Source organism: Lissotriton vulgaris, chromosome 12 (genome assembly GCF_964263255.1).
Source record: "Lissotriton vulgaris chromosome 12, aLisVul1.2, whole genome shotgun sequence".
NCBI classification, from domain to species: domain Eukaryota; kingdom Metazoa; phylum Chordata; class Amphibia; order Caudata; family Salamandridae; genus Lissotriton; species Lissotriton vulgaris.
This window is the reverse complement of record NC_141700.1, coordinates 522,744,836-522,889,014: the sequence shown is the minus strand read 5'-3', so window position 1 is coordinate 522,889,014 and position 144,179 is coordinate 522,744,836.

Genomic DNA, 144,179 nt, shown 5'->3' with positions numbered 1-144,179 from the left:
ACGATCGACGTCGAAGCACAGATCTGTTCCGGGCTCACACTCAGTGGGTTGTTCTCCGTCGCCATCACCGACGTCAAGAGCAGAATCTCACTGCACGTTGTCAAGCCGGTCTTCTTTCTCTTCCTCAAGATCACCGGTGGTCATTTCAATGTCGCATAGCCAGGCTTCTGAACCTGTACAAACCCTGTCAACTGAGGATCCTGCAAGAACGGAGAAGCAAAAATCTCCATATGCACACCATTCACGCTCGCAGCAAGCTCCTGTGCTTGAAGAGAGACGAAAATCTCAATCAGTACATCTGTCTCCCAGATGGTTGTTACTTCTACACAACTGGCGCAAAGCTGACGCTCCACAAACGGGAGGTGCTCAGGACTATTCCAGTCCTTTACACAGGTCTGCTCTTGCCCGACTTGTGCAAGCAGCGGATCTCTTTCCTACTACTCCATCAAGGGGTAGGGATCACGCACATTCTCCTGCTCGCTCTTCAAGATGAAGATCCAGGTCTCGAGAGCAAAGGAGAAGACACAGGTCTCCAACAAGTTCACCCTCTTCCACACATTCTTCGAAGAGGGACTAGAGGCTCACAGAGAAGTTACCAAGGGAAGACTGCAGCAATTTTGAGGAAATTGTGGAAGAAGGCAGCTTGGTGGTAAACCAAGTGATCAGCGCCACAGCTGATGGAGTGACGCTGTCTGCGCATGCCTATGCTCATGGAATCAGCGCTAGAAGATCATCATGGCTCCGTCTTACTGCACTTAAACCGGAAGCGCAGCCCCGGATTCTCAATCTCCCTTTCACAGGCTCATCCTTGTTTGGCCCTCACACTGGTGAGGAAATATCGAGGATGAAGTCAGAACTTGATACTCTGAAGGCGGTTGGGCTTGAGAAGAAGAAAGAGTTCTGGCGCCGTTACAGGCCCTATGATCAGCGACCCTTCCGTCAGAGGGTTCAAACCCTCATTGGCAGAGGCAACAGCAGCAGCAGGGTCAATCAAAGTCCCAGTACCAGGGTCATCCTACCTCCAGAGGAAGAGGAACACCTCGTCAGTCGACTACCTCAGCAAAAACACCAACTAAACAATGAGTGTCCACTTCCTCCATCACTGTTTTCCATTCCAGTGAGGGAAGTATTGCCAATCATTTTGAGGAGTGGCAGAGTATTACGAAAGACCAATGGGTGTTGACCATGCTGCAAAATGGGTACTCTTTAGGTTTTCGACAACTGCCTCCCTCAATCCCGCCAGCGGAAGCAAAATGCCACCAGATAAAACTACTGCAGCAGGAGGGGTCTATCCTTCTAAGAAAGTCAGCCATCGAGAAAGTCTCTGCATCACAACGAGGTCAAGGAGTATACTCAAGATACTTCCTGGTAAAGATAAAGGGGCAAAAGTCACATTTCAGACCTATTCTAGACCTTTGAGCACTCAACAAGTCCATAAGAATGCATGTTGGCTCTTCATCAAATATATCCACATCTACAAGAGGGCGATTGGATGTGTTCACTGGATCTGCAAGATGCGTACTTTCATGTCCCAATCAATCCTCATCACAGGAAGTTCCTGCGTATCCTGGTGGGGTCCTCCCGTTATCATTTCAAGGTAATGCCCTACAGGTAAAAGTTAGCTCCCCGAGTGTTCACGGAGTGCATGGCAGTAGTAGCAGCCGCTCTATGATGCAGGGGCATCATTGTGTCCCCCTATCTCGACGACTGGCTTCCGAAAGATCCCTCTCCCCAGAGTGTGAGAAACAATTTTCAACAATGTCTAGAACTTTTCCAGCAACTGGGTCTCCCCATAAACTTCAAAAAAATCGACTCAGCATCCCACGCAGAGAATTCATTATGGGGCAACAATAGACTCTGCAATAGGAAAAGTGTTTCCTTCGGAGGAGAGACTGTTTTCAATCGCACTGAAGGGCAAGCAGATCCTACTCAACAACCTACCTTCGGTCCGCCAGGTTGCATCTCTTCTACGATCAATGGCATCCTGCGTCTTTCTGGTACCCAATGCCAGATTGAGAATGCGTCCCTTACAACAGGATCTGGAGGACAAGTGGGATCAAAGAACGACTCGGAGGGAAGACAGGATACAACTGTCGCACGCAGACAGAGCATCAATACCATGGTGGATGAGACAAGAAAATCTACTGGTAGGAGTTCCATTCCATCAGGCTCCTCCCTCCCAATCTTTGATCATAGATGCCTCCCTACAGGGTTGGGGAGCTCACATGGGGTTTCTCCAGACACAAGGTCAATGGTCAACAAAAGAACAGTTGTAGCCCATCAACATGATGGAGTTGAAAGAGGTGCATCTGGCTCTCAAGGCTTTCCTTTCTTCCATTCAGTCCAATTCCATTCTAGTACAGACGGACAGTACGACCACCATGTATTACCTGAACAAACAGGGAGGGACTCGATCGAGGACTCTGTCCCTGGAAGCTGAAGCCCTCCGGCATTGGCTCTTAGCATGAAATCTATAGATTACAGCAGTGCACCTACCGGGAGAGAAGAATTCATGGGCAGACGCTCTCATTCGACACTTCGAGGACCAGCAGGACTGGGTTCTAAACAACAAAGTTGTCGAGGTAATTTTCCAAGAATGGGTTCATCCAACCATCGTTAGCGGACGACACAAACAAAAAATGCAGAGACTTTGCCTCAAGGTACTATTGACCGGGATCGAAGGGGAATGCCCTTTTGATCAGCTGGTCAGGGGCCTTTCCACCTCTTCTACTCATCCCGAAGATGGTGACCAAACTCTCACACTCAGACACAAGGATGATTCTGATTGCTCCGGATTGGCCCAGGCAATGGTGGTACTGAACCTTCTGCACCTGTCAGAATGCCCACACAGGAGACTGACATGCAGACCGGACTTGCTGTCCAAGATGAACAGGAGGATTCATCACCCCAACCTTCCCTCACTGAACTTGGCAGCATGGCTCCTGAGGTCCTCCAGTATGGTCATTTAGGACTTTCTCAAGACTGCATGACCATCTTGAAAGAAGCTAGGAGACCCTCCACAAGGCACTCCTATGCTTGTAAATGGAAACGGGTTTTCTTATGGTGTATACAGAATAATTGTAATCCTACCAAAGAGCAGGAGGAAGTAACTTTACCATACCTGCTTCATTTAGCCAAGGTAGGCCTTAAATTTGCCTCCATTAAGGTGCACCTGGCTGCCATTATGGCATACAGGCGTTCTCCTTCTCAACCATCCTTTTTTCAACTGCAGGTAGTGAAGGATTTTTTACAAGGTCTAAAGAAGGTCTATCCTCCTGTTCTGCCTCCTTCTCCCCCATGGGAATTGAACTTAGTTTTGTCTAAATTGATGGACCCCCCATTTGAGCCTATCACAAAGCAACCCTTCAACACCTTACGTGGAAGGTAGCTTTCCTAGTGGCTATTACCTCAGTTCGCAGGGTGAGCGAGATTCAAGCTCTCTGCTCAAAAGAACCTTACACAGTGTTCCACTTAAATAGAGTGGTTTTAAGAACTCACCCCTCCTTCCTTCCGAAGGTGGTGTCAGATTTTTATGTCAATCAAACCATTTCATTACCGAACTTTTTTCCTAACCCCCTACTCTGGCTGAAAGGTCACTCCACTCTTTGGACCTGAAGAGAGTTTTAAAATGTTATTTGGACAGGTCCAAAATGATAAAAAAAATCTGATTAACTATTCATTAATTACGGTTCTATCAGAACAGCTTTTCCAGCCTCCAAACATTCCATCTCCAGGTGGATAATTTCATGTATCAAATTGGCTTACCAGTTAGCACAGAAGCCTCTTGGGTCTACCCCCAAAGCTCATTCCACTAGAGGAAAAGTGGCTACAACTGTTTCCTCCATAATGTTCCGATGTCTGAAAAATGGAAAGTAGCTACCTGGAGATCTGTGCACACTTTTACAAGAAATTATTGTCTTGATTCAGATACCAGAACAGACACCCAAGTAGGCCAGGCCTCCTTGAGGAATCTGTTCAATCACTAATGATTATGGTTGCCTTTTGGGTCATACCGTCTTATTTGCCCACAGGTGGAAGATGGGTTTGCTATTCTATTCAGTGCTTATGACTATTGATGAGGATCCCTTGGAAGAGAAGGATAAGTTACTTACCTGTAATCCTAGTTCTCTTCCAGGGGTATCCTCATTAAAGTCATAAGCAACCCACCCGCCTCCCCAGGCAAATGAGACTGTTCTTTTTCCCCTTGTTTGGTTAAACCTTATCTTTGTGTCCTAATCTCTGGGCTCCGCATAAAACAACCAACCTTACTGTCACCCCTGAGACATCATGGGAAGCTAGGGGTCATGGCTGCCATAAAAGGCACGGTGGCCGTTTTTTACAATTGCTTTCATTTTCTATGCTATTGGCTTACAATGCAGCCTGTAGGCTAACAATGCCTGCTTTTCTTTTGCATTTTTCATGAGTTGTATTCATTAAAAGGAGTTCAAATAATACTTGCCCTACTGTGGTTCATTTATCCATTATGTGTTTGCACAATATTTTATCATATTATTGCATTGTTTAGCCTCCTATATGGGGGCTGCAATGGTACGAAGAAAAATTAGATATGTATATATAGAGCTGTATATATATATGTTTTTCATATATTATTTTTATTATTTCTGTGGTCCCCGCACATGGGCGGGAATATTCAGTGCTTTTAACTTTGACGAGGATACCCCTGAAAGAGAACTAGGATTACAGGTAAGTATCATATCCTTTTAGCATTGGTTACTCAGAAGCTGAGTCGTGGGGCTGACCTGGCTGGGCGCTTTTGTTCTGTTTGGTTGACCTGCTCGTCGTTGGATTGGGACGCTTTTCCCCTTTGGACGCGGCTCTCCTCAGAGAGCTGCTGCTGCTGACTCCAGGACCCGCCCTCACCGCCCACACCGCTGCGGGACTGCGAGGCTGTCTCTACACCTGTAGCCTCTTCCCGCAGCGGCCCCGCCCCCCACCCGGTGCTCCATAAACTTTTGCAGCACCCGCTGCGCGGGTGCTACTCAGAAGCTGAGTCGTGGGGCTGACCTGGCTGGGCGCTTTCGTTCTGTTTGGTTGACCTGCTCGTCGTTGGATTGGGACGCTTTTGCCCTTTGGATGCGGCTCTCCTCAGAGAGTTGCTGCTGCTGACTCCAGGACCCGCCCTCACCGCCCACACCGCTGCAGGACTGCGAGGCTGTCCCTACACCTGTAGCCTCTTCCCGCAGCGGCCCCGCCCCCCACCCGGTGCTCCATAAACTTTCGCAGCACCCTCTGCGCGGGTGCTACTCAGAAGCTGAGTCGTGGGGCTGACCTGGCTGGGCGCTTTTGTTCTGTTTGGTTGACCTGCTCGTCGTTGGATTGGGACGCTTTTCCCCTTTGGACGCGGCTCTCCTCAGAGAGTTGCTGCTGCTGACTCCAGGACCCGCAGTCACCGCCCACACCGCTGCGGGACTGCGAGGCTGTCTCTACACCTGTAGCCTCTTCCCGCAGCGGCTCCGCCCCCCACCAGGGAGGATATAAACAGTCAACTCGTCTCGCGCAGCGGGACGCGCGCGGGACGAAGCTCGGGGCGCCCTCGTAGGCCAGAGTAGGCTGGGCTGGGCCCACCCATTAACGTCTGTAGATCTGTTGTCCGTGTTATAGGCGAGTGAATGGCTATGCTGTCTGAACAGGGAACTCCTGGGAAAAGAGGAAGACTACGCAACGGGTCTCTGGACAATTACTTCCCTAAGGTCTTGTGTGAGGGTGACAAGGATTCTATTCTGGCTGAGCGAAGGGCTGAGCGGCGACGTTCAGTCGAGAGTCTGAAAAATAGATCCCTTACTGACAGTGCTCCTCTTACTATGACCCGGGAGGGAGGCTCACTTGATATGAGTGGGGAAACTGCCAGTCAAGAAGGTGTCCCTTTTTTGTTGCGCGATTGTACCCCCACCCCCTGCTTGCCTTCAGACCATATTGTAATTGTTTCCCCTACTCCTAGCCCTTGCCGTACCACTGTTACGGCGAAGCCGAGGAAGTTGAAACCTAAGCAATTAGTTGTTGCCCAGATTCATGGCCCACCACCTAGTAAAAAAAGGAGGAAATTAAGGGCGGCCCTAGGTAAAGTTAAAATCCCGCACTCTGAGTTTGGTAAAGTGTTAAAAACTCCCACTACAAATGAGAGGGTACTAGTGGAGGTGCCGGAACTTCCATCATCTGAGGCACCCCCGCCAGAAAACAAATCACCTGAAATAGTCACACAGGTTGTAGGTTCTGATAGTAACGTGGGGGTTGTAGCATCAGATATTCCATCTCCCCCCACATTAATAGGGAACTTGGAATTCTTACTGAGATCTCTCCTCTTACCTATTAATGAGACCATTAAAAAAGTTGAAATCAGATTGACAATCCTGGAGACTGCTATAAACAGCATGGTTACTTTAACCAAAGCCCAGGGGAGCGGGGTGGTGCATCCCATACCTCCAGTTAGGCTACCTATTAACAATGCTGCTAATACCCCAATCGCCCCACCCCAGCCGTCTAAACAGAAGCCACAGCCCCAGGGTAGGGCTGAGCCCGGCCCTCATAATCCACCCCCTCCTAAACATACAAATACTCCAGTAATTTAAACGAGTGGTGAACCCAAAAGGTTAGTGACGAAGGCCCCCACTGTGGTAAATAAAATATTACCCTGTCGGAATTTCTATACTTAAACAATGGGTCATGCATATAATGAGAGGCAGAGTCCGTGGTGTCCGATTCAAAAGGGCTTTATTTCAGTAACTCGAGTTAAGGGAGAATCGGGTTCCGTCACCACTAAGGTTCAGGAAGGGTCTTCTGAACTTTATTCACAGAGTACAATATTTATACATGGAATATACATTGCATTGCATAGAGAAGGAGGAGTGCTCCAGGCAGAGCAAGAGAAAGAGAGAGATAAGAGCATGTGGGCGTGCAAGAGGGCGTGCATGTGGGCGTTCACTTGAGGAGTCATAGGTGAGTCATAAGTGGGTGGATACATGAAGGGGGTCTGCATGATCAGCTGGAACCTTTGCCCTACTTGTGTGCGCATCTTGGTCATGACGTGCAACTAACGTGTAACTGGGGGAAGCTGGGTGGAGCTGACTTTCGATCTAGTAGAGAGGCCTTCAGTGTCAGGACGACCTGCTCGTCTGGTATTATCTGATATCTTGGATCCGGGGATGTATTATCTGAAGTAAAGGTCGCTCAAGCAAAGGTTGCTCATCACCAAGAGCCGGTGTGTGCATATATTTCTTCGTGCATTGCGTGGGGGCCATGGGCTTTCTATGGATGCAAGCTCTGTAAATCACTTAAACGGAGACAGAAAGGCTAGGCCCTATCTCTGCAGACGGGTTCTGTTTACCTTCTTCACTAAGCAGGAATGTGTTTCTGTGGAGCAAGCAGATAACTGTGTGCAAAATACTGTCTTGGCAGGCCGAGCTGGGCCCTTCTCGGCTGAGCCAGAAGTATGCGAGAGGTCAGGGATGCGTAGCTGAGCTGCAGCTTTCAGAGTGTCTGGAGGCATGAAAAACCTTAATTCGGAGACTGGCTCAGGCTGAGCCACAAAACGGGTTCATCTCGACTTTTAAACGTGCACCATGCAAATACATTGGCAACATAGGCCTCAGTGCAGAATTAACGTTTCTTTCATGGAAGGCTGGGTAACTGGCATTCTAATGTGGGACGGAAATGCAGAGGCATCATTATTGCAGACATGAGAGGGAAAATACATAGGTGACATACATATACACTAAACGTGGGGTACACGCAGGGGACACATTGGCCACGTAAAATTTCTATTTCCTCATTCCCTCCTTGTCCCCTACTGTGCCCTTCAGGACACATCTATATTCATGATACCATATATCTGATCATACAGCATCATTTGTTCGTCTTTTTTCTTTTGTATACGTGGATGGGGAATACAGGCAGTGGCACACAGGCCGCAAATCGCCGGGCCACATTGCAGACAGAGACAGCAGCCGAATATCATAAGCAGTATTATTCCTAGGAACGACAACACTTTCCATCCCCATGCCAATATTACACCCCAGAGCCAACCGGACCAAGTCCATGTGCCTGGGTCTTGATGTATCTCGTGAGCTATCTTGTGGAGCCTTGTTATTGCTGCGTACACAGATGGCGCGTTATTCGGAATAAACACGCAACAACTAGAGCCGATCACTCTACAAGCCCCGCCCCTATCTGCCAGAATGACGTCAAGAACAAGGCGATTCTGAAGAACAACAAGTCTCATGGCAGACTGTTCCTGGGTCAAGTTAGCCAGGGCAGATGCAGTCTCGTTCACTACTGCTTCTAGAGTTCTTGTTAACCTGCGTATAAGTTTACTGTTTTGGACGGGACCTATGAAGAAAAAGAATCCTTTATTGAAATCTGTATATTGCTCCCAAGCTGTCTCAGTCTGATCAATCATGGAGGAATCGATCTCTCTCCGGTGTCTAACATGCTCTAGTCGTGAATCTCGATGATAATGGGATGGGGCTAGAAAGACGGGTGGCAGCAGAAATGCTATATAACATGTCCCATCCCAGTCTAAGGGCAGATGTACATAGGCTGTCAGACCGCAAATGAAATAGGAATGGCGGGAAGCTTTGAAAGAAGACTTTCCTTTATCATTAAACTCGACTACAGTATTACATTCACTGTGTCCCAAAGGTACTGATCCTTTCTTTCTAACGCACAGATCACCTTTAACTGGTAGGACTGTAATAGTCGGTGGACCTGTATTTTGCTTGGGCTGAACATTCAGAATCATAAAGCTAAGGGAAGCATTTCCTTGCTCGTACTCATGATTTTCTAGATCGGTCCCCTTCCTTTGGGGAAGACCGTCATTGTTTGGAAAACAAGCCTCATTCATTACTTTATTCAAATTTCCCCATATCCATTCACCCTGGGAAACGGTGGTCTTTCTGTCTAGTGATGACATTAAAGCAAACCATGCTCCGCATGAACCATTGTGCGAGAACGGAAAAGGGAAGAAGGGCAGTACTCCCTTCGTCTTTTGATAAGGTGGAAGTTGGCCACATACCCAGCAATCTGTTGCATTGCTGGTCTGATGAGAACGGTGCAACATTCGAATAAAAGTATTGTTGCGCAGGGCTAGTCGATATGACAGTTCATGGGGAGGCAGATCACTGAATGTATGCTCTACAGTGTTATTAATGGAAAAGTGTATATGTGAGGCAATAGGAGGAAAGAAAACATGTAGTGTCAAGCTGATACATATTATAGTGATGCACAGAAGAGACATAAAAATCAGAGTTACTATACATCTTCTGCGTAATATCTTGCAGTATTTCTCTCTCATCTTGCTCTTTTTGCTATTCTGGTCTACGATCTTATACATGTCAGGAACCTGTCTAACCGATTCACCACCTAGTGGACTTAAACAATTAAACGCTGTCTGACTTACTAGACCGTAACTTGGACCTGCATTCTTGTTGCGGAGTCTTTTCTAGCAAAGGGGGCTTAGATTCCGTACTATCGGCACTGTCCTTAGTCTTTATCAAAGTTCCAGAATCTCCAAAGAATTTCTTGCAATGTTGGGCATGAAGCCATCCTTTACATCCTTCGACCTTGACGGCAGTCCTCGTGGTGAGCAGTACTAATTTCGGTGTCTTCCATCGTGGCTCGAGGGGGCTTGATCGATCAAAGTTCCGTATATAAACAAAATTTCCAGGGACGATGGTATGCTCCTTGACTTGGGTGTTGTCTGGGAAGGCTGCGGCAACCTGTGAACGACAAGAGAGTAGTGCAGACATCAAGGAAGCCAGGTAATCTGTCAGCATGTTACTGTCAACATCAGTTATTTTCTTAGGCATAGGCGTACCCCACATATTCGGCGGTCTACCGAAAACCACTTCATAAGGAGATAGGCCTGTTCTGGAATGAGCTAACATACGCATGTAAAAGAGGGCAACCGGCAAGGCTACCATCCAATCCACGCCTTTTTCTGCACAAACTTTTGCTAATTTCGTCTTAAGTGTCTGATTATGGCGCTCGACAAGTCCTGCTGCTTCAGGGTGTCGTACACAATGAAACTTCCACTGATATCCTAACAGAAGGTGCTTCCAGAAAATGTAAAGTTCAAAATCTTTAGAAAATTTTCAAAGTTTTAATTCGTATTTCCATAAGTATATTTCATATATGCTTCATATGAATAGATTAACGATGGTTTATGTCATCATCAAACATGAAAAACGCACCAATGCATTTCGGACCAACCGTCCTTTTTCAAGGAGCACTGCAACAAAGAATATACGAAAGGCAAATAAATGTATGTCTTTCTATCACAATCAAACAATAAGGTGACTGCATGTTATTGTGCCAATTCGTGAAAATAACCTCATGCGCCCTTACGAGGGAAAACGAAGATCGAATACAAAAAGGATCGCCCATACGTGAAATTTAGGGTGGATATAGTGGAGGTGATGGCCGTGTTCAGGACGTTTAAGTTCGGAAGATAAACAGAGTGCTGACTGGCGTGGTTCCCGATGCGGAACGTATAACGCTAAATGCGATGAAGTTAGAACAAGTGAAAGGCGGGTCGCGGGAGCATGCAGAGTGAGAATAAAATAACACGGTGACTAGCAAACAAGCAGGACTTACTTGGGGAAATGTAGGTTAGATCGCATTATTCTCACTCTGCATGCTCCCGCGAGCCGCCTTTCACTTGTTCACTGATTGTGATAGAAAGACATACATTTATTTGCCTTTCGTATATTCTTTGTTGCAGTGCTCCTTGAAAAAGGACGGTTGGTCCGAAATGCATTGGAGCGTTTTTCATGTTTGATGATGACATAAACCATCGTTAATCTATTCATATGAAGCATATATGAAATATACTTATGGAAATACGAATTAAAACTTTGAAAACTTTCTAAAGATTTGGAACTTTACATTTTCTGGAAGCACCTGTGTTGTTGTTACACACAGGTCCACAAAAGTGTGCCCACCACAGGGATGCGCTTACACCCCAGTAGCGCACTCAACCCCATAATCCTACTGGACGCACCTGGACAGTTGCGTCACCTGTAAGGAGCACCTTAAATTGATTAATCTTCTTCAATTTTTCAACAAACCTTTGATCTCACCGACAGCTGTGCGCCGTGCTTACTTTCTTTGCTTATCCTAACAGAAGGGACACTTGTTTCATTAATTCAGAAGAAAATGGCTGACCATTATCTGAGTACACGACACGGGGCAATCCATACCTGGGGAAAAACTTACGCACCAATTGCCTGGCGGTGGTCACAGCAGTATAATCTGGGACTGGGTACGCTTCTGTCCATCTAGATAGTGCACACACAACTACCAGGACATACTTGTAACCTCTACATCTATCCATTTGGATATAATCCATCTGGAGGACTTCAAAAGGATGGTCAGGAGGATGAAATTCGCCTTGTTCCACCGGAATGCCTTTGCCTGGATTGAACTGGCAACAGATCATACAGGTACGTACTTTCTGTTTCGCTGCTGCACGTAGGTGCTTGTTAAACCAGATATTCTGTAAGCTGTCTAGCATAGCCTTTTCTCCTAAGTGTGCTGGACTATGTACTGTGTTTATGATGACTTGTACCATAGAGTCTGGGAGAAACCATGTAGCTTTGCCTTTAGTCATCCAACCCTGGTCAGTCTGGACCCCTCCTTGTTCAGTCCATTTCTTTATTTCACCTGGAGTGGCATGTGTCTGTATGTCGAGTACATCTTGTGAAGGATCCCTGACTGTCATGCTTTTTGTCAGTAATGGTACTTCTGTCTTTGTCGTGTCTGTTGGTGTCTGGGCTGTAAGTTTAGCTGTTCGGTCTGCCAGGTCATTACCCTGGGAAATGGTGTCTGTAACTTTGGTGTGTGCTATGCATTTCAGGATGGCTATGGCTGTAGGCAAATGTATTGCTTCTAACAGAGCCTGAATGAGCGGACCATGCTGAATTTTAGCCCCATGAGAGGTCAAGAAACCTCTCTCTCTCCATAACACTTCGAAATCATGAACAACACCAAATGCATACTGTGAATCTGTATAAATGTTTACTTTCAAGTTCTTGGCTCTTATGCAGGCTTGTGTCAGAGCGATGAGCTCTGCTGCTTGTGCTGACAGTGTGTCTATTCTTTGTGTCTCTATGACTTCAGTAGCAGTGGTCATGGCATATGCGGCCACTAACTCTCCTGTGCTTGTTCTCATGCATGAACCATCTACATAAAGTGTCAGGTCAAGGTCTGGTAGTGCAATATCTGTCAGGTCTTGGTTTCGTTACGGTATTCATTATTTCCACACAGTCATGTGGTGCAGTGTCTACTGTACTTGAGGGCAAAAGTGTAGCAGGGTTGAGAATATTGCATCGTCTAATCTCTATGTGTGGCTGAAATAACGTCAGTTCATATTCTGTCAGTCTCGCTACAGTCAAGTGTTGTGTCTGTGTCCTGTTCAAGAGAACTTCCACTGCATGTGGTACCTGGACTGTCAGGGGATGTCCCAGCACAATGGAGTCACTTTGTCTTATGGCTAGGGCTGTTGCTGCAACTGATTTCAGGCATGCAGGCAGAGCCTGGGCCACTGGATCCAATGTACTAGAAAAATAAGCGCAAGGCTTGTGTTTTCCTGCTTGATCTTGTGTGAGGACAGATAATGCTGTTCCTTCTCGTTCAGTGACGAAAAGCATAAAATGTTTACTGTAACAAGGAGTTGCTAAAACTGGCGCTTGACATAAGCTCTTTTTAATTCTTCAAATGCCAAGGTATGTTCTTGTGTCCAAGGGAGGACCGTCAAAGACGCTGCCTCCTGTGTTGTCAACTGTATGAGTGGTTTGGCTAGATAGACAGGCAGCAGGGATGAGACAAAAATTCTTAGACCGTGGCTACCCTCATAGGCTAGTGCGAGATTCATATAAAAGAGCACGGTACTATGACAGAGACTGCTTGCTGAGAAGCAAATCTAAGACAGAAGCCAACAAACTAGTCTGCATCACACGTCATTCAACAGTCAATGCGAAAGTCAAACAGGTCATTAACTCCTCTTGGCACATCCTGAACAGCAATGGAGCCATTAAACTTGAAAAACCTCTTTTTGCCCATAGGCGCAATAAAAACATCAAAGATCATATTGTCCACTCCAGAATTAAAAAGCCTGCTGATTCCAAGCATATGGCGCAGAAATCCCTAATTGGAGACAACCCAGTGAAAGGTACCTTTCCTTGCTCTAGTTGCAAATCCTGTGTAAACATAGACACAGGAGTTACCTTCACACATAACGGATATACAGCCAATGCTAAAGAGATGTACAATTGCAAAACCTCTAACGTCATATATCTCTTGAAATGCCCATGTTCTCAAGGGTATGTAGGTGAAACATCACGTGCAATACAGACAAGACTGACAGAACATCGTTCAGCAGTCAAAACTAAAAAACTGACTGCACCCATAGTGAAACATTTTTTAGATCATGGCCATAGTCCCAATGATTTCACTTGGCGTATATTAGAAAAAATCAACATTGCTGATGATAAAGGAGGTGAAGCAATACGCAAAAAACGCGAAGTCTTCTGGATTTTTTCTCTCAATACATTCCGTGAGGGATTGAATAGTGAAATCCCGTGGGAGAATGCTATCTTTTAAAAATAAAATTATAGGAAAACAGAAGACTCATCCCTTCAGCACTCCGTTTAAATAACGTAGGAAAATAGTTCTTGTCTATAGTATTTGATATCCCTTTCATTGATAACTCAGTCCAATTATTCACTGTTTAGATGCATACTATCGATAGAAATTTAATCCATTAATCTAGACTGAAAGTATGTTAAAACAACTACCGTCCGTTTTTTTTGGACCTCAGTCTGTCATCGAGTTCTAGCTAATATAAGTAAAGTGAGGCGCGCGTTTAGTTTTCATAGTAACAGCGTGTTTTCATGTGACCCCTGCGAGTAGATCGTAGTCTTTCCTCGCGTTCTAAACACTAATTGAGTCATGATTAGCCTAATTAGCGGCATCGACGTGCACTTAAATACGCGCGCGCTGCACTTCTCTTTCATTTCATCCCGGGACTACGCCCGAAGCAGACGTTCGCCTCCACGCTACCTCATCTCCAGTATCTAAAGGTAAGCCATCGGCACAGAGAGATTAGCACGTGTCGAGAATAGAAATATCTGGCCTGACCATAACTTAGGAATTAATGTTCCCCTGCAGGTATCTGGAAAGCTGTATTTATTGCAATCACACGCCCCATCTTCATCTTGCCATTGTGCAGAGAAGTTACCAGCTACCCACAACGGTATGGTACTAGTAATTACCTGCGAAATTATCTGTTAGACCAGACTCTGCCTAAGATAAAGCTTTGTCCCAAATTATAATAAGCATTGCTCTTGTCATTTAAGGAATCAGACGTTAGTATATGGAAGGCCATCACATATACAGAAATTTCTAATCAGCTTGTGACCCCCTATCAGTGACGGTCACCCCTTGATAATAAACCTGGTAAGCATGCAATAGGGCTCCGTAAAGAACACCTGTCGTTTGGAGTTAATAAAACAGATTTACAGTACTGATATGTCCATATTTTATTTGTTTTCATCATCAGATACCGTGAGCATCTCAGACCCTGAGACCCTACTAGCATATAAATACAGTGTGGAGGTGACACTTTTCTAAAGCTCATATTTGGGTAAGAAGAGGAATTAAGTACATTTATCAGTGGCATAGCGCTGTAAATTATCAGACATAGTTCTTCTCCAATTATATCCTAACAGATTATTCTTTTATTGTGTATTCAGGTAGTTTTGAATCCTAGAACTACAGATTGAAATATTTATCAACCAACTAGCAAGATCATAGGATATGACAAGTCTTTAAAATAGGTCAGTTGTCCACTTTATAAATCTATTATCCATCTTTAGATAGGATTGCATTTATGTATACCTATAACACCATCTGTGTTTTTCAATTTTGTAGTCGTCAACATTACTCAATCAGTCTTGTATCAATTTCGCTCCTGGTTCAGAATAATAGATGCAACCGCTCTAACGTCAATATCATCAATCATTTTTGACGTTATTACCCATTTGTGGTAAGTATAATATTAGATATATGAACATATTGACATCCGTCAGCGATACTCTGTCATAATGACCAGGAGATCTACTAGATACATACATAGATATTCATAAATAGGAAAATCAATCAGTTGTTTATATACTCTCATAAGAACTGAAATATCCATGTGATATATCCAATTGAGACCTTAATAATAATTAATAGAACATATAAATATCATTTCATGTGGAATAAAGAACTATGAGATTAAGTTTTCCTTTTTGTCATCTCCACTCTATCTTTCTTTCTGCTTTTCTCTTATTTATATCCTCATATCCATCCTATTAATCAAGATCTAATGTTAGCTTTGATCATCGCCATTCACTGCTACAAAATGATGACTGTATAATTGATCACAAAATTTCATAATGGAATTAGACCTGTTCCTATTTTTTCTATTAGATATTTAACTACGTCTGCCATACTATTCAGAATGTTCCAAATCAGCAATTGTCATAAATGATGTTTTGTACAATAATGATGCAAAAAATCGTAACAATAAAACATTGAGATTAATAAGCCACCAGTCATTATATCAACAGACTGTGGCTCATATATATACATATCAGTAGCAGGCCATAATTAGAGGTTATGACATTTTAATTTATGTTTTACAACTTTTGTAAATTATCAACTGTGTTAAGGACAGATTTAGGACCTGAGAATTCTGAACAATGCTTCTGTTATTTTTTAATAAAATGTATAGAATAAACATATTAATGTAATAACTGAAAATGATTTAATTAATACTATACATTATTTCATTTGCAGATAGTTGTAACAATTGTCTTGAGAAAGGCGCTGGTCGCCGAAACGCGTCGACATACAACTCACCCCTCTATGTTCAAAAAACTTTTTATGTTATGATTTGTGTGATTTCAACTTTTTATGAAATGTACTTTTTAACTATTGTTTATGTGACTGTAATAAACTTATGTTTTTAATTGGAAGCTGTTCACTCTCAGTGTTGGTCCTTTTTCGCAGTGTGTGGTTAACTTATAATTGACTGCCTAGGTAGTTTTTTCCATTGATTTATTCCCTGACCTAGGGGTTGTATTGTTAATTTGTATACAGGGAACCCTTGTTGTCTTCAATGAGTGGTTTGGCTAGATAGGCATACTGGGGAATCCATTGTCTGCAGTATGAAGTGAGGCCAATGAAGGCCCGTACTTCCTTTTGTGTCTTGGGCTGTGAAAGGTTAGCAATTAACTGAATACGTTCTTGTGTCAGCTGTCTACCCCTCTTGGACAGCAAGTGTCCAAGGTACACCACTTGCTGTGCACAGAATTGTAACTCCGAAGGGGACACTTTGTGCCCTTTGTCTGCCAGAAAGTGTAAAACTGTCAGTGATGCATTTTCGCAGTCTGGTTCTGATCGTGCTGTAATTAGGATGTCGTCTACATACTGGAGCAGTGCAGTGTTGGTAGGCATATGAATACTGTCCAGCTGTCTTTTTAATGCTTGGCTGTAAATGCTAGGACTCTCTGTAAAACCTTGGGGAGCTCTCGTAAATTTAAAGCTGCGTCCATTTAAACTGAATCCGAAGAGAAACTGACTATCTGGATGAATCGGAACACTAAGAAAGCATTTTTCAAGTCAATAACAGTAAAGAACGTTGCCTCAGAATCAATAGCAGTCAGTAATGAAGAAATGTCTGGGACCACTGGGTATTGAGGGACTATACATTTGTTCAATTCTCGAAGGTCAACAACTAGTCTGTAAACTGGTGGTGCATTAGGGTCTGTTCGTTTAAGAATAGGGATGACAGGTGAATTACATACATTCGAGTCAGTCTCCACTACCACCCCTTGTGCAATGAGTTTGTCAACAATTTTCAGTAAGGCTACTACGGCATCAGGTGGTAACTTGTATTGTCGGATACATGGTAGTACTACTCCTGTTTTGAGAGTGACATGGTGTGGTGTAATGTGCATGTAACCTACGTCAGTTGGACCTTGTGCCCATAGGTGCTGTGGTACATTCTGGAGTCTGTTGTCAAAATCCTTCAACACATAGTGTCCCTTAAAATCACGTAAGAACAGTCATACTACTTCCGGAGAACAACATATAACTGCTCCTAGTTCTTTCAATGTCTTTATACCAAGCAAGTTTTCTGGACATGATCTAGTAAGTAACAAGTCTGTGGTACGTGACAATGGACCAACTCCTAGGGAAACTGGTTTCTATACTTCGTTAACAATAGGCTTTCCTGAAAATCCCAGGGAAACATTCTGTGAGCCTGAAAGGGGTGCCCCTGGAACCTCGTCATGGCTGATGGTAGTTCTGCTCGCCCCTGTGTCAATCAGAAATGTTCTGTCCTTTCCCAATACACGACTATGTACATAGGGACCCTCTTGATCTACAGGAACCTCAATAAGGGGCAAGCCAACTTCCCTCTCTAGGCTGTTTCATGAGAACTGTTGGTATTCTGGATAGTCTGACTGCGTGTACTGATACATTTGTGTCAGGGCATTAACAGGTGGTGGTGGAGGTGGAAAATTTGCTACGGTCTGTTGCGTGTTCTGTGGGGTGCTATTCTGCCTAGGAGGATGCGGTCGTTCTTTTGTCTTGCCTGTAGCTATATTGTGTTTCAGGACAGCACATTCATTTACATAGTGACCTGGTTGCTTGCAATAATTACAGTTCCCTTTGACAGGTGTCGTGGTATTTTTGCCATTTTTGTTCGCGTTTGCTGGTACCGATTGGGCAACCAGCACTTTCATTTTCGTTTCTTTCATGCGTCTCTTTTCGTGATCCTGCTCTTCTCTAATTCTGTTCTGGTGATATTGTAGCATTTTCAACATTTGGGAAGAGCTATTTGCTTGCCAAGTACTCTCAACCTTCAGTACTCTATTCTTGATCTGGGGTAAGGAATTCTCTACTAATTTGCTCACGAAAAGATGAGGATATGACTCGCTACTGGGCTTAAGGCCACTATTAATAGAAAAACATTTCTCGAATCTAGAATAGAAATCACTTGTGTCCTCGTCTTGTTTCTGTTTACAGGCTGAAATAGCATCCCAGTCTTCCTTTTTAGTAATCAATAATCTCGGCAAAACCTGTATCAGGAGTTCAGGTAGTGCTTTAGCTTTGTCCCCAAGACCAACACCAGGGTGCCGGCCTTTATCCTCTGTTTCCAATTCTGCCCAACTTATCTTTTTCTCTCCCACCTCCCAGTCTTTTTCCTTGAGCTTTTCATAAATACCAGCAGGCAACAGTACTTTCAAGAGTTTCAGAATGTCAGTGTACGTGTAATCTCCGATGCGGAGAATGTCTTTTAATTCACGGTGAAATCCCCCCGGGTCTTTATCATGGCAGGGCAGCATCTTTTTCATTTCCAGTATTTCTAATTTCGTCAAGGGTGTGTAAACATACACTCGTTGAAGTTCACCCGCTGCATTTTTGACGGGATGTACCTCTCGTAGGGGATTCTGTCTGTCTATGTATAGGTGCTTTCTGTCGTGGTGTGGGGCAGGAAGCATGCATGTGGCCAGAGAAGTTAAGTACTTATGTCGTTGGTCCAGAATGACATTAATTAAGTCAGTACCTAGGCCTGTCCATCTTTCTAGAAGTATATCGTCCAGTAATTTATACAAGTGACCAGGATCAGAATATTCACTCTCGTACAACGTTATTAAATGTTGAACCATGTAAATACCAGCCAAACGCTGTTCGTTCGGCGGAAGGCTCAAGAAAGTCTGAGCCACTATATCATTGCTATAAATGTTAGAATTGGACACCCACTGGACGGCTGACCGGACCAATTCCTTTTCGTGTGGGGTGTGGGATCGCTCGCACTCTATCCGTCGTTTCAGGGCTTTCTCAGTAGCTTGGAATAGATTTTCAAGGGAATATCTTTCTTTTATAGCCTGACCCTGTTTACAGTAGTCGAGGCACTTGGGCCTGTCAAACTGTCGTGCTTTGCCTACATAATTCATTTTGTCCTTCGCCTCATTGTCTGACTCAAGATCTTCCGTTGATGACTCAAACTGCCCGTCAGACACTTCACTGTGTATTTCTATGATCTCCTTTCGTATTTTCTTGTACATACTTTCTGTCTGTCCCAGTCTATCATGCCGACCGGCAGCTATGTTGTCACTCCAATCCATCAGACCTTTCTTTACATCTTTGTCTGGTTGGTCTTATTCCCTGATCAGACAGTTAATCATAAAACGTAGAATGAAGTTCTTAACCTCCACCTTCCTGTGTTCCATGGCCTTTTCTATACACTCGGGTCCCTCCCCCGTTCTAATGAAATGGTATATTTTATCTAGGTGTTCCTTCATGTCTGGTAATGTGACCAAATAGTCGACGGCATGTCTTAATCTTAGTGAAAACACGAGCATTGAACCCTCTCCTGGTACTGGATCGTATATACAACGTGGAACTGTTACACCTACAGAATACTTAAATGGTGTTGACGTCATTTGTGGCGTTCGTGGTGGCCCTAGCGGTGCTCGTGGTGTTGGCGGTGGCCCTCCTCCTACTGCCCCTGGCCCTATGTCGTCTTTCACGACCTGCTGGAGCTGTTGGAGCTGAGCCTCTGATGGGGGCGGAGGGAATTCTGCATTTACATAGTCCGGTGCGGGCTCTTTTAGATAGGAGGAAATAAAAGCTTCTGAGGCTGTCGGCTTTGTTCTACGTACTCTAAAGGGTACTGGTGGTGGCGTATGCGACCTGTGGGGTATTTCTGAGGGGGTCACTCTAGCTAGTTCTTCTGAGAGGACGGGATAAATACCAGCAACGAGGGCATTTCTTTCTCTATCTGCCTGTTCTGCCTTGACCCGTTCCCCCTCCTCCCGCAGTTCTTTTTCTCTGGCTTTTTCCGCTGCTTGTTTACTTCTCTCTGCTTGATGGAATTCTTTCTCTGCTCTCCTATGTGCTTCTTTACGCCATAACTCAATGGCATCTTTCTGGGACGGTCTTACTTTCCTTTTCCATAGCGCTTCCTCTACTTTCATAATGCATTCAGAATCCCATGTTCCCGAGGCAGGCCATCTGTACTTCTCCTCTAAATCCTTCGTGTAATCTACCCATAAGTCTAAAAACAATATGGCATCTAGCCCGTGTTTATTATACATGTAATGACCAGGTGTGTCTCTAGGCGGGACGGGAACTGACTCTTCGAGTATTCCTTTCCTGGTCCCTATCTGACGTAATTTCGAAAACAGTGGCATGTTGAAACCAACTTAATGAACAACACAATAAACACGAAAATACTCCGACTGAAACAATCATTCACACTACAACACTAAAACATTAAAACAGATACAGTTTGACTAGATACATGTACTTGAAAACAGTTAACTTTATGCACTGGAATACAGTACAACCATACCGGTCTCGTAAAGAGACACGTCTTTACCGTGCCCACGTTTACCGTGGACCCGTCTTTACCGTGCCCACCGAAGTGTGGATGCCTGGTCGCAGTCCGTCTCCTCCGTGGGCCTGAGGGAGTAAGCAGGAAAACCCGCTGGCGTGTACACTGTGAAGTCCGTCACGGCTGTAGAAGGGGGCAAGGGCTGGACCTACATCACCGGCGCGTGGGGAGGGGGACTTGTCCCTATTCGGGTGCCATAATTATGTGGTAAATAAAATATTACCCTGTCGGAATTTCTATACTTAAACAATGGGTCATGCATATAATGAGAGGCAGAGTCCGTGGTGTCCGATTCAAAAGGGCTTTATTTCAGTAACTCGAGTTAAGGGAGAATCAGGTTCCGTCACCACTAAGGTTCAGGAAGGGTCTTCTGAACTTTATTCACAGAGTACAATATTTATACATGGAATATACATTGCATTGCATAGAGAAGGAGGAGTGCTCCAGGCAGAGCAAGAGAAAGAGAGAGATAAGAGCATGTGGGCGTGCAAGAGGGCGTACATGTGGGCGTTCACTTGAGGAGTCATAGGTGAGTCATAAGTGGGTGGATACATGAAGGGGGTCTGCATGATCAGCTGGAACCTTTGCCCTACTTGTGTGCGCATCTTGGTCATGACGTGCAACTAACGTGTAACTGGGGGAAGCTGGGGGGAGCTGACTTTCGATCTAGTAGAGAGGCCTTCAGTGTCAGGACGACCTGCTTGTCTGGTATTATCTGATATCTTGGATCCGGGAATGTATTATCTGAAGTAAAGGTCGCTCAAGCAAAGGTTGCTCATCACCAAGAGCCGGTGTGTGCATATATTTCTTCGTGCATTGCGTGGGGGCCATGGGCTTTCTATGGATGCAAGCTCTGTAAATCACTTAAATGGAGACAGAAAGGCTAGGCCCTATCTCTGCAGACGGGTTCTGTTTACCTTCTTCACTAAGCAGGAATGTGTTTCTGTGGAGCAAGCAGATAACTGTGTGCAAAATACTGTCTTGGCAGGCCGAGCTGGGCCCCTCTCGGCTGAGCCAGAAGTATGCGAGAGGTCAGGGATGCGTAGCTGAGCTGCAGCTTTCAGAGTGCTGGAGGCATGAAAAACCTTAATTCGGAGACTGGCTCAGGCTGAGCCACAAAACGGGTTCATCTCGACTTTTAAATGTGCACCATGCAAATACATTGGCAACATAGGCCTCAGTGCAGAATTAACGTTTCTTTCATGGAAGGCTGGGTAACTGACATTCTAATGTGGGACGGAAATGCAGAGGCATCATTATTGCAGACATGAGAGGGAAAATACATAGGTGACATACATATACACTAAACGTGGGTTACACGCAGGGGACACATTGGCCACGTAAAATTTCTATTTCCTCACCACAACTAACAAACGGGAGGAACATGGGGAAGGTAGATATATTAGAGGCCCAGTAAACAAGGGGCCGCAAGTGGAAATTCCCCCAGAAGCAGTGCCCTTTGTGGTAGTTTTGACCGGGGTTCCACCGTTAGCAGGAAATAAGAAGAAGGGATATGCTGAATTAAAAAATAAAATCATACACTGGTTGAGGACATATAGGCCCATAGCACATAATATAGATGGGGATATAGTGCATGTCAGGCGGATCAATTGGCTGGGTAATAGACGTAAAGATATTGAAGGGGATATAGTGGTGGTTAACTTTAGAGACCCTCGGGCAGTAGATTACATTCTAAACTGGCCCACTGGAAGTGGGGACACTCGTATTATCCCTCGGGCCCTAACATATTTCTATCCTAGGACAGAGGCTTTTCCCCCCAATCACCAAAACAAGTTCCACCGTTATAGACCAAACCCTCCCTTACCATATAGCAGCATCTATCCTCAGTACGGGCAGTACCCTGCCCAGGCTGCTGATCACTTTGCCTGGATTATAGTACCTCAGAGACACACTATGATTCTTGACACAAGGATGGAACATCTAAGACCCTTTACTCCTCTGGATAATTGCAATAGGTTTTCGCAGCTTTCAGGGTTGGAAGACTGCGATTGATGTTCACAGTCTAAGGGGGAGAGAGGTGGTCAGTTAGGTGTGGAGGCTCCACGGTCAGGTGGCCGTAAAGGTACAAGGCAGGAGGGATCCCCTGTAGTTCAAAATGCGACTATCAACAGCACCATTGGGGCTTCATTGGTAGCCGCAAGTACGGTCAGTACGGTTGGCTGCACTGTACACCCCAAATCTTCTATCCGGGAGGTGGGTAGCTGCACGACCAAGGCGGGTATTGATGGGGGGAGCAAGGGGGCCCATACCAAAGTATCTAAGAGCCGGCGGGTAATAAACCTGTTATCCTGGAATGTAGCGGGGTTAAAAAGGAAGATGGACATACCGGAATGGCATACATTCATCAAGAAATTCGATGTTTGTCTGTTTCAGGAAACCTGGAGCCTGCTACCCATAAACAAACCGGGTTATACTACCTTTTTTTCTCCAGCAGTAAGTAGAGGGAAGGGCAGACCGGCGGGAGGCCTCACGGTCTGGATAAAAAATTGATTTGGACTGGGATGTGATCCACCACGATTCGGAGTGTAGTGATATACTACATCTCTCCTCTAGGGGTCATATTGAGGGATGTAGGCTCGAACTATTCAATGTGTATGCCCGAGGGGCCCCAGGGGATACCATTTCAGCAACTATATTAAGTCTAGATTCAGCATTAGCCAATTGTCCTCCGGCAGCTAAAATTATTGTGGGGGGGGATTTCAATTCTACGTTTGAACCTCTCCTCGGAGATGACCCCCTAGGTATCGAAGAGGAAGATTCTAAATGGTCCATCCCAACCTTGTTTTTACCCCCCATTAGAAAATGGTCTGCTAGGGCAATTCAAATTAATGCACTTACCAGGGAGCTCAAACTAAGAGCTCTTAATGGTAGGACTATGTCCGACCGGGCAGGTGCGTTGACCTTTAATAGGCTCATAGGGCCGTCCAGAATCGATTACATCCTAATGGACGTTAGCTTGTGGACTGACCTAATTGATATGGAGGTGATACCTACGCAGGATAGTGACCATAACCCCCTGTGCAGCAAGTTTAAGTGGGGTAACTTTAAAGATAGGAGGGTGAGTGCCCCTACGAAGCTAACTGAACAGATTATCCCATATAACAATAATCGTAGACTGAAATGGAATAAGGCAAACTTGAAGGAGGACCAACTAGGGACCATTAAATCCCTTGTGGTGGGCCTGTATTTGGATCTGGAGGTTTGGGATCTGGAAATCGGGAGTAGCCAGAACCCTCCCACTACCCTTGATACTGTCTATAAAGCCACAATTGAGCAAGTAAGTCACTTTTTTATCTCCAAAGGGAAAAGCCGTAGAAAGAACATCACACCCCCCATTTCAAGCAACCCTTGGTATTCGGACCAGTGCAAGGGTAAAAGGAAAAACCTGACAGAAGCCCTACTTTCAAGAGGTCCTTTACTAGTTAGAGCGGCTAGAAAGGATTATTTGAAAGTATTAGCCCTGGCTAAACGCGAATGGGAGGAACAGCATTGGCAGGACCTAATAGATGCTGTGAGCATGAGGAACCCGAATCTTTTTTGGGACTTAATCAATAGAGCTAGACAAGGGAGATCGCAACCACTAGCTGCTCATATAACTAGCCAGCAATGGTTTAATCACTTCTCAGCTTTATATGGAGGAACTGAGGACATAAATAGTCTTGTGGTAGCCAGCTGTGGGGGTGGGGAACCTATAGGGGAGGACGAGCTTCCATTTACGGCCTCTGAAGTAGCAGTGGCTATTAGACACCTAACCCCCAAGAAGGCGGCCGGTCCGGACGGGATCCCAGGGGACCTCTTGATTGCGGAACCTTTGGCCTGGGCCAACCTAATTGCCACAATAATGAATTTGATTGTAAGGGGCCATCCTGTGCCTGATTCTTGGAAAGGGGCGGAGGTGGTAACTGTGTTTAAGAAGGGGACAAGAGATGACCCTGCCAATTACAGACCTATCAGTCTGATAGATGTAATCCAGAAAGTGGTTGGCAGGGTCATTATCTCAAGGGTTGGCGACTGGATGGAGGAGGCTAGCATCCTCTCCCACCTCCAAGCTGGATTCCGCCGAAAGGTAGGCACGATGGACCAGGTCTTTCGTTTTTTTGTTATCTATTGGAAGACAGTTACCATCAAAAAGGCCAGTCTATATATGGCCTTCATAGATCTTAAAACAGCTTTTGACCTGGTCCCTCGGGCTAAATTGTGGGAGATTCTAGGAGGGATGGGCTTCCCCGGTAGACTCTTGAGTTTTATTGTAAAGCTCCACGAGGGGAACTACGCGAGGATCAGATGGGGTACCCAGGGACAGTTGACTGTAGGGTCCCTGTGAGAAGTGGAGTACGCCAGGGCTGTGTTATGGCTCCGACTCTTTTCTCCCTGTTTGTGAATGGAGTGGTGGATCATCTGAGAGGGGAAGAGTCGATGCCCCATCCCTGGCGGGGGAAAGAATCGCCACTCTACTCTTCGCCGACAACACTATACTGATCTCCAAATCCCCAGTGGGTCTGTAAAAACTTTTGAATCGATTCAGCTCCTTCTGCATAAATAGAGGCTTAACCATCAACACCTCGAAAACCAAGCTGATGGCCTTCTCACCCTCCAAAAGATTTAAAAACAATTTTTCGCTCAATGGGGCCCCCCTGGAGATGGTCGATTCATTCGACTATTTAGGGGTGCGGATAAATAGTCGAATGAATTGGAAGGACCATCTGGCTAAAATGTTACTTGGTCACAAAAGAGTATCTGGGGTGACACTGAGGGAGTTTCGAGAGTCAACAAGTAAACCTGTGTCCCCGGCCATGGCCATTTATGAGGGCCAGATACTCCCGGCTGCATTATACGGCTCTGAGCTTTGGGGGTTCAAAAACGTTTCGGAACTTTCCTTAGCGGAAAATAAGTTTTTGAGGGAGGTGGTGGCTCTCCCCGCCTCTACCCCGCTGATCCCCTTGCAACTAGACTTGGGTAGACGAGCCCTTAAGGACCTAGTGAGGCTGCGCCCATTGCTTTTCTGGGTCCGCTTAAGAAGGACTTAGGAGCTTGTTAAATATGCTGAAGGGTTGGATGACCTATTATTGCTTGATACTGGCAACAAGATTGGATGGCTGAACAATGTGAGACACCTGGTTTTCCAACTGGGACTGAGAGATGCATGGGAGACACAAACGCTGCCGCCCAAACTAGTGATCAAGAAGCTATACTGGGATTGGGTACAGGGCGAGGCAATACGCGGTATGGTTGGGGGTTCACTACCGATCGGTTTTTAGAGTCCAAATGGGCTAGAAAACTGGAACCCTTTTTTGACCTAATAACCAAACCTCTAGACAGAGCGTTATATTTAAAACTAAGGTACGGGACCCTCCCGGTGCATGAATTCACCGCGAGCTGGTCCAACTCTGGTGTCCCTTCGCGTTCGTGCCCTGGTTGCGCAGCCCCTAAGGAGTCTGTGGCCCACCTATTTTTTGCCTGCCCCGCCTACAAAGTGGCTCGGAAGATCTGGCTGAAACCTGTATGCAGGGAATTGGGGTTGAGGTGTCACAGACTGGCCTTACCTGTACTCTCTACTGATTCAACATCCACTGCCATGATATGCGGGGTGGCAAAATTTTTGAGTAGTGCATGGCTGACGCGCTCAAGGATATTGAAGCTGCATTCTAGGCTACCAATTGATTGACTGTATGTAATTGATGGCCCTCCTACTTAACTTAGTGAACGGTTGAGGATGCTTCGTCCTAGGTCTATATTAATTATACTGTTTATTTTATTACTGTTTTTAGCGGGGGAAATGTACTTTTATTGTGTATATAAACTCTTTTATGGTGAACAATTTTTACTGAATAAAGATATTCAACAGCATTGGTTTAGATGAGTTAATTTCTTTAGGGAGTTTTTCCTTTGATTATAACTTAGTCTATAATGCAGTGGTCTTCAAACTTTTTATTAACGCTCCCCCCTGCCCTCCCAGTGCGGGGGAAACATTTTTCCCAATTTGTTTTTTAAATTGGTAATGTTTAAATATGTTTATACACACTTAAACATTGCAGTTACGTTCTGTTACCGTTTTAAAAATGCAATCAAATACATGATTGCCAAACATACTATTCTGGCCAGGCAGACCGTACAAACATGTACAAGTATCCGCAGTGTGACTATTAGAAGAGGGGGTGAGGGGTTTGACGAATAATTGGAGTCCCTTCCCTTTTGACACCTTCTCCCAGCTAGAATATAAATGACAAAACATGTTAGTGGTGTGCCATTACAGAGGGCCTACTTGCTGCTTGTCAGCGTAATACAAAGCACTGTTATCATTACAATGCTTCTCTAGGGCAGAGCCTGTTGCCCCCTGCCCCCAAGGATCACTTGGTTCCCTCCTGTTGGGGCCGCCTCCCAGTTTGAAGACTATTGCTATAATATCTCCGATTTGTTTAATATATTCTTTACTTTTCCACACTTATCATGCCAATAATCACAATGCTCACTGTGCTTTCCAAGATGTTTTATGAGTACAACATCCACAATATTCAACAAGAAGAAAGCACTTGCTATGTAAATCATTTTTTGTAGCTTAATTTCTTTGAAACACTTATGTGCATTTAATATTTCACAAACATGTAACTTCCAATTGTTAGCACTGTCAATCTGGCTTTCAACCACTATAGATAACAATCATATTCTGGGTGGACTGCGTTTTTTAGGTCTTGTGGCGTTAACCGCGCGAAGCACGGTCTCACCAGAGACCTATTGTTAGCGACTCTGCTTTCCAGGAGACAAGTCTGGCCACGCGCATGTGAAAGAGTCGGAATTGAGCAGGCCACGCGCACGCGAACGCGCGTTCCATTGAGCAGCTTATGGTTCCCTTCCAATGCTTGCTTAGAGAGACAGTGCTTTCACTTTGTTTAAGTTTCGTTTTTACTGCTGTCCAGATGGCTCTGGGAGTGCGCGGTTAGAGCGACAGTGTTGCCAGCTTTCATTTTCTTTGCACACACGCAGAGACATACACATACGCACACACACTAGCGCACATACACGCACGCATACACACGAGCGCATAGAGACACACACCCCCGCCGCATACACACAAGAGCGCACGCACACACACACACCTGCGCACACACACACACCAGCGCACAGAGACACCCTCCCTCCCCCGCCGCCACCCCCCACTTCAACTAAGCCCCACTCACCTCACTCCGGACTTCAGCCACCACCGCGGGACTCTCCCTCAGGCATCGGAGCCCCGCGTCACCACTGCTCCTCTGGCCGGGCACTCCATGGGTGTGGGCTTCCAGCAGAAATGGAAGTCCCGCCCCACGGCCGGTTTCGGCATTGCACGCGCACGGCTATTCCTGCTTCCGCTCATTCCGCTCTCTCGCCCTGGGGTCGCATATCTGGTATGGGTTTTTCCTTTTTTTTTACAATAGCGATCGTTTTTTTATTGTTATTGTTATTTATGTAATGCAAATTTGTATAGTGCAAACTTTACCCGAAGGTGTTGCTCGTTATTACTGGTTTGGCCCCAGAACAGCCTGATAGGGGGACATCTTTTTCTGACTGCTGAACACTTTGTACGTTGTGGGCTGAACTCTCCTCACGACCCGTGTGATGCTTCCCGAGGGCTCCTGCTGCAGGGCAACAGGTGGAAGAGAGCCCGTGAGAGTGGAGCGGGGGCCGGCCTGTACTGCATGGATCCTCTCCCGAGCTTAGTCCCGAGCTTAGACTTAAACATGCAGCTGAGGCAGCAAAGTCTTTACATTGAGAAACTTCACTGCATTTATCCAGCCAGGTTGCCCCCAGTAAAAAGAAGGAAGCACCGTAACAGCTGTGAGCCTGTGCCTAAGGTGCATCATCAGAGTGTGAATAATAACAGCTGTGAGCCCATGCCTAAGGTGCATCAGAGCTGTGTAAATTATAACTGTGTCAGCCCCGTGTGTGAGGTGCATCATCAGAGCTGTGTTAATAATAACAGCTGTGACCCCGTGCCTGAGGTGCATCAGAGCTGTGTAAATAATAACTGCGTCAGCCCCGTGCGTGAGGTACATCATCAGAGCTGTGTGAATAATAACAGCTGTGAGCCCGTGCCTAAGGTGCATCATCAGAGCTGTGTGAATGATAACTGCGTCAGCCCCGTGCGTGAGGTGCATCATCAAAGCTGTGTGAATAATAACAGCTGTGAGCCCGTGCCTAAGGTGCATCATAGCTGTATAAATAATAACTGCTTAATAACTAAAGGAGAAAAAAGGGTCTAAGGGAAAATATTTAAAGACCTACCCAGGGTGAAGTCCCCTGCTCAATGAATCAAAAACCAGAAACACACTGGGGGTCTATATCAGAGCCTGTTGGGCTCCAAAAAGAAACGCACACTCCTACAAAAGTCAGTAAGCGTTACTGAAGCTAGGTACCATTAATTCACTCATAAAATACCAAATAAACAACCTAAATATTGGGATTCACTGTAATTGTTGAGAAGACCCATACAGAGAAATACTGGATTTCCATCAACATCAGATGTAGATCATATATTCTCATTTGGTCATCCTAACAGGAATGGTATGTCTCATGATCATCAAGACTAGTCCATAACCCATACTCGTCTGGGTCACATCTCCAATTGCCGTGAAGACCATGAGTGTAATGATCGTGATGGAATCAGATGCAGTGCAAAAATAATAAAGTGTGGTGGGATTAAAAAAGGATAGAAGATCAATACAACCAACTTTAATATAACTTGATCTCTCCCTTACTAAAAACAAGAACAGTGCAAAGAATGCAGTCTAACCATATAACTGCATATATCAGGCCAACATGTTTCAGCCTATAGGGAACCAAATCCCGCGGCTTTCTTCAGGGCCACAGTCCTTAACGTTTGCTACTGCATATCAAAAAGGTGAAACATAACTAAACCACTCAAAGGAGCCTTGCTCAGGATAAAAAGAGGCCCCGCTCTGTCCCCTGAGCTCATTTTCCAGCTACGAAGCAACGACGTACAGAGCGGGCCTCTTTTTATCCTGAGCAAGGTTCCAGGAGAGGTGAGGTATACTCCCTGTACAACACAGTTACAAACGACACTGGTTGTTACAGAGGATTGTGAAATACAGGTGACACACATGTATCCTTTGAGTGGTTTAGTTATGTTTCACCTTTTTGGTATGCAGTAGCAAACGTTAAGGACTGTGGCCCTGAAGAAAGCCGCGGGTCACGATCATTACACTCATGGTCTTCGTGCCTAAGGTGCATCATCAGAGCTGTGTGAATAATAACTGCGTCAGCCTCGTGCGTGAGGTGCATCGTCAGAGCTGTGTGAATAATAACAGCTGTGAGCCCGTGCCTAAGGTGCATCATCAGAGCTGTGTGAATAATAACTGCGTCAGCTCCCTGCGTGAGGTGCATCATCAGAGCTGTGGGAATAATAGCTGTGAGCCCGTGCCGGAGGTGCATCATCAGAACTGTGTGAATAATAACTGCTGTGAGCCCGTGCCTAAGGTGCATCAGAACTTTGTGATAACTGCGTCCGCCCCGTGCGTGAGGTGCATCATCAGAGCTGTGTGAATAATAACAGCTGTGAGCACGTGCCTAAGGTGCATCATCAGAGCTGAGTGAATAATAACAGCTGTGAGCCCGTGCCTGTCATGCTTGTGCCTACGCGAATAAACTATCCAATGCCCAGTTGGCCGACACGTCCACTCACCACATTGAAAAACAGTATTACACATAGCGCCGCAGATTGTTGTTCCCGATCTCGGCCATTACTCTTCCACTCGGGGTTGGCAATGGTTGGCAAAAGGAGGCTGAGAAACGGTGAACGCATGTGCAAGAGTAGCGCATGCGCATTGGCCTGCTAGTGTTATTTAACCCCGCCCAAGACGCACAGGAAACGCTTCGCGTTTAGCCAGCTTGTTGGTTCTCGTTCCGGGTCACGGTGACAGGGGTCCGAGGAGTTAGCGGTTATTCCTGTGTTTCCGAGTATCCTGCGTCTTCCTACTTGTTTGTCGTGTGAGTTTAGAAGCGGCTTAGCTTCATTTGGTACCGCTTTTTGTTTCTTCTTTATGGTTCCTTAGTTCGTTCCTATCTATACGCAAGCCTCACTTCGCTTGCAGGGTAGGTTTATAGTATTATCGTTTTCTTATCTTTGTGGAGTTTCCACATAGTGCGAGGTGCCTTGTGCACTTAACAAGGCTTATGCTCCTGCTGCCCATGGCTATTGCTTCCGATTCAGTTACAGCAGGTTACAGAACCGTTTGGGGTGAGTTCTAAAAAACATAGCAAAGTATATCCCCTGAAGTTGTTCTAGTATTTACTGGGTGTTTCTTTCTACAGAATTTGGCAACCTGGTTTTATACTCCGTTCTTTTGCACTATTGTTTCCTGGCATTTCCTGCATCTCCTCAGTATTCTGAAGGTATATAAGTTCCCTCAGATCAGTATTCTGAGAGTAGTGTGGGGAGGTTTTGTTTTCTATAACTCTTTGTTTCTTTTGCTACAGCACCAGACTAGAGAAGATTGAAGCGACTCTGTCTTTGGTGAAGATTGAGGAGAGCTGTGTTTATCCCCCTCTATCCTTGTTTTGTTCCCCTGTTTCCCCCTTGTCACTACTTGGGGGTTAGTGCTCTTTCCTGACTCCCGATGGTGATAGGGGTGAGGCAGAGAGCTTAGCATCGAACCTCCAGGACATTCCCGAGACAACAGGTGCGTGCATGACAGTGCCTGAGGTGCATCATCAAAGCTGTGTACATAATAACTGCGTCAGCCCCGTGCGTGAGGTGCATCTTCAGAGCTGTGTGAATAATAACAGCTGTGAGCCCATGCGTAAGGTGCATCATCAGAGCTGTGTGAATAATAACAGCTGTGAGCCCGTGCGTGAAGTGCACCATCAGAGCTGTGTGAATAATAACTGCGGCAGCTTCGTGCGTGAGATGCATCATCCACATTGCTCAGGTCACCCAAATTCCTGCACTCTCTACCACACTGCTTTCAAAAACAGCATAATCTTGTTCTTTATAGCTGTGTCATGTCTTTCTCAAATTTTTTAACTCTTGTTGCTGTCCACAAATACAAAAACTTTTTTCAGTCTCTGAGATTTAGCTTTTGTGCAGTGTATGCTCTGATACGAGCGCTGCAGATAGAAGATGGCTTACTGTGATTCAGACAGCTTCAATAAGACAACGCTGTCCGAACGCTGCCAGGATCGAGGTTAGGCGCTAATCACGAGTACAAAATGTGACCCGTACCTTTAAAAATCCCAGTGTGACCCCATCCCACAATGCCCTGCAGTGGCAGTTTGCCTGTGAGAGTCAGTTCTTTTTTATGGGAAGAACAGGATAATATTACAACCCGACAGCCGTGGGGGAGGGAGGGTGTTTATGACTTCAATGAAGAACTATACCTACAGGTATGTAACTTTTCCTTCAGCATCATCTTCATTGATAGTCTAAACCTTGTATGGAATAGCAAGCTAAGTAGCATAGAAGGAGAAGAACACCTATTTGAAAAGGTTTCTTAAAGTCTCTTGCCCAAACTTCGAGTCGGCTTGAGTATCCATTTCCAAACAGTAATGCTTTGTGAAAGAGTGCAGAGAGCTCCAAGTTGCTGGCCTGCAAATGTCCTAAATGGGTACTTGACTCACCCAAGCTGTGCTCGCAGCTTTTCCTCTTGTTGAGTGAGCCCTATGTTTGCCTGTTAAATGTTTATTGGCAATATGTAACATAGGGTAATGCATGAAACAATCCACCTAGCTATGGATTGATTTGAGGTTGGTGAACGTTGTCTCATGGCCCCATAATTTATAAACAGATGAGAAGATTTTCTAATAGATTGCGATCTGTCTCAGTAAAAACGAAGGGCTCTTTTAAGAGGGAGGGAAGAAATGTCACCTCCGCTGCAGAAGTGGGACGTGGAAAAAAAGAAGAAAGAGCGACAGATTGCTTGAGATGGAAATGTGAGACTACCTTGGGCACGGAAGAAGGGTGTGTAAGTAAAAAACCCTATTGTGGTGGTTCTACAGAAAAAAGAGCTTGCAATTCACTAACTCTACAAGCTGGGATAGTTGCCACAAAAAAGGCTGCCTTCCATGATAAGTGTTGTAGCGATGCTTTATGAATCTGTTCAAAGGATGGACACATTAATTGGGATAATACTAAGCTTAGCTCCCTAGGACGAAAGAGATTTCTGTGAGAAGGAAAAACATTTTTGAGGCCTTCAAGAAAGTCTTTAACAACTGGAATCTTGAAAAAAGATTCTTGTGTTGGAGATTTGCAATCCCGAGTGATAGCTACTAAGTGAACTATTATAGAGGACAGTTGTAGCCCAGACTTGGATAGGTGTTGTAAATAAGGTAGAATGATGTCATCCTGCACTGTGATGGGATTATAGTTCTTTGAATGACACCATATGCAGAAGCATTTCCACTTAAAAGTGCTGCAAGTCCTTGTGGAACGGCGGTTTGCTTCTTTAAGAATGTTCATGCAATCTTTTGGAAGATTCAGAAGTCCATACTGGACGACCTCAGAATTCTTGCTGCCAAATTCAGTGATTGGTTTGAAGAATAGAGTATTATGTGCTGATATTTGGAGAGCAAGTCTGATCTGAGCAGGAGACACTTTTGGTGGGTTAGTATAAGTGGAGTTGGTTTGTGTACCACCATTGTCTCAGCCAATCCGGAGCTATGATGATCATTGTGATGTGTGATCTCAGTAGCTTTTGGATCACCTGCAGAATTAGTGGAATTGGCAGAAAGACGTACAAATGCGGTTGACCAGTCTATCAAAAGGGCATTGCCCAGAGTCTTCGGTTTGGGAGCTCTGGATGCGAAGTCTTGGCATTTTGAGTTTAGGGCGGTAGCGAACAGATCCAGAGTTAGAGTGCCCCATTCTTGGAATACGGCATCTACGAATTCATCGCTAAGGACCCACTCGTGCTTTTCACCGTTGATAGGGCTAAGGACATCTGCTTCAATGTTTAAAACTCCTTGGATGTGAAAGACTGTAATGGAGAATCCTCTTGCTAGAGCCCACTGCCATAGTGTTTAAGCCTGGTAAGACAACTGTGTGGACTTTGTTCCACCCTGTTTGTTGATGTAAAACATTGTGGTGATGTTGCCTGTTTCAATCATGAGGTCCTTCAATTGCAGGGATGGAAGAAACACTTTAAGGGCCAGTAACACTGCTTTCAGTGCTAGAAGACTTATGTGGTATTTCTTTTCTTTTTGGGACCATGGACCTTGGATGGTCAGATCGTTCATGTGGGCACTCCATCCTGTTAGAGATTCATCTGCGATGGTGTTGATTTTCTAAAAGGAACTCCCTTAAGCAAATTGCTCGAGCTGGTCTACCATGCAAGGTATTGGTGTGCATTGTATGTCAGGAAGATCCGATCTTCCCAGGGGCCTGTTGTTTGAGAACTTTGATCTTTCAGACATGCCTGTAGAGGTCTCATGTACAGGTGTGAGTTTTGTACAATATTGATGCAGGATGCCGTCGATCATAGTGGAGACTTTACCTTGCGAACCGTGGGCCTGGTCTGTTGCAGAATTTGGAAGCATTTAATTTGAAATTCTAACACTCTCTCCTCCGAAGGATACACGCTTTCTTTTGGAGTGTCTAGAGTAGCTCGTAGAAATGTGAGGCACTGTACCGGAGATGCGATGGACTTCTGTGAATTGACCTGGAGACTAAATTTTGCCAGGAGAGATGCTGTGGTGGCATAGTCCTACTTTGCTCTGTGAAAAGACTGCTCTGATGAACCAGTCATCCAGGTATGGATATATACAAAAATACCTTGTTTTGTTAGTTGAGCCGCCACCTCTGCCCTACATTTAGAAAATGTTTGTGGTTGAATCCGAAGGGTAGCACCTCATATTAATACTGGTGGGAGCACACTAGAAATCTGAAAAATTGTCTATGATGTAGAAGAATGAGGATATGAATATACGCGTTCTGTAGATCTACTGTGCAGAGCCAATCCTTCTTCCTTAAGTACAGAAAGATTTGGTGCAGTCAAAGCATTCAGCACTTCTCTCTCTTTATAAGTTTGTTAAGGAACCTGAGGTCCAGGATTGGCCGAAACTGTTGTAGGTGATTTTTCTTCTTGATCAAGAAGCATCTCGAATAGACTCTTTTGTCCGACTAATGTAGTGGGACAATCTCTATGGACTTCTTGTGCAGTAGTGCAGATGCTTCTTGCTTGAGATTGTGGAAATGGGCCATTATGGTTTGTTGTGGAGTGGCTAGTGGTAAGGTTCTGGTGAGATGTAGAGCGTAGCCTTTCTGAATAATATTTAGGATCTATTTGTCTGTTGTTATTTTTGTCCACTCTTCCCAATGAGACTGAACTGCTCCCCCCGCCGGAGTGGGTAACTGTGGCGGGGATATGTAATCCTCATTGTTTTTATTGAGAACTTTTCCCCTTGGTTTGCGACTGTTTGTGTGGAGAGGATCTTCGTCGTTGGTCTCTACTTTGAAAAGATGTTGAGGTTGTCTCTGTTGTTGTTGGTATTGGTATGGCCATCTAGGGGGTTGAACCCTATGGTAGAAATACGTTTTGTCCTTAGGTTTGAATTGTTTGAAGAATTATTTTTGTTCTTCTAAACCTACTGCCTTAAGCGTTTCCTCATAATTTGTAATTGCTAACATTTCCTTTTCCTTGTGCTGTCCGAATAGTGAGGATCCAGAGAAAGGCAGATTAGCAATCTGCAATTGTGCATTTGGCTTTAAAGATGAAAGTCTAAACCGGGACATACGTCCCAGGGAATACCATTGCAGACAGACCAATAAAGTCAACTACAGTGCTGATGGACTGGTTGGAAATGAGAGAGCCCTCTCTGATCATTGCTATGTAATCCTGTTGTCTGTAAACTGGTAGATCATATATGAACAACTTCATTCATTCTCAAATCTCCCTATGATTTCTGCCCAATAGTGCTCCTGAATTGGCATTACGTATATGTGTAGATGCTGTGCCACACATCTTTTTTCCAATTGCATCCATTCGTTTGCTTTCTCGTCAGGTGGAGTTGTGGTCTCCAGAGCAGAGGCATGTTTCTTGTGAACTGCTGTGACAATCACAGAGCCGGTTAGGATCAGCTCTGAGGAAGTCTGGATCCTGAGGAGGATATTTGTATTTCTTTAACAGCCTCAGAGTTGCCGATTTCACTGCAGCTGGAGTCAGAAACCGTTCCTGAACGATGTCTATGAAGTTGGAAGAAGCAGTAAAAGATGGTGTAGCTCTAGGTTGCAGAGTTTCCAGTATAACCGATACTGATGGTTGGGGTGGGGGTGAGCTTAGAAACTCTTCTGGCTAGAGCTTTCTGAAAAGTCTCAATATCATAAACAGGAGAAGATCCAGACAGAGAGTGAGGTGGAGACGGTGTATATGAAGGAGAGGTATCCTGGAGATCCTGTTTGTGATGTTGTTGACGGTGATAGTGGACGACTGAGACCTCTAAGTCTTGTGGGAGAATGAAAAATTTCCTAGCTAAGGTAACGGAAAGTTTCAAATCTATTAAGGATTCGGAGGCGAGGATTATGCTTTTCTTTCTTCACATTTATAGACAGCAGCCATTTTAAAGTCAGATAAAAAAACAACATTCCCACAAACCATAGTCAATAAATAGACAAAACAATAGAGTGTCTCTAGATAGAGTGTCCCTTTACATGCACCAATCAGGGATCCCCATGGTGTTGATAGTCCTCTGTCTCTGTCCATGCTTCCTCTTTCGTCGCTCGGTCAGCCAGTAAATCCATTTTAGGACTCATTTTATTTGAATCCTCTGCAAGGAGCAAAGTGAAATGTAAGCAACAGAATTGGCCAAGGCTTACCCTGAGAAGAGAAACATGTTAACCCCTTCCAGGCTCATGACGAGCTGGGCTCGTCATGGTGTAGCCTCCTCGCACACTGATGACGAGCCCAGCTCGTCATGAAACATGGAATTTTGTAAATCTGAGCACAGGAGGAGAATTCAACTAGCGCGGATGTGGTTAAAGCATCCACATTATGTCCGGTACCGTATATGGAAATAAGGTAGAAGTTACTTACACCAATACGAGGGAGGGAAAGAAGTGAAGAATTTGTACCATGGGTGGGATAATCCTCGCCTCCGAGTCCTTAATAGAATAGAAGCTTTCTGTTATGTTAGCTAGGAAATTTTTCATTATATGTCAGGACCAGAGGCGACGATTATGCTTGTTTAAAGCTTGCTCACAACCAAATGAGCCATATCAGTAACCGGTTTGAAGTAAAACCGTTTAAAGGTGGAGTCTGAAGACCCGTCTGTAGCATTCAGAATGTCTTCTAGACGAGCTCCCAGGGTAAAGGCTTTGGAGGCCATTGCACATCTGGTAGAGTGTGAGCCAAAAGCCGGCATGTCAATGCCTGCTTCTTGCGTTATCCATCGAACCCAACGTGCAATTGTGGGTGAGGACCCCACCTTGTGGGGTTTCTTGAGTGCAATGAGCAATTGGCTTTCCCCAGGAAGCGTGAACTCCTCTGTCATCTCGTAAGCCTTGAGGCAGGAGACTACACATAGTTTTGAAGAATCCGGGAAAGCAGGGTAGGAGATGGATGTTGTTCCACATTTGGTGCGTCTACGGATGGTAAACGTCACTCCAGTGAGGGAAAAAATCCTACCGGATACATCTAGAGCTCTGACATCTGAAACACGTCTGCAAGATATTAGACAAAGCAGCTTGGCTAGCTTTGCAGACAGCTCCTTCCTAGAGAGGAATCTATTTGGTTGCCATGATATGAGTAAATTCAGAACCTGATTGACTTCCCATAGCTGGCAGTAGCGCGGCTCTGGGGGAAGCCAAAGACGGATACCCCGAAGGAGACGACAAACTAGTGTGTGCTCTCCGACCGGGGAACCGTCAACCATAGCATGCCCCGCCGATATGGCTGACCGGAAAGTATTGATGGTTCTATAATCCAAATCGTCTTTTGCCAGGGAGGCCAAAAATTGTAAGATGGAGGTCACATCCTCTGCCACAGGATTGATATTCCGTTGCAGACACCAACGACACCACCGCCTCCAGTTGGATCGGAAACGTTTGATAGTGCTGTCTGCCCAGGCCTTCGACCTGAACTTCTCAGCTGCTTCCGAAAGGCCTGGAACCGCCCATCGCCCCTGTAATCCGCCACGCCATGAGCATCAGAGAACACTGCTCAATCAATGGGTGGGGAGACCCGTCCTGACTGAGGAGAGTCGGAAAAAGGGGGAGTGGGATTGGAGCAGAGGCGACGATTATGCTTGTTTAAAGCTTGCTCACAACCAAATGAGCCATATCAGTAACCGGTTTGAAGTAAAACCGTTTAAAGGTGGAGTCTGAAGACCCGTCTGTAGCATTCAGAATGTCTTCTAGACGAGCTCCCAGGGTAAAGGCTTTGGAGGCCATTGCACATCTGGTAGAGTGTGAGCCAAAAGCCGGCATGTCAATGCCTGCTTCTTGCGTTATCCATCGAACCCAACGTGCAATTGTGGGTGAGGACCCCACCTTGTGGGGTTTCTTGAGTGCAATGAGCAATTGGCTTTCCCCAGGAAGCGTGAACTCCTCTGTCATCTCGTAAGCCTTGAGGCAGGAGACCACACATAGTTTTGAAGAATGCGGGAAAGCAGGGTAGGAGATGGATGTTGTTCCACATTTGGTGCGTCTACGGATGGTAAACGTCACTCCAGTGAGGGAAAAAATCCTACCGGATACATCTAGAGCTCTGACATCTGAAACACGTCTGCAAGATATTAGACAAAGCAGCTTGGCTAGCTTTGCAGACAGCTCCTTCCTAGAGACGAATCTATTTGGTTGCCATGATATGAGTAAATTCAGAACCTGATTGACTTCCCATAGCTGGCAGTAGTGCGGCTCTGGGGGAAGCCAAAGACGGATACCCCGAAGGAGACGACAAACTAGTGTGTGCTCTCCGACCGGGGAACCGTCAACCATAGCATGCCCCGCCGATATGGCTGACCGGAAAGTATTGATGGTTCTATAAGCCAAATCGTCTTTTGCCAAGGAGGCCAAAAATTGTAAGATGGAGGTCACATCCTCTGCCACAGGATTGATATTCCGTTGCAGACACCAACGACACCACCGCCTCCAGTTGGATCGGAAACGTTTGATAGTGCTGTCTGCCCAGGCCTTCGACATGAACTTCTCAGCTGCTCCCGAAAGGCCTGGAACCGCCCATTGCCCCTGTAATCCGCCACGCCATGAGCATCAGAGAACACTGCTCAATCAATGGGTGGGGAGACCCGTCCTGACTGAGGAGAGTCGGAAAAAGGGGGAGTGGGATTGGAGAATCCCAAGAAAGTTCCAGAAGAATCAGAAGCCATACTTGAGACATCCAGATCGGCAAAATGAGCACCACCTCTGCTCTCTGGCGCCGAACTTGGGCCGAGACCCGAGTTATCATTGTGAACGGGGGAAAGGCATAGCCTGTTTCCCCTTTCCAGTTCTGCAAGGAAGCGTCCGTCAGTTCCGCCAAAGGATCCGTTCTCCAGCTGAAAAATCTGGGAAGCTGGTGATCTAGGCGAGAGGTGAAGAGGTCCACGGAAAAAGGACACCAGAGGCTCTGGAGGTCCGCAAACACTCCCGGATGCAATTGCTAGAGACTCTGGTCGTGAAAGTGACGCAAGTGGAAGTCCGCTACCTGGTTGTCCTGTCCGGACAGGTACTCCGCCGTGACGGAGATCTGGGGTCCAGGCAGTACTGCCAAAAGTTTGCTGCAAGGTCCGATAGGGCCCTCGAGCCTGTGCCTCCCAGATGGTTGATATAGCGGACCGCTGACATATTGTCCATCTTGATAAGGACGCAAGATTGGATGGAGTCTTTGGTCTAGCACTTGATCGAGAACAAGCCTGCTAAAGCTCCAGACAGTTGATGTGTAATTATTGCTCCAAAGGAGACCCCACACCCCCGTGGTGAAGTCGCCACACTTTGCTCCCCAACCTGATCTGCTCGTGTCGGACTCGACAACGATATCTGGCGCTGATCCGAAGATGGCTTGACCATTCCAAGCCTCCATGTTGGCGATCCACCACTGTAGCTCTTCCCTGGCTTCTGGAGACAGGCACACTTTGTAAAAATTAGGCTGCCTCTGCCCAGGTGCGCCGCCTTGAGGCGTTGCAGTGCTCTGAAATGGAGCGGGCCGGGAAAAATAGCCTGAATGGAAGCCAAAAGAAGACCTACAATACGAGCTACCTGCCGGAAGGAAAGCTGAGTCTGAGCTAGAACTCTCCAAATCTTGTGTCGAAATTTTGTCATCTTGCGAGAGGGAAGGCTGAGGGTGGAGTCCACCGAGTCTACCAAAAACCAGAGAAAAACTACTCTTCGAGATGGAGTCAGGGTGGACTTGGTTTCGTTTATGACGAACCCGAGATTCTGAAGGAAATTTACTGTGGTCTGCAGCTGACGAGAAAGGGTCCCTGGATCTTGCGCCATTAGCAGGATGTTGTCTAGATAGACTATAAGTCTCATGCCTGATGCCCGTAAGCGTTCTATCGCTGGCCAAAAAACCTTGGTGAAACACCAAGGGACGGAGGACAGTCCGAACGGAATTTGTATGTCTTGTTATGCCAAGAAAACTGAAGAAACCGACGGTGGGGGCGGATATTAGGAATCGCCAGATAGGCATCCTTGAGGTCGATGCGTGCTATCCAGTCGCCAGGCCAGAGAATGCTGCGAAGTAGATGGATACCCTCCATCTTGAAGTGGCGGTAGACCAGCCACTCGTTGAATTGGTGTAAGTTGATGACTGGGCTCTGAAACCCGCCTGCCTTGTCTACAATAAAGAGGTTGCTGAGGAAGCCTCTGGGATGTGGCAGGGATTCTGCAATTGCTCCCTTGCCCAGGAGGGATTGGACCTCCTGATCGATCAAAACAGCTTCTGCCTCGGACAAACCGAGGGGTTGAGGAGGTGTGATCTGATGAGGTGACTGGTGAAACTCTATGTGGAAGCCCCTTACAGTTTGTAGGACCCAAGCATCCCCTGTGATGGAAGTCCACATTTGGAAAAAGGTGCCAGATGGCCCCCCACTCTTAGAAGGGAAGAAGGGAGAACACTCACTGGAAGGATTGGAGCCGCCTCCTCCTCCTCTGCCTCCTCTGTTCTTGCCTCGCCGTCCACGGGTGGGGTAAAAGTTTCCAAAGCGGGAGTGGTCTTGGTACTGTCCATGATTGGAGCCTTAACCTCTGTTTTGATTGAGACGGCCGGAAAACCCGAGGGCGAAACACCTTCCTGATAGAAGATTGCGCCTGGTCTAGGGAGGTGGAGGTGTTGACGAACCTCCCTAGGTCCTTGATAAAGGGTTTGCCAAAGAGACCACTCGCAACTGAGCCCGCTTCGGAATCCGCCAGGTCCCCGAGTTTGGGGTCAACCTTAATGAGGAGAGACCTGCAGCATTCAGTGGAGATCGAGCCGTTGGTGTTTCCGAGGAACAGTACTACACGTTGGGCCCAGGAAGAGAGATGTTCGGGTGATATTGGGGTCCCCGAGGCCTTGGTTTCTTCCGCCATATCCAGGATTTTAGTAACGGGGCCCAATATGTCCAGCAACTTATCTGGACAGGCCCGCCAGGACCTGTCAATGCCCATTCTGGTATCAATATCAGGAGTGGCGGCTACCTTCCCCTCCAAGGAAGGGCGAGGGCATTCTGCCCTAAGGCAGTTACGGGTGGCAGGTTCCAGTGGGCGGCGGATCCGACTGTCCACATATTAGGCGACCTTGTCCGAAGGGGCCCAGTCAGAGGACCTCGGGTGGAGGATATCATCCAGGTCCAACATGTCCGCACAAAGGTTTTGATCCTCAGTGGTCTGAACCAGTCGCCAAGAGCGGCACGTTTCGGTAGAGTTGTCCGCGTCTCCTTGATCCGTGTCCCCCGGGTCCCTGTCGCTGGAGGTAGAGGGAATCACTGGAGGAGTGGCACTAGCAAGGAAAGCCTGTTTAAGGCGATTGAAAGCATCAGGATCCACCCCAGCGTCCCTTGCGCACTTAGCGGGTGGATGCTGGTGGTCCGCAGCAGAACCGTTGGGGGAAGAGTCATTCACCGAAGCTTGGGAGGCCTGGCCCCTGACCAATTTATTGCAGGCTTGGTCAATTTTACAGGTCAGCCTCTCCTCAAGAGGAGTCATGGCCTGCTCCACTGCTTTGTGGATGGACACGTCCACCCCGTCATAAAAAGAAGATGGGGGGTGTTTAAACAAAAAATATGCTGCCTAATGGCAAATGTACCGACCCGGGTCAGGGGCGTATGGGCAGGCGCACAGACCAAGCTCTTGCAGAGACGCTGCTCCAGGTTCCGATGCGCTTTGAAATGCGCGGAATCACAGGCGCGCTCCCCGCGTCAGGCACGCAGTCGGACGCCCTCTGGCAGTGGTTCGAGGTCAACGCAAGCGGCACCAACAAACGGGGGCTCAGACGCTCCCATGGCCGGAGGCGAGCTGTCGAGTAGCTGCGGGTCGCAAGCAGAAAACAAACCTGTAGGGAAGAAGATATTTAACAAATATAACGTTGCAACAACTGAGGGTCGCGCGCTCCCTCAAACGAAAGAGGCGCGCGCCCCTATGCCAACGCGCTGTGAGGGAAACTGCCAAAACACAGATTAGCAAAAATCAAATTACATTAACACAGATTAGCAAGAATCAAATTACATTAACCATAGATATAAGCCTTTAGCCAAAACGTAATCTAGAACAAATACCACAATAAGCAGGTCATATTACGAGAAATAACCAAAGCGTGACATCTCGGCTGTAAGCAGCGAAGGAAGAGGAAGCATGGACCGAGACAGAGAACTCTCAGCACCATAGAGATCCCTGATTGGTGCAGATGAAGGGACACTCTATCTAGAGTCACTCTATTGTTTTGTCTGTTTATTCACTATGGTTCATGGGAATGTTGTTTTTTTTATCTGACTTTAAATGGCTGCTGTCAATAAATGTAAAGAAAGAAAAGCATAATCCTCGCCTCCGGTCCTGATATAGAATTAATAGGTAAAGGAGCATTCTGCTTGTGGATAGGAGACTTTGATGTAGCTCTTGAGTGCCATTGCACAGGATAAATACTAAGCGGTTACAAAGGAACCTGAATAGGATCAGAAGGAGGGATAACAGGGCGTATTAGTGGAAAACCTGTATCCTGCTCCAGTGAAGAAGTGTCCACATGCTGGGATGAACCAGACCAGCAAGAAGAGGACGAAGAGATCTCCAGATAAACGATGTTTGACTTCGAGAGAGGGGTGTTCGACCTTGTACGCTGTCTCTTAGAAGGCACCGGAGATCTTGTAGGAGAGGCATGACTTTCTGGCGTAGAGTGTTTTGACGTTGAATAGTGGCGTGATCTCAACGAAGAATGGCGTTACAGAAAATGATGAGAAAGCGACATTGATCAGTGGGATCGTGGCGTCAATCAAGGTCTTACCATAGATAGCGATGCTGAAAAGGAGCAATGTGGCGGTGCCGTACGGCATTTAGGTTGGTCTCGCAGTTGAAAGGACGTCGAATGGTGGCGATGTGCTGTCGACGTTGAGCCGTCCTTCGAAGGCGAGCACAAAGGTAGCAGACTTCTCAGTGTTGACGTAGAATGCTTTGACGCCGATGTATGGCAGTGGCGGTGTTGAGAATGATATTTTTTGGATTTAGATCTCCTCTTAAGTAAGTCCTTATCTGTTTTGTGCCTTTTCTCAGAAGGATGAAGAGAGGGAAACCTCTCCAATCTTCTCTTTTATTTGTCTGCTTTCAAATCCTCCATCCATCCACGAAGTATGATGCCTTCTCTCTCTTTAAGTGTCCTTTTTGACATTTACTGCAAATGTCACAACCTTTTGTGAGGTGCTGAGGAGATAGACACACCACACTGAAGGAAGTGGGCATTGAAGGAAGCTTTCTTTCTGACACTGGAAGGGCACTTTGTGAAGAGAGATGGTATTTTTTTACAGCATTTGTGAGAAGTTGGTCTGGCATATGCTGACCCTGACCACTATTCTAGTGGGCACCTTGCACCAGTCTAAACGACCCTTATTGATAGAAGGTTTAAAGCTAACCTATATAGAAAGCTATCCTAGTGGTAGCTGTGGAGAGCAGCCTTCAGGCTAAGTCTTGAAGGAATGTAAAGCTGCTTGTTTTACCAGTCTATAATCTCATGAATGACCAAATGAAAGGTATATATATAAAATATATGTATTTAATCTAAACACATCCCTCTAGTCTCTTTATAAGGCTAGAGGCAAAAGTACATACAGTAAACTTATTTAGCACAAAGTAAATTAGCACAGTATAAGTTTAGCCCTAGGGGCGTCACAAACCATATACTAGGTAAGTGGTATAAGAACCACAACAGACATAGAGACAAGGTCTAGGGCCTGTAGAGCCGCTGGGGCAACCAAGAACCACCCAAGATAGTGACGCAGGAGACCCATGGGGGACGCGTGCAGTGTCTAAACACAGCCGCGAATCGCAATTGACTTCTATAGAGAAAGTTGCGATTAGAAATGTAAAGATTAGGGACACTGAGGAGTGGACTTGGAGCAAACCCTTTTAGAACTAGACAGTTCGAGAGTCAAGACCCACCGGAGCACCGAAGTACTTGTGTTACCACAACCAGGGAAGCTGGGTGCATAGGTGTCTTTTTGTGTCGCGTTTCGTCGTCGTTTTCCATTCCGAGCTGCGGAAAAGTGCTGCAGGCGACCAACTGGAAAGTGTCCTTACGGATCCAAGGGTGGAGCAGAGATCTGAAGAACCTGAAAGAAGAGGGGACAGAGTCTAGGTCACTTGCCAGTGACCAGGAAGGCAATGAGAAGATGCCCACCGATGTGGGGTGATTTCAGGTGCAGAAGGTGAAGCTTGACTCTTCATCCACGAGGACTAGGAGGCGTCGACAACAACCAGAAGCTGGATTCAAGCTGTCGGATGTCGGATGTCGAGTGCTGCGGTGTCGGTATCCGGATTGGACCCAACAAGCCTTGGCAACAGCAACCCAAGCAGAATACAAAGATTGTCTTTTGAGCAGACCAGCAAGGTCTGAGGGACTCACCCTTTGGAGAGGAGTTAGGACACTTCTGGCACAACCAGGAAAGCCCAAGAAACAAAAGAGTTACCTTCGTGGGGACTCACCAGTTGATTGACCAGGGATTGCGAAGGGGCCTCGAGCAGAAATGCTAGAAGCGGGCCCACAGAACACCTGTGGAGTGTAGGCCCACAATCTTCGGTGCAGATGGTGCTCAGGGCTTGGACTATGAGTAGCCCAATGCACAACTTCAGGAAAGCTCGGGAAGTAGGTGCACTAGCAAATGTGCACACGGTCTAGGAATTCCGGTCCCACGTCTCTCGTTATGGCTGCGGGTCTCAGCTTTGCTGTGATCTAGGGTCAGCCTTGGAGATGTCTGGAAGTCTATGTCCTGTGTCGCAAATCCTTCGGGATTCGACGGGAGCCTTAGAATTGCAGACTAGCAAGATGCTTCTTTGGTGCCTGTTTGAACAGGGGAGTCACTCCTTGACCCCAAGGGAGATTCTTCTGTCTTCTAGTGGAAATAGAATGTCAAAGTTCCAAGATATATGTTGCAGAGTTTTGTCCAGGGTAATCTAAAGTCCTAAGGAATGGGTTCCTATACATATACTAAGTTTAGTGGTTGGACTTACTCTAGGGTCCCACCTATGGGAGGTCCCAGTGTGGGGGTGGTTACACCTCTTCTCCTTTGTCCCGTTTTGCGCCAGAGCAGGAGCTGAGTGCCCCTGCAACCAGTTTGAACTGGGGTATGCACAGGGACACCAAGTGTGCTCCCATCACTGTCTGAAAAGCATTCACTGAATGCACCCACCCAGCCCCAATACACTAAAGCCTGTCTGGGGAGGTGGTTCAACCTCCCTGTGACAGGAAACCTATTGTCCAGGCCTCCCCTGCCAGAGTTTCGTCCAGCAGCAGGAGGTAAGACTTGTGTCTGTGACTGCAGCATCCATTTTGTGGTGTGTAAGTGTGTACATGTCGTCTCCCTCTAGAGGGGTTGAATTCTCCACCCTGGGGGGGAGGTAGGATTCCAAAGTGTTTGATACCAAACACAACATGTTTTGATGCAGCCATTCCAAAATCAGCATTTACCGTGAGGTTATAATGCACTTAATAGTATATGGTTTGGCTGTATCACAGAACAGCATCAGAGAATAGATTCCGAAAGCTGCAGAGGGGTCCTGCTCGTGCATGGGCACCCTCTCACACAAAACCAAGCACTCTGCCTTCAGGATAGTTAAGGCCTGCCATAGGAGTGACTTATAGGTTTATATGTGTCTGTCATTAAAGGTAGATATAGGTAGCCTATATCTTAGTAAGGGGTGCAAGCACCACCTTACCCAGGCTGCAGTAGCAGACCTGTGGTGCTATTTTGGAAGGCTTCCCAGGGGTGGCATAATACACTGCTCAGCCCCTGGTAGGCCTCTGGGGTACCTATTCTCTTAGTACCTAAGGTACCATATACTAGGGACTCACAAGGGTAACCCAGTAACCAATCTGGAGTGTACCTAAAGTACATGCAATCAATTTAGAAAAGAAGCAGCTAGGCTGGGGTCCTGAATAGCAGGGCCCCAGCCAGAATAAAGTTGAAAAACAGTGAAACACCAGCAAAAAGGGGGGGTAACCATAGTTAGCAGATACTACTCTCCTACACACCCCCACCCCCAAACGCAGGGACATTAAACTAACCTTGACCAGTTGAGTCTATATGTTCTAAGGGGAAATATCTGGAGAGTTCATCTGCATTGGCATGGTTACTCCCAGGTCTATGTTCCACTGTATAGTTCATCCCCTGTAGGGAAATGGACCAACTCAAAAGTTTGGGGTTTTCACCCTTCATCTGTTTTAGCCATAAGAGGGGCTTATGGTCAGTCTGAAAAGTGATGTGAGTGCCAAACAAGTATGGTCTTAGCTTCTTCAGAGCCCAAACCAGTGCAAAGACCTCCCTCTCAATAGCTGACCAACGTTTCTCTCGAGGGGTCAGCCTTCTGCTAATGAAAGCTACTGGCTGCTCCTGACCTTCATTATTTAATTGTGACAGCACAGCCCCTACCCCCAACTCAAATGCATCTGTTTGGACAATTAATTCTTTGGAGTAGTTAGGACTTTGCAGAATCGGTGCAGTGTACATGGCCTGCTTCAGGTCATCAAATGCCTTTTAATTGCGGACTGGCCACTGACCATTGAACTTTCTTAGGCATTATTTTAGAAGTTAAGTCATTCAGGGGTTTCACCATGGATCCATACCCCTTGAAAAATCTTCTTTAGTACCCAGTCAGGCCCAAGAAAGCTCTGACCTGAGTCTTGGTATTTGGGGCAGTCCAGTCCATTATGGTCTGGATTTTGCTCTGCAATGGTTGAACCTGGCCTCCACCTACAAGGTGGCCCAAGTACACAACCTGACTCTGCCCTATCTGGCACTTAGTAGCCTTGATAGTTAGGCTTGCCTTTAGCAGGGCCTCCAAAACATTTCTCAGGTGGACCAGGTGATCCTCCCAGGTGGAGCTAAAGACACGAATATCATCTAGATATGCTGCACTATAGTCTTCCAGGCCTGTTAGGACTTTGTTCACCAACCTTTGAAAAGTGGCAGGTGCATTCTTCAGACCAAAGGGCATTACCACAAATTGATAATGTCCACTACGGGTTGAGAATGTTGTCTTTGGCTTTGCTTCATCAGCTCATCTGATCTGCCAGTAGCCAGCTGTAAGATTAAATGTGCTCAGAAATTTGGCTGAAGCCAACATATCTATGAGCTCATCTGCTCTTGGGGTTGAATGGGTATCAGTCCCAGTGACTGCATTGAGATCCCTGTAGTCAACACAAATCTCATCTCTCTCTTACCTTCAGTCCTGTAACAGTCCCCGACATGATCAGGTTTGCCTGTAATTCTTATTGTTAACAGGCAAACTGTCCCCAGTGTCCACTTCACGAGTGTAAAAGCATTTCACTTGACAGAAAAGGTAATAAGATGTAAAAAAAAAAGCTTTGAAAAGCACTAAGAGTATTTTAAATAAGTAACAAGACTGAAACATCACCAGAGATGTTCTGAGATCCTGTCAGAAGAAGCCAAAAAAAAGAACTGACTATCACAGGCAAACTGCCACTGCAGGGAATTCTTAGAGGTACAGGTCACATTTTGTACTTTCTAGTGTTAGCCGATCAGGTTGTTTTTTCCTTTGCACTCTAGGGTTTCTGACACTTTCCCTATGAAAAATGTAAACATCTGATAGAGACATCTGGCCGCAGATTCCTTAACTTAGACTATCCCCAGGCATCTGAGCTGGATCCGGCATTTTTTTTGCAGCAGCACTTAGCACCAGGGGACGGCACCACATGACCCCGCCCTGACGTGGTCCACGGACGTGACGTCAGCAAGGTCAGTTTCCTTCTTTTCCACATGCAACGTGGATCCGGAGTAAGCGGTTCCTCTGGCCTGTTTTCAGGTACCTTTTAATGCTTAGCGTCTGGAACAGTGTGCGATGCCTTTGGGTTTTAAAACTTCCGCGATTGGACCAACACCTTATCTGTATGTGGTGTCTGGGCGAACACCACGACTCAACAGATTGCGACGCCTGCCAACACCTCAAGCCGAAGTCCCCGCGGAGCGCAGGATGAAGCTGCTTTCGGTTTTCGTGTCCCAGTCGGAGTCGTCTCGGCCCCCGGCCTCCTCATCAGCGGCAGGTCCCACTGGCAGTGGGTTATTTTCGCGGTGTTTTTCGGCCTCTGGTTCCCAGGTGCGTCATACGCCTCTCTCGAGTAAGTCACGGCGCATGTCACCGAGGTCCTCGACCTCACTTCCTTCTGTTGTCCGGGGCACTAGTTCCCAGAATCCTTCGGACATGCGCCCCCGGGAGTCGCCCCTCCCCTATCCAGCTTATCCTTTCTCGGAGGCGACTTGGACCCAAAGGGAGGCTTATGCCGTGGATCTGCAGGCCTCCCTTGGGTCCTCTCCTCTCCCTGGGGCGTCCTCGGTGCCTCCGCTACATACAGGGGTCTCCGACGGACTCGCCGGTGCATTTGCCCTCAGTGCCGACTGGCCCTCTGCCCTCTAGGGATGACGGAGATATGGCATTGTCAGGGCCACATAGTCCTGTGAGGCTCCCTGTGAGCCCCCCTGTGACATTGTAGGTGGTTGCTAGTGCTCAAAGCCTTGCTTTGAGCCCACCTCGCCGTCCGGACAGGCGGCTGCCTGTCTGGAGGCGGGGTCGGCGCCTGTCTGACGCCTTAGACTTGGCTCAGACTCCATTCCTTACTTCGGAGTCGGAGCCTTTTGTGGTTGAGGCTGAGTCGGTGCCAGTTCGGAAGCGGAGCTTGTCATGGTTGACATGGAGTTGGTGCCGGACGAGGCCAAATCGGCGCCCGATGGGGCCGAGTTGGCGCCGGACGGGGCAGGTTCGGCGCCAACTGAAGTCACCCTGGCCCTGCCCGATGCTGGATTATTAACTCCTCTCTGGAGGCTTTGGGGGGGAGTTCGGCGTCGCCTCAACGTCCAGCAATGCCGGATCTGTCTTTGCCCCCCCGGCAGAATCCCCGCCTCCTCAGGAGCCCCATCAGGACCCTCATTCGTCAATGAAGCTTCCTTCTTTAGGGCATTGGTCGCATCCTCAGTTTATTGGCCAACCCCCCTTCGGTGGGAGACTTAGTTTGCAGCCCTCACCCACGGATGAGTTGCTGTCCCCTCCTCGGAGTGCTACCGAGGTCAGTGCGGCGTTCATTAGGGTTGTCTCTTTGGCCGCTGGTGTTCTGAGTATGCACCCCCTTCGGTCCCCCTGCCTGTTGACTGTGAGAAGTTGGCCTGATATGTGATGTCCACTATTCTAGTGGGCGCCCTGTATCAGTCCAAACAACCCTTATGGTGATGGTTGTAAAGTCAACCTTATAGACCAGCTATCCTAGTGGTAGCATGGACAAAGCAGTCTTAGGCTAATACTTCAGAGAGCATGTGAAGCAAATTGTTTTACCAATAATAACCCCTTGAATATCAAATGAAAGGACCCCACACAAGGTATATATCAAATATATATGTATTTATTACTTACACAACCCCTCTGCACTCTTTATGAGGTCAGAGTTCGAGATACAGCACAAGTGACTCAATAAGCATACTATAAGTTGCACAAATACAATTCTGCCCTAGGAGCCTCACGAACCATATACTAAGTAAGTAGTATAAGAACCACTTCAGGACAGGTGAATAGGCCTAGGGCCTAGGGAATCGCTGGGACTACACTGAACAACCACAGGTTAGGAAGTAGGAGTCTCACAGGATGCGTGTGCAGTGTCTAAACACACACGCAGGTTCTCATAGACAAATAATTGGAACATAAAGTTAACAAAGTCGTTGATTTCGGACACTTCCGGGTGGACTACAGGAAAACCCAGTTAAAGTAGGACACTTGGATAGTTATTACCCACGGGAGCACCGGAGTACTCAAGTTACCTCACCCAGGGAAGCCGGGTGCATAGGTGTTCTTTCATGTCGGGTTTCGTCGTCGAATCCTATGGAGAACTGCACAAAGATGCTGCAGGCGACCAGGAGGACGATGTCCGGTTGGATCCAAGGGTGGATCGAAGCAGTGAAGAACCTGAAAGCAGAGGGGACAGAGTCTGGGTCACTAGCCAGTGACCAGGAAGGAACCAGGCGATGTTGAGCTGCACACAGGTGAAGAAGTGAAGCTTATCTCTGCAGCCACGTGGACCAGGAGGCGTCAACAACAACCAGGAGCTGGATACGGACTGTCCCATGAAGGATCTCGCTCTTGGCGGTGTCGGCTTCCGGATTGGAGTCAACAAGCCTTGGCAAAGGCAACCCACGCAGGAAGGGAAGATTGGCTTCTGTTCAGACCAGCAAGGTCTGGGGAGCTTCCCCTTTACAGGAAAGCAGGAGCAAGCCAGGAGCAACCAGGCAAGCGGTGTTGTTTTGTAAAGATGTCTTCAGGAGGGCTACTAGCCAGCGGGCTAGCAACTGCGAAGACGTACCGAGCAGAAATGCAAGAGCAGGCCCCACGCGGCACTCGTGGAGTGTGGAGGGGTGAGCTTCGGTGCACTTACGGCTCGGGGTTGGGGCTTCTCAAGTCCCAATGCACAACTTCGAGGACACCTCAGAAGCTGCACAGTTAGCAAAAAGCAGGTACTGCAGGTAGTCCTGCCCCACATATCTCATGTCCGCCACGGGTCTCAGCTTTGCTGTGGATGTGGGTCGGGGTCAGAGAAGGCTGGAAGTCCAGAGGCTGCATCTCTAAGTCTTTGGGCTCTGGCGGGAGCGTCGACAAAGCAAACCGGCAAGTCACAATGGCGCCTGTTTGCACAGGGTGGTCACTCCTTGACCACAAGGGAGATTCTTCAGTCTTCTAGTTGCAGTAGAATGTCGAAGGTCCAGAGTTTCGTTTCAGAGTTTCAGTTCAGGATAATCTTAAGTCTCTAGACTCAGCTCCTAGCTTTATACTAATCTAAGGGGCTGGATTACCTGCTAGGTCCCTCCTATGGGTGGAACCTGAGAAGGGGGTGGTTACACCCCTTTCCCTTTGTCCAGTTTCGCGCCATAGCTGGGGCTGGAGTGCCCCAGCAACTGGTTTGAACCGGGCTATGCATGGAGCACCTTGTGTGCCCCAAGCAGTGTCTCAGTTCATTCAACCCACCCTGTCCCAATACACTATAGCCTGTTTGGGGAGGTGCTAGCACCTCCCAAGGCAGAAAATCTACTGTCCAGGCCTCCCCCGCTGGAAGGGCTCCTAGCTGCAGGAGGTCAGACTTGTGTCTGTGGCAGCAGCATCCATTTTGTGATGCTGAGGCTCTGTTTAACTTTAACCGGGTAAAGCTACAAGTACATGTCTCTCCCTCTAGAAGGGTGGAATGCTACCCCCGTCGCCAGAACTGGCGAGGGGCTAGTATTCCAAAGCATATGACACCTTACACAACATGTTTTGATAAAGCCAAATCAAAGTTAGCATTAACCGTGAGGATTATAATGCACTTAAGAGTATATGGTATGGCTATCCCATATATCATAGAACAGCTATAAGCACATGGTTCCAAAAGCTGCAGACAGGCTCAGCTTATGCTAGAGCACCATCTCACATAAAACCAAGCACTCTGCCTTCAGGATTGTAACGGCCTGCCATAGGAGTGACTTATAGGTATATATGTGTCTATATGTAATTGTAAGTATAGGGATACTATACCTAAGCAAGGGGTGATTACACAACCTTGCCCCAACTGAGTGATCAGCCAGTTGTGTCAATATGGATGGCCAGCCAGGGGTGGCATAATTCATGCTGCAGCCCCTGGTAGGCCTTGGATGCACCTATGCCCTGGGTACCTATGGTACACCATACAGGGGCTCATAAGGTGACCCAATATCCAATTGGAGATGTACCTAAATTACATGGAGTCCATTTTACAGTGAGAGCAGATAGCCTGGTGCCCTGATTAGCAGGATCACAGGCCAACTAAGTCGAAAACCAGCTAAACACTAGGCAAAAAGTTGGGGTAACCATATAGTCAGATATCCACCTTCCTTCATTGACACTCTGCTGGATGTCCTCCACCACGGTTCGGGGAATGTAGAGCCACTTCTGCCCTTCAATGTTTCTCTTTATGATGCCCTTTTGGGCTCCTGGGCTCGGCCAGCTTCCGGTGATCCGGTGACTCGTTCAATCTTGCACCTCCACCGTCCTGCTCTGCATAATCCAGTTTGCCTATTTGTTCACCCAGACGTTCAGGGGTTTGTTCTGCAAATTGCTTTCCCTTCCTTGCCTCAGCTGATGCTTCCTCCCTTCTGGGAGTCCAGAAGGCTGGAGTCGTGGGGTCGTAACATTTTCGCCTCCACTAGCGCAGCTCTTCGCTCACTAAATACAGAGTGTGTCTTGGCCTGGGCTACCTCTGCCCTTTGGGACTCTGCTGAGTCTCTTCTATTGGCCGCCTCTGAGGGCACCCGTATTGACCTCCTTCATCTTCTCCGTGATGGCCGTGATTTGGCGGAATTCACAATCCGCTCGTCTTTGGATGCTGAGGATTCCTTAGGCCGAGCTATGGCTGGTTCTGTTGCCCTACGGCGCCATGTTTGGCTGCGGGATGGTGTCTTCCCGGAGAATATCCGGGAGCGCTTTGCTGACCTACCTTTTGATGGGGTTCTTTTGTTTGATGCCCACGCCGATTCGGCTGTTCACTGCCTCCTTGCGGGCTTTCACCCTCCCCATAGGTCTGTATTTCGCAAGTCTCCATTTGACATGTTCTGGGGTAGTTACCCTTTATTTAGCTTCTACCAGTTGCACTATGCGTTTATAGGCTGGCAATAAGCCTACTGTGGCGGTGTTCCACAGGTTGTTTGTGTTCTGTCCTCTGACTGTGGTTTGCCCTAAGAGGTATTTCTCCGGTGTTTTTGGGGGTATGCCTTACTCCAAGTGGGGTACTCGTATGCTATTGTATAGCTCTGCTATGCGTCAGGTGGGCATGGAGGTCCCTTGGGCTCTCTACGTCCACTGACGCCTTATCTTACCGTTGCACAGTGTTCAATGTTGTGCCTTTGGTGCCATCTCCTATACACCATGGGTTGCCTTGCTTGAGCCTTCCATATGTGCCTCATTCTCCTCCTTAGGAGGTTTTCACTGTATTTTAACACGCTTGAAAATGTGGCAACTTCCTGGCACGGGTGCACTAGGTGGGTTCCTACTATGGCACCTGTAAATGCGTGGTCGTGGCTCGCCCCCCCATTTGCTATATACCTACAGATTGCCCATGGTGGTATCCCTTTTTCTACATCTCCACCTCTCTTCGCTACTGCGAGGTCTGGTCCTATGTCTCCGTGTTTCAAGGAGAATTTCAGTGCTGTACTCGAGCTTTCTCTTGTTCTGCATGGCGGTGTCTCTTCTTAGTATGTTTAAGTGCACTTCGGTGCTTTTTCCTGCATCTGTGGCTGGCAATAAGGGTTCCTTGCGTTCCACTCCCTGGGGTGGTACCTCCGCTTCAGGATTCTCCTTTCTTGGTGTTCATATAATGAACAGTCCCTCTCTTCTGTGGGGGGTACATTTCCCCTCACAGTCGGAGGACGTGGTCTAGAGATCTGAGGTTAGTCTCAACATTTATGCGTGTTCCTCTTCACAGTTCCTATTGGCACTTTTGGTGCCTCTGCTGGCTGCCACTCCCTTCGGATGTGTCATATTTCATTGGGTTTCACCCTACACTATGTCTGCTGTGGCTGCGAGACAGCTCCTCTGATGCCGGTCATCCCAGGTGCTGCACCCTGCATCTCTGTATTTCGTGAGTAAGTTCTCACCTTGGCCTTCAAGCTGCCTGGTTGGGCAGTCCCATGCTCATTTTAGCTAAGCCACCTTGTTGTCTCAGTGGCTGTCTGCTCTGTGCATGTTTTAGTTGTGGCCCGCATCAACTTACTTCAGAGTGATACTATTCGCCCCTTTGGTAACTAGGTGTGCACTTGGCGTGTCCTTTGTTTCCGCCTGTACTTCTGAGACGTTGCTCAGTTCCTGCCTCTTGCCCTTCGATTCATGGATGTGGCCTCTCCGGCCTCCCTTACGTGGGCTAGCCAGGTAGGCTCTGGTTACCTCTCTTCATATTATCCTCTAGCTTGGTTGGTGTCAACTTGGTGCACCATTGGGCTGGCAGTAGTCCTTCTTCCTCATTCGTTCTGGACACTCTCTTCTGTCCTGGGGTATAGCTAGTGCTGTTTATACATCTCATACACACACGGGTATGGTGTTGTGCCATTCTGGCAGTTTTTTGATACCTTGTCTCCCGTTGTCTTTTGCTCTTCCGAGCTACTTGGGTTGCTGTCTGGCTGCTCTGCCGCAGCCTTCCCCATAGTCCATCACTCTGTTGCCAGCTCAGTGCTTCGGTCACTTTCTGTTGTTCTATCGCAGACCCTCCTCCCCCTTGGGATTTGGCTGTGGTATCTATTCTAAGTTAAGGAAAAGGAATCTGCAGCTAGATGCCTCTATCAGATGTACAAATTACTTACCTTTGGTAAAGATGTATCTGGTAAAGACATTGTCTAGCCGCAGATTCCTTAACGCCCACCCATCCTCCCAGGTGTGCGAGGACCTTGCCAGGTGGGCTTCTCCACTTTGCCTCCTTTCAGTTGCCATTGGTTTTCTTACAGGGTGCTCACATGGTTACGCCCCTTTAAAAATTGCCATATTCGGCGGCCTCCCTCCAGGTGGCTTCTTTCCTGTAAAACGGTGCCTTTTAATTCACCGTCACGAGGAGATTCTTCTTCTTATCCTGTTGCTTTCCCTCCCTCCTGCCTTCTCCATTGACTCAGGGCTATTGTCTCCTCTATAGTCGTCTTCTTGGGGAATCTTCTGGGCTGTGTTTCGTCCTCCTTTTTCTGTAGGGGAAGTGCCATTCTTTTCATACCTTCTCGCAATAGACTGGTATTCCTCTGCCCCGTCCTTGTTGGCCGGCACAGTTCTACGTGGTAATAACAATCTACCTTTGTCTGTTGAGATATTCCTCCCTTGTTACTCAGCCTGTGGGGAGGGTCCATGCTTCGCTTTGCTGGGTTCTTTATCAGAGCTTGCTCTGCCTTTACTTCTTCAGTTATATAGAGACAGTGGCTGATACTATCTTTTATGATGGTGTTTTGCACCATCCGCCTTCTTTCTTTTACAGATTTTTCATCCTTTGCACACTGTTCCCATACTTCCACAGTTTTGTTGGTGGCTCTGCCTTGTGCCACGGAAACGTTTCTCAGAAGAAAACTGATGTCAGCGGGCCGGGAGGGAATTATATGACCTTGCTGACGTCACGTCTGTGGACGACGTCAGGGCGAGTTCGTGTGGCGCCGTTCCCCGGCGCGCATAGGTGCTGCTGCTGCAAAAAGAATTCTGGATCCTTCCTGACGCCTCTGGATATTCTAAGTTAAGGAATCTGCAGCTAGACAACGTCTCTACCAGATACATTGTTACCGAAGTTAAGTAATTCCTAATTTTCAGTCCTTCCTCCTGCAATCTCTACCAGCATGCCCCAGGAAAAAACAACAGTGACAGTCTACTCTACAAACAAATGGAAAATGTCTTTCGGTGATGAACACTATACAGATCTTTTTCCTGGATATTCTACATATATAGAATAAGGTGTTCCTGGGTACGTGCGGGCAGCACAGAATTATTCAAGGTTTATGACTATCAATGAGGATCCTAGGATGCAAAACTTAAATTTTATAATACCGAACCAGTGACTCAAATCTCGTGAGCTGTAAATTCATGACAAGGCACTAACCGCGTTACAGGCTGTTCACATACCTTTCATGCATCACACACATAAAAACATTTACACCGCCAGCTGCGGGCCCAACACATCATAACAGTCACATCAACAAATAGTGCCAATCAAGAGCCCATCACTTTCATGCGCCCACAGAACTGACACAGCAATCACACCACCTGGTGGCTCATATAGTGTTTGGAATGGTGTTTGTCAGGCAATGTATGTGGGCTGGTATTAGGCTGCTAGTGTGGGTGTAGTGACCAGCAGCAACACACACACACCGCCAGCGAAATGCCACTTCACACAGACTCTGTTAGCCAGAAGCCAGCCACTCACACCACCAGCCACACACACTGTCAGCCAGTTGCTAGTTCTGACACAGCAGGCACACCACCTGGTGGCTGGTGGAGTGTGTGGACTAGCGTGTGGCTGCCAGTGTGTTTAGTGACCAGCAGCAAGTCACTTCACAGACACACACACACACACACACACACACACCGCCAGGCGGAAACAGGCATGCTACGCTGCTGATGCTGTGATTTAGCGCCGGTAGCACGTTCTGCGCTAAAATATCAGCATGAACAGCACCACGTGGTACACCAGAAGGCGCAGCTACTCAAGTTGATTTTGCTGCCGCTCAAGTTGATTTTCTACTCAAGCGGCAGCCTTCGGACCGTGACTGCCCCTGTTAGAAAAATCTTACCGGATGCCACTCAAGCAACTGGAAATCGCGCTAGGGATGTCAAATCGCGCTTGCCAACTTACAGTTCTGTAGAAAAAATTCCACCACGCAGCGATTGGCGGAATTTGGCTGGAACTCTGTGTTACAAGAGTATGGCTGAGTCGTCAACATTCTGCTAATTCCCCACGCGGAATGGAACATTCCGCCCACCTCAAACCATATGCATGAACTCCAACCATTCGAAGTAAGTCTCTTTACTAACAACCCAGGCCTATCATATCTAAACTCAACAGCAAGAGAGCTACTTTAAATAAACCACAATCAACAAAACCATTTAACCTCCTTAAAACACAAACCCACAAACGTTATTGTTTTTTATTTCTAAATATTATTAGAGCAAATGCTTTAATAGGGTTAACGAATTAATTTCTTTGACAACAAGCCATGTCTTTGTCCTGTGTGTTCTCATCCACTCAAATACTGAGTCGATTTGTGCCTGCCTTATATGCCAAGAAATATCCAGAAGCCCAATATCGCAGTCTTTAGTGCTTCCCAAATTATGCTTAGCAGGCAGTTCTGGATGTCTTAATATTTGTGTTGGAAATTTGAGCAAGAGAGTTTGCGTGACCAATAAGAGGTATGGGAGAAAATTTATTTTTACGATGTTGATACGACAAAACCATCATAGGTCAAACCAACTCCATCTAAATAGATTTGTAAATAGCATTTCCAGCAAGGCCATTGCAGGCGGGGTTTTGGGTATATCAGAAACAAAATTCAAGACTTGTAAATTCTTTGACTGTTCTATATTTTTCCTTAATCTTATTTATGCCATTATGATGACCCAGTCCTCGGTTGGCTGATGTCCGTTTGATACACTACTTGAGCTTCTCCTATCAATAAAAGAGCCAGTTAGTGTGGCCATCTCTCAATGGGCAATGAGCTAGCCCGTTCAGCTCTTTCGAAATTAAGGAGAAAAGCTTCAGGATCTTCACCCGGACTGACACACCCTTACTCTGCCCTTCCGTCAATTGATGAATAACGTTCTTCATCCTTTATCAGAGACAGTGATCCCACTATTGACCCCACATGCAGGTGGGGTTTCGGGTATATCGGAAAGATACTTTGACTGAACTTTATTTCTTCTTAGTCTTATTTATGCCACTAGGATAACCCAGTCCTCTTTGGACTGATGTCCGTTTGTAATAATTAGGGTTATTTCCTTAGGTGAGGTTGGGGTTCCTCTTCTTAATTTTCAAAAAGGGGCTTCTCCCCCATTTTAAGTGTGGCACAAGTGAGAATACTGTTTTAGAACAGTTGTCTTCTTCCTTGCTTCCTGTGCTTTCCCAAACTATACTTTTTATCCTCTTTTCCACGTTTTTCCTATCTGAGTATCTAATTCTTTTTCTGGCAGGCTATCTTTATTGGCTCTTCCTGGGTCACACAAGATTTTTAATGCGGAGTCTGCTCAGTCTCTCTGCTCCCTTTCTTAGCTATGCATTCTAGTTTAAGTATCTGGTTCTGACCTCAAATCAATATTTTCTCTCCTGGATTAAAGCCAAACCTGAGGTCCCAGATCCAGGGCTTCCCTTCCAACTACCTGTTTTAGATTTCCTATCGCTTTCCTCACTCAGGGGCCGATTCCGATTTCGGCCAGAAGGGATCCGAACCATGTTTGGAGCCCTTCTGAACGAATCGGTCATTGCCGGACGAATTCGTTCCCGACCGAGCCTCCAGTTTCAAGCGTTCTTCTGGGGTATTTCTGGCTGGATCTAGTTTGAAAAATAAACATGTGTTTGCATATAATGTCTGTCTCTGGTTGAAGGTGGTGGAGAATTCAAAAAAATAATTGAGCATTTCTTGTGTCATTAACTCATTTCCCCTGTTATGCCTGAATTTTTGTATATGGGTGAGTGATTCAATTGCCTACATTGTCAATTTGTACACTAAGATATGACCTTTCCCCCCTTCTTCCTAGTACTTCTGTCATATGTAGATATTTTTTCTATCGGTTTCACCTATTAGTGAATGTTCTAATTTTCCTTGCACATAAAGCATTACACAGTATTGGTTACCAGTTTATTTTCCTATTGCCCTTCCAATGTGGGAATTTTGGATTCTAGGTCCTGCTTTTTGTCCCCAGCTAATTTCTGGAAAGTGTAGGAGTGAGATGTTACTTTCCCTCTAAAGACTTTAGCAGCATACTACACCATTCTGTGTGATGTTTCGGTTGTAGCATTTTCTTTGTAGCAGTGCTGTATGGAGTTTGCTACGAAGCTCCTTAGTGTTATGTCTCTAAAGGTCACTTGATTGTGGCTCCATATTCTGGAATGTGTCAAGAATCCACAGTATAATTTTACTAGTGAATATTTGGCTATAACGCCTAGGATTATCGAACAGCCTAGTGTTAGGTCGAAGGCCTATTTAGTAAGAAAAAAACATCAATTCTAGAATGCATTTAGTGGATCTAAGAATAAAATATGTAATTCCCTTATTGTTAAGCTGTAGTCGACATGGGACGAGTAAGCCCAAGTCGTCTACTTTCAACAATGCTTATAGTGTGTGGTGGGTTTTCTGCCTGCAGGCTGATCTGTCTGTGGTTTCGTCAAGCACTGCATTGCTATGCCTTCTTCTATGGCCCAATGTAAATGATGTTGTCTTGTGGAACATGGGTAAGAAGAACTGATTCTTGTCTTCATTGGGCCTATAGACAAAGGTTTTGGGAGCTCTAAATTTTGTAGTGTCCCTCTTGTTCCCACCAATAACTGGACTATCGTGGTTGTCGCTAATCTGAAAGGTAAACCTCTTCTCGGTATCATTGCTAATCCTCTTGTTTTATTAATGCCTGGGAATGAAACTGATATAGATACCAGTAGGACTTGAGCCTTTGTGCACAATTCGAAAAGTTGGGCAACATCTGGTATGCCACACTAGATGGAGCCCTGGATAGGTGTCGCATTGGGCAGACAAGCGGATCACCATGGCTCTTAGTTCTCTAGGATTTGAGAATCCCAAGGCTGAATATCTTCACAGTTATTTCATTCCGGGCCAGGTTCAATCATAGTCTAGAGTCTAAATGGGAACCCTCAGCGTCAGATGGCTATGTGTTCGGGAAGGCCAGTCGAGCAACATCATGGCATTCAGGTGCCATAGAGTTTCGGTTAGGGGAATCAGGTCGAAGGTTCAGTCTTCGTCTGTAGAGGCTGAACAGGTCTCTTTTTTGGTCCTCTGCCTCAATTTGCATGCTTCTGTTTGTTCTCTGGCAGTCTTTGGTTTACTCCATTCTCTCAGATTGGCTGACATTCATTCAGGTATTGTCACTTTCCGTCATTGAGTCAGGTGGATTGTTTATTGCTTATTGCAAGGAGCTTACGAGCAACACCATGGTTGCGAATCCTGTGTACCTTCTAATATGAACAAAGGGCGAACTGGATATCCCCATCTGTGTGGTACTGATTTTTGCCAGAGCCTTATATTATAGTGCTGAATTCCTTGCGTCTCGGGAGAGTTGCAAATTAAATGTCTTGGAGAAAGGTAATCTGGTCACCTTAAAATTGGATCTCTTCCTACTGCTGCCTCTGGCTCTGGTGTTGTTTCAGGATCAGTGTTTCTTGAATTTAAAGTTGACATTTCGACCCTTTATGATAGGGGCACGTCTGTGAACATTACATTGATTTGCCTTGAAAGTGCCTATTTAGAGAAAAAAATAGCTACAATTGAATTTTGAATGGCATAACCGTGGAGGTAAAGGTCACAGTAATTGTTTAATATGTTTTGCTGGAGGGAGAAAGAATATTTGAATCTGAGCTGTGGCAGATAAACTACTGTCCGCATACGTGTCTGAATATAGCCAGTATGGTTGCCTGACATTGTCTAGCATATCACAGCATCCATGCATATAATGGCTCCAATTCTGCAGGAGTTTTATTTTCTGCATATAATTCAAAAATATATATTTTATTGAGTTTTATATATTAATATGTGTCATTACAAACCCATCCCAATTGTTGTCGAGTTTCCGCACTTGATTGTCCAATCCCCATTTAAAAAGTTCAGAACGGTGCCTGGTACATACTAACCCTTCCTCTTTCCCTCCCCGCCATGGCCCGTCTTTTTTCCCATGGCCTGCAACTTCCGTCCTCCAACCTGTCCCCATTAAGTTACATCTTTTACGGTTGTCCATGGGTCCCATAACTTTCTGCACATTCTTTTTTAATGGGTTATTAAATGACACTAGCAGTGATGATCATTATTCCCCACCACAATATATAAAAATTGGTGTTATTTCCCTTGTCAAATACTATTTGATTGTTATGCTTTCCTGTGGGGCAGGGAGGATTAGATGGGTGCGGCTTTTTCTGTGGCATAAGCATATTTGATTACCATGCACCCGCTGTTTTGCATCAAGCTCACATCTCTCTCATAAACGTATTTGAACTTCAGAACTACTTGTAGAACCTATGGTTGTTCAGATAATACATTTGAAAGCTGTGCTTAATCCCCGTTTAGCCTCAGTATCTCCAAGATCATCTTGGGAGCTCTAAAACCACACTGGCAAGGGCGGGCCATGTGACTTGATACAATGGGGGCCTCCATCAACACTTCCATGGTGGAGGATCGCCTTGCAGATTGAGAGATCTGTCAGGCAGATAGGATCTCTGAATCTTCAGAGGATCTGCCACTGTGACGGCTTCTTTGAAGGCACTGATAATTTGCTGAGTATACACCATGTTTATGTGTCACCTGCTGCTTTGCAAAGTGTTATTTTGCTTAAAAAAATCAAAGTCTGAGTTTGATTTCAGCAAACAAGCAAACAATGGCCCGGACATGCAGGGTGCTTTCTCCAGGCACACAGGGACCATTGTGTGTTTTATCTATCTGGTCCACCAGTCTTGCAGGGCGGCCTCAGTTATGAAAATCAAGTGACGGGACCCCCCACTCTAAATAGGGCTGGCGAGTGCCACTCTGACCTGGTGGCTAAGTGGAGGACAGGCACCAAGATCAGGGGTTTACCACAGCGGTACCACCTGGGGCCCCGCTGGTGTAAACCCATCACTTACTCTGACTCTGGAGCAGGGGGACAGATCTGTCTGCTTCAGCATTTCCACCCTTAGTTGTTCTGCCTTCACAGAAAGCACACATCTGGAGTTGGCCCTTGTGTGTAATTACATTTGGAATATATACATTCACTGTTTCACTTTTATCACATCTTACGTGTTTTTAATTAAAATCAAAACACCAATTATTTTCCTATTTATTAGTTGTTCATATTACTACTTAATTTCATAAATATAGAGGTTTTCGTCATTAACAAGGGATCAATGTGTTTAAGAATTGAATTTCCCTCGTCGGTATCGAGGTTAATTGTCCTGCTTCTGTTAGCTCAGATAAAATAACAAAACTAGTGGTATTAGTAATGTACCGAGCTATTCGTTTCGCAATACAGATCGTGTTCCTTTTACAGTTTCATGCCTGATCCTTGGCAGCAATCTTAAATAAGCGTTGGCAAATCCAATTATTCTGGCTTCCGTGTGCGCGTCACAGGCAAAAATGTTGGTACCACATCCGTCGACTAAAACACAATTTTACATAATGCATACATACAATTATATATGTATCGGAGGTTTTAAAAGGTTAATTAAATATCTCTCCACTCTACATTAATCCACTGCTGGTGCTGCATTCTAATGGAGAAATACTGAAATGGTAATTTTCTTATTGGAAAGATGCTCTCACGTGACCTACTGTGTTTAAGCTGTCTTGTTCCAATTAACCCCTGAAATGAAATAACTATTCTTGAAGGTTTCCTGAATGAAACCCACTTCTTTCCACGAGGTTTCTGTTCGTGTCTAACCCTCTATCTCCTTCTGCAATTCTGCTTTTTCTTGCAGATGCTCACCCGTTTTACTGTCTCAGGCTCTGCAGTTGGGGGTAATAAACTGAATGAACTTACACCAAAGACAGGGCAAGTCGGAGAGTTTGGCCTTGACCAGCGGCAATTCCAACACTGAGCACTAAGCCACACATTCAAACTCTGTGCTCCAGTTCTGTACTGAATTCCAACAGTAGAGCAGCCAATGTATTGATGTACTTAGAAGTGTGTGCCTATGACATGTACATGGGCCATACACATCAGGCCTAAATGCATTGAAAACGAGAATGCACTACCTATTTAGACTGTGTATGTGCAAGGCTTAGGACCTAGAAACCTAATGCATTGAATGGTGACAGTTGCTTACAGTATACAAGATCACCATATTCATTTAGAAGCAGGTTGACATTACTAGCAAAAACAAAAATAACAAAAATGCAGCAGAGGAGAATCTTTCATTGTTCTGCCAGGCGAACCAGGTGTCGCGAGCAACATTACACGGTTATCTGACCTGGATCAAGACAAATGTGGACAGAGGCATAGGTCGATATGCTTGCTACGCTTAACAGGGCAAGTGCTTCCCGGGGCGGTGCCCGGGAAGCACTTGCAGTCGTCTGTTAAGGCTCGTGAGGAATCAGCCCATTGTTGGCGCCTCAACCACTCCACGGGGGGATTGATCTCCGTGGCATACCTGCCTGAAACCCAACCCTGCCAGAAACGTAATCACCGTTTAAGCTGCCCGTTTAAATTGGGACTATCCGGTTCCTCCGTGGATAACGACTGCCCCCTACTCCCTGCCACCGGCCGGCACCCACTGTGTGCGCCTCGCCCAATGCGGCTATCATGGCTAGGAATGATTAGGCTTTACTCAGTCCTGATGATGATCCCTGTAACTATGTAATGGGATCGAAACGCCGTCGACAACTTCTACACCATATACTCTGTTGTGTATCTGTTACTATATTTCAAGTAATGGTGTAGATGTGAATTCTGTTATTGCTATATGCACAGAAAACAATAGCTTTTGCCTAAAAACCTTTCTCTACCTTCTATCCACTCCGCTAACCATGACAATTTGTAAACGTCTGGGCACAGGCTTGTGCCCATCTCCAAGAAATTGTTGAAGGTATCTCCTAATATTGTGGTTCTAAATTAAATATTAGACCTCTGCCCGGCTGGGCAAGTCAATTTACAATATAGTTTCCATTGTGTCTATATTTATCTTTTGACTATATCCCTCCTTGCATAGGACCGCTGTTGTCTTTACTCATATGTTCCCCGAGGTCCTGTGCTGACTCGATTGGGTGCCCTTGTTGTTTTTTATAATTCCATCATTCTGATGCACAAAGTTTGTGTAGTGATTGTACATAACAAATAGCCCTTTACTTTAAAACAGCAACAACTGTGTGTGTCTACTCTTTTCAGGGCTAGAGTTGGGGTCCACACATCTACCAATAAACCCTGTAGATAGGAGCACCTCTGGCAGTGTTTGCTGACTGACTCGTAACACTCTGGAGCTCAATGAGCCTAACTCATCATAGAGAAGAATGAGAGACATATGTTCACTTTTCTTTTCTCTGAAGGAGGTGTGTTAGTTCCAAGTGGAACTTGCCTATGGAAAAGTTTCAATGCGGGCCCTCTATTTAGATGTTCACAACATGGCATCCTACACATGGCATGAATCGGGGCCCATTGAGGGCCTTAAAAACTGAAAAAGGGCACAAAGAATTTAACAGCGAGATCTCATCTGGAGGTATTTTATGATCGCCTTCTGAGATAGGAGAGGTGTCCCCTACTTCGACTGGGGTATGTTATGCACTTACCAGATAGAAAGGAATGGTTCTATTATAAGTGCCATGATTGAATCTTTGTGAGCAATGGCCGGAGAACCAAAGGAGGCTGGATGAAAGGATGTAGAAATTCCACAGACTGCTTGACCCAGCTCCTAAAGACTAATTGCCAGCTTAGGGATTCTAAATAAATGAGGGTGAAGTAGTACTAATGATCGGAGCAAACCAAAAGTATAACAAGGAGGTATTTTACTCCTGGATTGAGCTAGAAGCTTCAGATGGAGCAGGGCTATTCATAAAGTATTTGACCTACCATCCCAATATGATTCATTTGTGTATATTGAAGTGTCTTTGACTTACAATGAACACTTATCCCTGTTTCAGGTAAAGCTCCCACATGTAGCATAAGGGGTACGCTTAGGACAATACCAGGACAACTTGGCCAGTGCTAGCTAGATACACACCACATCCAGAATGAGATCACTCCCTTATACCTAGGGCTGGACTGGGAACACAAAGCAGCCCTGGCAATTTTCTAAAACCAGCCCCTGGGGAGGATTGCCTGGCCCCGGGAGGCTGGAAAAGCTTGCTTGCTGCTTTTGTTGCTGGGTGGCGATATTGCAGCACTGCTGCAAAACTGGCCCGCAGTAGCAAAAACGGCCCCCACCATTACAAAACCGGCCCCCAACCTTCCAGCCTCCTGGGGAAACGCCCGATGCCGGGTACGAACTGTCCCACTCTGCTTATAGCAGAAACTAGAGCGATGCTCACTGAGATTATAAATATATATAGACAATTGGGGAAGTATGTACTACAACATTGACATACTGAGATGGTAAGGGCTCTGAAAACACCTACGAAAATACAAGCAACAGCTATTAATCCATAGATGATTAATGCTATAATGGCGCAGTGCCCAATCAAACAAAATGAAATAACGTTTTGGTTAGCAAGAAAGACTTACCAGTAAGAAGCGGTGTTTTCTTATTTCAGTCCACAGGATAAACATCAAATACTAAATATGTATTTACCAGTGGGTATGGTACTGAATGTGCAACAATGTCAAGGGTAAAGGTGTTTACTTTACTACATATGACTAAACATGACATTCCTTCAATTGCAGTAATGCCAGGAGTAATGAAACAAATACAAGAAGAACATGGAGTTTCACCTGCAGTGGATTTAGGGATGAAGCATATAGGTCACTATGAAGTAAGGCAGGGAGGCCCGATGAGACACCCTCCGTCTTACCTCCTTTATCGCCGCCTCTCTTGACACCTTCCAGATAATTCTGAAGTAACTGGAGAAAAAGAAAGGGAGAAACAAAACTCATAAACCTAAAGACGGATTATCCTTGTCCTACGCAGGCGGGAGGAGAAGCAGAGGAGTCACGAAGCCAATCCAGAAGTCGCCAAGGAGGAGAAAAGGAGACGACCAATCACGGAGAAGAGAAGACAGAAGAAGATGATCTTGGGAGTGGTAAGAGGAGCCCAGAAGTCTCAGAGAGCGAGGAATCCATGTGCGAGTGGCCGGAGAGTTCAAGGAGCAACTGCCCAGGCGAACCAAGGACCGAAGCCAATGAGAACCCGGAGGAATGGAGTGAGGGGTGGTGGACACCGGGGGAGGATGCTCTAAAGCCGCCACGAGTCAGGAGAGTTGCGGCACACGTGGTACATGGGTCAGGGAAAATACTGAGCAGGGATGGGTCGACTTCATTACGGTGACACGGGGAGGGTGGGGAAAGGGATGAGAACTTTCTTAGCTGGTTGTTTTTTTGGTTGTTTCAATTACTTCCTCCTGCAAGTGAGGGCTTGCATTACCTGGTGCATGTACATGTGCCAACCTTAAGGAAGCCAAAGCTTAAATCTTTTTTTTGTACGCCCGAAGGAAAGACATTGTATAAAGGGTAGGACCCCAAATCCGTTGTTAGTTTTACAGACAAGCCTAGAAAACTAAATACCAAAGATGGTTACAACCCACCTGGCCTGATAGTGTTTTTCTCCCAAACGAATAGAACCCCAAGAAGAAGCGGGGAATAACATGAGTAATTACCTTTAAAAAGCTGTTCCTCCCCCCCTTCTTAGTTACTCTCCTCCCACCTTAAAAACGTGGTTTCACTAGATTACAGATAGTCATGGCTCACATGGTATCATGGGTGTGGTGAAGGTATCCCCTCATCTAAGAAGAGATAATGGAGAACATTTATATAGAACACTACATTACATCATTACATCCTCCCATTCACAGGTGGGTTGCCAACATACTCATCTCACCTGAGACAAAGCGATAGAAATAGCAAGCGCCTTTAGCCGAGTTCAAGAATTACAAAAAGATCGAGAGGAAAGTACTTGGAAACTTTCTGGGGAAAATGTGTTGAAAATTCAGAAAATCTAACCCTGAAACAGTAGCTTTAATGCCAGTACACCTTCCTGCACCTCTTCATCCTTCTCCTACTCCGGGCTCCCAGTGTTTTCAATGCGGCAGGTTTGGACACATCGCTCGTTTTTGCTCCCAAAAGGAAGAAGCCATAGAGGTGGGACTTGCCAGATCTCTGTGCTGTGCGCTGTCAGGGGATAGGCAACCTCATCATTGCCAAGTATCAGTAAATGGGGAACACAGGACAGAATTGATCGACAAGGGCTGTATACAAAGTGTTATGAGACCCCAAGCTTTTCCAAGAGGTGTAACCCACACGTCAGGGTATGTCAACATACAGAGAGTTCATAGGGACCGTAAGCAGTATCCCACCACCACAGTGGTGCGTGTTCAGCATCAACCCTCAACTCCGCCAGTTCACTTGTGTGTCGGATTGATTCCACAGCTGCCTGAACCTTTAGTCGTAGGCATCAGTTATCCCTACCTGGACAGCCTAGTCCAGGAAAAGAATGGTGGAAAATTGCTCCATTTTCACAACTCCAAGATCATGAATGGCCACCAGCAAAATCCCCGAAAAGCCAGAAACGGAGAAGAAGAAAAACCTATTGCGAGTAGCTTCATCTAATTCAAATAATGATGTGGTATGGGAACATGATAGGAATTTTCATACAGTTCAGAGAGTGGACCCAACCCTACTTGAGGCATGGACCAAAGCTAATGAAGCAGAAGATCCTAATCAAGTAGATTCACAATTCTATACAAAGAAGGGGTTACTATATAGCAAAGGAGGGAAAACGCATCCTTCACAACTATTAGTACCACAGCTGATCAGGAAAAAGGTATTTTTGCCACATAACCATCTGTTAGCAGGTCACTTTGGTATCTAATAAACGGAAAAGGCTATACTAGACACATTTTATTGGCCTGGGGTTTGCCAACAATTCCAGAGGTACTGTTAAGAATGCCCTATTTATCAGAAAAACAGTCGGTCCTTACCAGGGCGAGTCTCCTTGAGACCTCTACCAGTGATAGAAGAACCCTTCTCCTTGGTGGGCATTGAAATAATTGGACCCCTTCTCCCTTCCCGTAACGGGTGCCTCAATGCATTGGTCTTGATGGGCTATGCAACCCGGTTCCCCAAGGCAGCAGCGTTGAGACAACCTAATACCACTCAAGTAGCTAAAGCAATGATTAATATGTTATCAAGAGTTGGGGTTCCTCGTGAAATCATAACTGATCAGGAGACTCCTTTAATTTCCAAGTTTATGAAACAGGTCTGCCAATAGTTTAGGATTAAACACATTTGAGCACCTGCTTATCATCCACAGACGGATGGTTTGGTGGAACGGTATAACACTACTTTAAAGACCATCCTGAAGAAATGATTAGACTCAGAGACCTGCAAATGAGAGGGCATGTTGCCCTTAGCAGTATTTGCCATCCGATGCAGACAACAAAAAAGTTTGGGGTATTCTCCATTTGAGCTACTGGATGGTAGACGACCCCGTACTTTATTAGATATGGCAAAAGAGGAGTGTGCGGGTATGCAGTCAGAATATCGATTTTGAAATGTCAACTTACACAAATATTGAGTTGGAAATATTGTGATACAGAAATATCGATAGCAAGAATATTGTGGTCAAGAATATCGACTTTAAGGTAAGAAATATCGTTTTTAAAAATATCTGAGTCAATATTGTTTTCAAAAATATAGCTGTTTAAAATATCGATTTTTTAATTAGTTTTATGTATTATAGTATGTATTTTAAATGTATGTGATCTATTTTTTTTGTATAAATATTATTTTTGCTTTTTAATATATGCACATTTTTTAGTAGTTATCAATTTTATTTTAATTAAATATTGCGTTTTTTAGTTCGGTATTAGGTTGTGCGTTTATGGGGGATTAGGGTGGGAAGTAATTTAATTATAATAAATGAATGATTATTTTTTTATTTAGTCATATTTATTTTATTTAGATTTTATAGTGTTGATTGTGGGAAGTTATTTATTATTCATTCATTAATTGGTTGTTAATTAATATTAATGAATTGGTAATTAATTATGGTAATTGTGTTATTTTTTTAAGAGCAGGTTGTGGGGTTTATGAGGTAAAGGGTGGGAAGTAATTTAATCATCATAAATGAATGATTTTTTTAAATGTATTAATTATTTTAGATTTTGTAGTGCTAATTGTAGGAAGTCATTTATTAAGTAATAATTGGTTGTTAATTATTATTAACTAGCAGCCCGTCCCGACGTTGTCCGGGAGCAATCATGGCTCAGGGCCCCCGCCCGCCCTGACGTTGTGTAACCTGCCCACGTCACTGCTCACGTCACTTTTTCCTGCTGTAATGCCCCGTTAGGTACCTGCCCACGTCACTGGCCACGTCACTTTTTCATCCTGTAATGCCCTGTTTGCTACCCGCTCCACTTTGTACACTTTTGTTACCTGCACACGTTTCTTTTTCCTCCTGTTAACCTGCCCACGTCACTGCCCACATCACTTTTCCTCCCTGTAATGCCCCGTTTCACTTTTTCGTCCTGTAATGGCCCGTTTGCTCCCCGCTCCACTTTGTACGCTTTTGTCACATGCACGCGTTTCTTTTTCCTCCTGTTAACCTGCCCACGTCACTTTTTCCTCCCTGTAAAGCCCCGTTTCACTTTTTCGTCCTGTAATGGCCCATTTGCTCCCTGCTCCACTTTGTACGCTTTTGTCACCTGCACACGTTTCTTTTTCCTCCTGTTAACCTGCCCACTGTACTTTTTCCTGCACACGTTTGTTTTTCCTCCGGTACCTGTGGCTCGCTCACCGCTCCTCCCCGCCGCTGCTCCTCCCTCAAGTTTGCTTTGCTGACTGGTAACTTGGCGCCCTACCTCATCCGCTGCTGACCGCTCTTCCCTGCCGCCGCTCCTCACTGTCTGCCCGCCGATCCTCACCGCCTGTCCGCCGGTCATGTCCGCTGCTCCCCTGATTTTCGCCGCTCCTCGTCACTGCTCCTTCCCGCGCTGATCTCTGCCGCTCCTCCCCGCGCTGTTCCCTGCCGCTCCTGTGCGCCGCTCCTCGCGTGTACGCCGCTCCTGATGTCAGCACGCACGTCGCGGCCAGCGCTACTTTGAAGGGACTACTTTTTTTTAACTTATATTTTTTAATAACGTATTTATTTTTAATTTATATAGCCTATGTCCATCTGCACACCCTGAGGATTACAACGATGTATCGGGTGTGTGGATTGGCAATGTGGTTCCCGAGTTTACCCGCCTCAAAGCCTCAAAGTTCTTCCTTTATAATAGTAGTATAGATTAACTAATTGGTAATTAATGATGTTAATTGTGTAATTTTTTTATGAGTGGGTTGTGGGGTTTATAGGGGCAAAGGGTGGAAAGTCATTTATTTTTAATTAATTAATAAGTGTTTGTTAATTAATGCTAATTAATTAAAATTTAAATATGGCAATTGTGTAAATAATTTGAGATTTGAGCTGTGGGGTTTATAGTGGGAAAGAGTGGGAAGTTATTTATTTTAAATGAATTATTAAGTAGTTAATTGATATTAATTTATTATTTTAAAATTAATTATAGAAATTGTGTAATGATTTCTACGTGTGGGTTGTGGGGTTTATAGGGGTAGAGGGTGGAAAGTAATTTATGTTTAATTAATCAATAATTAGTTGATTATTAATATGAATTCATCAGTTGATAATTAGGGGGATTTTTTTTTTGTGTGTGAGTTTTGGTTTCATAGGGTTAATGTTTGGGGAGTAAAATCATTTTTATCTGTTTTAATTTGTTTTCTAATTAATAATATTTCTTTAATGGATAGTTAATTATGAAGGTACATTTTTTAAAATGTAGATGTTTGTTGTGAATTGTGCAGTGTTATAGGGTAGGAAATAAAAAAGATTAAATTTATGTAATAATTAATGTTTTGGGTTATAAATAATTTTAATTAAAAAATAGTTATTTGTTTTTAAATTATTTTTAAATGTATTTAATATAATATTTCTAAGTATTTGTCATATCTTTTACCATTATAATATGTTTCTATTTTCTGAATTTGTAAAATATTTTGATATATTTTTCATTTCATTTTTTTAATATTTTGTGTTGGTGATATTTTGTTTGTTTTTAATTTTGAACTGACTGGAGTGGGGATAGTCTTTGTACCCCTCTGCTATCCAACACTTTAACTAGTGTTGCACTAACTGGAGTGGGAATTGTATTTTTTACCCCTCCACTATCCAACACTTTCCCTATTGTTGCACTCACTGGAGTGGGAATAGTCATATTTATTCCTCCGCTATCCAACACTTTACCTACTGTTGCACTAACTGGAGTGGGAATAGAAGTGTTTACCCCTCTGCTATCCAACACGTTCCCTACTGTTGCACTCACTGGAGTGGGAATAGTAATTTTTGCCCCTCCGCTATCCAACACTTAACCTACTGTTGCTCTCACTGGAGTAAGAATAGTAATTTTTACCCCTCCGCTATCCGACTTTTTACCTACCGTTGCACTCACTGAAGTGGAAAATGTAAGTTTCAAGACTTTTAAACAATTTCATGTTTTAATGTATAATATAATATTTTTGTTATTCGATTTTATGTTATTGGTGTATGTATATATATATATATATATATATATATATTTGTATATGTACATATATACAATTATAAAACAAATTAAAATGAATAGTTTATTAATTGTTTTAAAGTAAATATATATAAATATATTACATTTTATATACATATGTTTAGATTCTCTAGATTACTTTTTTTGTTAGATTTGTTAAAATGTATATTAAATCTAAAAAAATGTAAGTTGATTTTTTTTATTTAATATACTTAATATTATTTTGTGTACATATAGTAAAATCAATATTTTGTACAACTATATTTTCTTACATCAATATATTTCCCCCGATATTTTTGTACTTGTCATTATAAATATAGGATGTCGATATTTCTGACATCGATATTTATAACTCAATATTTGTGTATCGAGATATTTTGGGGGTTGATATTCTATCAGTGAACCAAGTGGAAGGAGGAGAAAGATGAGTCCACATCTGTATTGGAGTATGTAACTAGTGTGACATTCAGGTTCGAAATATTGTGAAAAATAATCTAGAACAGGCACAAGCCTCACCAAAAAGGCAATATGACAAGAAAGGCAAGGAACGATCCTTGGAAGTAGGGTGTTTAGTACTCCTCATGATGACTTCCTCCGATCACAAGTTGTTAGGACAACGGTGAGATCCCTATAAAGTCACAGATAAGGTAACCCCAGTGACCTATCGTTTAGAAATGGATCCAGAAAGAATAAATACCCAAATATTCCACATTAATATATTTTACAAATGGGAGGGAACAAGGCTGGTAATGTTCGGAAAAGTAAAGGCATCCCCACCCAAGTATGAAGCAAGTATAGATCCTGAATTGCCTTCTTCCCTAAAGAAAGAACTAGATATTCACCCACAACCTCTCCAGAATTTTTTCTCATTAACACCGGGAAGAACCTATATGATCGAACATGCGATACACACTTCTCTGGGGAAAAAGATTAAGTTACGTCCCTATCGAATATCAGAATCCTGAAGACAGTCAACTGCAAAAGAAGTACAACAAATGTTAAAAATTAGAATAATAGTAACATTCACTAGAAATTGGAATTCTCCCATAGTGATCGCTCCTAAACCTGATGGGTTCATCAGGTTTTGTATTGATTTTAGGGAGGTTAATAACATTTCCCAATTTGATTCTTACCCCCTTCTGCATATAGATGAGCTAATCCAAAAGCTGGGAAAGGGACAATATATCTGCACTCTGGACTAAAACAAAGGGTACTGGCAAGTACCCTTAAGACAACAAGATATAGAAAAGAAAGCTTTTTCAATAACAGGGGGTTTGTATCATTTTAAGGTGCTCCCTTTCGGATTACATGTATCTCCAGCAACATTTCAGAGACTCATGAATTCTGTACTTAAACCATGTGAATCATTTGTTCCGCTTATATCGATGATATTGTTTATTCACAGTTCATCCTGGGGCAAACATTTAGATCATCTAACCAGGGTAATTCAAGCACTAGGAGAAAGTAGCTTAACAATCAATCCCACGAAAAGCCATTAGTCTGCGAAGTCCGTAAAATATCTAGGTTACCTTCTAGGAGAAGGGTGTATTAAAATGCAAGATGAAAAAGTGTCAGCCATCTCACAGTTACCTCTTCCCAAAACCAGAAAAGATCTCCAGGCCTTTCTAGGCATCCTAGGATACTATAGACGTTTTATCCCAAACTTTTCATAAGTGGCAGCCCCCTTGACAGATCTCTTAAAAAAGAATGTACAGGCAGAAATAGAACTCCGCCAACCCACTCCAGCAGTCCTCCAGGTTTTGCAACAATTGAAGCAGATACTTACTTCTAAACCCGTTCTGCTTTGCACTGATTATACCGAACCTTTTCTTTTACAAACAGACGCCTCTGAAAATTGGTTAGGGGGCGTTTTATCACAATTGGACAACCAAGGGCAAGAACGTTACATCATTTATATCAGACGTAAATTATTTCCACGTAAGAAAAATTATGCAGTAGTTGAAAAAGACGCACTAGCTATTAAGTGGGCCATTGAATCTTTAATATACTACCTTGAGGGGAGAGAATTTACACTATACACCGATAATGCACCTTTAGAATGGTAGTCTAGTAATAAGGGAAATAATGAACAAATGTTATGGTGGTTCCTGGCTTGGCAGCCCTTCCGGTTTACCATGTATCACAGAAAAGGAAGCAAACAAGCCAACACCGACTATTTGTATAGATACCCCCCAGATTCTTTTCTTGCAGGCAAGAAAGTTAGGGAAAGGGAATGTGAACTAAGGCAAGAAGACACAGATGAGACACCCTCCTTCTTACCTCCTTCATCACGGTCTCTCTTGACGTCTTCCAGTTGATTCCGAAGTACCTGGGGAAAAAGAAAGGGAGAAATAAAACTAAAGGTGAACTAGCCTTGTTCTACGCAGGTGGGAGGAGGAGCAAAGGAGTCAGGAAGCCAATCCAGAAGTCCCCAAGGAGGAGAAAAGGAGATGACCAATCATGGATTGGAGATGACAGAAGACGAAGATCTTGGGAGTGGCAAGAGGAACCCGTAAGACGCGGAGAGCGAGAAACCCGTGTGCGATTGGCCGTAGAATTCAAGGAGCAACTGCCCAGGGGAACCAAGGACCGAAGCTGACAAGAACCCTGAGGAATGTAGTGAGGAGTGGTGGACACCTGCTGAGGATGCTCAAAAGCCGCCACAAGTCAGGAGAGTTGCGGCAGATGCAGTACATGGGTCAGGGAAAATACTGGGCAGGGGTTGTTCCGGTTGATTACGGTAATACGGGGAGGGTGGGGAAAGGGATGAAAACTTTCTCTGCTTTTTTTTGTTGTTGGTTGGATTAATTACTTTCTCCTGCAGTTCAGGGCTTACGTTACCCGGCACATGTACATGCACCAACACTTATGTGATGCTGGTACTGCAACTTATTACCTTCCTTCCCTCCTATTGTAAAGCGCTCTGATATCCTTTGGGATCATGTTCGTGCTATATAAAACTTTTTAAAGAAATAAATTAAGGAAGCCAAAGCTTAAATTTTTTTTTGTACCGCTGAAGGAAAGACATCCTTCTATAAAGGGCGGAACCCGACATCTGTTGTTATTTTTACAGACAAGCCTAGCAAACTAAATACCAAAGATGGTTAAAACCCACTTGGCATGATTTTATTTTTCTCCCAAACGAATAGAATCCGAAGAAGAAGCGGGGAGAACAAGAGGAGTAATTACTTTTGAAAAGCCCCCCCCCCTTTCCTAGTTACTCTACTCCCACCTTAAAAACTTGGTTTCATTAGATTACGAATAGTCATGGCCCACAGGTGTGGTGAAGGTATCCATCATGTCAAAGTCTAAAGGAAGTACATTTACTTACTGCTGTCTTCCTGTTCTTTTCTTTTGAGCCTCCGGACGACACCCTCCTGGGCGACGGGGATGACCTAAAAGGAGAGAGAAGAAAGAACAATAGATATAGATTGATTTCATTGGCGATTAAAACATCCAGACAACCCATTAAACTGTCATAACAAAATACTCCATCATTAAAAAACACCTTAAGCCTCCTCGCTTCTTTTTCCGCTCATCCCTCCCACAGTCACATAGACACGGTAGCTGAGATAGTTTTTGGTAATAATAAATGCTATGCAGCATTATTGGCTATTTAACAAAAACATGCTGTTTCTCCAGAAGATCAGAGAAGTGGTCTCAAGACTGTGGACCTGATTACAATAGTGGTGAATCCGCCACCGGCAGCCTGCCGGTGGTGGATTCACAGCCAACTTGCGGTCATTCTCCGCCCACCAGATTACGATGGCGGGCGGTTTGCTGGCAGACGGGAAGACCATCCGCCATAGGTCCAACACAGGCAATCATTCCGATTGCCTGGCGGACCCGGAAATCATACCTAGAATGTTGGCGGTGCCTAACAGGCACCGTCTACCATATTAGAATGCTTCATCCCGGCCAGCGGTTGATGGTGGTTCCTCCATTCACAGGCTGGCGGGGGATTGCATTTGGGGGGCGCTGCAGGCCACCCTTGTGTTGGGGGTTGGGAGGTGGGTTTGCACCCCCCCAGTTACCCCCCTACATTTCCCTGCACCAGATGGCAGGCGCACTGCGTGGTGCCTGCCACGTACTGCAGAGAAATGCCAACAGTGCATTTTGAACATTGCGGCGGATGCTGCTGGCTGCAGCACCTGCCGCAATGTTAGAGATATATGATGCGACCGCCACCGTGGTGGTCGCATCGTAATCTCATGTGCGGGACCGCAACGATGGTGGTGGGACGAAAGTTCGACCGTCATCGTGATGACCCCCATACAGTCCTGAATGATCAATTGGTTTAGGTTGGGTGGCTGCTGAGCCCAAATTCTTAACCAACATAGTAGTAGGGCCACAGCAATCTGATCTGAAATAAAACCAGCACCAGGATCCTCTTGAATTAAAAATTGCAGCAGAGGCTGGGAGCGACAACAACTTACGAAAGAAAACGTTTTCTGCTGTTTGAATGTCATTAACGTCTGTGTAGTCCCATATCTCACTCACATATAACACCATTGGGACACACTTGACGTTATAAATTTTCATGAGGGCCGGGACTGGCTTAGAACCTAACCGTCTTGCGAACACTAACAAAGCCCCCGGTCGCCCTGGCAAGGGTATTCTTTTTATGCGCACGCTGCGTGACCCATGATCTTCTTTCGTCGAAAAGAACCCCTAGGTATGGGAAGGACAGAACTTTCGAGAGCTCAAGACCTTTACAATAAAACTTTGCCTTTTTGGCCCGTCCCCCACCTATTGACATGGAGTGTGACTTTTTCAAATTAGTTATTAAATCAAGAGAGTCCATAAAAACAATAAAACAATGTAAAAGAGATTGTAGCCCTTGTGCTGTCCTTGCCACCAAAACTGCATCGTCTGCATACAATAATGCAGGGATCATTTTTGAGCCAGCTCTTGGGACGTCCTTACAAGATGAAATTAAAGCGTCTCCCAGGTTGTTAATATAGAGCGTAAACAGCAGGGGGGCAAGAATGCACCCCTGTCGCACCCCTCGCTTGACTGGCCATGCTTAAATTAGGGTACCATTCTCATTATAACTGACCGCTGCCGAAGTATTTTCATGGATAGCTGCCAGGAAAGATATCAGAGCAGGTTCCAGCCCAAAGCATTTGCCTATTTACAAGGTTGAAGGCAGTGGACAAATCCATAAAAGCTAGATGGCTGTCCCCCTGCTTAGCGACCGTGTACTTCCCTATAACAAGATGTAGGTTGAGACATTGGCCCGTCGTGCCCTTTCCCTGTCTGAATCCATACTGTAGGTCCGAGACAATGCAGTTCTTGTCCAGCCAGTCTGTAAGGCGGGCTACGACGGGCTTCCCCATAATCTTGGCAGTAGAGTCCAAGATTGAAATTGGCCTATAACAGGCCTGGTCCTCTCTTGAGCCCTTTTTAAATATTGGAATTATAACTGCTTTAGCCCAAGACGTTGGAAAACCAGCTATAACTGCAGCATTAAAAACAAAGGTTAAAATCCTTGCCCATACAGCGGGGTCTGCCCTATAAAAATCAGCCGGCACCCCATCAGGACCTGGTGCTTTCCCCTTTGATGTAGACACAATCGCCTCCATTACTTCCTCCTCTGTAAATATAATTTTAGGGGCCTGAATGTTTTCCCCATGAGGAGTAGGGGACGACTGGCTAACCTCGGTGTATAGACCACTAAAATGTTCCACCCACCTTTCTGGGGGGATAAGAGAGTCTTTGAAAGTATTGTCCGACTCATCAAATAATGGGCAATTGATCACTCTCCAGAATTGGGTGTTACTTGTCAAGACACTCGCTTGGCTGAGTTCGTCCCAGGCCATCTCTTTTAACTGGTTCTTCCTTGTTTTGATTACATTTTTATAGGCCCTTCTGGCCTCTGCAATCATATTAGTGTCCCTTATAGGCTCTTTCAACACCCCCAAGAGTGCAGTGTGGGCGGCAATACAAGCTTGGTCAAACCAGTTTTTATATTTCTTAGACCTTGGTTTAATACGACAAGTGAAATTGGCCGCTACATGTTTTGTCATGCGGTCAAAAGCACCTAGGATTACCATAGGCTCAGAGTCTGTGCTTAAACATAACCTCAAATCCTCTGATTGGCTGCTGTATAATTTATCAAGGAAGTCTACTGGAGTAATTACCTCCCATCTTAGCCTTCGGCCCTGATCTTTAGTGGCTATGTTGGAGTTAGAAATAAATGCCAATGGTGTCACGTTTACAAGGGCCGGGATTTTAATGTCCATGAGAAGGGGATTATGATCACTCAGACCACTCGGTGTAACACAAAAGGAGCCTATTAAATCCATCAAGGGGCATGAAACTAAAATATAATCAATTGTGCTGCAGTGTCCTTGCCCTATGTAGGTTGGGACAGGGCACAACGTTTCTGTTTGTGAAGGGCAAAACAAATAGTGAGCAGATAAAAGACTCCAGATACGCCCCGCTTTTAGTATGTTCAAAATGGGTTACCCCGTATTCATTCTCAATAGCTTGCATACAGTTTAGATGACAAACATGAATATTAAAATCGCCAAGAATTAAAAGATGGTAGGGCATATCATCATTTGCGTCATAGTCGTCCAAAAAAGTGGACAATGCTCTAAAATGTTCAAAATCGTCTGTTCTTGTAAAAGAATTGTAAAAATTTACCATCAACACACTTGGAAGATTATCACCTACAAGTTTAACAGCAAAAATATTTGGGGAGCTTGTCACTACCAAATCCGTCCTATACAATAATTTAAGGCTAAACATTAACAAGAGACACCCCCCCTAGATCTCCCCATTACAGATGGTTCAGCATTTTTTCTAAACGAATGATACCCGTCCAGATGGTAGGGATCCTTTGCATCCCAGGTTTCTTGGAGAGCAATAATATGATACATTGACAGAAAAGCCTCTCAGTTCTTGTCCCCTCTTTTTGACCGTAACCCGGCAATATTCCATGAGAGAATTCCTACTTTATTCTCGGATACGGTCTGCCCCCTTTGTTCTACTTCCAACTCAGGTATATTCACAGGAGTTGACAATACAGTCTGGTGTGGGACCACTGCTTCAATGTCAGGCATTGAGGAGGGTGGGGGTTCCCCTTCTGCCACTGCCCCAATTATTAGTTGCTTCTCAGCGGGTATGTCCATGACTTGCAGTCAACCTTGGTCGTCTAAGTTGGACAAAGCCTCAAATCTATTTGAGACCGCAAAGAGCGGTGTAAACACCCCTTGTGGCCTCACTGAAGGCCTATAAAAATATCCCAATGGGAGAGCCACGATAGAAGTGACAATTGAGGGGTTGGCTTGCGCTTCGAGGATTGTTTGGGCAACTACAGGACTTCTAGAATTGACAATGACGCAATCCCCCCAACCTTTTTTTGCAGTTTGCCAAGCCATGCCACTCTACGGACCATCAAAATGTTACTCGCTAAAAAAGGCCTTTAGCCTTTGTGTCTGGACAACCAATCCACAGTTTTATTTTTTAACTGGGACCAGGATTCTGTTTGATCTGATCTCAGTGGGGGGACACCAGCCAGAATTACAACTAGAGGGGCTGCCGCTGGTGGTAAATCAATAATGTCTCGAGCTGGTTTTGTTGGGATATTATTAGTTAATCTAGTCTGACCACTGACTTGACCGGCTGGGGGGGCGTTCAAAGTCCCAGCTGGTTCATTTAGAGTTTGCGGGTGTAAAACCCAAGCAGGGTGAGGGGAGATTCACTGGGCTGGCCCCTGCTGGATAATGCCAGGTAACAGTGGCTGCCCACTTAAGTGCAGGCTCCCACCCATCATTGGTAGAGTTGAGATAGATTTTCTACCATTTGCATTGTAGGCAACCTTGGTGGTCATTTGTTTACCCTGAGTCCCCCCTGGCCCTCCGCTCTCCGAAAGAGTAATAAATTCACTACCTTCCCCTTGAACATTCAATGGGTTAGTGCTATCCTTTACTTCAAAGGCCTTCGCTAGACAGGCAATTTTTTCTTCAATGTTCCCAAGCTTAGTCCAAAATGGAGCAAAGATGGTTGATATTAGAGATTCCATACGCTCCCAAAAAGCCTGGCTACCCCCTATTTCACAATGCTCGGTCACATCACGGTTTACAGCTTGGACTACCCCAGGGTCAGAGGCTTGTGGGACCTTTCCCTTCTGTTGTTTGCTTTTCCCTTTAGCCTTACTTTCAACCTGTGTCGCTAGACCACCCCTTGTACGTTTTGCCAATGGTTCCTCCAAGCCACCTGCTGCGTCGATACAATTCCTGGCCAACCTTTTAGGCCTGGTTGAGCGAGTATCGGAGGCTTCCCCTTTCTCAATGGGAGAATGGAGTTTAGCATTAGATGGAATCCGGTCAAAAGGGCAGTCCAGAATATGCAAACTATGGGGGTCAGTCCTGTCAGGTATCACATCATACACAGGATCGTCCTGCGAGATAATGCTCTCCTCAGGCCTGTGGGTTATTCTCACTTCTCAAGTCCAGGGTCATGCTTTGTGCTGAACCCGCTATGTCCCCCTGCGGCTGTTCCAGGGGGTCTATATTTAAAAGTATTGCGGATTGTACTGCTGCCACAGGTGACTTGGCTAATCGAATTATAGCCCTAACGAGAGCCTTTTCTCGGTTAATGATATCTCATGCTGGAGTATAGATCCGGCCCTAACCAAAAAAGGCATCCAAAGTGCCTACCACACTTCCCCCTGCCTTATGCCCCACTCCAGTATATTTAGCAGCCATAGTCCTCACTTAATATAGCACTGTTAGTAAATTTATGGGAAACAATCTTGCTAAATTTAGTGGATACCTAATAAAAAGAATTCTAAACAATTAATAGTTAAAACCAAGTATAACAAATGAATGTCGTTTACGTTCACCAGAACAGACAGTTATACTTTTTCCAGAAAAGTCTCCAATAATAAGCCCCTCGTGAAAAGAAAGGAACGCAAAGCCTCTTTAGGCCAAAGTCATAGAGGGCAATTCTGCTTACTTAGGTCCAGGAGTGGAAGTTGGAGGAGTGGCCCAGCCCAGCCTCTTCCGGGCTATGAAGGGTGCGGATGGACCCGCCCTTGGCCCGCGCGCGTCCCGCGCCTACGGGAGTTCGCCCTGATCTTTTAAGCGCCTCCGGGCGCTTAGCTGTGATGGCAGTCAGGTGCGCGGCCCCAAAGCACCCTGGGTAATGTAGTCTGTCGCTCCCAGTGCTGGGTGGGCGGCGGTTTCCTCACGGTCCCTCCGGGAGAAAATTACAAAAAACAATTTGATGGACAGAATGTAGATCAATGTCTTACATTCACCCCAGTACAAGGATCTGGGCCTAAATCCATCGTTTTTTGCACTCCACACCACCCTGGGTCAGATAATGGCTTTATGCAAATCAGCTCTGACCCTGTGCCCCATGGGAACAGTCCAGTCCGAACTACAACAGCCATATCTTTCCCAGACCGGAATCAAGCATCCGAGGACCGGACCGGTTTCGAGGTAACACCTCTCATCAGCCCGGCTAGCTTGACTCCAGTGGTGTGGAGGCTCTGGGACCCACGTCTGAGCTACCCCAGTACACTCAGGGAGAAAATTACAAAAGACAATTTGATGGACAGAATGTAGATCAATGTCTTACATTCACCCCAGTACAAGGATCTGGGCCTAAATCCATCGTTTTTTGCACTCCACACCACCCTGGGTCAGATAATGGCTTTATGCAAATCAGCTCTGACCCTGTGCCCCATGGGAACAGTCCAGTCCGAACTACAACAGCCATATCTTTCCCAGACCGGAATCAAGCATCCGAGCACCGGACCGGTTTCGAGGTAACACCTCTCATCAGCCCGGCTAGCTTGACTCCAGTGGTGTGGAGGCTCTGGGACCCACGTCTGAGCTACCCCAGTACACTCAGGGAGAAAATTACAAAAAACAATTTGATGGACAGAATGTAGATCAATGTCTTACATTCACCCCAGTACAAGGATCTGGGCCTAAATCCATCGTTTTTTGCACTCCACACCACCCTGGGTCAGATAATGGCTTTATGCAAATCAGCTCTGACCCTGTGCCCCATGGGAACAGTCCAGTCCGAACTACAACAGCCATATCTTTCCCAGACCGGAATCAAGCATCCAAAGACCGGACCGGTTTCGAGGTAACACCTCTCATCAGCCCGGCTAGCTTGACTCCAGTGGTGTGGAGGCTCTGGGACCCACGTCTGAGCTACCCCAGTACACTCAGGGAGAAAATTACAAAAAACAATTTGATGGACAGAATGTAGATCAATGTCTTACATTCACCCCAGTACAAGGATCTGGGCCTAAATCCATCGTTTTTTGCACTCCACACCACCCTGGGTCAGATAATGGCTTTATGCAAATCAGCTCTGACCCTGTGCCCCATGGGAACAGTCCAGTCCGAACTACAACAGCCATATCTTTCCTAGACCGGAATCAAGCATCCGAGGACCGGACCGGTTTCGAGGTAACACCTCTTATCAGCCCGGCTAGCTTGACTCCAGTGGTGTGGAGGCTCTGGGACCCACGTCTGAGCTACCCCAGTACACTCAGGGAGAAAATTACAAAAAACAATTTGATGGACAGAATGTAGATCAATGTCTTACATTCACCCCAGTACAAGGTACTGGGCCTAAATCCATCATTTTTTGCACTCCACACTACCCTGGGTCAGATAATGGCTTTATGCAAATCAGCTCTGACCCTGTGCCCCATGGGAACAGTCCAGTCCGAACTACAACAGCCATATCTTTCCCAGACCGGAATCAAGCATCCGAGGACCGGACCGGTTTCGAGGTAACACCTCTCATCAGCCTGGCTAGCTTGACTCCAGTGGTGTGGAGGCTCTGGGACCCACGTCTGAGCTACCCCAGTACACTCAGGGAGAAAATTACAAAAAACAATTTGATGGACAGAATGTAGATCAATGTCTTACATTCACCCCAGTACAAGGATCTGGGCCTAAATCCATCGTTTTTTGCACTCCACACCACCCTGGGTCAGATAATGGCTTTATGCAAATCAGCTCTGACCCTGTGCCCCATGGGAACAGTCCAGTCCGAACTACAACAGCCATATCTTTCCCAGACCGGAATCAAGCATCCGAGGACCGGACCGGTTTCGAGGTAACACCTCTCATCAGCCCGGCTAGCTTGATTCCAGTGGTGTGGAGGCTCTGGGACCCACGTCTGAGCTACCCCAGTACACTCAGGGAGAAAATTAAAAAAAACAATTTGATGGACAGAATGTAGATCAATGTCTTACATTCACCCCAGTACAAGGATCTGGGCCTAAATCCATCGTTTTTTGCACTCCACACCACCCTGGGTCAGATAATGGCTTTATGCAAATCAGCTGTGACCCTGTGCCCCATGGGAACAGTCCAGTCCGAACTACAACAGCCATATCTTTCCCAGACCGGAATCAAGCATCCGAGGACCGGACCGGTTTCGAGGTAACACCTCTCATCAGCCCGGCTAGCTTGACTCCAGTGGTGTGGAGGCTCTGGGACCCACGTCTGAGCTACCCCAGTACACTCAGGGAGAAAATTACAAAAAACAATTTGATGGACAGAATGTAGATCAATATCTTACATTCACCCCAGTACAAGGTACTGGGCCTAAATCCATCGTTTTTTGCACTCCACACCACCCTGGGTCAGATAATGGCTTTATGCAAATCAGTTCTGACCCTGTGCCCCATGGGAACAGTCCAGTCCGAACTACAACAGCCATATCTTTCCCAGACCGGAATCAAGCATCCGAGGACCGGACCGGTTTCGAGGTAAAACCTCTCATCAGCCCGGCTAGCTTGACTCCAGTGGTATGGAGGCTCTGGGACCCACGTCTGAGCTACCCCAGTACACTCAGGGAGAAAATTACAAAAAACAATTTGATGGACAGAATGTAGATCAATGTCTTACATTCACCCCAGTACAAGGATCTGGGCCTAAATCCATCGTTTTTTGCACTCCACACCACCCTGGGTCAGATAATGGCTTTATGCAAATCAGCTTTGACCCTGTGCCCCATGGGAACAGTCCAGTCCGAACTACAACAGCCATATCTTTCCCAGACCGGAATCAAGCATCCGAGGACCGGACCGGTTTCAATGGGGTGAATGTAAGACATTGATCTACATTCTGTCCATCAAATTGTTTTTTGTAATTTTCTCCCTGAGTGTACTGGGGTAGCTCAGACGTGGGTCCCAGAGCCTTCACACCACTGGAGTCAAGCTAGCCGGGCTGATGAGAGGTGTTACCTCGAAACCGGTCCGGTCCTCGGATGCTTGATTCCGGTCTGGGAAAGATATGGCTGTTGTAGTTCGGACTGGACTGTTCCCATGGGGCACAGGGTCAGAGCTGATTTGCATAAAGCCATTATCTGACCCAGGGTGGTGTGGAGTGCAAAAAACGATGGATTTAGGCCCAGATCCTTGTACTGGGGTGAATGTAAGACATTGATCTACATTCTGTCCATCAAATTGTTTTTTGTAATTTTCTCCCTGAGTGTACAGGGGTAGCTCAGACGTGGGTCCCAGAGACTCCACACCACTGGAGTCAAGCTAGCCGGGCTGATGAGAGGTGTTACCTCGAAACCGGTCCGGTCCTCGGATGCTTGATTCCGGTCTGGGAAAGATATGGCTGTTGTAGTTCGGACTGGACTGTTCCCATGGGGCACAGGGTCAGAGCTGATTTGCATAAAGCCATTATCTGGCCCAGGGTGGTGTGGAGTGCAAAAAACGATGGATTTAGGCCCAGATCCTTGTACTGGGGTGAATGTAAGACATTGATCTACATTCTGTCCATCAAATTGTTTTTTGTAATTTTCTCCCTGAGTGTACTGGGGTAGCTCAGACGTGGGTCCCAGAGCCTCCACACCACTGGAGTCAAGCTAGCCGGGCTGATGAGAGGTGTTACCTCGAAACAGGTCCGGTCCTCGGATGCTTGATTCCGGTCTGGGAAAGATATGGCTGTTGTAGTTCGGACTGGACTGTTCCCATGGGGCACAGGGTCAGAGCTGATTTGCATAAAGCCATTATCTGACCCAGGGTGGTGTGGAGTGCAAAAAACGATAGATTCAGGCCCAGATCCTTGTACTGGGGTGAATGTAAGACATTGATCTACATTCTGTCCATCAAATTGTTTTTTGTAATTTTCTCCCTTAGTGTACTGGGGTAGCTCAGACGTGGGTCCCAGAGCCTCCACACCACTGGAGTCAAGCTAGCCGGGCTGATGAGAGGTGTTACCTCGAAACCGGTCCGGTCCTCGGATGCTTGATTCCGGTCTGGGAAAGATATGGCTGTTGTAGTTCGGACTGGACTGTTCCCATGGGGCACAGGGTCAGAGCTGATTTGCATAAAGCCATTATCTGACCCAGGGTGGTGTGGAGTGCAAAAAACGATGGATTTAGGCCCAGATCCTTGTACTGGGGTGAATGTAAGACATTGATCTACATTCTGTCCATCAAATTGTTTTTTGTAATTCTCTCCCTGAGTGTACTGGGGTAGCTCAGACGTGGGTCCCAGAGCCTCCACGCCACTAGAGTCAAGCTAGCCGGGCTGATGAGAGGTGTTACCTCGAAACCGGTCCGGTCCTCGGATGCTTGATTCCGGTCTGGGAAAGATATGGCTGTTGTAGTTCGGACTGGACTGTTCCCATGGGGCACAGGGTCAGAGCTGATTTGCATAAAGCCATTATCTGACCCAGGGTTGTGTGGAGTGCAAAAAACGATGGATTTAGGCCCAGATCCTTGTACTGGGGTGAATGTAAGACATTGATCTACATTCTGTCCATCAAATTGTTTTTTGTAATTTTCTCCCTGAGTGTACTGGGGTAGCTCAGACGTGGGTCCCAGAGCCTCCACACCACTGGAGTCAAGCTAGCCGGGCTGATGAGAGGTGTTACCTCGAAACCGGTCCGGTCCTCGGATGCTTGATTCCGGTCTGGGAAAGATATGGCTGTTGTAGTTCGGACTGGACTGTTCCCATGGGGCACAGGGTCAGAGCTGATTTGCATAAAGCCATTATCTGACCCAGGGTGGTGTGGAGTGCAAAAAACGATGGATTTAGGCCCAGATCCTTGTACTGGGGTGAATGTAAGACATTGATCTACATTCTGTCCATCAAATTGTTTTTTGTAATTTTCTCCCTGAGTGTACTGGGGTAGCTCAGACGTGGGTCCCAGAGCCTCCACACCACTGGAGTCAAGCTAGCCGGGCTGATGAGAGGTGTTACCTCGAAACCGGTCCGGTCCTCGGATGCTTGATTCCGGTCTGGGAAAGATATGGCTGTTGTAGTTCGGACTGGACTGTTCCCATGGGGCACAGGGTCAGAGCTGATTTGCATAAAGCCATTATCTGACCCAGGGTGGTGTGGAGTGCAAAAAACGATGGATTTAGGCCCAGATCCTTGTACTGGGGTGAATGTAAGACATTGATCTACATTCTGTCCATCAAATTGTTTTTTGTAATTTTCTCACGGTCCCTCCGGCAAGAAAGCCGGACCTGCGGCGATGCTCCTATTGCCCCCGGAAAAGGTAGGGTCCAACAAAATGAACAGACAAGGTTTCCCGCGCCGCGGGAGGCCGCCCTGATCTTTTAAGCGCCTCCGGGTGCTTAGCTGTGATGGCAGTCAGGTGCGCGGCCGCAAAGCACCCTGGGTAATGTAGTCTGCGGCTCCCGTTGCTGGGTGGGCGGCGGTTTCCTCACGGTCCCTCCGGCAAGAAAGCCAGACCTGCGGCGATGCTCCTATTGCCCCCTGAAAGGTAGGGTCAAACAAAATGAACAGACAAGGTATTGTTAAGGGGTATAAGAAAAAGCTTTGGTTAATATGCCAATCACAAATGGATTTATTAAAATAACATGTGTAGAGAGTGCGAGAGTGCACTTAAAGTGCGATTGTTACTCTGCTGTGCTACATGAATGTCCCGAGAAGCCCCCCAAATGTGGCTTAATGAACGCAGTTACAGGCTGCTGTAAGGGAACCATAGGGTTATGGGGTTCCTACAGGAGTAAAAGGAGTAATCATATGAATAAGTTAATTACCTGTAATCCTAGTTCTCTTCCAGGGGTTTACTCATCAAAGTCATAAGCACTGAATAGTCCCGCCCACGTGCGGGATCCCCGAGCAATAGCCAATAATATGCATATATCCACAGATATATATATATATATATATATATATATATATATATATATATATATATATATATATATATATATATATACATAGATACCCATATATATATAGATAATATGCATATACATATACATATGTAGCCTGAAAAACACCATATTAGGCTCCAAAACTGCCATTATTATATGTAAAACTTTTACATTTGACCAAATAAAGACATATAAGTCACCATATATGATATATGTAGAGAAGAAAACTGCCCTGAGTTTCTTTGAAACACACAACCTTTATTTTCAAAGGTAAAAACAGGCAGGATCATAGAGGCAGGTTTAGCCTAGACAGGCTGCATAGAAAACAATAGGAAAATCGGCGCTGTGCCTTTAAGACATCCAGGAACCCCCAGGCTCCCATCATGCACCACAGGTGACAGTTAGGTCAGTTCTTTTTTCTGGCTCCTTCTGTGAGGATCCTGGAGCATTGAGCTCGCCAGTTGGTGATATTTTATCACTTTTTTCTGGTAGAAAGATCTATTTTTTTTACTTCACTCGACATCTTTAGTCTCAATCTGACTAATTCAAATTTTTTTCTGACTTTTGCCTATTTTTCCAGTCAAAATGCCAGCCTTATTCAATAAGTGCCCGGCGTGTGGTAAAAAGATGGCCAAGTCAGACCCTCATTCGGTCTGTATTGCTTGTTTGCCTTCATCCAACAAGCCAGACCAATGTTACCACTGCAACATGTTTTCCAAGAGAACCCTTAGAGAGAGGGGGAAGATCAAGCTGCATTCCTTACAAGAGAGAGAAAAGGAAACAGTGAGTGGGCGAGAAGAGCATCATTCAAGAAAGCCCTCTTCTCATCCTAGAGAGTGCAAAGAAAGAGGTGAAAAAAGAAGGCATCGGTCTCCTTCTCCATCGAGGGACAGATCGTCATCCAAGGTACCTCTGTGCTCAGAGTTGGCATCGAAATCGCCGTCGAGACGTCCGTCAATGTTGAAACATCCTTCGCCATTAAAGCATCCTTCGTCGTCGAGACATCCCTCGCCATCGAGACAAGGTGAGAAGAGACAGAGGATGAGGTCGTCATCCACGCGTAGGCGGTCCAAGTCTGGCTCGCCTACGACATCAAGAGGTCAGGACTCAACATCGACCCATCCACGTCGAAGTTCGCCGCCGACAGGCTCTGGACTGACGTCGAGATCGCCGTCAACGGCGAGAGGTCCAATGGCATCGACGTCGAGCCAAACACCAAGGGCTTAAACGCCGAAGGGACCCAGCCATTCTACGTCGAGACACATGCCATCGACGTCGTCGCTGAAAAGATCGATGTCAAAGAGATCGCCGTCAAGGAGATCGACGTCGAGATCGAAGAAAAGGCCTTCTTGGTCTAGGAGGTCGAGATCCAGGTCGACGTCGAGGAGGTCGATGTCGAAGAGGTCGACGTCGAGGAGATCTCAATCGGCTTCTCCTCCAGCGAAGATAAAGGACCGTTCGATGTGTGACGCCCAGGTGGGGACTTCAGAGAGTGCTTCTTCCTCCCCAGGGCTTCAGATTGTGCAAGTATCTCCAGAGCCCTCACCAGTACCGTCTCCAGCCAGGCCAACCAATATCTCGCCAAGATGGCTAGGAGATATTAGAGAATGGAAGCTCCTCAGAATTAATCTACCACAGCCTTCTTCAAGATCAAGGTCACCGTTGATCCAGTCAGTGCATTCTTCGGGGAGACACGGGCGTACCACGCCTAGAAGGTCTCCATCGGTGAGGAGACGATCATCACGCTCTCCTAGGAGTAGAGCATCACGCCATTGATCTCCTAGAAGACGAAGCTGTAGGTCTTCCACAGGGTCGTCGGATTCCAAGGCAGACTATTCTCTGACTCTTTCCTCCTCTCCTCTAAGCAGAATATCACCTATCGATGATATTCTAACCTTTAATGAGGTTCTCTGCCGTGGGGCTGCTAAACTCCACATTGAAATGACGGTCTCTACCACCAAGACATTGTGATATTTGAAACCCTGCACCAAAAGTCTCCCTTCAGACCTTTGATTCCTCTAGTGCCTGGATTGCTGGAGCCTGCTTTAAAGAAGTTTCTCACTCCAGCATCGGTGGGGGCTGCACCATCTAGGATAACAAAGAAATATAAGGCTCCTGATAATGATCCCTTCTTTCTGAGGGCTGACCCTCCACCGGACTCTTTTACTGTGTCGGCGGCACAAAAGAATCAGACAGGGGCAGCATCATCATCTGTGCCCCCAGATAAAGACAGTAAGGCCATGGAATCTGTAGGAAAGAGAATGTGCACTACATCGGCTTCCTACATGTAAGTAGCCAGCGCCTCGGCCCTGCTGGGTCAATATGATCGCTCATTATGGGACTCCCTTTCAAGCTTCACGGAGAAGCTTCCAAAAGAGGACAAACAAGACTTCCTTGAAATCCTGCATGAAGGTGGCCTAGTAGCCAATCAAGTGATCAGTGCAGCGGCTGATGCTTCAGATCTAGCTGCTCATGGCTATTCTCATGGTATTTGTGCTCGACGCTCATCTTGGCTGAGACTGCCGGGGCTGAAACCTGAAGCACATCATCGAATTCTAAATCTTACTTTCAATGGATCATCACTCTTTGGATCTCATGCCGATGATGAAATGTCTAGAATGAAAACCGAGCTTCATACAGTTAAAGCTATGGGTCTCGAGAAGAGGAAGGACTTCAGTCGATGGTACCGTCCTTACGACCAACGACAAAACCAACAGAGGGTTCAAACCCCTCAATGGTCCTTGCAACAGAATCAAGGATGGTCACAATTCTCCCAGCGTCGTCCTGGAAGAGGAAGAGGTGGCAATTCAAGACAGTCCACGCCTGCTGCCAAGCAACAGCAACAAAAGCAGTGAGTGCTTCCTTCCCATACCTTCGTTACCCACTCTGGTGGGGGGAAGTGTACATTTTTTGACCTGGAAGAGTGGACAAAAATCACACTAGACTAGTGGGTGCTGAATATTTTAAAGAATGGGTATACCATCAAATTCAATCCCCTCCACCTTTCATTCCTCCTCAAAAGACTGTCACCCATCATATAAATCTCGAGGGAAGAGGTGTCAGCTCTACACCTAAAGAACGCCATTGAGGAGGTCTCATGGCACCAACATTGACAAGGGATCTACTCCTGATACTTTTTGGTCCCAAAGAAAGGTCCAAACAAGGAGTTCAGACCTATACTAGATCTCAGACGTCTCAACAAATTCATTCTACGAGAAAAGTTCAGGATGCTGGCATTAAATCAAATAATACCGCTTCTACATCAAGGAGATTGGATGTGTTCCATAGATCTTCAAGATGCCTATTTCCACATACCAATCTCTCCAAAGCATTGGAAGTTCCTACGGTTTCGCATCCAGTCAAACCACTTCCAATTCACAGTCCTGCCCTTCGGGCTGAAGTCGGCTCTCGCACGTTCTCAGAGTGCATGGCAGTAGCAGCGGCTTTCTTGAGGAAACAGCACATATTCGTCTACCCCTACCTAGATGACTGGCTTCTCAAGAGTGAGTCTCCCACGCTTCTGCAACATCTTGCGCACTGTATTCACCAGTTGCATCGGCTCGGTCTGCATGTAAACTTCAAGAAGTCCATCCTCAATCCAACACAGAGGATACACTATCTAGGCGCAACTCTGGACTCAGTCGACGCAAGAGCGTATCCTTCGGAGGAGAGACTATCATTCATTCTCCTCAAGTGTCAAACTCTCTTGAGGACACCTCGGCCCACGGCCAGGCAGATCTCCTCCCTACTCGGGTCTATGGCCTCGTGTATTTTTCTAGTGCCAAACGCCAGGCTTCATATGAGATCTCTGCAGCAGACTCTGGAGGATCAGTGGTCCCAAACATCCAATCGCTGGGAGGGCAGGTTATCAATACCTCTGTCAGTCCGACTCTCCATCAGATGGTGGATGCAACAGATTCATCTCATCGTGGGAGTCCCTTTTCAAGAGGACATGCCTCAACAGACTCTGATGACGGATGCGTCCCTTCAGGGATGGGGCGCTCATATGGGATCATTACAGATCCAAGGAATGTGGTCAGAGAAAGAGCAACTATACCACATAAACATGCTGGAACTCAGAGCTGTACATCTAGCTCTCAAAGTGTTCTTTCCGTCAATAACATCAACCTCTCTGCTTGTTCAGACGGACAACACAACAACGATGTACTACCTGAACAAGCAGAGCGGAACAAGATCCAGCCCCTGTCGCTGGAAGCACAGGCAATCTGGAAATGGCTTCTGGCATGAGATATCAGAATATCTGCAGTTCACTTGCCGGGCGTCCTCAATGTTCAAGCGGACGACCTAAGCAGGCACTTCGCAGAAGCACACAACTGGGTGCTAAAACAAGAAGTGGTACAAGACATCTTCCACAACTGGGGAACACCAGACATCGAACTTTTTGCGGACGCCGAAAACGCAAAATGCCGTGTCTTCGCCTCCAGGTACCCAAATCCAGGGTCCAAGGGGAATGCTCCGTGGATAGACTGCTCAGAGACATTACTCTATGCTTTTCCACAGATTCCACTCATTCCCTTGGTGATCAGGAAGCTGTACAAGTCCAAGACAGAAATGATCCTGGTTGCTCCAGATTGGCCTCGCCAGTGGTGGTATCCGGACCTTCTTCACCTATCCAAAGTACCACACAGGAGGCTGCCATGTCATCCGGATCTGCTGACCAGGGTGTGCGGCAAGGTGTTCCACCCCAACCTGCCGTCCCTGAGGTTAGCAGCATGGCTCCTGAGTTCATCCAATAAGGACATGTAGGCCTTGGTGATCAGGAAGCTGTACAAGTCAAAGACAGAAATGATCCTGGTTGCTCCAGATTGGCCTCGCCAGTGGTGGTATCCGGACCTTCTTCACCTATCCAAAGTACCACACAGGAAGCTGCCATGTCATCCGGATCTGCTGACCAGGGTGAGCGGCAAGGTGTTGCACCCCAACCTGCCGTCCCTGAGGTTAGCAGCATGGCTCCTGAGTTCATCCAATACGGACATTTAGGGCTCTCACAGGACTGCATGCAGATTTTAAAAGAGGCTAGGAGAGCTTCTACAAGAAAGTCTTATGCTTTTAGGTGGAAGCATTTTTTCATGTGGTGTAGTGCTGAAGGTCATGACCCTATTCGAGGTCAAGCAGAGGTACTGTTGCCATACTTACTCTCTTTGGCCAAAGCAGGTTTACAGTATTCCTCCATGAAAGTTCACTTGCTAGCGATAACAGCATATAAAAAGTCTCCCACTCAGGCTTCTTTCTTTCAAATGCCAGTTGTTAAGGATTTCCTGGAGGGTCTCAAGAAAGTCTATCCTCCTGTTAGGGCTCCTTCTCCTCCCTGGGAGCTAAATGTGGTCCTATCTAAAATAATAGGCCCCCCAATTCGAGCCCATTCATAAGGCTTCCCTGCAACACCTTTCATGGAAGACTGATTTTCTCGTGGCAATCACTTCTGCGCGCAGGGTAAGCGAGATACAGGCCTTATGTTCTATAGAGCCTTATCTCGTTTTTCATACGAATAGAGTGGTGTTACAAATTCACCCGAGGTTCCTCCCTAAGGTGGTCTCGGATTTTCACATTAACCAGTCAGTCCCTCTTCCTACTTTTTTTGCCAATCCGGACACTCCGGCAGAGAGAGCTCAGCACTCTTTAGATTTAAAACGAGTGTTGAAATTCTACCTTGATAAAACAAAGAGTGTACGAAAGTCTGACCAACTGTTTGTGAATTATGGTCCGTTGAATGCAGGTTTTCCTGCCTCTAAAAGGTCAATTTCTAGATGGATAGTGTCATGCATTTTGTTATCTTATCAGTTGGCACAAAAGCAGCTCCCGGGCAAGCCGAGAGCACATTCTACAAGAGGCAAAGCTGCTACAATAGCAATGCTTAGTAATGTACCAATTCATGAAATTTGTAAAGCCGCCACATGGCGTTCGGTTCATACCTTTGCACGCTATTACTGCCTTGATTCTGACACTCAGGAGGATGCTCAGTTTGGTCAAGCATCCCTGAGAAATTTGTTTGGGTAATTCCTGTTGGTAAAATGTTTTGGTAGGCTGGCATTCGTCCGCAGGGTATGGGGATGGGCTTGCTAATCTATTTGGTGCTTATGACTATTGATGAGTATCCCCTGGAAGAGAAGGATAAGTTACTTACCTGTAGTCCTAGTTCTCTTCCAGGGGTATACTCTTCAAAGTCATAAGCAACCCTCCCTCCTCCCCGGACGAATACCAGGCCTATATATGTACCTGTTACCCATGCTGTGATTACACTGTTATACGCCGTCCAAAAGAACTGACCTAACTGTCACCTGTGGTGCATGATGGGAGCCTGGGGGTTCCTGGAGGTCTTAAAGGCACGGCGCCAATTTTCCAATTGTTTTGTATGCAGCCTGTCTAGGCTAAATCTGCCTCTATGGTCCTGCCTGTTTTTACCTTTGAAAATAAAGGTTGTGTGTTTCAAAGAAACTCATGGCAGTTTCTTCTTTACATATATCATATATGGTGACTTATATGTCTTTATTTGGTCAAATGTAAAAGTTTTACATGCAATAATGGCAGTTTTGGAGCCTAATATGGTGTTTTTCAGGCTACATATGGATATGCATATACTCTATATATATGGGTATTTATGTATATATATATATATATATATATATATATATATATATACATACATACATACATACATACATACATACATACATACATACATACATACATACATACATACATACATACATATATATATATATATATATATATATATATATATATATATATATATATATATATATATATATATATATATATATATATATATATATATATATATATATATATATATATATATATATATATATATATATATATATATATATATATACACATTTTTACCCAACACTCGTTCACTGCTCCCTGGACCGATTCCTAATAAGGAGCACTCAGTCATTTAACGCAGTTCCAAAGCGCCATATTTTATTTCAGCACTGCAATTTTTTAAGTTAACAAACGCGTTTCGCCTTCCCGAAAACTGTAATTGTTGCGCTCAACTATGAAAACATAAACAGTATATGCCCATTCAGGGCAATATGACAATAGTTGAACGCAATACAATGGACACAGCACTTTAGGCCAATAAATACGAGGGAAATCGTATATCATTGATCAAAACAGCACCGAAGTTATCATGATAATAATGTTATGTAACACATATTGAAGTCGAAAAATTATAGGGCAAGAATTAATTCGAAAATAAAGGTTAATTTGTTAAATGTAGATGAATTATCAAATGCTTACTGAGTTTTGATCACTGTAAGATGGCCGCTGCAATGAATGAATTGAACAGACTGTGCCGTTTTTTATTTTTGGTTTTAATGCACGTGACCTTGTGTTTGTTAACTTTGAAAAAATTGCAGCGCTGAAATAAAATATGGTGCTTTGGAACTGCGTTAAATGAATCTGAGTGCTCTTTATTGGGAATCGGTCCAGGGAGCAGTGACCGAGTGTTGGGAAAAGTAAAATACGCACTCCGCCGTGCGTAAAGAGGCACCCGTGGTAAAGAGGAGCAGCGTCTGGTGGAAGGGTGTAAAGGAATATATATACATATGTGGATATATGCATATTATTGGCTATTGCTCCGGGATCCCGCACGTGGGCGGGACTATTCAGTGCTTATGACTTTGATGAGTATACCCCTGGAAGAGAACTAGGATTACGGGTAAGTAACTTATCCATATTGATTACTCCTTTTACTCTTTCAGCAACCACCATAAACCTATGGTCCCCGTACAGCAGCCTGTAACTGTGTTATACCAGAAGCTTCATTAAGCCACATTTGGGGGGCTTCTCGGGACATTCATGTAGCACAGCAGAGTAACAATCGCACTTTAAGTGCACTCTCGCACTCTCGCACTCTCTACACATGTTATTTTAATAAATCCATTTGTGATTGGCATATTTAACAAAGTTTTTTTCTTATACCCCTTAACCATACAATTTTTTGATGCTGCTGAAATGTATATATGAATGAACTATTGTAATGATTTGCACAATAAAATAATTCTTCTTCTTCTGAACTGTACACTAGATATGGAGTTTTGGAGCAATGCTTATATGTACACCTCTGAATTTGGGGTTACCCATACTATTATGTGATTCAAAGGACATTTGGCAAAATGTCTTCTTTCTTGCACACTGGCTTACATTTGGAATAATGTTATTTTAGGTGGATTTCTATAGTGACATTTATCATCTCCGTGAGGGTGTCCAGGTGCGGGAACGTGGACCCAGTGCGGCTCCTAGTTGAACAGCAGGGTCTTCAGCTTCTTGTGGAAGTTGAGGAGTGGGGTAGCAGTTCTTATGTGTAGAGGGAGTTTGTTCCAGTTTTTTGTGGTGATGAAGGAATAGGCGCACCCTTCTGTCCTTCTTCTATGGCTATGCAGGATTTGTGAGAGAGGGGTGGAGCGTAGATGTCTGGAAGGATGGTAGAGTTGGAGTCGGTTGTTGAGGTAAGCAGGACCTGTGTTGTGGAGGCCCCTTTAGGCATGGAACAGCATCTTGAACTCACAGCATCTCGGGATGGGCAGCCAGTAGAGTTCAGTGAGGTAGGGAGTGATGTGGGAGTTTCTAGGGACGTCAAGGATGAGTCTGGTGGCAACGTTTTGGATGGTGTGGAGTCTTTGTGTGAGATGGTTGGAGATGCCAACTTAGAGAGCATTGCCGTAGTCGGGTCTGCTGGTGATGAGGGCATTCTTCAGCTATGGCAGCGAGAAGCGATAACGCCATTGCCCTGTTGGTTCATCCTGAGTTTTTCATCCAAGACGATGAAGACCCAGGTCAGCTGGCCACCAGGAGGAGTTCCATGGGGAATTTTTACTTCTGAAGATCAGGATCTCCGTTGTGTCCTAGTTGAGTTTGAGGCAGTGCACTCACATCCAGTTGGTCACGTTGGACATACAGATGGTGAAGTTGGTCCTAGTGGTGGTGTTTGTGTCGGTGACGGAGAGGATGAGCAGAGTGACGTTGGCGTAAGAGACAATGTTAATTCCGTGGGTGCTTATTATGTGGGTGAGAAGCACAATGTACACGTTGAACAGGGTTGGGCTGAGGTTGGATCCCTGGTGGACCTTGCAGATTAGCTTCAGTTGTTCGCGATGATATTGGTGAGTCTGACCCATCTGCAAGGAAGGAGGCGATCCAGCTCAGTGCGGGCCCTCGGATATCTGAGTCAAGGAGTCTGGCAATGAGGGTGCCATGGGAAACGGTGCTGATTGACGCTGAGAGGTTGAGCAGGATGATGGTGGCAGTTATTCCTCTGTCCATGGTTGATCGGATGTGGTTTGTAGCTGCCAGGAGGGCGGTTCATGAACTGTGATTGCTGTTTGAAACTGACTTAGTGGGGCCCAAGAGGTGGTACTGTTGTTAGCCACAAATGCAGAGAAATTCAATTGGTAATAACAACTGTTCTACTATTCTGATTTCCTACAAGATGCCTGAGGAAAAAGGTACCTCACTTCTATGGATGGGCCTAGCGTCTGTAACAGAAAACGCCCCAAAAACCATCCTGAAGACATCATATCTCACCCATCAGAATACAAGCTTTTTTCAATGAGGGGCGATGTGGATTGTTTTCCCTAGCTCACCCGCTACCCAGATAAACCTACCATATCCAGACATTTATGAAAAATAGATACCCAGGGGTTTCCAGGGTGGTGTGACTTGTATGGCTCTCAGCAGGTTTTCTTACCCAGAAACCTTTGCAAACCTCAAACATTTGCTAAAAACACACATTTTCCTGACATTTATGTGAGCAAACATTCTGGAATCTGTGGAGAGCCATGAATTTCCTACCACCCAGCATGCCCCCGCATTCCCGATAAAAATGGTACCTCACTAATGTGGGTAGGCCTAGCGCCCGCAACAGGAATGCACCCAACAGGCAACATGGATAGAATACATTTTTCCTCTCAAAACAAACTTTTTTGTAATTTTGCTTTTGAGACCTAGCTCATCCGCCATCAAGGGAAACCTACCAATCTCACACATTTCAGAATACTAGTCACCTAGGAGAGTCCTGGGTAGGATAATTTGTGTGATTCTCACCAGGGTTTCGTATCCAGACACCCATATTTTTTTTCAGTACTGGCATCGTATTTGTATTGTATATTATTTATTGATTATTCTCATCAACTCAGTTCAATAGTACCTCGGGTTTGCATATATTGTATATCTCCTCTATTCAGCTCTGTATTTACACTACATATAAGATTTTATAAATCTCGTCCACTCAGCTCCTCTACCCATGTGCCCATATGGCCACTATACCTGTTGGACTTGTGGTCTGTGACTCCTTCTGGTTGTAGTTCAGATAATTATCCCCAGAACCATTCTAAAGGCCCTATTAACAGACTCAGTAAACAATCTTCCCTGCCCCTCCCTGCACTTGCATCCACCCCAGAGTCTATAGGGACAACAATCTCGAAGAGGACATATCCCATCAGCCCTATCTTCAAACAGCACCCGGCATGGATCCCAACACCAATCTGAAAGCCATATTAACCCCCGCAGGAAATGACTCATTTTTAATAAACTATCCTCCCAACCTTACAAAACATTCCAGGAGAAATCAAACAAAGAATCCTCAACCTTAACAAAGAAACTCTTATTATTGACCCCTATTTCTGATACAAAAAAGGGTACCCTACTGAACGATCGCATCTTCACTACCACTCGGCATACTAAATGGAGGAATGATCAACATTACCATCACTAAGAAAATCTCATATGGCCACAAACTTACTATTGCACCATCTCTATCTACAACAACTGCACCATGCTCATTCATTCTTCAGATTACAACCTTAAACTGGGGGGCGCTAGGTGGCGCTAGACCTTGATGGCTGCTCTGGCGTAGAGCTCTCGCCTTGCCGGGAGTAAATATCGGCATAACCCTCATCCTGCCTTCTAGTAAAAGTCTGCAAACATCACCGACATCAATAATAAGACCCGCTGCGCGATCGGTGCAATTCTTGGATCGGTAGATATCCCAACGGGCCCGATATCGACCGAAGAAGCTGCCGCGGCACGGAGCTAATTCGAGAGCGGATCCCCTGGGCGGCCTGGTGAATCACGCAAGACCGGGAAGGTGAAGGCCGGCTGATCGCCGTACTTTGTAGGCTCAGCGCGGACCATCACTAACAGCTACGGACTTACCATTTCTTTCCCAGGTGCGCTGACCCCCTCAATTCTGCTGCGGTACGGGCCTGGAGGCGAGTGGCGGCCGCCCCCTCCCCCCCCCCCCCGATAGCTGCTGCTTTCTCCGGTCACAGCGGAGAAAACCGGAGGACAGAGTAGAATTCCTAGAGTGCTCCTTGACTCAGGAGCGGCTGGGGGGGCGGAAGACTTCGCAGGGAACTTGGTTGGAAAGAGACACCTGCTGGGGGCGATAGCAAGAGTCGCTGCGACCTGTTCCGGTGAGCCCGCCATTTTATCAGCTCCGGATCGCCCAGAGCCTCGGGACCCTTAACACAACGCCATCTTACAACGGGCCAAGCCGCTTACACTGCATCTCTAGCCCCACAGCCCATCACACAGACATTCCTGTGCCTCTCTGCGTTCCTCGCCCATGAGAGGGCCCCTAAACTCCTGGAGAGACCAGGCGCCACATAGTGGGAGACAAATCAAGCTACTAGCTTCGATCCTCATCGCGACACGTCCTCTAACCTGGCTGAGTGCTTTTTGGCATTGAACCCTCATCCTCTCCATATAGAGCGCAGGCCTGCATGACATTGATGCTGCCGACGGTTGTGTCGACAGGTGGGTAGCTGGCGCTATTTGGGAAGCCCCCGCTGGCTGGGTACAAGTGGTCTGGCTAGTACAACACGTTTCCCCCTCCCCCTCTCGGCAGCTGGGACGTAACTGGGTCACGGAGGCCCAGGTAAATTGGCTTGGAGGAACACCTCTCTAATACCTTCCTAACCTGGACCTGCGAAAACAGCCAGGGAGTCGCGTCGGGGCCTCCCGCTCACCTACTTCGCCGCGGTCAAATATCACGTGGCCTGCCACGATGGGCAAAACTGAACCACGACAGTCAAAATTGTTATTTGACGGGCGCAAGACATCCGGCGCAAACTCTAAGACCCAAGGTGAGGATGACCCGCCAGAAACACGAGATGAAGGTTGGAAGGCCCTTCTGGTAAGCATGCAACAGAGCCTCACCTCTATAGATTCCAAAATAGACTCCATGAATCATAGGCTGGACAATGTAGTGGCAAAACTAGACGGGCACGAAGAGCGTCTTAAGGAGGCCGAACAGAGGGTGTCCGACCTGGAGGATGGAGCTATCTCTACTCGGCAGCAAGTGGCACATATGGACAAACTGTTAAAAGTAATAGCAGACAAAAATGAGGAGTTGGAAGCCCGCTCCCGAAGGAACAATGTCCGTATGATTGGACTGGCGGGAACAACCAACACGGGCCAACTAGAAGACTATATGGAACGTATACTGTGCGATCTTTTTGAACGTGACTCTTTTTCAGTGCAATTGGTCATCGAGAGGGCACATCGCTCCCTGGCACCTAAGCCCCCTCCAGGAGCGACGCCGCGCCCGATCATCATGAAATTCCTCAATTATCGCGACTGTGATACTTTGCTGCGGCTGGCGAGGGAGAAAGGAGAAGTGCAGTTCGAAAACACAACCTTGTCCTTCTATCCTGACTTCACCCAGGCGGTAAAGGATGCCCGGCGAAAGTTCCTCGCGGTGAAGAAGCAACTTCAATCACGCAGTATCCAGTATGCAATGCTCTACCCTGCGAGACTGCGGATTCACCATCGAGGCCGACAGCACATTTTCCAGACACCCCAGCAGGCCGAGGAATATTTGAAGCGTGACAGGAGATCATCCTCACGAGAGGCAGCTGCACGGCGCCGCTCGCGCTCCCACTCTCCACTGTCGGAGCCTTCCTGAGGCAGAGCCTCTGCATAGCAACAAGCTAGAACTGGAGGTCTCCCTGGCGGCACGCTGAATTTCAGCTGATTGGTGATGTATAATACTCATATTGACTTAAAGGCATTTACTGACTCCTGGCCGCTCACCTCCGTCCCGTTAGTTCGACCCCTGTGATCCAGGTAGTTGTAGATGGGTGAAATAAGGAGGTGCAGTGCAACGGGCAAGAGCCCCTAGTGGCCCCAATGGAGGGCATTACCCAGTGTTACCTAATGATTGTTAAGGTTTGGGACTTTTTAGTCTGGGTGCAACAACTCAGCGAACTGTTTCGGGGGGTGGGGGGTGATCTTTTCCTGGCAAGTTGGGGCAGCCAGTGTGGGTGTGGGAGGAGGTGGGGTTAATTGTGATTTTCGCTCCGAAATGTCATTGATATTTGTATGGTATCTAGAAAGTAAGGCTCTTTCCTCATTACTATCCTTAATTGGGTCTCCGACCTATGCCTGCCCACCGCTTTTTGTCATGTACACCTATGTTTTCAATGTACAGTCCTAAAACAGGCCAGACTATCAGATTAACTTCTTGGAATGTTAGAGGCCTCAATGACCCCAGAAAGCATAGACAGATTTTGGGATATCTAGATAGGCCCGAGATAAATGTAGCTCTCTTACAGGAGACACACCTTGCTCCTGAGCACACTACACAATTCGCTGCCAGATGGGCCACAAGTCGAACCTTCTCGCCCTATTGTAACTGTTCTAGAGGCGTTACAGTTCTGATAAAAAGAGGAGTGCCCTTTACACCTACAGGGTTTGACAATGATAGAGAGGGCAGGTTTTGTCTGGTATGGGGGCGCTTGTACACACATGATGTTTTATTTGCTATTTTTTATGGCCCCAAATTAGATAATCCTTCCGCCTTGCTCACATTATGGAGTAAGATCCAAACACTGGGCATCACACACGTAATTTGAGGTGGTGACTTTAACACGGCGCTGCGACCCACCTTTGATAGATCTCGACCGCTACCTTCACACTACACAAACACCCAACGCACGCTCTGCGACATCATTGAGGATAACCACTTGACAGATGCTTGGCGACAAGTACACCCCACACTACGGGAAGGCACACACTATTCTACCCTACACTCAACCTGGGTACGTTTGGACTATGTCTTCATTTCTGCGGGGTGACTCCATGGCTACGACGTGCAGCCCACCTAGCCCGCACATTCTCCGACCACTCACCAGTCCTCTTAGAATTACTGATTCCTTTGGATAGTTCCCTTACCTGTCCTGGCGTCTCAACCCGGCGCATGTCCGGGACGCTGTCTTCAGGGCCGAAATGGAACACGATATTCGCAAATTTTTCTAACGCAATATTTCATCTGTGGATAGCATTGTAACTGTTTGGGAAGCCTTTAAAGTAACCGTTAGAGGCTGGTGTATTGCCAAGTGAGGCGGTGTTTTAAAATCCATACGCACCAATCTGCATAATTTGGAGCTAGAACTGAGAGATTTGGAAAGGTTCATTGACCGTTGCCCTACAGATTTCGAGCTTCATGCACGCATGCGAGATAAACTTTCTGAGTACACGCAAGCAGCTGACAAAGAGAGCAAACTCCTTGGACGCCCACACATGGCACGTGTATACGGAGAGCGTGACAGACCCGGGAAAGCATTAGCGAATGCGGTTAAGCCCCCTAGATTTGCTAATTACGTTACGGAAATACATGATGAGGTTGGCAACATTCATAGGAACCTCCCTGACCAGATAAGCATATTCCGGGACCACTACCAGGCGCTATACTCTTCGCATAGAACAGACCCTCTTGATCTTCCCACATACTTTGAGAATGTTGCGCTAGCATGGTTTTGGGATGCTCAGCAGAAGTTTCTCCACGCAGCCATAGAATTAGATGAAATTAATGAAGCTATTTTGGGCATGAGATCAGGCAAAGCTCCAGGGTCAGATGGCCTTCCTATTGATTTTTTATAAACTTTTCGCTCCCATTTTGGCCCCCATTCTGAAACAGGTTTACTATACGGCTCTTGAGGAAGGTAGCCTGCCCCGTACTATGCGCGAGGCTCTAATCACTTCTCTGCTAAAACCTGGTAAGCCCCCCTCATACTGTGACTCCTACCGCCCGTTATCCCTTTTAAACTGCGACACCAAGATCCTTGCCAAGGTGTTAGCTACACGACTCAACCTCCTCATGGAGCTATTGGTACTGCCGGACCATGCCGGGTTTGTGCCCAATCGTGCTACCTTCCATAATCTTCGCACCCTCCATGCCGTGCTTCAGGACCTCAACCCCAAATGCGACGCCGTGGCTGTGTTCCTAGACGCCACTAAGGCCTTTGACTCACTCGAGTGGGACTACCTGCTTGGCACCTTACAATATATGGGGATGCCTTTCAGCTTCCTTGACTGGGTGAAGCTGCTCTATCACCAGCCCACAGCTACGGTGTTGCTCAATGGTTCCAGGTCCACCCCGTTTAATGTCCAAAGAGGAACCCGCCAAGGTTGCCCTTTATCCCCCATCTTCTTTGCTATTGCGATCGAGCCATTAGCCGCAACACTTCGACAGAAACATAACCATCGCTCCCTCATTTATCGAACTCGGCCACTCCTCGTCTCGCTCTAGGCGGATGATATGACGCTGTATATTGAAAAGCCCTGCGATAATTTAAATCCAGTCCTATGCGAAATTAGAAAATTTGGAGGAATTGCCGGAGTGCAAATAAACTGGGCCAAATCTGCAATTTTCTCGCTCACGAATAATACACACCCGTTCCCTCTTGACTACCCACTAGTGTCGGAGCAGGATGGCTTGAAGTACTTGGGCACCCACATCCACAGGGACAAGGAGGCACTGATGCGAGCCAACTATGGCACTACACTAGATAAAATCACAGATAATGTTACTAAGTGGCTTCATCTCCCTCTCTCCATGGCAGGCCGCATTGCATTAATTAAGATGACAATACTGCCAAAATTGTTATACCTTTTTGTAAACATCCCGTATAATCCCGGCAACTTTTTCTTTTGCTCCCTCAGGTCCCAGATCACACGATTAATTTGGGGTGGGAAACAAGCATGCTTCAGTCTCGACACCCTTATGCTTCCTTTTCACCTAGGTGGGTTTGAAGTACCCAACTTTGAAAGATATTATGATTGTGCCCAAGCGCACTTTGCCGCATACTGGTTTCATCCATCACCCTATATGGCGCACTTGGCTGTTGAAGAAGGCTATATGGCTCCCATTGTCCCGACGGGCTACATTCACACCTTGGTGAGCCAAAGAAGTCAGGATCCCTCCACGGTAGATTGTACGGTGCAGGCCTGGGATCGGTTGGTTAGAACCCTGGAATGTCCATTTGTGTATTCGCCCGACCTTCCCTTACTAAATGATCCGAGACTACAAGTCACCTGCAAAGTCATATGTCAAAAACTGCTGCGGACACTGGGAATAAGGTGCTGGGGGGACTTATACGTGCAGGTTACTTTCCGAACAACGGAATTTTTTTCAGGGAATTGACCCTGTCTGGCATGGACACCTTTCTATTTACTAGACTAAGGCAGAATGTCCTAGCCCTTACCCCATCTTTTCCCAAAGAGCCGGACACATTTGCTCCACTCCATGCTATAGTACAATCCGAAACCCCACGGCACGTAGTATCCATGCTTTACAAACATGCACACTCTACACCCAGTGTCACTCACATTAGGGCTAGAGCGGAGTGGGATGGGGACCTAGAGGCACCACTGACAGACGAGCAATGGGAACTCAGTTGCACTGAAACACGTGCGATTACAGGCAATAATAGGCTGCGGCTAATACATTATAAATTCCTTCATCGCATATACCATACACCTGCCAGACTGAAAAGGCTTCATCTGCACGAAACAGATTGCTGTCTCCGCTGTGGAGCAGCTGGTGCAGATTTTATACACCTAGCGTGGTCCTGCCCCCAGATTGCCAGATTTTGGGAACAAGTTTTCGATGGTCTTGCGAGCATCCTCGGAGTGGAAATGATCCTGTGTCCACTATAGGCGCTGCTGGATTTGACGCAGTCCGTTGCCACTATCCACAAAAGGTTCCTAGCTCTCAGTCTCCACTTGCCAAGCGCCTAATTGCCTGCCGCTGGGGCAGAGGCCGAGCCCCAAAGTTTAAGTGCTGGATTCCTGCTCTGTCCACTTGGCAGGACAGTTTACATGACTATGCAGAACTTCTACCCCTGAGGTCACAGCCTAAAGATATATGGGCACTTTTCACGGCGTATCTTCTTATGCAGAGGGCAGCAGAGGAGGATGACCGGGAGAGGGCAGATATAATTACTGAAAGTGTATCGCAAGCACCGATTATGTAATACTCTACCCTGCATGTACTTCACAACCGCTCAATGTCTAGTTACAGTATATTTGTATAGCCCTTGGTACACCCGATTACGTGATCAGGGCCCACTGGCGAACCTTTATCTAGGCCACTATTTGCATGCTATGCCTACCAGAATGTCTTGAGAACAGCTCTGTTTGAGGCGGGGGGGCTTTTCCCTCCAAGTGGAGGTTTTGGGATTTGCCTATGCTTTTTTCTTATCATTTCGGACACTCGACTACTGTTTTATGACAAGATATTCTGGGTGGGGGGGAAGTTGGGGGCATTTATTGAACACCCTTTCATGTAACCAGTTATTACTCAACGCTGCTTTGCATGGGAAGATGCCACTATTTCGCTGAACTACATTATGTATACATGTTTGACTTTATTGTATTGATGTACCATGCTTTCAAGATTCAATAAAGGTTTTTGAAACTTAAAAAAAAAAACCTTAAACTCTTCGCAGGTCTCTTCTCTGATTTCAAGGACAAACTAGACACAACCATCCACCCACCAACCCCCTCTGATGCCTCATTGTCTCCTCATCTGATATCCGCATCTCTCCTACTTTCCCCTACCCACTCCCCACCCCTCTCTCATGGCAAGCACTCACCCTTTTCCATGCTCCACTGTAGACCCATGCGCCCAGCCCTTCAGCGTAAATGCTTGCCCTCCCCCATGCCATCACCACTCAGACATCTCCACTGCCCACTCTTCTTTAGAACCCTACATTCACACTCCCCTCCCCAAGATCAATACTCCCATTGCTTCCTCTCTACCATCTATCACTAAGGCTCCGATCATGAACCCTTCCAGTGTTGGCTCCCTCAACTGCCATTATTTGGTCCGCTCTCTGTACTACAGTGCTACCCCCCTCCAACGAACCACCTAGGAGTCACTTCAGACACTACTCTTGGCACTATCTGTTAGAAATGGGGTAACATGGTGCAGAGCAGGCGGGCCAAACTCCAGAGGACATGTGCAAAGCATCCACGCTGCACACACAGGAGACACACAAGACACACTACAAAAAGAGTCCACACCAGTTAGGGTGAAAAACAATATGTGTATTGTGAGATAAACACCTTGGAACGTAATAACAGTTCAAATAACCTGCGCCAGCCGGCACTAGGTAATGATTTATATGGGGATTATTTATAGGTTATCGCAAATCGGGCTGCTGACAGGACCATCGCTGGTACAGTTCGTGTGAAGGGAAGGGTGAAGGACGGATATACAGTCTCTCACTAAATATAACTTTGCAATAAACACGGGGCCTCAACATAAGGCATCCTCCGTGGCAGGCAGCATACACAATGACCCCAGGATAACACGGCAGGTCCGTACATAAACACACTAGGCGCCAGCCTGGAAGGAAAACATTTGGCATATAACAGCAGGCATTAAAACTCGAGCACATTAGGCATAAGTGTATTGGCATAAATCCTGTGGTCCAACGCCGTAGCCTCAGGGGGAAAGAACATTACCAGCATAACTGCGACATCAGTATCATAAAAGCAGTAGGCCTCACCTGTGAGCATAACCTTATGCAGTAGGTATCATTAGGGCATAACCAACACATGTATGCAGCCTATCAGCAGATGTCACCCTGGACCTAAACACGAGACATGATGACCTCACCAGTAGCATAAAAGCTTAACATTAGGTTCCCAACCCTCATTGGCACAACGGGTTGGGAAGGGGCAGCTGAACAATACTTTAGGTATCACATTAGGCCTAACACACATTATGCATACAGCATGAAGTGGGCAGCATCACATTAGACTCCATTGGGGGCATCAGGCATTATCACATGCATAAATCTCCTCATGTAGTGCACTGGGCATCACCTTGGGCCTAATCATATTAGCTGGGACATAAACCGGTGAACATGGGGTATCTTCACAAGACCAAGAGCAGGGGAAACATCTTTAACCTAGTTAATATCATGCATAGTGAGGCGCCCACTGTCCATGTAGGAACCCCCCTATATTGCAGAGTAGTCTCTGAAGTGAAGGCTTGCCCCCAACACGAGTACTCTTCACAATACTACTGCCCCCACATGTGGCAGCTGCCCACTGTCTAGCGGGGCAGCTGTGTCCAGGGAGCACGGCCCATGTTGGAGCCCCTCCCAGGACTCTAGATGTGAAAAATGCCCTCAGGCGCTGTAGAACTGTTGCAGCCGCCCTCTACTGCGGTGCCGCTGTGCCAGGGGGTCAGTGCAGGCCCTCCCAGTACGTCAGGGGCCTCAAGCACCGACAGTGTGCCTCGGCCGACCCTGACAGTCCCACACACAGCCCCACTCACCGGCTGCTCCTGGGCTCTTCCTCTTACTCCGGGCTGCCCCGCTCTTCTGACCGGTCTCCTGCGCGGTCTCCCGCACTTCATGGAAGGGGCAGGCACAGACAATGTGCCTCGAGGCCCCCCCTCTGTATTTTCCCAGTAGCTGTTGGCACTTTGGGACTATCCTCTACGCACGAGAGCCCCGCGTAGGACAGCGCATCTCCTGGCTTCGTCTGGGCCTATTCCGGACCGGCGGGGGCACTGACCGGCGGGGTGGGCTCCCGCTCCGGTCTCGTTCCGCGAATGGGGCTCCCTCGTCACCACGGGAGCCCCGCAACACCTCCTTCCCGGCAGGCCCCGCCTCCAACGATGACGCGACCCAGGGAGGGTCGGTTGCTGGGCAACGCCTGGCCGCGGCGGTGATCTCTGGCAATCCAGAAGTGCGGGGTGGCCTCCCGCCTTCTGTAAATAAGCAGCCCTCTCTCTGGTCGCAAGCGGGGTAGGCTCCCCCTGCAATTCGGAAGTCAGCAGTTCTCCCGGGCTGCGGCGGTGCTTCTGGGCAATCTTAACCTGCGGGGTGGGCACCCGCTGAATTTCTGATTAGGCTGGCATGCGGGTGGGCACCCGCGGCAGTCAATAAAGTGCCGCCAGTACACAGGGTTGGCTCCCGCGGCGGGGTTAAATAAAACAAGTGCTTCCTGGCCCCACAGCACTACTGGGCCATGAAGTATAGTGCTTAACAGGCGCTAGGCAGCCCCGGTATACACCTGTTACAACGCATTTGTTACAACGCACTACTGTTACAACGCGACTTTTACAACGCATACCATTACAACGCATTGCGCTGGGGGGCGCTCTAGGATAGGGAATAAGTATAATTTACTATCCAACACCTTCCCTAGGGTCCACGGGGACTGGAGTTAGAATAGTAAATTATACTTACCACTATCCAGCACCTCAAAGCGCTATGCGTTGTAATGGTATGCGTTGTAATGGTCGCGTTGTAACAGTAGGTAGTTGTAATAGTATGCGTTGTAACATGGTACATCCGGCAGCCCCACCAGCTTCAGGGGCCAAAGGCAGTGCTCCTCCTCTCCGGGGCAATCAGTACATCGCGCCGCCCTTGCCAAGCGCCAGCTAGCAGGCAGGGCACAGTCCAATATAGTGCTCTCCTTCCTTAGGCACTAGTCAGCAGTCAGGGCCAAGGGGTAGTGCTCACGAGGCGCTAGGCAGGAGACCAGCAAGCACTACTGGGCCAGGTCAGCAGTCAGTGGGCACTCATCAGGACAGAGGGGTAGGTCCTAGAAACTATCCTCCTCTGTAACGTGGCACTCCTCGTGTACAGCAGCGGGATCTCACTGGCCCTGTGGACAGTGGAGGGGTGCAGATGGGCTCAGGGGCCAGCACACAGGCCCATGTGGTGGCACCCCCAGGCAGCAGGTCCCCTATCTCTCAGGTCCACACTCTGACTGAGCACATGGTGACATAGCCACCCTACTTATACGCCCCTCACCCAACCTACCAGACAGTGCCAGAAGCTTCTAGAAGCCTCTGAGAAACTGATTCTAACTGGCTCAGGGGGAGGAGTAGAGCACCCTGGGTGCCAGGCTTCCCCTCCAAAAGCTGGGATGGCTGGGAACCGAAGAACTAGACTGCTAACCCACCACAGTCTGGCGGCACCACACACAGCCATGGCATCCATTTTAAAAGCGACATTTCACCAGGGTGCACCCTTATGATGGGGGAATTATATGTGAGTACACCATTGCATCACATTTAACATGACATCTCACACCACACATGGCCTATACATTTTTCTACCATGGGGGAGACATCCTCAAATAGGGGGGTGAAAAGCTAAACATTTCGGGAAAATGGGCCAAGTCCAACACAACTCCCCCCCCCCCAGCCAAAAGTCAGGGTAGATCGATCATTGCCTTGATGGGCTTCCCTGCTTGGGGCGAGAAAACGTGGACGCAGGCCCGCAACTGCAGGAGCACCCGCAGGTTCTCCTCCACTCTGGAACCCGATGGTTCCCTCTCTCAACCCTCCCTCTGTCAACTAAACCACCCCACTGGTGCTCTCTAGCTGGTTGTGGCCAGGACCGGCCCCTAGGCCATCCAGATGTCTCTGGCCCTTGCTCTCTCAAAGAGTGGAAGGCTTTAGCCCCAGGCCTGTAGTACCCATTTACCCCTCTCCTTCTCCTCCTTGCAGTTCCAAACTGCCACTGGTCCTCCCACCTGGGGTCCGCACCCTCAGGCTGACCAGCCCTCAAGGGGGAGGCTCTCCTCCCCCTACCTCTCCTTCTGGGGTTCCGCCCTCTTCTCCTACGCAGGGCACCCTCAGACCACCACTCTCTCACTTGTCCAGGGCCGTGGCCCTCCAACTGCTCCACCAGCCCAGGGTCTAAACCCTTAAGCTGACCCGGTGCCAGGGGAGAGTCCTCCCTCCCCCTGCACCCCCTCCCAGAGTTCCGCACCCTCCTAACTAGAGTAGTACCCCTGGAAGGCAATTCTGGGGGGACACTGCTTACAGATGTCCCATCCGCCAGGTCAGGCAGTACCTGTCCCTGGCCTCCCAACCCAGGATCTACACCCCGTGGCCGAGCCAGTGCCAGAGGCGAGACCTTCCTGCCTCCGCACCTCCTTCCAGAGGTCCGCACACTCCCACCTGGAGAAGTACCCCTGGAAGTCAAACCGGTAGGGACCTTGATTACAAGTACCCCTCCCTCCAGGTCAGGCAACACCTGAACCTGGCATCCCAGCCCAGGATCTAAACCCTGCGACTGAGCAGACCCCCGAACCTCTGGAGCTCTGATTACAGATGCCCCTGGTTCTCCTGACACTAGGGGCGTCCCTTCAATGGATTGCCTATCGGGACAGCCTGGTCTCCCGACCTGGGGTCCCCTCGTGGAACTCTCTAGGCCCTGAGACTGTGGTTGGGGCACCTCGGGACACCTCCCCGTCTCACTCCTTCCAGTAGATAGGACGTGAGGCCCTACAACCCTCTCACTTCCCTGGGACCTAGCTGGGCTATTCTGCACCTCTCCCGCCTCGCTGGGTCGCAAGATCCCTGCACCATTCCCTTCAGGATCACTCCCCAATGCCCTCTCAGACTCTCTGGCACTCACCCAAAGGTCTGCCTCCCGTGCAAGTTCCCTGGGGTTGGAGAACCCACACTGCAACAGGTGGTGGCGCAACCAGGAAAAACAACTTCTTAACAGGTGCTTCTTGTTAACTTCCTGGAACAACCCTTCCCCATCATCCACTGCGCTATCCACCACCCAATCCTCCAATGCAGTCCAATACACTTCCACATACTCCCCCCAGGACTGATGGGACAGTTTTCCCCTGCCCCTGAACTCCAACCTGTCCCCCTCCTGGGAATCAGGCACCGTCTCCCTGGCTCTGGGAGTGGGACTCCCTACATTGGACTCACTCTCGCTGCCACCACTGGATCCCACCCTCACCGGTGAATCCAGACCACAAAAACCACTCTCAGGGGACAACCTACCCACCTGAGCTAGTCTCTCCCTAGCGAAGGACCTCTCTGCCTCCGCCATCCTCTCCTGCGCTAGGACCTTCTCTGTCTCAAGCCTCTTCTCCTCCACCCTCAGCTGCGTTAACTCCTTGGCATGCTCCAACCTGAGCTTGTCCAACGCCAGCTGATGTTCCCTTTCTTCCCTCCTATCTACCCACTCTTCTGGGGACAGGGAAAGGGGTGGGGCAGTGCCCCTGGGACTGGACCCAGCACGGGACACCCTGACTATGGCGTCCTCATTTGCTACTGGCGTCTCCGCCCTACCAACTTCTTCCTCCTCATCATTATCACCACCCTCCAGGGTTATGGTGTAGTGTAGTTCCTATTTTCCCAATAGGATCTGCGCATTGGGATAACATAAACGATAGTTTAGACGTAGGACTGAGGTCGACTAGGTCTCTATTGAATATGTTAGACTTAATTAGGTTTGCCAGCTAGCTCAGAGGTCACCAGAAACTTTCTCGAATGAACAGGGAGGAGTTAGTTTCCCTGATTAGACAAGAAGGGATTAGCTTCTGACAACCGCATAAACATGACAACTCCCCCAGAATAAGGAGCATATCTCCAGAATCGTGTGAAAACAATAGATTTCTATTTCACTCAGTCAACTGTGCATACTTAGTTTCATCAGAGTGCAGAAAAATAGAGAGACGGGCGTTTTCAATAAAAGGTGTTATTTATTGAGCAGTCTTCTTTCTCATGCAAGAGAAATGAATTGCTATAATTGCAATACTTGTCATAAAGTAAAGTGCGTACAGTAAAAGGAGTATTATGAAATAACACTGTAAAAGCATTGATATGGTTTCAGAGCCATATGATACTTAAAATGTATAAAATATATACAATTACATACAACGATAAAAGTTGACTAAACATACTCAACTGGTGCTTCTAAATACGCCTACCCCAGTGTACCTAACCTAAGCCTAGTACGTGGGAAGGAGTAAGGGAGTTGCAGTTGAAGTTAAGTTTGTTTTGCCAAGAATCTGACTCAAGAATTCTCTAAGGATCTAATCAGTTCCGTACCTTGGTTTTAGAATGAAGGAGGTCTTGTATCACGCTCTCAGGACTCGATCTCCCAGTGACCGTTAGGGTGACTGGAAACACTGGAGCTGGATTTTCTCGGCAGGAGAAAAAGACAGCGTCTTTCTCAGTGCGTCAAATAGGAGGGACGGCTTCCTTCGGCACTCGCATCAGCTGGGCTTCAGATAAGTAGATAGCCGCTCTGCTCCAAACCACTGTGTGTTGCTTAAGGCAAACGCTGGTATATTTATACCTGGAAGGTGCCGTGTTTGACGTAAGGTTGGACATAAGACGTCAATAAAAGATGTCACTAAGAACTGGCCGTTCTTTTCGGACTCGCAGGAGTTCAAGGACAAATCAAAACAAAAGCATGGGGAATTCCCAGGTTGCTGGAGGTTTGGTTTGTTTAAAGAACTCGTTGTACTTTCTAGGAGTCTAAGGAAGTAGCCTTGCCGTATTTGGACTGCATTGGCTATGACTAAATATGGATATGATTTTTATGCCTTTATAAGGATAAGATTTGTTATAACCACATAAGGGCATGAATCAGGAATATTTAATTAAGGTCCTAGATACATTCACAACACCCACTCCAAGTATAATGTCCATCATTACTAAAATACTAAGCAATATATAAACATATAGGTATGCATGTGTTTTCCAGCCCACCCCAAAATACATCAAATGCATTTGAAATGGTATAGATACACGAAAATGAGTATTATACTGTACGCTTTCAAGCAGTGGCATCATTCAGATAATGCAAATATAAATATCAGCTGAATCAATTGTGAAAATTACATTTATGAAATGGCTCTTAATACAGAAGAGAAGGTCGAGACCATTTCATTACATATTTATACAAGATTGTACATGTGCTAGAGTTTGATCTCTTAAAATAGAAGTTCTGTTCTTTAAGAATAGTTCTACTCTAAGCAGAGTACCATGTGCCAAAAAAAGGGTAAATATTTTGGAAATTGGGAAAAAATAATTTCGCTTTCATGGGAAGAAAAAAATAGCTCCAAATGTTTTCAGTAGTGTTGTTTATAAAAACTGAAGGCCGAATTCAGAGTTCAGGGAACGCTGTGTGCTCGCTATTTCAATTGTTATTCTCGTTGTTAGGAGAGAACATCAAATCAGAAAGGCTGTTGAAAAATTCCTCTACTACAGTAGGTGAAAATTCTACCAAGTTTGAAAAAGCTGCTATAGTGCATATGTGAGATGCATTGCCATTATCGGTGTTCAGATCTGCAATGTTCACAGAAGGTTGTACCTGTGTGGTGTCGCTTTCATCTCGTACTTCACCGACACCTAATCGTAATGGTGAAGTCTCAATGAATGCCGTCATCAGAATCGGTAGCTGCTGGGGACAACAGGTTGCATGAGTCGTTACCGGACAAAACAAAGCGTCGATATCCATTGGTACTGCTGATGGTAGTGTAAGACAGAAGTCCAACACACATTCTTCTCCGCATAGCAGACATCGAAGCACAGGTAAGATGCAATTTTGCCAGATCGGTCTGAATGAAAGAAACCAGGTAGTATTCAGATCTCTTAGCCGGGCAAATCCGAGGACCTTAGTGATACGGTCTCGGTATCGTATTTCTAGGATCGTTTCTTCCATTGTAGCCTGAGTTTTGTCTGTAACTTGGCTTGCCATATCGGAGCAGAAGGAACAAAAATAAAATTCCTGCTACGAGTCCAAAAATAAGAGGCAGGCTGCCGAATAGCAAATGCACAAAGTTCGGGAAGATGCCCAGAACTGTTTCAAAGGGTGCTAACAGTCCCGAAAAAATTGTCTTAAAAACACGTGCGATGCCACTGGTATCTGGCATGTTTAAAATTTGGCTTAACATTTCTATGAAATGCACGGGGCAATTTGTCGATAATAGGGTATGTATCTCCGCCGCTGTCCTTGCAGCTTGCAGGTCATACGTCTCTTTGGACGAGGTTAAAGGCACAGTTGTCTGTAAAAGAATAGACTTCATTCTGCTTAAAGTATCAATTCGAATAGAAGAGATATTCTCAGAAGGCCATAATGCTGCCTCCATGTCTGGATTGCTGTTTGGATACAATACTTGCATACAACAAATAACCCTGGAAGTAATGCTCACTGTTGGACCCGGCCCATTAGGCAGGTTCACCCCTAGACTTTTTGCGTTTTCCTAGCCTATTTATGGAACCTGGTGTTGGTGATTTTAGGCCTCTGCGCACTTTTTCACTGTGGTACAGTGTAAAGTGCATGAGCTCTCTGTATGTGTGGTGAGTGACCTGCCCTCCCATAGGAATGAATGGGGAGTATGTATGCCCATGGTAGTTCCTGATGTGTGGGGAGTGCAGGGGCGAGTTTGGTATGTATCAACTCGTGAGAGTGAATGCTGCAAAATGATGTATGCGACATGGCTGTGTCTAGTCTAGAAGTCCTACTTTTGGAAGTTGGCATATTTGTGAAGGTTGTTGCTAGCGTGTGATTGGCTGGTGAGCCTGGCCCAGAGTGCATGGGCCTGCTTGTGGATTGACTGTCTGGTTTGAGGATGACAGGGGCTGGAGAGCCCAGGAGGTTGTCTGAGTCAGCCCATGGATGAAAGGCAGCATCTGCTGCCAGGGAAGTGGGAGGAGATGGCACCTGATAGTGAAGGGCTGTGCCTGCCTAACTACAAAGCTGGCTCCACCTCCCGCTGGGCGACTGACACCTCTGTCCCTGATACTGAAGGGGACTTCCCTCTAAACCAGTCCAGCTGGTTCTCACACTGCCTGCTTCAAAGGACTTCAAAAAACTTCAAAGGTTTTGCACTGTATAAGAAGGGGTTGTATCCCCTTCCAAATTGTTCTTGTTTTCAACTTGAATCTGCCAGGGGCTGCTGCTGCTTGAGCTCAGGGGAATCCCTGGCTCTGCCCAGCCCTGGGCACCTGATGGACTTTCCTGGACTCCTGGGGGACCCCTCTGCCTTGCTGGGCTGATGGGGGGGACTTTGCTTTGCCCCCTGGGACTCTCTGGACCTTTGTGCAGCATGGTGGAGCTGCATTTCTGGAAGGACCCTTTGTACTTTTTGTTCTAGCGCTTTGGGAGCGCTTTATTGCCCATAGCGCTTTCGAGCGCTTTATTTTTGATTCTAGCGCTGAGGAGCGCTTTGCCAGCCTGGCGAGTGCCCACCTCGCTTATTCTTACTTTTTATCTAACTTCGGCTGCCCACGCCGGTATTACCGATATTTTAAAATGCCTCCCCGCCTGCCTGCCTAAAGGAGAAGGGCCGCTGCGCTGCCCGCAGCAACCCGGAAGTGGATGGCCGGCCGGCCAATCCCAGCGCGGCCGGCCGGAAGTCCCGCAGCCCGAGAGGAGAGAAGCTGCCCGGGGGAGAGAAGAGGACGTATTGCGGCGGGTCGGCCGGGCTCCCGTGAGCTGAGGGAGCCCGGCGGCATCTGAGGAGGCCGGAGTGAGGAGAGGAGCGGCGGGGGCGCGAGGCACATTGTCGGTGCCTGCCCCCACGGCCAGCAGAGATGAGCCGCCGTCCGGAGGAGCCGCCCCGAGGCCCGGTGAGTCTGGGCTGGGGCCGGGCGGAGTGGGGCAGAGCAGGGGAGGGGCGCCGGGACACGTTGTCGGTGTCCGCCCCTCCCCCGCAGTAGCGCGAGCTCGCGCTCGATGAAGAGAAGCCACGAAGGCTTCAAGGGCGGCCCCAGATGGCAGTGGGCCGCCCCAACGTTGCAGAGTGCCAGAAGGAAGCCATGAAGGCTTCATGGGCGGCCCCGGTTGGCAGTGGGTCGCCCCAACGTGCACAGAGCCCGGAGAGGCTCCCCCGCCCCATTTTATTGTATTTAGAGCCCTGAGAGGCTCTGGGGGGCATTTGGTGAAGTAAATGGAGAGTCAGGGCGGCCCCGGATGGCAGTGGGTCGCCCCAACGCTGAGAGAGCCTGTGTGGCTCAGAGGGGCCATATGTGTTTTTAAGAGCCTGTGTGGCTCCAACGTTTGACCAGTGTTGGCCAGAGCCTGTGTGGCTCCAACGTGCACAGTGTATGTGTCCCAGAGCCTGTGTGGCTCCAGCATGGCGCAGTTTGCGCCCAAGGGTCAGTGAGGACCCTGTCGCAGTTTATTTTATTGCGATGCCCAGGTGCCCAGCACTTTGTGGGCACCTGCCACGTTTAGGCTTTTTGTACTTTGGACTGGCGCTGCATGGCAGCGCGCCCTGACTTTGGACCCAGGGCATCTTTGCCCCACAAGGCCAGTTGGCCTAGGGACTGCCACAGGTAGTGGCTTATGTAGTGTAGGCGCAATGTGATTTCTATGCTTTTAAATAGTAATTGCCTACTGTGTGTTTTTGCGCTATTGACTTATGTTATGGCACCTCTGAATGTTTATGCATTATGTGTCTTCCTTTCCATGCGCTGCACCTCTGAATGTTTAGTCATCATGTGTCTTCTTGCGCTGCACCCCTGAATGTGATTTTATTGCATCATGTGCTCTATTCTTAACACCTCTGAATGTTTAGTCATCATGTGTTTCTCCTTATTACTCCTCTGAATGTGTTCATGCATCATGGGTAAGGTGTTCTGGTTTATGCCCCTAAATGTGGTTATTTTTAGGTGGTTGTCTTTTCTACTCCTCTGAATGTAGGTTTATTGCATCATGAGTAATGTATTCTTTCTTAGACCCCTAATGCTGTGTGATACTTAGGTGGTTCTTCTTTCTTAGTACAGGTGGTCCTAGTAAGGTCCTGGTTCCTGTTACCAGTGGTTACTGGTTGTTATCTTTGTGATTACCATTTTATGTTTTATTATTTCTTATTCTAGAAGTGCTATATCTGACTATGACAGTGGCCCTTGTGGCCCTGTCTTGTGTACATAATCCCTGTGAATATTGCCCGTGCCAGTTGGCACCATGTATATGTGTGATTTTATCTGATGTGTTTTTACAATACAAAAGTTATTTTTATAATAACCTTGTGTGGAGTCTCTTCTGTGGTGTGCCTAATATGTTGTTGCTGTTGTGCGCTGGCGCAAATGCTTTACACATTGCCTCCGAGTTTAGCCTTACTGCTTGTGCCAAGCTACCAAGGGGGTGAGCAGAGGTTATCTTGGCGTGTGACTTCCTTGCCCTGACTAGAATGGTGGTTTCTGCCTGGCTTTGGCGTCAGCCTTAGCCTACCAGAAATAGCCAGTTCTAACATTGTTGGTCAGCGGTGCGGATTTTGGACTTGTGTTTGCGCAGTGCCATAGCGACAACTGGCTACATTACAAAACTCTGCAATTGTTTTTTTCAGATAGTCACATGTTTGGGATTATTGTTTTTGATTTTTTTTCCTCGAGTGTCATTTTCAAATGTGTTTCTGCGCTTTATGTTTAGTGGCAGATGAGAGAAAGTGACAGGGCGGGACGCCATTAGAAGGGGGAGGTCCCCATAGATTAGGAATCCCTTGCTGGGTCCCGTGTCCAATCCCAAATCCTGTCCCTGTGTGGGTAGATGGAAGAGAGGGAGTGTGAGGAGAAATGACTAGCTCAGGAGGGTGGTTGTTCCCTGAGTGTAGTGTGTGTGTCTGGATTCCCCAGTGTGGTAGGATCCAGTGGTGGCAGCTTCAATGTGTCCAGTGTGTTAATTCCCATTCCCCGCTCCCAGAGTTTGGTACCTGTGTCACGTGTGGTCAGGTTGAGTGATCAGGGGTGGTAGTAACTGCCTTACCAGTCCAAGGGGGGGGAGTGTGCGAATGAATGATGTGCTTAACTGGAGGAGTTGGTGTGAGTTTTCTTTTTGTTAAAGAGCTTGCACGAGAGGTGTACCTCTGGTGGTGTGCAGGAGGTCCTGCAGAGGCACTGGACAAGAAGGTGGATGTCTGGCGGTGTGCTAGATGTCTTGCAGAGGCATTAGGGAGTGGTTCCAAAAGGAGTGGCTTGTGTATCTGATGATCCTGTAAAGGGGAAGAGGTTCATGTGTAACCCAGCTTGGTCCCAGTAGTATGGTAGGGGTGTAGGGGCTCACGCCCCGTCTCAGTGGAGGCGGAGTGAGTGTGGGACGGTGTGTCCCACGTCGGCCTGAAACCCTATCTCTGGGCCTGGAGGGTTCCCTAAGGGAGCGCCAGGTCAGGGGCCTAAGCTGTACATAGATCATTTGAGGAGGATCTTCCTGTGTCTAGAGGACGGGGAGTGTCTGTAACCAGAACTCCGGCGGTCCTAGTGTTGGGCAGTACCGCTCCTAAGTGGAGGGTGCAGAAGTCCTGGCTCGCTGAGCATTTGACCGTCTAGAGTGCTTGACCATTTGTGGGGCCTCTGGAGGTCGTTCCCCGAGGAGGGGGGAAAGCCAGGTTGGGGTGTGGCCTGACCTGGAAGGAGTACTGGAGGAAAGTGTGTCACTGATACGCCGCTGGCGTGTGCTCTGTCTAGCCTGGGACATACTGAGAATCACCCTGTGATAGGGAGTACTGGAGGAGAGTGTGTCGCTGATACGCCGCTGGCGTGTGCTCTGTCTAGCCTGAGACATACTGGAACTGGAAGGGGGTGCAGAGGGACGGTGTCCTTACTTCTGACCCCGGTGTAACCTGAGGGTTTAGATCTTAGGTTGGGAGATTAGGAAACTTCTAGGTCAAGAGGAATCTCTACCAAAGTGGATCAGCTGAAGAGACTGAGGGGGCTGCCCTTGCTGTGTGTTCTGGGGCTCACCTGCAGTTTGTTGTTTCCACCAAGGTAGAGGAAAGGGGGCTTTGCTGTGTGCAGTGTCCCCCCACCTGCTTGAAGAGGAACTGTGCTGTGTGCTTTGTACCTCAGAAGTGAAATAGTTTCCAGGTGGTAGACCAGTGATGGAGTGAGGTCCTGATCTGGTAGGAGAATTGTGTTCTGGTGAGTGCTTCTCTGTGAGGGTGCGGAAACCCAGAAGTAGAGGTAGGGTGGGGCATTCTCTTCCGTGACCTCTGGTCAGCCTGAGGGTATGGTCCCTAGGTTGTTGGATCAGTGGTGGTTGTAGCTACACTGAGAGAGAGAGTGGAGCATGGCTATTGTGTGCCAGGGGTTACTACCCCCCACTCTGTGGATTAGTTAGGACATGTGATTTGGATGGCCTATGGCCTGGTCTTGGCTGTGGATGACTAGTGTGTACCAGTGGGGTACCCTAGTTGAGTCAGAGAGTTATTATTTGGAGGAAACCATGTAGGTTCAGAGTGGCGAAAAACTGGACGGTGTCCCTGCTGTGCGAGGCCGTGTCTGTGGTTTTGTCGCCCAAAGCAGTGAAGCCCATCAGTGGTGTGATTGGTCTACCCTGCGTTTTGGCTGGAAGGGGGTTTTGTTGGACCCGGCCCATTAGGCAGGTTCACCCCTAGACTTTTTGCGTTTTCCTAGCCTATTTATGGAACCTGGTGTTGGTGATTTTAGGCCTCTGCGCACTTTTTCACTGTGGTACAGTGTAAAGTGCATGAGCTCTCTGTATGTGTGGTGAGTGACCTGCCCTCCCATAGGAATGAATGGGGAGTATGTATGCCCATGGTAGTTCCTGATGTGTGGGGAGTGCAGGGGCGAGTTTGGTATGTATCAACTCGTGAGAGTGAATGCTGCAAAATGATGTATGCGACATGGCTGTGTCTAGTCTAGAAGTCCTACTTTTGGAAGTTGGCATATTTGTGAAGGTTGTTGCTAGCGTGTGATTGGCTGGTGAGCCTGGCCCAGAGTGCATGGGCCTGCTTGTGGATTGACTGTCTGGTTTGAGGATGACAGGGGCTGGAGAGCCCAGGAGGTTGTCTGAGTCAGCCCATGGATGAAAGGCAGCATCTGCTGCCAGGGAAGTGGGAGGAGATGGCACCTGATAGTGAAGGGCTGTGGCTGCCTAACTACAAAGCTGGCTCCACCTCCCGCTGGGCGACTGACACCTCTGTCCCTGATACTGAAGGGGACTTCCCTCTAAACCAGTCCAGCTGGTTCTCACACTGCCTGCTTCAAAGGACTTCAAAGAACTTCAAAGGTTTTGCACTGTATAAGAAGGGGTTGTATCCCCTTCCAAATTGTTCTTGTTTTCAACTTGAATCTGCCAGGGGCTGCTGCTGCTTGAGCTCAGGGGAATCCCTGGCTCTGCCCAGCCCTGGGCACCTGATGGACTTTCCTGGACTCCTGGGGGACCCCTCTGCCTTGCTGGGCTGATGGGGGGGACTTTGCTTTGCCCCCTGGGACTCTCTGGACCTTTGTGCAGCATGGTGGAGCTGCATTTCTGGAAGGACCCTTTGTACTTTTTGTTCTAGCGCTTTGGGAGCGCTTTATTGCCCATAGCGCTTTCGAGCGCTTTATTTTTGATTCTAGCGCTGAGGAGCGCTTTGCCAGCCTGGCGAGTGCCCACCTCGCTTATTCTTACTTTTTATCTAACTTCGGCTGCCCACGCCGGTATTACCGATATTTTAAAATGCCTCCCCGCCTGCCTGCCTAAAGGAGAAGGGCCGCTGCGCTGCCCGCAGCGACCCGGAAGTGGATGGCCGGCCGGCCAATCCCAGCGCGGCCGGCCGGAAGTCCCGCCCCCGCAGCCCGAGAGGAGAGAAGCTGCCCGGGGGAGAGAAGAGGACGTATTGCGGCGGGTCGGCCGGGCTCCCGTGAGCTGAGGGAGCCCGGCGGCATCTGAGGAGGCCGGAGTGAGGAGAGGAGCGGCGGGGGCGCGATGCACATTGTCGGTGCCTGCCCCCACGGCCAGCAGAGATGAGCCGCCGTCCGGAGGAGCCGCCCCGAGGCCCGGTGAGTCTGGGCTGGGGCCGGGCGGAGTGGGGCAGAGCAGGGGAGGGGCGCCGGGACACGTTGTCGGTGTCCGCCCCTCCCCCGCAGTAGCGCGAGCTCGCGCTCGATGAAGAGAAGCCACGAAGGCTTCAAGGGCGGCCCCAGATGGCAGTGGGCCGCCCCAACGTTGCAGAGTGCCAGAAGGAAGCCATGAAGGCTTCATGGGCGGCCCCGGTTGGCAGTGGGTCGCCCCAACGTGCACAGAGCCCGGAGAGGCTCCCCCGCCCCATTTTATTGTATTTAGAACCCTGAGAGGCTCTGGGGGGCATTTGGTGAAGTAAATGGAGAGTCAGGGCGGCCCCGGATGGCAGTGGGTCGCCCCAACGCTGAGAGAGCCTGTGTGGCTCAGAGGGGCCATATGTGTTTTTAAGAGCCTGTGTGGCTCCAACGTTTGACCAGTGTTGGCCAGAGCCTGTGTGGCTCCAACGTGCACGGTGTATGTGTCCCAGAGCCTGTGTGGCTCCAGCATGGCGCAGTTTGCGCCCAAGGGTCAGTGAGGACCCTGTCGCAGTTTATTTTATTGCGATGCCCAGGTGCCCAGCACTTTGTGGGCACCTGCCACGTTTAGGCTTTTTGTACTTTGGACTGGCGCTGCATGGCAGCGCGCCCTGACTTTGGACCCAGGGCATCTTTGCCCCACAAGGCCAGTTGGCCTAGGGACTGCCACAGGTAGTGGCTTATGTAGTGTAGGCGCAATGTGATTTCTATGCTTTTAAATAGTAATTGCCTACTGTGTGTTTTTGCGCTATTGACTTATGTTATGGCACCTCTGAATGTTTATGCATTATGTGTCTTCCTTTCCATGCGCTGCACCTCTGAATGTTTAGTCATCATGTGTCTTCTTGCGCTGCACCCCTGAATGTGATTTTATTGCATCATGTGCTCTATTCTTAACACCTCTGAATGTTTAGTCATCATGTGTTTCTCCTTATTACTCCTCTGAATGTGTTCATGCATCATGGGTAAGGTGTTCTGGTTTATGCCCCTAAATGTGGTTATTCTTAGGTGGTTGTCTTTTCTACTCCTCTGAATGTAGGTTTATTGCATCATGAGTAATGTATTCTTTCTTAGACCCCTAATGCTGTGTGATACTTAGGTGGTTCTTCTTTCTTAGTACAGGTGGTCCTAGTAAGGTCCTGGTTCCTGTTACCAGTGGTTACTGGTTGTTATCTTTGTGATTACCATTTTATGTTTTATTATTTCTTATTCTAGAAGTGCTATATCTGACTATGACAGTGGCCCTTGTGGCCCTGTCTTGTGTACATAATCCCTGTGAATATTGCCCGTGCCAGTTGGCACCATGTATATGTGTGATTTTATCTGATGTGTTTTTACAATACAAAAGTTATTTTTATAATAACCTTGTGTGGAGTCTCTTCTGTGGTGTGCCTAATATGTTGTTGCTGTTGTGCGCTGGCGCAAATGCTTTACACATTGCCTCCGAGTTTAGCCTTACTGCTTGTGCCAAGCTACCAAGGGGGTGAGCAGAGGTTATCTTGGCGTGTGACTTCCTTGCCCTGACTAGAATGGTGGTTTCTGCCTGGCTTTGGCGTCAGCCTTAGCCTACCAGAAATAGCCAGTTCTAACACTCACGAGATAGGGTTTTCCTGGCATCATGCCACAACAGCTGTGGTCACTTAATATAACGTAGCTACAGTTGGAAAGTTGTCTGAAAAAGGGGTCTATCTGTGTAACAGGGGTGCCGTGCAGATGACATGAAAGGTTGTTTGATGAACCTTCGCAGGCTCCATGCAAGTTTATACCTTGACATAGAAGTGTACCGCTCAGTGATGTTTTACAATTATTACCACTAAGAAATACCTCTTTCTTGCCCCCACTCCAACATCTATGTGTAAAAGGTAAATTCCAGGTTGATTTGATGTATTCTTTACCCAACCTTTCATACAGGCCTGCTGGTATATACTTTTGGCAGTATTGAAACTGGAAAGTTGTTATCGGGATTGTAATGGTGCCATGTATTATCCATTCAATGACAGGTCTTTCTGACATTGTCAGTGGTAATCTCTCTAGTTTTTCAATGCCCAGCACCGTATAGTCTGCTCCTTTTTGTGCCAACAAGATTTTTCTATCAGTAAGGTTAAAGATAGAAAATAATGACGCTATGTTGATTAGACGCCATGGCACGTGACCAGAACGCAGGTTTTGTAACGTCCAGCCTAGTTGTACAATAGAACGCAATTGGGAGTGACCATGTTGTAACATTATCATATACTGTTCTATTATATCAATAGCAGATGATACAATGCTGTCCAGTGAATAGATTCTGGAGGACAGAGTCGTTAACCCATTGTCCACAACAGAAAGTGATTTTTCCAAATTAATACGATCAATTTCTCGTAATTTTTATGCAGTTTCAATTTGATTTAATTTCCAAGCTTCATTATAAGCTGCGTATATACCGGCGTATATGAAACGTTTTTGATGCTGTTTGAGAGGTCCCAGTACGAAATCTCGCAAGTCAGCACCTTCTTTAAGTAAAGTTAAGTGTTGCTTAATTTCGGGCAGTGTGGATTTCTGTAGCCAGTCTAGGCATAGTTTTCCTACACTGTATGTTGTAACTATCCCTGGATGTTGTCTTTGGGAATATCTTGGGTCTGGCCTGTTCTGTTTGAACCCCTGTAATTTGTTCAGGAATCTATCTTGACAGTTATTAGTGTCTGTGGGCCAGATCAACCATTTGTTCCAATCAGAAATTGTTCTGTTTTGGTTTAAAATATAGGACACGTCTAACTCCTCATCTGTAGTGGGGTGTCTATCAGGCATAGGCTTTAGTATAGACGGTTGTTTAAATCTTTTATCTTGGCTAAACCAAGACAGGTTGTTTGCTGAATTGTGTCATTCAGGAACATTATTTATTCTGGGATCATGCAGGCTCTAAACAATGCTTCTAAACCTTGTACCTGCCATTCTTTTGTACCCCAGATGGTTTTTGTCTCAATGTTGTTTTTCCAAAATTCAAAACCAAATGTAGACATTTTTTCATACATTTTTCAGAATAAATCAGTTTAGTATTTGTCAACATGTTTTTCATTCCAGTCTTATTTACACTTTGAAATAGAATGTTTCAGGATCAGTGACATTAAACCCTGAGAAGTATGAGGATTTCTCATAAAATGTTTTTGAACTGCCTTTTGGCGGAGTTGGACAATGTTCCCATTGATTATATCTGAAAACATTTCTAGGATTTGCAGATTTATGCAGATAATGATGCCCAAAGTGATTGTAACAATACATTTCCTCATAATTCGACGATGTAAATTTTGCTGACATTTCTAAATCTGACATCATATTATTAATATTTTCAAAGTCCCAATCATCAGAGAAGGTACTAGGTGATACAAAGTCACTTAAGGAAATCTTAAATTGGTGTGGATATTTCAAGAGCTCAACCGGGCCATAGATTTCATAATCAGTTTTGTCCCATGCTATACCACCAGGTATAGGCTTTGCTGTGATGTTGACTGATGACAGTTCTCTTTTTTCGATGTGTGAGGATCTGTGTGGTTTTAGGACCAAGTTGATGTTCTGACTTGCTGTGTCCATTGTACTATATTTTCCATCAATAAATCTACCCAAACTTAAAACCAACATGAGCCACAAAAGGAGGAAAAGTACACCTAACACAATCCATAATTTAATCCATACTGAAGTTAGATATGTTTCTCTGAGTTGATGGAAGAGCTCTGTGATTTTCTTTTTGAAAGTTTTTGTTGCTGGCTTGTCTCCATGTTCACTTGGATCATCGGAAAAGTCATCAAAGTTGATAAAGTAGACAGATGCATTTCTGTCAATTGGTGGGATTGCTTCTGGATTTCCATTGATCTTTGCATTTTCTTTTGTTACATTTGTATAGTCCGAGGCTACATCGTTGTAGACTGGAGTTTCTTGATGAACTGTTGCAATTTGGGTTTCAAGAGGCACAAGTTCCATGGCTTTGTTGTATAGTCCTTTTTTAATCACTGCAGGTTTGTCAAATGTGATTAGTCTCTCAGTTTGAACCTCTTGGATTGTAGCAAGATTTGGTCTTCTGCTATTTCTTGGGAGTCCACTGGGCCTACTACTTATTATTGTCCATTTGATTGTGGTTTCACCAGGTCGATTGATACAACTCAGTTCTCCTTTTTACCAGCAAGGGGCGGTAGTAAAACTGATCTTGTTCCGCTGACAGCTAAGACAGGTACTGCTTTTCTGTAAGAAAGCCCAAATTCCTTCTTCACCGCGATCTTTTCTCTGACCAGATCCCCAATCTTTGGAATCCAGATAGGTCTTGCTGGGAAAGATGGTTTTTCTCCAGTGGTAGTTGGCTTTAGCTTTTCGTTACTCAGACTTTTTCTTGTTTCATTTAAGTCCTGTAAAACAGCCAAACGATCTTTGATATCAAAGGCTTTTTGTTGCACCACTGAAGTCTGACGATCCAAGTCCTGAATGATCATTCTAGTACCAAATAAAAGTTTGTACGGACTGATACCTCCTAGAGAATTTCTTGGCATATTATTAAGACTACGTTGGACACTTATTAGATGTTTGACCCACCCGTCACCCGAACCTAATACCCTTGCTGTTATAGATTGCTTTATATCCCGTTTTTTTCTCTCCACTACCGCATTTCCCTCGGGATGGAATGGACTAGAATACCGCAATGCAATGCCCAGCTGGCCATGGCCTCCTTGTAAGCCCGAGAGCTAAACGCAGGACCCTGGTCAGAATGTAGCATGCCAATTGCGTATGTGCCGATAAAGACTCGCAAATCTTTTATAACAGTTCTGGCGTCAGCCGAGCGCTGGGGGTCCCATCTAAATGAACCACGTCTTAATAGATATGGGATCACATTTTTCCATCTGGAAGTCTGCGCATAGATAGCCTGATGCTGTCTAATAGTGGTGTCTGGGCTGGTGTCTGGTCCGGTTCACAACTGCGATCTCTGTTGCAGTCCTGACAATTCATTGCAAAGTTATACATTTCTACGCTCTTCCCCGGCCACCAGTATTGTGATTGTAATTCTATTAGAGATTTCAGGATCTCTTGGTGCCTCAGACCCAATCCCATGTGTGCTTCTTGTATCAAGAAGACTCTCCGGTTCGTGTTTGGAATTACTCTATCCCCCACTCCAGGGATTTGAGCAAACGGAACGGAGTTCGCATCAATTATGTATGTATTGCCGAGTGGACAGTTTAGAGGTAACGCCGCATAATTGCCTTCCATTGAGGCTTTTACTGCAAGCAGCGTTTCGCCATCTATTTCTTTTTTCGTACGCTTTTTTGTGGCTACGGAATCCGAGTGATCAGCTGCCGCTGTGGCTCTGTCAGCCAATGAATTCCCTGCAACGTGAACGCCATCACGTTGAAGACTCTGCGTATGTATCACGTGAGTCTTTTGTAGTTCTTTCTGGAAAAGAACTACTTGTTCCCACAGTTTTTCATGCTTTATTGTGGCACCTGTCTCATCTTTGTAACCGTTTTTTATCCAGGTCTGCATGGAATTATTGTAAGATCGGACGCAGTAATGCAAATCGCACACTATTAGTGTCGGGAATTCGCGATCGGCATTTTCAAGCCCCATCTTTAAAGATCTTATTTCAGCTCGCTGAGCTGTACAGTTTCTGAGTGATTCAGTTTTAGTGACCATCGGTCTGAATTTACCTAAGCGCCAGCGACCTTTAACAATCGCGCACGCAGCATAGTAGATTTGTTTTTCCACAACGTAGTGTTGTGCAAATCTGTCTGTGTAGATTACACAGGTGTACTGTTCGAGAGGCAGAATTTTGATTGACAGAGGGCATTCATGTTCGTATTCCAGATCTTCTAGTTTTTTCATTTTCGGATCAAAAGCGTGTTTCACGTCTTCTGTAGCAAGTGAATTTTCCCATTCTATCCATTTTGGATCTAGAGCTATAGCATTTGGAATGCCTGGTCTTGTTACTGCCTCAAGGGCTGATACTGCAGTTAAAACAGATATCCTCTTTCCTTGGGCTAGGGCTCTTTCTTTTGCTACAGCAGTTTGAACCGCAGTTAGAATTTTTTCAGTAGAACTGAATTTCATTTCAGCTTGTGTGTACAAATGTGATTTGTAAGCTATTGGTACCGTTTCTCCCTCATTAGAGGTCAGGTATGTGAATCCGCATCTTCCTGGGATGACTCGGATTACAAGGTTGCGTTTGTTTGCGCGTGTTTGCAGTTTTGTTTTAGTTAACATGTCTGTCTGCATTGATCTTAAAATTTCTGTGTGTTTTTTAGTCCAATTAATTGGTTTAAATTCAGGTTTTGTTAGTTCATAGAGAGGTTTAACCCTCTCTGCATAATTTAGAATGTATGTTCTTCCGAAATTCAGGAAACCTAGTATTGATTGTAAGTTTTTCAGCCTTTTTGGAGCTTGGAGTACTGCACACTTCTCTAAGAAGTTGTCTGCTAGGCTTTTGCCTTCACTTGATAATTCATATCCTAAAAATAGGACAGTTAGATGGGCAATTCGTGATTTTTTAAAGTTAAATTTGTACCCTTCAGCTGCGAACCCAAGTATTATGGTGTTCACTCTTTTCAAGTGAGTCTCCAGGTCATCGTCTGTAAGATAGATGTCATCGACATAGGATAATACCTCATCATCATAAATTTGTAGTAACTCCGTTACCCTGGTTGAAAATAATCCTGGGCTATTCTTGAATCCCTGTGGGAGACGACAAAATTGTTTTTGGGTCCCCATGCTGGAGAAAGCGGTCAAATATCTGCTTTCAGGTGCTATGTTTTGACAGAAGAAACCATTTGAAATATCTAATGTCGTTTAATATTTTTACTCATTAGTGCTGCAATGTGTGAGTTTTGTACAGTAAAAGTTTTACAGCAGGAGTTTAGATGTCTGTAGTCCAAAACTAGACGATATGAATTGTCTGGCTTGGAGACAGGAAACAAAGAATTGTTCATTTGTGAGGTGCATGTTTCAATCACCCCCTGATATTCAAGTTGATCTAAAATTTCTTTTACTTGTTTTTTAGCTTCTTGCTTAACAGGATACTGCCTCTGTGCAGTAGGTTGATTTTTTAACTGGATTTTATGGTGAGGAGAATTCTCATCCCATCCTACATGATTTTTATATAATGCAGGAGCTTGGGCCACTGCCCATTTTCTAGCATGTGTGTATTTTTTATGAATTGGAATGTGGTTTGAGAAGGCAGGCATAATCATTTCTTCGCCATGTGGGCACTCCCTGACAAACTCTGGTGGGCAGTCCTTTTCTGCTAGAAGGATATCATAGCCTTTAGATAGGTTCTCCCAAAAGAGACCTTTTACTTTCCATGTTTTATCTCCCTCTATACGTAATGTTATTTCATATAGTTTATGGGGCATGCTCACTCGGGTGTCTGCAGTTTCCACTTGAATGTTTTCATTCGTGTCCACTGTCTCCAGAAGATTCATCAGGATCTTGCGAGCTATGCTCACTTCTGCTGCGCTGTCTAGCATTGTCTGGGCCCACTCTCAGTTTTTCAGTTGTGTCCTCAGAATTCTCACCATATTTTATTTTAATACTGGCTACCTTCTTTCTGGGAAATTGTAATTTTTTACTTTGATGAGCAGGTTCCTTGTCTTTGGACTTGACGTGCTCTTCTTTATGTTCTGACCGTCCTCTTCTTTCCGATTTCTTTGATGAAGTCTGAAAAGATCGAGAGGGACGTGTATCAATATCTTGACATCTATCAGGTTTTCTCAAATTGTCCCTATTTCTAAGGTTGTATCTTTTTTCAGAGGGTTCCCTTTGGGGAGACTTGCCCCCCGTTCTGGAGATTTATCTCTTTGTTGGGGAGACCTTCCTCTGGTCTGAAACAGTTTTTCTCTGGGAGTGCTTTGTTTATTACTCTCCCACTTCATCTTTTGAGAATTGAGATTTTTTTTTTTTAAACATGTTTTTATTAAATTGAACATGGTAGGCGATTAGAAATACAGGTGATCATCATATAGAGTAAATACATCACATTACAGTCAGGTCCATCCAGTATAGCACCATCAAACAGTAGGGATTCCAGTAGGTTGGATGCAGCCATAAAACAGCGTACCTGTACATAAATACAACTCTCAATCTGAGGTAAACTCATCCTCGTCCAGCCGCGGGGGTTCGCATATATCACCCCTGAACTTATTCCATGCACCCCATATTTGCTCCCACTTCCCAGGGCATCTGCGCTAGACAAATACCACTTTTTCGGCCACCATAGCTTCATCCATGTCCCTGCACCAGTCCCTTAGCCTAGGCAGTACATCAGAACCCCACAGCCTAGCAATATTGCATTTCGCCATCATCATACCCAACATAGCCCAATCCTGTTGACGATGAGTTAGATCAGTTGCTTCCCATATATTTAACAAACAGCGCCGGGGATCTGGCAGTAGGGAAACAGGTAGGGTCTGGGAGATGGTGCGCATCACAGCAGTCCAGTACATTGCCACCCGACCACAGTCCCATATAGTATGATAGAATGTTCCCTCCTCCCCACATCCACACAGACAATACCCATGTGATGACTTCCCTATCTTGTAAAGGACCATTCTGGTGTAGTATGTGCGGTGCAATATTTTCAGTTGGACTAATTTGAGCCTGGAGGGGATAGCCGTCTCCCGTGGGGAGGAAAGGGCCTCCTGCCACTCCGAGTCATCGAATTCACCAATATCACGGGACCAATTCAACCTAAGCTTAGATGTCATGTCAGGAAGGTTGTTAACCAGCTTACGATATGTAAAGAATGTCGCTTTGCACGACATATGTTCAGTCAGTAACCTATCCTCGAGAGGGGTGGATTCCTGCAGGTCTGTCCTTGCCGGGATGGTTGTTTGTAATGCATGTCGAATTTGGATATATCTCAACCGCTCCGTTTGCGCCATATCGTAATTGGTTTGCAGCAAAGAGAAGTCCACCACCTTGCGTTTCTTCCAAAGGTCTCCTACCACTTAGATACCTATGTTGTCCCAGACTTGGAACCCCTTACTGCTGCGCAAAGAACCCAACCTGTGCGAGTCCCATAATGGTGTCATCTGCGTGATAAGATCTGAGCATTGAAGGTGCTTATGTGCTTTGTACCAGAGTTGTACCAGAGTTGCACTGAGTGGCGTGTAGGGCCCAAAAGGCCCGGGGGTACACTGCGACTGTAGAGGTTCCCCAGCAGTACTCTGGATTCTAAGCACTGTCTGTCTGCTAAGTATGCCGGATCAGTCTGTGGGGCGTGCAACCAGAAATTGATTTGTTTGAGGTGGGCAGCACAGTAGTACAGTTCAATGTTTGGGAGCGCGATGCCTCTATCATACCAGTCCTTTACCAGCTTATTTTGTGCAATACGCGCTGGTTCCCCATCCCATAATAAGCTAGAGACCGCAGCTGCGATCGCTGAAAAATAAGAGGGCTGAACCGGGAATGGAGAATTTTCAAGGAGATACAGGAAGCGAGGGAGGGACATCATTTTGTAAAGAGCTGCTTTGCCCAGGAGGGTGAGGGGGAGGGACCTCCACACCTTCACGTCTCGTTTAAAACGGTCCAGAGGGGGTTTCAAATTCAAAGTGTAGAATTCATCTGGGTTGGATGTGATATGGACACCGAGGTTTTCGAACGCCAACCCGGTAGGGCGCAAAGGACAGGTCGCAGGGAGCTGAGGCGGGAGGCTGGCAAGAACAAAGAGGACATATTTAGTCCAATTAATCCTGTATCCCGACACTCTGCCGAATTTTTCACATACATTTAGAAGCTCTAAAATTGATTTTTTGGGGGAAGTGAGATAAAGAAGTATTTGGTCTGCATATAGGGATATGCGATCTTCCCATACAGCAGACCACCGTATACCTTTGATGGATGGTTCCCACCGGATCCAGATTGCTAACGGTTCAAGGAGCAGTGCGAATAACAAGGGGGATAACAGGCATCCCTGCCTCGTTCCGCGGCCGAGTGGGAAATCTCTAGAGATGTGTCCATTAGCCACCACATGGGCCAGGGGTTTGGCATAGAGTAAACGAATCCAGGCACAGAACTTAGGGCCGAAGCCCATGTGTTGGAGCACCGCGAACAGGTAAGGCCACTCCACTGTGTCGAACGCCATAGTGGCGTCGAGGGAGAGAAGGACAGCAGGTTCTTTTATGTGTTCTCGGCGGGCCATCACCGCCTGCAAGCGGCGCAGATTGAGCGCCGTACTGCGATGAGGCATAAAACCAGATTGATCTGGATGCACTAAAGTGGCCACGTGGGGGGCCAGTCGCAACACCAGTAACTTGGCGAGGATCTTTGGTTCCGCAATTATTAATGAGATAGGGCGGTAGGAAGCACAGGACTTCACGGTCTTGCCAGTTTTATGGATCGGGACAATCGTAGAGAGGCGTTGATCTCTAGGCAGTTCCCAAGCTTCTAGACTATCAGAGAACATATTAAGTAGGAAATGGGCCGTCGTTTGCACAGTTTTTTTTATATAAGCCCATTAGGGCCCTGCGCCCTTCCAGATGCGAGCGCATAAGTCGCCTCTCGTATTTCGTCCGTGGTGATGTCCGTTTCCAGTAGGAGCACCGCTTCTGGGGAAAGGCAAGGGTTCGTCAGATCTTTGATATAATCGTACGCTTCCTCCACCGTGTAGGGCGATTGGGGGGCGTAGGTGTTTTCAAAATGATCGGCCAGGAGACCGACTATGGCTCCAGGATCTGAGGTCATAGACCCCGAGGGGGACGTCAGTTGTGCAATAACTCTACCTGCTTTTTCTTTTTTGTCCAACCAGGCTAACATCTTCCCCGCTTTATCCCCAGTTCATAAACTCTGTGGCGGGTCGCCTGAAGTGTATTTTTAACCGTTTCTCCCTGATACGTCACCCAAGCGGTTCGTTTAAGGCGGACCTCATGGGCTGCACCAGCGAAGGGCGAGTTTCCTGTTCCAAGACTGCAGCAGCAAGATCTTCCTCAAGGGCGTTTAGTTCCCACCGCTGTGCTTGCTTATGGCCAGTAATGGAGGCTAACGCCTGCCCGCGCAAGACTACTTTATAGGCTTCCCATAGGGTACTGTGGGAGTCCACGGAGCCAGTATTTTCTTGAAAAAACTGTTTGGTGGTTTTGGTTAGATCCCGCATTAGGGGGGCTACCTGTAAATTTCCACCGGGAACATTTGTCGCCTATGCGTACGGTGGTTAGTGTACGTGAGTAGCAGAGGGGAGTGATCAGAAATGCCCCTGGGGCGGATGTCTGCCCCCTCAATACCTTGTAGGCCTTCTGCAGACATCAGAACATAATCAATCCGGTAGAGACAATTGTGGGCCGCAGAGTAGTAGGTATACTGTCTATCACAAGGGTGTTTGTATCTCCAGCAGTCAGTAAGCCCGAGGGCTTCCAGCAGACCCAGCAGTCGCCGCCCCCCTCGCACCACTGTTGTGAGCGGGTGTCTATCGATCTCATCATCCATAATATCATTAAAGTCGCCCCCTATCACCAGCGTCGCTGCAGGTAGAGCCAGTAGAAATGCCGTGAGGGCAGTGTGTGCCGTAGCCTGTAGAGCAGGGGGGACATATACCGAAACAAAATTAAACAGACGACCCTCCCATTGGCATGTTACAGCCGTGAAGCGGCCTTGATCGTCGACTTTTATCTGTTGACACACCAGCGGGAAATTTTTCCTTACAAGGATCCCTGTCCCTCTAGAACCCGAGGAGAAGTCCACATGCGCTACAGTCCTGCAACCCCATCTATCCATTGCCCTTGAGGCAGAACCCACCAGGTGTGTTTCCTGTAGAAGAACTATCGCCGGATTGCAGTGCTTCAAGTACTGCAGTACCAGACCTCTCTTCACCTTGTCTCCCAGTCCCCGGACGTTCCGTGTCAAAACGGTTAAGGAGGACTGATGGGAGGGTTGTTTCTGAAGAGTCTCAGGTGTACCAGTCACATGTGTAATCATCTATAGCTGAGAGTAGTGTTGTGCAAATCGAAAGGCATCTGACCTGTGCTGTACCTTCGCTAAAGCAACATGTCACCTTCGCCACCATACAAACAACAGAACCAACAAATTGAAATAACTCAGTTACCCCCTCATCCCGGATCCCTCCCACCCTCCCTGCCTCCCTGCTTAGAGAACCTACAACTGCCCGCCACCCCAACTTAGCAGAGCGCTTTTTCCCCTCCCATAACCCAATACTTGCTTGTCGGGGGAAAGAGTTCACCGAGGCACCAGCCCTTTAGAGCCCCCAGTCCTGTCCCAGTCCAGAGTCACAAAGCGGTAGAGGCCCAGATTTATACGGGGCCATCGTACGCATCAGGAGTCAATATTGTGAGGACAGTGGTCATCCCTTTTCTTGCAGTGGAACTTGGCTCGCATCCGGGCTTCTGGAACCAGGAGTTCCTGCAGCATCTTCGTTATCCCGGTGGCGGTGCAGTCTTGACCTACGATCCGAACGGTCCACAGTGCGCCATCCCTCCAGCCAGTCATGCGCTGCCTCGGGCGTATCAAAGAACCAAGTTCTGTCGTCCCCACCACTCGAAGTCCTGCAGGGAAGAGCATTGAATACGGCAGCTCCTGTGCCCTTAGCAACTTTTTAACTTCAAAGAAGCTCAGTTGTTTTCTGGATACGGCCGCCGTGTAGTCCGGGAAGAACCTCACAGCGGAGTTTAGCACGCGGATAGGGGGGAGATTCTTGCTGCTTGTAGAATGGCATCTCTATCCCTAAAGTTGAATAGCCTGGCAAGCACCGGTCTTGGGGGCGCTCCTGGCTTGGGTCTGCCACCGGGCACCCTGTGGGCATGCTCCACCGAGAAACATTTTGAGAGTCCCTTAGGTTGCAGCTTGGTGGTGATTAGGTCCTCCACATATAAGTCCATCGCCCGGGCGCCCTCAGATTCTGGAATACCAATGATCCGTATGTTGTAGCTACTTGCGCGCCCTTCTTGCTCATCAAGCCTCTCTGCAAGTGCTTTGTTTTCCTTTTCCAGCAGGGCGACGGAGGACTGTAGTTCTGAAGTGTCCACAACTAGAGATTTGGCGACTATCTCTACTTCTTTCACCCTATCCGTCATCTTGTGGAGATCAGCTCTCAACAGGGAAACATCCGTGGAGATTGTGCCCACCGTCGTTTGAACATTCGCCAGGGCCCTCATCACGTCTTCAAGAGTGATCTTTTTTGCTCCTTCACTGTCCGGAGGCTCACCCTGAGGTGGAACTAGAGATGAGCCCTTTTCATATCCGAATTTATCCAGTTTCGCCTGCGTAGTGTGGTGCTTTGGCCCTCTGCCCGCCATGCCGCACCTCTCGTGAAGGAAACAATGTCCGAGAACTTGTCTGGGCTGAGGTTATTGGATAGTAGGAGTGAGACTGGTGCCTGATATGGACCCAGCACAGCACGTAGCGCTGAAAGAGCAGGCAAAGCCGGGAGTCTCGCCGTACACCAGCTTGATGACCACAGTCCGCACTTCTCTAAGCGAGGGGCAGCGTAGGATATGTAGCAGCCTGTCGACAACTCACTCCAGGGTGCAACCTCCAAACTGTCACTCCACCAGCATCCCAGGCCCGTCACCGCGCCACACCCGTCTAAGCATCAGAAGCACTCCACCAGGTTCCGGGCAGCCCCCCGGGGGGTTATGGCACAATACAGTCCTGTGAGGTAAGTATGCACTCCCTGAGCAACTGTCTTCAAGTCCGAGGTGTCGGCGGGGGGAGGAAGCTTCACGCACGCCGCCGCTGCAGCCGCCGCAGGTACGCCGTGCTGTCTCTCGCGATCAGCAGCGGAAGCAGGGCCTCATAGGCGGCAGCCCCAGGCAGCCGCGTTACCGGGCTGCAGACACCGGCGATGAAAGAGCCAGCGAATACGGGCTAGCACAGGGGGAGAGTGCACACTTTCTTTATTATCCGCAGGGGGGGGGGGGACAAAGGCGCCACATTCGTACCCCCAAACAGCAGTGGCATCTGGGTTCGTCGTGAGGCGATCTCCGTCTCGGGCGGGACCCGGCACTCTAGTCCCCGGCTCTGGCAGCGGAGGTGGGCCGCAGTATGTCGGTCGGCCGCTCGGGCAGAAAGCCATGTCCGATTTCCTCCGGAGTTGTATCGGGCAGCACTGCTTGCGCTCCGATCAAGGCTACAGCCGTCGGGGCATCAGAAAACACAGGAGAAACGTCCGGATTAATGCCAAGGGAAACTGGGTCCTCGGAGCTCACAGGCTAAGCGGCCATCTTGTTCGGCCGGTAGCCAGCCCCCTCTTGAGATTATTTTTAATAAAAGTTTTTTCAGGATTTTCGGTTAGTGTATTTAGTCGGTAGGTTGTACCGTCAACTGTTAATTGAACTAAATCTCTATATGCTTTTGTTAATTCTTTTATTTTAACTAAGAGTTCTTCGCTTGACATTTTTTCAATGTCAGAATGCGGTGTATAGCTGGCTAAAACCGACCATGTGGCTCCTGGTCTACCTAGTGGACCAAGCCTGGTAATGTGATTTTGATGTTTTAGGGCGCCATTAAACCAGAGCAGGTGCTCTTGGTATGTTAGTGGAATTTCAACTCCCTCGAAAGGAGAGTATTCCTCTGGAGTTTCCGCTATTTTGTAGTAGTGGAACTCATGTATTACAGCATGTGCTGCTGGAACATTTATCCAAGAATAGAATTCCTCTGTCTGCTGAAATTCATGAACCTCTACCACAAATACGATTCAGAAAAGGGGGTGGTGATGAACAGAGTGTCTGAATTAAGCAGACCACTCTTACCCAGTCCAAAGATCAGGGCTTTATCCATCACCGTTATTTATCTCACTGCACCATCCCAGCTCAGAACCTGGCTATATGCAAATCAGTCTGTCCTTGGCCCAGTGCATCATGGGAACAGGGCAGACTAAACTACCAAGCCAATTCTTCACCAGAAAGGAGACAAGCTACCGGGGACCGGTTTCTGGCATTTCAGCCGTCTTCGGCCCGGCTTGCTTGAATCCTGATGGTGCAGTGAGAAAGGGACTCATGTCTGAGTATACCCTGCCACACCTATAGTGGCCAAAAACGATTCAGAAAAGGGGGTGGTGATGAACAGAGTGTCTGAATTAAGCAGACCACTCTTACCCAGTCCAAAGATCAGGGCTTGATCCATCACCGTTATTTATCTCACTGCACCATCCCAGCTCAGAACCTGGCTATATGCAAATCAGTCTGTCCCTGGCCCAGTGCATCTTGGGAACAGGGCAGGCTAAACTACCAAGCCAATTCTTCACCAGAAAGGAGACAAGCTACCGGGGACCGGTTTCTGGCATTTCAGCCGTCTTCGGCCTGGCTTGCTTGAATCCTGATGGTGCAGTGAGAAAGGGACTCATGTCTGAGTATAACCTGCCACACCTATAGTGGCCAAAAACGATTCAGAAAAGGGGGTGGTGATGAACAGAGTGTCTGAATTAAGCAGACCACTCTTACCCAGTCCAAAGATCAGGGCTTGATCCATCACCGTTATTTATCTCACTGCACCATCCCAGCTCAGAACCTGGCTATATGCAAATCAGTCTGTCCCTGGCCCAGTGCATCATGGGAACAGGGCAGACTAAACTACCAAGCCAATTCTTGAATCCTGATGGTGCAGTGAGAAAGGGACTCATGTCTGAGTATACCCTGCCACACCTATAGGGCCAGGGTCAGACTAATTTGCATATAGCCAAGTTCTGAGCTGGGATGGTGCAGTGAGCTAAAAAACAGTGATGGATCAAGCCCTGATCTTTGGACTGGGTAAGAGTGGTCTGCTTAATTCAGACACTCTGTTCATCACCACCCCCTTTTCTGAATCATTTTTGTCCACCATAAGCGTGGAAGGGTATACTCAGATGTGAGTCCCTTGCTCATTGCACCATCAGGATTCAAGCAAGCCGGGCCGAAGACGGTTGAAATGCCAGAAACCGGTCCCCGGTAGCTTGTTTCCTTCCCAGTTTAAGAATTGGCTTGGTAGTTTGGTCTGCCCTGTTCCCATGATGCACTGGGCCAGGGTCAGACTAATTTGCATATTGCCAAGTTCTGAGCTGGGATGGTGCAGTGAGCTAAAAAACGGTGATGGATCAAGCCCTGATCTTTGGACTGGGTAAGAGTGGTCTGCTTAATTCAGACACTCTGTTCATCACCACCCCCTTTTCTGAATCATTTTTGTCCACCATAAACGTGGAAGGGTATACTCAGATGTGAGTCCCTTGCTCATTGCACCATCAGGATTCAAGCAAGCCGGGCCGAAGACGGCTGAAATGCCAGAAACCGGTCCCCGGTAGCTTGTTTCCTTCCCAGTATAAGAATTGGCTTGGTAGTTTGGTCTGCCCTGTTCCCATGATGCACTGGGCCAGGGTCAGACTAATTTGCATATAGCCAAGTTCTGAGCTGGGATGGTGCAGTGAGCTAAAAAACAGTGATGGATCAAGCCCTGATCTTTGAACTGGGTAAGAGTGGTCTGCTTAATTCAGACACTCTGTTCATCACCACCCCCTTTTCTGAATCTACCACAAATACGACTGTACCACCTCTTGATGTTACTCCATTTTCTATAAGTTTTATAGTTATGGTTTTCTTATATTGACCGGGATGATTATTGCATCCGGGTCGTTATCTGTGTTGAGCTGCTAGTCTAGCTCTGTCTCTTTCGTCCTCACTGTCTGACATTTTTACTGACAGAAAGTTTGCAGAGCAATTTTTGAGGAAACAAAGATTAGGTGCACAATATTTTGGAACACTGTATCCTTCAACGTTGACTAAACCAAAAACTAATTCATAGGATTCTCATCCTACTAAGTTCTGACGGATATTAACCTTTCACCCACTCCAGACGTCTATTGAAGTTTTTATGGGAAAAAGAGGTCTGTGTGAAAAAGCACGACTGAGTTACTCTAGTATCTTGCGTAAGACTATAGCCTTACCAAGCGTTGGGCACCATGTCGTGTAGTTCTATTTTCCCAATAGGCTCTGCGCATTGGAATAACATAAATGATAGTTTAGACGTAGGACTGAGGTCGACCAGGTCTCTATTGAATATGTTAGACTTAATTAGGTTTGCCAGCTTGCTCAGAGGTCACTAGAAACTTTCTCGAATGAACAGGGAGGAGTTAATTTCCCTGATTAGACAAGAAGGGATTAGCTTCTGACAACCGCATAAACATGACAACTTTGCTCCCCCAGAATAAGGAGTATATCTCCAGAGTCGTGTCACTCAGTCAACCGCGCATACTTAGTTTCACTAGAGTGCAGAGAAATAGAGAGACGGGCGTTTTCAATAAAAGGTGTTAGTTATTGAGCAGTCTTCTTTCTCATGCAAGAGAAATGAATTGCTATAATTGCAATACTTGTCATAAAGTAAAGTGCGTACAGTAAAAGGAGTATTATGAAATAATACTGTAAAAGCATTGATATGGTTTCTGAGCCATATGATACTTAAAATGTATAAAATATATACAATTACATACAACGATAAAAGTTGACTAAACATACTCAACTGGTGCTTCTAAATACGCCTACCCCAGTGTACCTAACCTAAGCCTAGTACGTGGGAAGGAGTAAGGGAGTTGCAGTTTAAGTTAAGTTAGTTTTGCCAAGAATCTGACTCAAGAACTCTCTAAGGATCTAATCAGTTCCGTACCTTGGTTTTAGAATGAAGGAGGTCTTGTATCACGCTCTCAGGACTCGATCTCCCAGTGACCTGCAAGGGTGACTGGAAACACTGGAGCTGGATTTTCTCGGCAGGAGAAAAAGACAGCCTCTTTCTTAGTGCGTCAAATAGGAGGGACGGCTTCCTTCGGCACTCGCATCAGCTGGGCTTTAGATAAGTAGGTAGCCGCTCTGCTCCAAACCACTGTGTGTTGCTTAAGGCAAACGCTGGTATATTTATACCTGGAAGGTGCCGTGTTTGACGTAAGGTTGGACATAAGACGTCAATAAAAGATGTCACTAAGAACTGGCCGTTCTTTTCAGACTCACAGGAGTTCTAGGACAAATCAAAACAAAAGCATGGGGAATTCCCAGGTTGCTGGAGGTTTGTTTTGTTTAAAGAACTCGTTGTACTTTCTAGGAGTCTAAGGAAGTAGCCTTGCCGTATTTGGACTGCATTGGCTATGACTAAATATGGATATGATTCTTATGCCTTTATAAGGATATGATTTGTTATTACCACATAAGGGCATGAATCAGGAATATTTAATTAGAGTCCTAGATACATTCACAACAATGGACTGGGAACCCTCACTTTCAGAGTCCTTCTGGTCTCCACCAAATCCACCCTTTAAATATGCGTAGGGGTAATCAGAAAGGTCCTCACAGGGCTCTAAGGGTTCCCCCCGCTTCAGGGCCTCATAGAGAAATAACTTCCTTGCGAGTGTTGCCTACTGGGGGTATCCCTCTCGCTTTGCAGAAGTCTATCACTTCCTGCTCTGTGCACTCCATAAGGTAATCCTCATTGTAGATTAACCCCATCCTGGCGAGGTACACCCGGGACACACCACCCACAGTGCAACAGGGGGACACAATTCTAGAAACACTTTTAGGAGGAAGCAATAATCAGAAAAACAACAATCCCCGCAAAAAATCTGTGATTACTTTAACTCCTCAATTTGCAGTGCAACCCGTTGTCGCTGTGGTGCACAAGTCCTATCCCACCGCTTGCCAACAATGTTAGAAATGGGGTAGCATGGTGCAGAGCGGGCGGGCCAAAATCCAGTGGACATGTGCAAAGCATCCATGCAGCACACACAGGCGACACACAAGGCACACTACAAAAAGAGTCCACACCAGTTTGGGTGAAGAACAATATGTGTATTGTAAGATAAACACCTTGGAACGGAATCACAGTTCAAATAACCTGCGCCAGCTGGCACTAGGTAATGATTTATACGGGGACTATTTACAGGGCAGCGCCAATCGGGCCGCTGCCAGGACCATCGCTGGTACAGTTCGGGTGAAGGGAAGGGTGAAGGACGGATGTACAGTCTCTCACTAAATATAACTTTGCAATAAACACGGGGCCTCAACATAAGGCATCCTCAGTGGCAGGCAGCATACACAGTGGCCCCAGGATAACACGGCAGGTACATAAACACACTATGCGCCAGCCTGTAAGGAAAACATTTAGCATATAACAGAAGGGATTAAAACTCGAGCGCATTAGGCATAAGTGTATTGGCATAAATCCTCTGGTCCAACGGTGTAGCCTCAGGGTGAAAGAACATTACCAGCAGAACTGCGACATCAGTAGCATGAAAGCAGTAGGCCTCACCTGTGAACATACCCTTATGCAGAAGGCATCATTAGGGCATAACCAACACATGTATGCAGCCTATCAGCAGATGTCACCCTGGACCTAAACACGAGACATGATGACCTCACCGGTAGCATAAAAGCTTCACATTAGGTTCCGAACCCTCATTTGCACAACGGGGTGGGCAAGGGGCAGCTGAACAATACTTTAGGTATCACATTAGGCCTAACACACATTATGCATACAGCATGAAGTGGGCAGCATCACATTAGACTCCATTAGGGGCATCAGGCATTCTCACATGCATAAATCCCCTCATGAAGTGCACTGGGCATCACCTTGGGCCTAATCATATTAGTTGGGGCATAAACCGGTGAACATGGGGTATCTTCACAAGACCAAGAGCAGGGGAAACATCTTTAACCTAGTTAACATCATGCATAGTGAGGCGCCCACTGTCCATGTAGGAACCCCCCTATATTGCAGAGTAGTCTCTGAAGTGAAAACTTGCCCCCAACACGAGCACTCTTCACAATACTACTGCCACCACACGTGACAGCTGTCCACTGTCCAGCGGGGCAGCTGTGTCCAGGGAGCACGGGCCACGTTGGAGCCCCTCCCAGGACTCTAGATATGAAAAATGCCCCCAGACGTTGTAGAACTGTTGCAGCGGCCTGCTACTGCAGCGCCTCTGTGCCAGGGGGTTAGTGCAGACCCTCCCGGTACGTCGGGGGCCTCAAGCACCGACAGTGTGCCTCGGCCAGCCCCCGACAGTCCCACACGCAGACCCACTCACCGGCTGCTCCTGGGCTCTTCCTCTGATCCCCAGGCTGCCCCGCTCTTCTGGCAGGTCGCCTGCGGGGTCTCCCGCACTTCAATGGGAGGAGGCAGGCACCGACAATGTGCCTCGAGGCCCCCCTCTGTATTTTCCCAGCAGCGGTTGGCACTGCAGGGCTCTCCTCTACGCACGAGAGCCCCGCGTAGGACCGCACATCTCCTAGCTTCGTCCGGGCCTATTCCGGACCCGCGGGGGCACTGACCGGCAAGGTGGGCTCCCGCTCTGGTCTCGTTCCACGAACGGGGCTCCCTTGTCTCCACGGGAGCCTCCTTCCGGCTTCTTCCTGCTTCCTGGCAGGCCCCGCCTCCAACTATGACGCAGCCCAGGGAGGCACGGTTGCTGGGCAATGCCTGGCCTCCACACGGCTCCCTCTCCGACTCGCAGCCGCGGCGGTGATCTCTGGCATTCCAGAAGTGCAGGGTGGCCTCCCGCCTTCTGTAAATAAGCAACCCTCTCTCTGGCCGCACGCGGGGTGGGCTCCCGCTGTAATTCGGAAGTCACCAGTTCTCCCGGGCTGCGGCAGTGCTTCCGGGCAATCTTAACCCGCGGGGTGGGCACCCACTGGGTTTCTGATTAGGCTGGCACGCGGGGCAGTCAGTAAAGCGCCGCCAGTACACATGGTTGGCTCCCGCGGCGAGGTTAAATAACACTAGTTCTTCCTGGCCCCACAGTGCTACTGGGCCATGAAGTATAGCGCTTAACAGGTGCTAGGCAGCCCCACCAGATTCAGGGGCCAAAGGCAGTGCTCCTCCTCTCCGGGGCAATCAGTACATCGCGCCTACCTCGCCAAGCGCCAGCTAGCAGGCAGGGCACAGTCCATCCAAGTTTAGCGCCCACCAAATATAGCGCTCACCTTACGCAGGGCATGCAGGCAGGGTCCCACGAGGCGCTAGGGTGCAGGCAGGGAGCACAGGCTAGTTCAATATAGCGCTCTCCTTCCTCAGGCTCTAGTCAGCAGTCAGGGCCCAGGGGTAGCGCTCACGAGGCGCTAGGCAGGAGAGCAGCAAGCACTACTGGGCCAGGTCAGCAGTCAGTGGGCACTCATCAGGACAGGTCGGTACGTCCAAAAACTATCCTCCTCTGTAACGTGGCACTCCTCCTGTACAGCAGCCTGAACTCCAGCAGCGGGCTTTTACTCGCCCTGTGGACAGTGGAGGGGTGCAGATGGGCTCAGGGGCCAGCACACAGGCCCATGTGGCGGCAGCCCCTAGCAGCAGGTCCCCTCTCTCTCAGGTCCACGCTCTGACTAAGCACGTGGTGGCACAGACCCCCTATTTATACTCCCCTCACCCCACCTACCAGACAGTTCCAGAAGCTTCTAGAAGCCTCTGGGTAAACTGGTTCTAACTGTCTCAAGGGGAGGAGTAGAACACCCTTGGTGCCAGGCTTTCCCTCCAAAAGCTGGGATGGCTGGAAACCGAACAACTAGACTGCTAACCCACCACAGTCAGGTGGCACCACACACAGCCATGGCATCCATTTTACAAGCGACATTTCACCAGGGAATTATAGGTGCGTACACCATTGCATCACATTTAACGTGACATCTCACACCACACATGGCCTATACATTTCTCTACCATGGGGGGAAACATCCTCAAATAAGGGGGTGAAAAGCGCAAAAGTTCGGGGAAATGGGCAAAGTCCAACACTATCAATTCTGAATTACAACTGATCAGGGCTGCATCCTTAAACTAGTCCACATCACCTCCAAACTGGAACACCAATTGTTTTACAATTTTCTCACCTCCTGACTAACTACACTCCAACTCCCAATCATCAATCCTTCTCTTCCCCTGCTTACCTAAGGGACATACATCCTTACTGGAAATCCACACCGAACCATAACCACTCCTTCCGACCATATAGACTGGTTCGTCAGTTATCAAACAACAATTTACTCTCCCTCTTAGACTCCTATAACCATGTTTTGACGAACCACACAATATCCTCTACCAAAACTCAAGACTATTATCATTGATCCACTCAGGACATCATACCCCAGTACTAGGTATGATAATAAATTGAACCTCAAACAAGTCTCCATCTCACATACACCCACCATTACTCTCAAATCTACCCTAAAATGTGCGTTACTCAATTGCAGGTGAGCTGTGAAACATGCGGCGGATATAGTCGATCCCATACTTACCCATGACTTGGACATCCTTATGCTCACTGCAACTTGGTTGAACGAATCCTCAACCCCAATCCTGGACTTACTTGTCTTTCCCAGTCATGACGTCATCCGGTTCAACCGTTTAGGATGTCCTGGTGGCGGCCTAGCCTGTATATACAGATGCACTCTATCTCTGAAACAATGACTCGCTCTTCCTCTGCCCATGTGTAAATACCTTGTCAGACCTCGAAAAATCATAAAAATATTTCTAGACCTGCTGGTCCAGTGAATTAAATAATCTGCTCGACCTAATTGTAATGCTCTTGCCCCATAAACTGGTTTCAAATGATATGATCCTGGCCAATATTTTAATTGACTGAGCCACCATTTTCTACATTATTATATATGAGAGCACCTTCAAATATGCAAGTTCAGCATGTCTCCTGTACAAAAAACTGTTTTGTTTTATTTAATAGATTAAACTTTGGCTCGAAATATATACAAATACAGCCACATTTAGGATACATATGACCCCGCCTTGCCTCTTAGTTCATTAACAAAATTGTCATCAGGGCCGTCTAGACATGCTGCCTAAATGATGTTTAAAACATCTCTTTTAATAAATACGTAACTAAAACATGAAGTGGCAGCACACTGTCATTTACAATCAGCAGGTTTTACATTGAAATTACAAAAAATTTCCCACTGACGAGCGGTTTTACTGCTAAAACTATATTGTGTACAAACAATAATGTTTGGAAATCGAATTTCTGTAAATATTTGTCATTTACACATCACCAAGTAAAGTGTTCTGATTTGTTTTGCTCCTTTTTAAATCTTTGTTTGCATCACACATCTCAATTACAAAAAAAATTGCTTTTTTAATACCCAATATATTTTGAAATATTTGTACTACTCAAGTTATTTAAATGTTGTGTGCTAGGAAAAAAAATGGCATCTTATATATTTTGTTTCACAATGATTGTCAGATAGATAGCTCACTTGACAAAAACCTCTAATGTAGTAAGAGATGAAAAAATAAACTCCTTTTTCCAAACAGCAATTAGTAAAAAGACAAAATGACATTTGACCTCTTTCCTTGGACAGACAACAAATGTATCAAGATAAAAATAAGATTTAAAGGCATCTTTATTGCTCATTCCCATTCTGAACAGAACACCTGTTCCTTTCGATAGAACGGACCAGTAGGTGTTAAAAATAGTTCGACCTGAGTAGATTTTTCGAGGCCCGTTTAGGATCAACATCACCACCAATTAAAACTCAAGATGCTCTCTTCACATGTTCTGCCATCCGCCCGGAGACACGTTCAGCGAACAGAACATGGAGATCATCTCCTCTAACACAGATGAACACAATACCCAGATCTTTCTTGGTGACTTCAACATTCATTGGAACAATTCCAGCAATCCTCTTGTGACCATTTTTAAATCCTTCCTCCAGGACCTGAACCACATCCAAGCCCTACCCACAACAAGGGGGCCACCCTTGACCTTAACACTGCTAAAGAGAACACTATACAATTCAAGCCAACCTACCCTGCGACTGTACTGGCCATCACTGCATTGCATTCCTCATCTCAGAAAGGGCAACTACCTCTAACGGCCAACCTGTGAAAGCCAAACACTGGGTCCGAGACACCCGTAACATTAACCCACTCACCTTGTCGTTTCTTCATAAAGACATCTTGCTACCACCCCCTCTATGAAGAAAGCTCATGACCTCATTGAACATCATATAAATTCCATGTCAAAAATCATGGACACCCTGGCACCCAAACAATTAAAGAGAATCCTGACCAAATAAACAGACCCTTGGTTCAATACTAACCTTAACGAAGAATGCCGACTCCTCCAACTCGCAAAAAGAAGATGGCAACATACCCCCTTCCTGTCCAACTTCAACTGCTACGACAAAAATGAAGTGCCTACAACAAGCACATTAGGAACTCCAAAGCATCCGTCTTCACAGCAACAAAATCGACCAACAAAACTGTTCGAATGATCAAACACCAGTCGAACCGTAAAAGCAATCTCCTTCCCACTGACAAAACACTACCTAACTGTGAGACTTTTGCCTCCTTCTTTCCTGATGCAGCTAGGCTTATCACCAATGGTATCCAAAACTTTATGTGGCTCCTACCATCCAAACCCTTCCTACACCCCCACGACAGTCGAGTCACCTACCACGATCACCCAAAAATAAGGCTGCCTGGTCTAGTTTTAACACCTTTGGCAAAAATGACACCCTAAAGTTATTGACCTCTCTGAAATACTCCAACCATTTCAGTGACCCCCTTTCCTCCAAGCTGCCCAACAGATCTATCCACCTCCTACTTCCTTTATGGACATGATCATCAATGCCTCACTCACTAAAGGCTCCCTACCTTATTGCTTTAAAAGTGGCCAGGTTACCCCTATTCTAAAAAAAACAACTCCGACCAGTCTGACCCCAACAATTACTGCGCTATCGCCAACATCCCTACCTTAGCCAAACTCCTAGAAAAATGTGTTGACTTACAACTCCGCAATCGTATTGAGCAATTCCAACTCCTCTACCAATGTCAATCAGGCTTCCGTCCAGGTTATAGCACCGAAACCATCCTGGTCCATATTGCAGATGATGCCCTTCACTCACTGGACCAGAATTAATCTTGTCTACTTAGCCTACTTGAACTATCAGAGGCATTTGACACTGTTCATCATGAAACCCTTTTGAGTCTTCTAGAACATAGGATTGGTTTCTCTGGTACAGGGCTAAAAGGGTTCTCCTCTTTCCTTCACAACAGATCTCAGCACATCCTAATTAACCAGGCTCTTTCCGACCTGGCGCAAATGTTGCTGGGTGTTCCCCAAGGCTCTCTCTCTCTCCAGCTGTTTAACCTATACATGGAACCGCTAACTAAAATCTTTAAGCTCACCATATTTCCTACCACATGTAGGCTGAAGACATG